The sequence below is a fragment of the Carassius auratus genome, chromosome 32 (assembly GCF_003368295.1).
Source record: "Carassius auratus strain Wakin chromosome 32, ASM336829v1, whole genome shotgun sequence".
NCBI classification, from domain to species: Eukaryota; Metazoa; Chordata; class Actinopteri; order Cypriniformes; family Cyprinidae; genus Carassius; species Carassius auratus.
The window spans coordinates 7,792,239-7,936,417 of record NC_039274.1 but is presented as its reverse complement, the minus strand read 5'-3'; the positions used below and the strand labels follow the sequence as shown (position 1 = coordinate 7,936,417).

Here is a 144,179-nt window from a genome sequence, read left to right as displayed (position 1 = left end):
AAAATAAAACCTTAAAACTGTCAAACCATTGAGGGACATTGTGTCTTTATTCAGTGTTATTCAGTGTTAGATTACTAAATCTTGAATTCTGTTGAATTTCCAACTGCTTAACTGATGTTTATGTGATGTGCAACAATGTGCATAAAATAACACACAGCATGAGGTAACTGTGATTTGTGCAGCCAGCTTACCATCTTGATCTCAATTATGTGCCTGCATCTCATATCTAATGCTTCCATAATTACATGCTATTCTCACAAAGCAGATCTGAAGCCAATTCTCAGAGGTACACTAGTAAATGGTCCATGCAAGTAATAAGGAAGCACTGACATCCATGCATATTTAAAAAAGTTATATATTGCGTCTGTCACCTTGGCTTGATGAGTCACATTATTCCAAAATGTGATGAAAATTCCTTTTATCCAGTTTCTCTTTATAGAGTCAAATGAGAAGAGAGCTTTCCTACCGCTGTCACAATTTCTTTTCATCCATGAGTGGGACATTTATTCAAAGCATGCCACACATTTCTCGCTCACTCTCAATTTCCATTATTTGCCCTATTTCAGATTGTGACTCAGAACATCATTCTGCATATTAAGAGGCTGCAAGCACTACCTGCATTGTATGTAACAGTAAATTCCAATCAGCCAAGAGCCATTATCTACAACCCCATAATCTAAAGGGGTCTCTTCCACATCGCACCCTCCTCTACTCACCATCTCTCATGTTCCCTTTATTTCACTCATTTTACCCTAGTATTCTTTTTTTAATTATTTGCATCTAAAATGTAAATACATTCTGAGTTTCAACAATGACTCCTAGAGGTTGCACTGTCTTTTCCACTTAAAAATCACAATAGGAACATCCTAAATGTTCAAGAAAATCGAATAAATTACTAACTGCATGGCTCAACAATAAGGATTGCCTACTTGGTCGGGCCAGTGAGAGAGAATTGTTGGCCAGATGACAGAACTGTCACTTAAAATGTTTCTTTTATTGATCTTGTACATCCATTTTTTTTGCCTTGCAAATTTAAACATTTGTTTTACTGTTATGTACACTACCATTCATAGCAAAGACATTACAAATGTTGTATTTATAATGCAATAAAGATTTATATTTCAAATAAATGCTTCCACTTAGTTTCCGCTATAATATTAAACACAACAGTTCAATATTGATATTAATAAAACATTTTCTTGAGCACCATATCAGCATATTAGAATGATTTCTGACAGGATCTGACACTGAAGGTTGGAGTAATGAATGCTGAAAATTCAGCTTTGCCATCATAGGAATAAATCACATTTTAAATTATATTAACTGTGGCGAGAGTAGCAAACGGCAGACACAGTCGGGTGGCGTCAGGCCTCGGAGAGGCTTTTATTAACAGAAAGAAAAAACAAAAAACAGGGAAATAAAAGTGTCCAAAGGGGAAGAGTGTCCAAAATAAACAGGAAATCTGGTGTCCTCGTCGTGCTGTGTGGTTTGTGTAGGTGGGGCAGTGTTCAGGAAGGAAGGGTTCAGGTTAGAGGGCAGAGTCCGGTGGCCGCACATTCTCCCCTCTTTAATCAGGGGCCCGAGGGGTCGCAGCTCACGTCTCTGGCAGCATGGAAGTCCCTCTACGCACCCTTCAAGGACCCATGAGGACATCAGCGTGCATACACGGGGAAGAGACTGGTCTCCCGAGTAGAGGTGCACTCGCAATTTAAACAGCGGCGTTGATGAGGCTCCAGTTACATCAGGTGTGCCCAATCACACACATCGCCAGCCCTGGCTCTTCCAGCGCCCCTCCTCTCTCACACACCCACTCCTGTCGGGAGCCTGGTCAAGGGCGGTGATTAAAGGACGGGGTGACGATGATAATTAGGGGGCGGCAGCCGACTTGTCACATAACATAGAAAATAACATAAAAGCAATAAATAACTAATCACAATAACACTGTTTTTAATGTTTTTTTTTGTTGATCAAATTAATAATAAATGCAGCCTAGACACCTTACTGACCCCACACATTTTGAATAGTAGTGTATATATTGCATTCCTGTTGCAAACTTGCTGATTTGCCACCAATCTAATGCTATCTAATGGATAAAAAACGTTTAAAATCGTTTAAAACTATTCAGTTCGATTTGGTGAACTGGTTCAAGAAGAACCGATTAAATCAAATGATTCGTTCTCGCAGTGTTGTGAGCATGTTCACAACACTGCGGACCCGGAAGAGAATACAATGCTGAATAAAGTCATAGTTTTTGTTATTTTTGGACCAAAATGTATTTTCGATGCTTCAACAAATTTTAACTGACCCTCTGATGTAACATGTAGAGCTGTAATCGGGCCTTAAAAGTTAGGCCCGACAGGACCCGAGCCCGACAAGTACATTTTGATTGACAGCTTTTTTAAAGCCCGAACCCGTTTACAGCCCGACATTATTCAAATGTGCGCACGCACACAGCTCTTTTGCCTTTTGCCAACAATGAGCAATTTATTCATGTTTTAACATAATTTACTCATAACTAACGTAGACTAGACCACTTGGAAGTTGGAATAAAGAAATAAAATAAGTCCTGTGTCACATCATAACATCTCAGCATTCTAGACATAGGCTCATTTAACCTATAAAGACCAACGCACCAATAAAAACGAGTCATTTAAAAAAAAAAAAAATTAAGATAAATTTTAAATTAAGATGGGTATTTGGCAATAACGAAATTAAGATAAAGGCTCCGCCGGATTTGCTTTATTTAATAAAAGAATAATGCCAACATTAGCGTAAATACTCTGTCAACATTATGCATTTAAGACTCAATGAATATTTAGTTATCATTTGAAAAACCTTTACTCACGGAGATTAGGCTAGATCTACTTGTTTTTGTGGAGGAAAATGATTGAATCCACTGTATGTCTTCAGCGCGCTCCTGCGCTCACTGATGGTGCGTCATTATTCACTCATTATTCTCATTATAAACATGGTCAAAACATTTCCACACCTCAGACTTTGCTTTAGTTGCTGGTGCAACCAAAACGTAATCACCAGAGGCAAGCCTCCGTTACACCTGCTCAGCATTCATTTTCGCATCTTTCTCGCGCTAATCAAAACACATCACATGACCGCTCGTTTACCTCGCAAACCGGAGTGCAAACCGGAGCGCAAGCCCGAGCCCGGCCCGAGCCCCCGTAAGATGATAGAAATTAAGCCCGAACTCGACCGAACCCGTCGGGTCCCGACGGGTCCCGTCGGGTTCGGGCAAAGATCTTCAGCTCTAGTCACATGGACTACTTTGATGATGTTTTTCTTACCTTTCTGGACATGGACAGTATACCTTACATACATTTTCAGTGGAGGGACAGAAAGCTCTCGTACTAAATCTAAAATATCTTAAACTGTGTTCCGAAGATGAACGGAGGTCTTACGGGTTTGGAACGACAGAAGGGTAAGTCATTAATGACATAGTTTTCATTTTTCTGTGACCCTCCCCTTTAAGTAATAGAGTGATCTGATGCAGTGTGAGCCAATGATTCCTCAACGACAAAAAAAGCAATCTCTTTTGGAGCATTTGGCCACATTGCGATAGAGTTAGTGATGCAGTACATTCATGCTGGAGCAGAGACAACAGAACGCATTGTGACAGGAGTGTGTCAGTTTCGCCTCTCAGTCTCACATCTCAATTTATCAAAGGAACTATCAGTAACCAGGGCACAGAGCAGGGGCAATGATAAACAATGTTGCTAATGGACTAACAAAAAAGCTGAGTCATAGAAATGAAAAGGGGGAAAAAGTGACGCAGGATGGGTCAGTGTGTGGCTCAGAGAGGTATATTAATGCATTCAAAAATAAAAATTCTGTAATTATTTACGTACCCTTGTTGTTGTTCCAAAACTTTAATGACTTTTTCTTCCTCTGTGAAAAAATATTTTTTTTCATGGGGTGCAGTGTTGTTTTTAACCCCACTGGTTGAATGGATAAAAAATATTTTATTAACTTTTGTGCTCCAAAGAATAAATAAAATGCCATACAGGTTTTAAACAACATTAATGTAAGTAAATAATGGCAAAATTCTGTTTTTTTTTTTAGGTGAACCATCCCTTTAATGACATTATAGACTGTAATTTTATATCACTGTCTAGAAGTTGTACTCTGAAATGTTAATGATAACAGTAATGATAGTCACAGAGCACAGCACATTTAACAAGCACCATTCATGTTTTTTTCCATAAAGCTCTGGGCTACAAAAAACTGTTGGTTTGAAGAGGAAGATGGGGGCCTCAACGGAGCTTAGAAACATTTACATGTCTCTTTGCTTTCAGACATTGTGACGCTCCTAGCCACTCTTCCATGGGCAGCACACTGGAGACTGAAAGAAATGACAAAACTCAGACATACTGAGTGCTCGACTCGGCTCTCTTGTGGCAGTGAGAAGAGCTGCTCCTCCACAGGGACAGCTTAAAGTAGAGGCCCCCCGATCTGCCACATCTAAAGTGACACAGGCTACAATTTCCTTTACCAACAGTGCTGGCACCATCAGCGCGCTCTCTCCAAAAGTGATGTTATGATTTGCAATCAGAAGTGTAATATAGCAGAAATTCTAGGGAATGTATTCATTACTTGTTTGTAAACAGGAACTGAATATATACTTCAGATAAGTGCACTCATTTCGACAGTTATGATACTATTTTGAAGAAATGTCTTATTAGGAACTGAATAGCAATCAGTGGCAAACTCAATTTCTTAATTTAGAAATAATTAATTTAGTGGTCTACAGCAAAGGTTGGCACTACAGAGATTTACATTTTGTAGTTTTACGATTTTAGGAGACTTACAGATCTGGGTGTGATTTTAATTCATGAGTTAGAATTTTAGTCAAATTGGTCATAGTCCACAATATATCCAATTAGAATTGGAGTGATGAGGAATTTATTGAATTTCAGTTCAAAGAAATTGGTCCAATCCTGGTCCACAAGAATATATTTATTAAATATGAAATATATAAACTAGGCCTATATAAACTATCATTTGTCACACTTCCCTGGAGATAAAGGAACAGGCAGACACTGGAGACCGCTCTGACATGGAATTCAATGTACAGCAGAAACAGACAAACATGGGAGCTCAGACATTCAACAGCTGATGCCAAACACTGGGACACACGTGGTTTAAATGCACGGGCAAATGAGATTAATGACAGACACCTGGAACTGATGATTACCAAAACAGATTACCAAAACAACAGAACTTGGACAGGAACAGAAAAAAAACTAACAAGGAAGGCACATTGGGAGCAAAAAACACTAACAGATTTTGACACCATTAAATTTTGGTCTGGTAAAAATTTGTTTTTTGAAAGTAGTCTCTTATCATGCTTTAATTTATTTCATCAGATATAGTAAAAACAGTAAGATTGTGAGATATTATTGCAATTTATGACACTGGTTCCGAAACCTGGCCCTAGGGACCACCGCTCTGCACATTTTGCACATCTCTCTTATCTGACACACTCAGTTCAGGTTATGGAGCTCTCTCCTAATGAGCTGACGATCTGAATCAAGTGTGTTAAATAAGGGAGATGAGCAAAATGTGCAGAGTGGGGGTCTGCAGTACCAGGAGTGGAGTGGGAACCGAGTGCGGAGTGGAGTGGTTTGATTTTGACTAGAGCAAGGAGCAGATTTTTTTTAAAAGTCGGAGCGTCGAGGTTTTCACTCACTACAAGAGCGCTCCACTACCACTCCATCACAAGTACAATACATGCCAATGGCCTGTATTATAACTGCATATTTAGTAAGAATTCACGTTAAACATATTTAGTTTTTGCTTGATACAGATGGATGACTCAAATCAGAAGGTTACAATGATGGATATGGCTGAGCGGGAAGATACAGGCCAGTTCTCAAGGAATTTGTGCTTTCCTTTTACTGAATATTTGCAGGTGAAAGCATGATTTAAACAGATACAGCACATTCACACGCAATTGCTTTGGCAATAATGCATTCAAACAAATGTAATCATACAGTGCTACTTCATCTGGAACTGAATTTGAATGAGCAGAAATCTGTAAGAAATGCATCGATCTGTAGATAAAATAACTGACAAAAATGTAATGTTATTTTCATCACAAACAAAATTTGCACAGCAGAAAGCAGCAAGTATACCTTTTAATGCTGACAACCATGTTATTAGTTTGGCATGTGGTGGGACTTTTTTTTGTTAGGTTTTATTTTTATTTTATTTGTTTGCACACAATAGCCTAAGCCACTTTGAAACTCTTTGGTTATATTACTTATTTAGTTTTTTATTTTAATATAGTCTACATTATGAACATAACATTTCAAACATAATGAAATAATAGCAATGGAGCGAAGGCGGAGTAGTGTTTCTTGCATCAGTGAGCGCGGAGTGGAGCGGGAAATGGTGAACCTGGAGCAGAGTGATTATTAAATGCTTGGAGCGTGGAGTGGAAATTGTTGCTGCTCCATTTTTCTCACATACTTTGATATATATGTAGATGCCTCATTAGCGACTGTTTCTATGGGCCACTATACGTAAGTCATCCGCCATACTGTAATGGTCAACTTGACGTCATTCACCATAGTAATCACTGGATATTCAAAAGATGCCACAATCCTGCACAGAACGGATAAATGGCTCCGTGAAAACCTACAGTATTGTAAATGATGTCAAGTTGACCGTTCCAAGATGGCATCCACATCTACGTGCCTGGAGCTGTCGAACGGGGCATCTATACGTATCTATGGAGTTCACTCATGTTAGCGTTAGCAACAATAGATCATTACACTGCATTTTGTAACTGCAGACACTCATTCCAGCAAGATGTTCATAGACAAGAGGTTGGACAGTAATGAGTGTATGACTCCGTAAAGAGATGAATATAACTGAATATAAAGATTTATAAATATTATAGTATTCATGGTTTTCACTTAATTTTCATGGGTGGAGCAGCCAACTTGAATTCTCAAATTGGGGTTGAGCAAGCCATGCTTAATTCCAGAGAAGGAACTCCAACTTGTGTGAACGTTCTATTTAAAAATGTGAAATGGAGCTCTGAATTTCCAACCTCAAATCACAAATCGAGCTCAGCACTGATAAAGAATAATTCGGTACTCAAGAATCTATCTATCTATCTATCTATCTATCTATCTATCTATCTATCTATCTGTAAACTAAACTAAAATTTCAAAGAAGGCTTTGTCAAGCTACCATTACTTTCTGCCCAAAAACCTAATATATTGCTCTCTGTAGAGCAATTTTACTTTAATGAGAAAAAAAAAAAAAAAGACTTTTTATTTGACTCTGTATTGTATTTGCACAGGAATCACAGTCACAGGAAACTTTGTATCACGTGCTTGCATGTTGATGATTCACATGCACATCAGGCTGGATACTTGCAGACTGACATTGAGTGGCAGTATAAAAGGAACATTTTTAGAAAGAAGCTAAATTCTAGAGTTTTCTATTCTTTTTTCAGGGTTGTGTGCATTTAAAAATTTAGAATGTCTTAATTCTATATATCTTTCAGATTATGTATTCAGTTCAAATTTAAGGAAGAATTAATGAACTGTAATTTCATAACACTGTTGGTTATAGCATTTCCAAATGTATGTACATCTCCAGCGGGGACAGTAATGGTGTCTTACTGCTCTATTACAACCTCCAGAACTATCTCCCAGCTTGACGGTCCAACATCGATCCCAAGCTACTTGGACGTACAAATTAAGCAGAAACATCCAACAGGCTCATTAAGTAGCCACAAGGTGCCTTTGAATGGTACACTGTGGAACTGTCCCTTTGAGGATAGGCCCCATTACAGCAGACAGCGACAGAACTGATAGCAGAGATAAATAACGTGAGACCTGTAGCACCAGGCACCCTGACTCTGATAAATAAACATGGCGAGATCTCTGCCATTGTTTAGTGTGGCAGGAGTGTGGATAGCTCTGAACCCACACAGCTAACCACCAGCACAACACCGGCTCATAAATAAGCCATGAGGGATGCAGCAGGGTAAGGCAAACATGTCCCTTTCTCGGAATAAAGAAGCACTCATATGGCAGAAATGAGGATATTGTTTCAAAATATTCAGTGCGTATTCATAGTTTGTCAGTGGACCCAAAATCCTCAGTGCTAATGGTGCGTGCAGTGCTGCTATGGTGTTTGTGTGTTGTGCATAATAGTTTGTGTTTGGGCAATACCTTTTCTCGGTTACTTTTCAAAATCTTTCTGTGATAAAACAAAAACTCCTCTCAACTGCCTCACCTGAAAGCTGTGGGAAAAGAGGTGTTTTACTGCCCCTTCTGGTTGTGAAGGGAAATGCACCTCCTCTCCTGTTGTTCTCACACATCAATGGTTGTCCTTGAGCTCCTGTACAAGCTTCTCACCTGCACGGATAATAATGTCAATGGCAATATATTGATAATCTGATTTGATTTGAAGCTTGACACTCAACACAAACTTAAGAGCTGCCCTGTAAAGCATCAAGGAACAAAGCGGAAAATAATATTTAGTGCATGACATTACTTAGAAAGTATCTGAAAGGGATAGTTAAATTATCATTATTTACTAACCCTCATGTCTTTTCAAACCTAAGTCTCTTTTTCTATCTTCTTCCGAACACAAAAGAACATAATAATAATAATAATAATAATAATAATAATAATAATAATAACTAGAATTAAAAGTTAGTGAACTAACTTTGATGTTGGCTTGGCCATCTTGGCCATGGAGCAAAAGAGCCACAGTACTTGTGTGCCCTACATTCTTGAGTTGCCCTGCTGCAAAAAATTAAAAAAATAATACCATAAAAAATACACCTGCAACAGTCTTTTTCCATGGTCCCTCGCTGTTTTCTTTTTTAATAAAAAGCCTGGGCTATGATAACAGCTACGACAGGGTTGTCTAGCTGGATGTGAAATAAGTCATGCCTATTTTTCTCGTGTATGTATTTCACAGTCCTGTCACCGTCGCGTTGTGGGCAACGACACACTCGATAACTGAAACAATGCATTTTAAATCAAGGAGATCAAAAGGGGTCCAAGCACAATGGTGTGTATAGATGATGCAGTTACACAATGGACATGTATCTTTTCAAGTAAATTATGAGTCCTTTTGTTCGTACTATTATATGCACAACATGAAAATAGATAACTATCAGTGTCCCTTCTTCACTTTTTCAGTAATGTGTGATAACTTGATAAAAATATTGGCAATACTATTAAAATATGTTAAAATTTAATGATATCTAGGAGATGATGTTCAAGTCTTTGAACAGATGAGGTGTGCTATATTTTTTCTAACTTATTGGACTTACGGTTTTAATAAAAATAAATATTAAAAATCATAAAAATCCCATAGACTTTAATTGTCAGGATGTTCAGATGAGCCAAGCTCCAAATCCCATTAGACTCAATCAAAGTTAGCTTCTATGAACTATTTCTAATCAATTTAAACTCATTCAAACTCGTGTAATATTTCAAATTTATTTATGTGCATAAATAAAACATTTATAAATATTCATTATAATTTTTTATAAACTTCAATAAGGCCCAATATAGTAATAATGCTAAAACTATAATCTCCTAAATACCATTCAATTTGACTCTATTTTCACGTTGTGCATATAATAGTACTCATAGAAGGAATCATAATTTACTTGAAAATAGGATATTTATGTATTTATTTGTAAGAACTGCTTTGTCTCTAAATATATCTTGAAGTATTTAGTATTTATCCTGTGGCGCCATCGTGTGGACAACATACTGAAAGCAGCTGGTGAATGCAATCTCTTTTAATATTCAATCCAGCATCAATACCTATTTTGCACACATACACAGCTCAAAAACACCTGAATTCTGCTCTTCTTGTGTTCTAATGGGTGGATTGTGTGAGACATAATTTATTAATGAGATCTGACCCGATAATAATAACATATGTTGGTTTAGCTTGTCAGTGTGAATGAAATGTGTATTTATTTGTCCGATCTCGCCCCAAAACACGGCTGTCATGTAACTTTTTTTCCCTTCACAATGTCAAATATTGCGTTTTGCACACATACACGGCTCAAAAACCCCTGGATTTTGCTCTCGTTGTGTTCTAAAGGGTGGATTGTGTGCATTCTGAATATATATTTTATTTTAAGATGCTCTTAAAAAATATATATAAATGACTTTACCACAGGGAACTACACTAACTTTTTCCACTGGTGGCTCTTATCAGTCACCACTTTTTCAGTTACTGGCACAAAACATGATTTGGTCGCCCAAATTATTTATAGTAATTACTGGATAAAAATGAACAATAATGAAACTGTATTGCATACAGATGTGCTTTTTGTTTTACTTGCCATCTTTTAAACCACATGCCTTGTTCTATTTCTTACAGTAGACACAGTGCATTGCTCTGTCTTGTAGCTGGGGTTAGAGTTGTACAGAAAGAAAGTATACTTGTAAAGAAAGAAACACTTAATCAAAACATGGTCAGGTCCCTAATTATTATTATTTTTTTAATAAATTTCACTGGTAGCCTACAGTATAAAGAATTTTTGGGTATAATATTTCACAGATTTCAAACACTATTTTGCCATACTCACTTACATAAATGAACTAGTGGCCTGCACCCACTAGTAAAACAATTCTATCTGATTTTTGGATTGACTTTGGATAAATTCTTGTACTACAAGGTAATTCAATCAAGAGCAGTGAGTGATTTACTTTCATTTTCGTACATTAAAGAAACTGCAGCAGAGCTAGTGAATTAGGCGCGGTCGCCTTAAGAGACAAACGCATCCATTATAATGATACACATATCCGGTTTTTTTGCAACTCTTTACTTTGACTTAAGACATAAACACATAATCTTTCGAACACATTTTCCAACACGGGTATTTCGACATATTTTGTATGTACTTGTTGTCGGTACAAAAGCAAGAAGACTTTGAGACGAGTCTCTGCTTGCTCCCTGAACACCAGAACACCGCGCTGCTGAATTGAGCTCTTTCGCTTTTCGCTCTTTTTTTCTGTTTATTTATACTGCGATTCGTATTTGTTCGTTCAGGTGCAGGAGGACGTGAACGTCCTGAACGAGAGCTCTGTTCAGTGTTAATGTCCGTGAGACGCGGCTCTCTCTCGCACCGAACACAGCGCGAGTCACCAGCTGCTCAGTTCAGCTTTCCCGCAGCGCGGGGCTGAAGCCAACTCGATGTGTTGAATGCTCGGAGCACGTTATAAAACGTATTCTTAAAATACACATTTCTGTTTTAATAAATGCTCATATTAAATCATAGCATAACACATAAGTAGGTAAAAAAATAATCAGTGATGCAAATGCTGATGCATTTTTGCAATGATGCAAAAAAAACATTTTTGTCGCAGTGTAGCTCTGCTTTACCATGTTATGCAACGCTGAGCATCGCAGACTTTCAGTCTGACAGAGAAATCTCACAAGCACATATAAACACTCATTTTCATGTGTATAATATATTCTTCTAATTGTTTTGTGCCGTTTCGCTGCAGTGTTTTCATGTGAAGGCTGTAAATGTGGACTTCAAGTGTTCATACATCGCGAGCTCCCGGACATTTGGCTGCCGCGAAAATATCATGTTATTACTTTAAACAGTTCAGAAACATCTGAATTTAGCTCTTGGTGTGTTCTAACGGGTAGATTGCGTGCAATCGCCGATATAATTTAATAATAAAAGGTCTTAAATAAATTCGCTCGTTGTGAGCTCCGTGGAGACAGCCTGAGCTGAGCAGCAGCTGATTCTTCTCTCGTCTTTCTGATTGATCTCTGCCCAGAAATAAATTATTAATGAGCCCTAACCCCTGTAATAATCAGATATGTTGGTTTAGCTTGTCAGTTTGAGGGAAATTGTATTATTTACTTGTATTTTTAACCGGTTTAAAAGTGAAACGAAACCCGACTCCGCCCCTAAATCTCATTGCAACTGTAGGGGCGCAATTTTTCTCAGACAATGTAAGTCTATGGGTAATGAATTTTGACATTTAAAAATTAATTAAAAAAAAAACTTTAAGTCTGATCAGTCTGAAAAGATATAGCACACACCACCGCTCTATCCCGCAGGTGTCTGCCGAGTTTGGGGCTTGTGGCTTTAAAGCCCTAGGAGGAGTAGCGTACAGAATTTCTGTCAGAAAAATAATAATAAGAAAAAGAAGAAGTTTAAATAGCATAACAGTATGTTGGCTTGTTGCCAAGCCAACATAATAATAATAATAATAATAATAATAATACAAAAATAGGCCCAATCGTGTTTGGACCCCAATGTTCTTTTAATATCCATAAGAAATTAAATAAAAAAAGAACTAGATAAGAGTGAATAAATAGTGAGAAATTTTACACTTTTGGGTAAAGTACTGCTTTAAGAAAGGAAAAAGTTATAACAAGACGCCTTCAGCACACTTTATCATAAGCTCAGTCAGGTGGAATGGAGACGGGTCAATATTATAGTGTTCAAAGAGCGGGAGGCTTTCGCTGAAATGTGGAAAGGGTTGCGCTCTGTTTATGACATGATGACTGACCAGGAAACTTGTGGGAGGAGTGATAACACAAATAAAAAAGGAAAGTGAGTGGTGAATGGGAACTGAGAAAAAGCAGAGGAGTGAATAGTGAAAGAACGCAAAAGCGAGCAAGATTGCGTCCTCATTGCATTAGCTTCAATTTGTTCTAGGCAAAAGCTGGCACTGTGGTGACTCAGACAGCCAAAGCTGCTCCTTTATTCTCTCTTCTGGGAGTATGCTGTGTCTGTCAGAAACATCCCTCCTTTTCAATAGACTAGCAACCCACAACAGTTATTTTACATCAAGTTATTTATCAGTAAGGGTGAACAAATCTGTGGTTTTGAACAAATCTTTTAAGTGGACAAATTGTTTTTCTGTTCCATGTACTTTCTGCATATTTTGTGTGTGTGTGTGTGTGTGTGCGTTCACTGAAGTCTCTCATTTTTAAAAAAAAAAACATGACTGCTTTCCTGCCTTCAAATAAAAAAATGTACCCTTGTACCCAGTTCAAATGTACCCTTTTCACATTTTAAGTACTGAAAAGTGAAAGAACTGAATTCCAACAGCAAAACAAACAATCCACTATTGAATAAATAAAAGGTAAATAAAATATAGAAAAATGCATATAGTGGAAAATATTGGCTCTCAGTAGCTATATTTTAAACCAATATTATAATTATATTTATTGTAATATTTACATAAAGTAATTGTCCATAATAAATAAATAGAGAGAGAGAGAGAGAGTTACTACTGATTCTATAGTGCACACTTCCCCTACGAGTCTTTGCTGATGAAAGCTGACTGCGCTTTCATACAAACACTCTCGCTCAACAGCTTTACGCCTCTACAAACACGCGCTGCAGAAGACAGTTACACACGCCCAGATACATAAATACACACCAAATTGCTCTCCGCTCGATCTCTCTGACAGATATGCATACACACATTAATCCACAGAAGGAGGGGTGAAAGAGACCGCTTTCTGAACATAAGCAGAGGAAGCTATTCAAAAAGGTTCAATTTCCTTACCATTTAATCTTTAACCCAAATATAGAAATGAGAGGCACTTTATTCACTTACCTCTTTACTGCAATCAGATCAGCCACACTTAATGCTTATCGCTGTCTGATAGAAACTTTTTTTTTTTTTTTTTGTATCGTCTTTCTGCTCCTTTCCTTGCTTTTTTCTCTCTCCCATCTGATGGCAGCAGGTTTCCTTAGTACAGTAACTGTTTTATTCTCTTAGGCTTAATCTTTAATCTTCTACCTACATTCATTTCAAATGCAAAATGGATGGCTTTGAAAGCAGTGGTCCAAATGACAATGTGCCTGCATTTCATCTGCAATGACAGTGAGGCAATCAAAGACAAATGCATAAGCACAGAGAACAATACTTATCTGAGATAATGTATATATATATATATATATATATATATATATGTGTGTGTGTGTGTGTGTGTGTGTGTGTGTGTGTGTGTGTGTGTGTGTGTGTGTGTGTGTGTGTGTGTGTGTATAATTCAAAATGTTTATCCAAAGGAACATTTATTTTAAAGTGTTAAAGACTGCAACAGAAAAAATATTTTTGAATATTTCAAATGTTCTTTTGTCATCCATGTTGAATTCATGACACAAAGGGTAAAATCTAAGTCTTTCTTATAATTTGTTGAGGTAAATATTTCTAATGCTTAAAAACTCCTAATAACTTTGTAGACAGGCAAATAATAAGACTTGTTTTGTGTATTTGAATGAATTTGTGGACTGAACATTTCAGTGACTGAGAAAGGATCAGTGAACAAAACAGCTACTGAAACCAAAATATTTAAATCATTATTCTTACTGTGCTTAACTGTTTATCATTGTGGGGGTGTTTAGATAAGGAAAATAATGTTAATAATCTTGTAAAAGAAAAAAAAATTAAGAAAAAAAAACAATAGCATATACAATCATATAGACAGTCATACAGAGAGAATGAGTTTCAAGTTATCATCTATGATGGTTTGGCTGTAACGTCACACCTAGGCAGATTAAAAATAGCTTTTGATGATCCACTGTAATGAACAGTATGCATCAGGCACACAACTCATGATACCAATCATGAAGAAAAATGAGTACTAATTTGCATGATTTTAATGAATGCATGCTTGTTCTGTTTTGTAACTGTTTAGCTCATGGACATATATCTACCAAGGTAACATGATTAATAAATCCATGTTTAATATATAAGGGCTAATAATATGTATATATCAATAGTTAAAATACAAAGCCACAGTGACCAGTCAGATGGAGTAACGTCTCATAGAACAACATTCCCTGCTATTAAGGGTTCAACAGGCACACAAGCAGCAGCAAATATTCACTTCACATCCCACATGCCCAGCCATCCTGGCATAATGGCTTTTACTAGAGCAATATTGCCAAACATGACCTGCACATCATTGCGTCTGACCCACCTAACAGTGCAATTAAAGCAATTTCAACACAAAGGCACCCATGAAAAATGGTAGAAAAAATGACAACGTCTAATATTGCTAATTCACTTTGCCTATCACATGACAGAGACATTATTGAAGCCCTGTTCTCACCTGTGTGTATTTTTTATTTTTTAAAGACTTTGTTATTACTATTCACATAGATCACATAGATCACATAGCGTATAGTGGGATGCAGGAAGAGCACTGATTTAAGTGCTGAGGTTTTTTTTTTAACACCTATACAGAGACAGATTAACAAGGCTGCTGGGACCCCTGCTGCAAGAATGGAGCCCCAAGGTTCCACTGCTGTTTAAATGAGTCTAATCTCATCTCCTTAACTGCTTACTTTACATGATACTTTTTTTTCTACCTGCTTTGATTAACAAACATGCCTCATGAAAATGTATTCCAGTGAAAACTCATTGAGGATGATGGGAGGCCTGCAATAGGTCCAATACACATCCCTGGGGCTTATTTTGAACCCTTTGTAAGGGAAACAGGTCAATTTAGCTCAAAGGGAATCATTTAAGATTTTAAAGGGAATTTGAACAGAATCACTGTTTCACGGCTGTTCACGGAGACGCGCCTGCGGTTCACTGAACAAGCCGTTTAACATCAAATCTGCGCTGGATACTAATATCCAAACTATAGTGAAAACACTATCAATTAGCACAGTAACAAGATCGGCAGCTTAAGACATTAACTTGTAAGCACAAAACACAAGATACTTCTCTTTTCAATATGAATAAGGCTTTATTAGATAAATCTAAGACATATAAACTAATCTAACACATAAACGCACGCACTCACACATTCACACAAGTTGCAGGAAGGTCGAAAGTTAGGGAAAGATGAGTTTAAGAGAATGGAAATATGGAATTTCAAGTTTACAGCAATACGTTAAATTGCATAAACATGAACAACCATCAATCACGTAATTAGCCCTTGCATTGAGTTCCTCAATGTGACTAAAATTATATTAGATACACCAGCACAACAAATATCTGGGGATACGTTGCCTTCGTTTCCTGTGAAAGGGACTGAAAGGGGTATCCCGGTGTCGCTGATTGGCTGGAAGTTCAGTAGTGAAGTGACGTCTTGGGAAGCCCGTGGTTGTTGGGCGTTGGCTGAAAGTGCAGAGTCGTGTGCGCTGGTCGAAGTTGAACGGGCATCCGAGGTCAGGCGTCGGAGACTCGACGTTACAAAACTTAACTCAGAACACGAAACTCTCAAACGGAAAAGAAAAGAAATAAAGTTTGACGAGACTAGGTTGTGTTCCTTCTCATCGTGGCATAGTAGCAGCAGGCAGGCCGAAGCACGCAGGAACCGCGCTCAAATGATGACTAAACCGCATGGCTAGAAGTTACAAGCTAGCAAAAGCATAGCTAGAGACTAGAAACAGACATGGCTAATAGCAGCAGCTAGGGACTAAAAGCAAAATTTAATGGTGTCCAATGTATTTAAACTTCCCGGTTGGCCATACCTCCAATGTTGTCTTGACCAATCAGATATGGTCTTGGCTCGGGGGTATCATAAATCATTTGTTTATCTTACCAAGCATGTGGTTCCTGCCTCGCAGTGTCTAATTTTGGACATGATTCCTATAACACGATTATGATATATTTTACAAATAAATGATTGTCAGGACAATATCAAGCAAGAAAATTCGATTATATCAATAGTAGACATGACTATGTATCCTATAGTTATCAAAAGACATACACAATAAGTGATTATACATGATAGTCAAATGTGTGGGTTACACATAAATGAATATGGGGTTAAGCAATGGAATGATTAATTTATAAGTCTTTTTGAGTTCATTCTGGTCCATATATATGTACAAAAAGCAGTTTCTTTGCCATTCCCTGGAAAAGGATGTTCTGTGGAGACAGAGGTTTAAAGCCCTTCCCCCTTAGGAATTTCAGTCTGGTTCTGCTAGGTGGGGGGGGGGGGGGGAGTCAATGGAAATTGTGCAGTACTCTCATGGGTTTTCATGTGATGTCCAGCGTTGCATTTCAATTACGAACAATACATTTGACAATCTCTTCTTCGAATTAAAATTGTCAATAATTGTTCTATTGGTGTTAATGTTGAAAGCTGTTGTGTGAACAAGTTGGTTGGTTGGTTATCTTGCTTGGTTCTTGTGGCACTAGAACTGATTTATGACTTCCTGAGGAGTTCGGCTCTCGTGTTTCAATGCATACAGCTTTGATAGACTCTTTAATTTGTCTGGTTCGACTCATTTCTGTTACACCTTTATGGAGCAGTTTCATTATTATTGTTTTTATATATATATATATATATATATATATATATATATATATATATATATATATAATACAATGTATCATATTCAACGTCTTAAAGCATCTACAGGCAAAATAAATGTCCGGTACACATGATGCAAAAATATATACAAATTAAAAGTGTTAAAAAACAAAGTCTGTAAAAAGTTTATTAAAACGTCAGGTGTCTTTTAATACAGTCGATTAAATAAAAGACATCTGACCGTTTCATTGTGGCAGTTGTATTTGTATGAAACAAAAGACAGCAGTTCCACAATGTGGAAGACCAGTGAATGACCGCACATTTTACCAATCAGAATCAAGTATTCCAGAAAGCTGTGCAATAAAATGTATTATTAAAGACACATTGATCTGCCAGTCATGGGACCCTCGTGCCAACTCTCCATTGGTCTCACATTTTCACCATGTTTGTAGTTTTTTTAATCACTTTTTATTAATTGAATCCTTTTCCAGGCCCAATGGGTTGTGGCAATTATCAGCTATTAGAATATGCACATATCTGCATTTGGAATATCCACCGTAAAAGTAAACCATAAACCTTTTGGTATACTCGTTTCAAAATACTATGATTTGGGTCATACTAGTTCTAATTTCTAATAACATTTTTGGGGGTGGTTGGCAGACTTCCCAACCTGCAAAATGTCATTTCAGGGAGGTATCCCGAAGACCCCCAACTTTAAACAGGTCTAAAGAGTTTGTTGTTTTCATGTAGCCTTGGCAACTAGCCTGAATAATATGCAGATTAAATGTTTTATGTTTTACATCTATAAGACAGGGGAACACTTTCGTGTAGTCTGCCGTAAAATGTGTCTTATACTTTTTTTGTGGCACTCACCTTCTGCCATGGTGCTCCTGTTTCTAGATAGACATAACTGATTCATTTTGTTCGGGAGAAGAGATAAAAGCCCGCCCACGCTGACAATTGATTGGTTGATTTGCAGAAACAGGCCAATCAGGATGCTCTCTGTCTGACATGCGCTTCGCACACACGCACATTAGCATACACACGGAAGGTCTCTCGCTCCCTCTCCCTCTCTGCCGTGCGAGCGCTACACGGTTTGAAACACATTATATGTTTCGCATGCACGCATTTGCTCGCTCGGTCTAGATTCCGGGAGATTTTAACTAATTTGCGGGTCTCAGGGAGCCGCTTTCAATATGCGGGAGACTCCCGGAACTTCCGGGAGACTTGGGATGTCTGGTTGGTATGCAATCTCTTAAATAAGGTGTGTGTGTGGGTGGGTGTGCGTGTGTGTGTGTGTGTGTGTGTGTTTTCCCTTATGGATGACTTGGTTGTCAAGAAAAGCATGATTTCACACTAATGGTTTTTGATGAGACATATTAGAAGAGAAAGAAAGAATTCATACATAATATTCCTCAGTTATTTTGTTTATTATAGATCCATACTGTAATGATACAATGACCAAACAAACTGGGCAGAACAAAAGCAAGCTGTAGGTTTACAGCACTATAAATCCATGACCTGAAATGTGTGTCAAGGGTCATAGATAAAATAACCACCCAAAGACAAATATGTTTCAAAACCCATTTCAAACTTTGCAAGTGAAACATGTAATGCATGTTCACAATGAAAAGGTTGAACGTGAAGTAACCAAACATGATACACTTCAGTTTAAATCTTACAGATAGATGTAATGGTTTGAGTGGAACTTCAAAAAAGAAAAAGTGCCTCTGAGCATTTAGTATAGTAGTAGGGCACTCTCCAATGCACTGCAATGAGGGACTATTTTATTTACTTTTCTGTTCTGTTTTGCTTTAGTTCTCTTTTCTTTTCAATGCACCACTGCAGAATCAAACAATATTGTGCAATGTATTGTGTTTTCAAGGACTGTGGCCAAAAGGTATCAGACAGTGATGAAACCCTGTGCTCCACTATTGAAACAGTAACAGCAAGAGGCTATTATATGAGAAAAATATTTGAGTTGATTTTCTTGTCTTCAGAAGTAAATAGTTCACAAATGTGGAGTAGAAAAAATACAAAAAGGTCAAATATGGGTCAGTGCAATGGGCTTTTTATCTGCTGTAATAGTTGTATCAATACCAATTTGACAAGTGTGTTGACAACAAGGGACTGAGCAGGAGATGACAAAAAGAAAAAAAAAAAGTTATATTTTTAAAACATGTTCAAATCCGATCCTCTTCTCAAAGCTTCACTAGGTTTTCTAAGAACAGATGAGAACAATCCAATCCTCCCAGACCGAATAATGTTTTGTATGTTCACAATGTTACAATGATATGAGAGACAAGCTGTCTATATATGTTTGTCCTATATGTCACGCCACCTTTGATAGAATTGAGTCATATTGTGTACAGAACATTCTACCCATAATGTTTACTAAATAAGCATAGAATAATGTTGGATAGGTGGCAGCTTTTTCACGTCCCACGTTCCCATTTAATGCTGAATATCAGAGCTTGTTCACAGATAAAAGAAAAAGCATCTTAAATTCTTTGTCAATCTGACACTCTAAAGCACACTGGAAGTTGGATCTCAGCTGGATCAACAAAGCACCGATATGACAACTCTCCATAACACAGTGTAAGATGCCCTCGTTTAGCACATTGTATGTTTACATCCATCCCTTCAGCTCGACTCCCACATGACAGCTGACAGCGGGACAATGAAAGCGTCACATTAGAAAGTGCACTCTGCTCTGCAGCTGTAGCATATTCCCTCTTCTCTTTCAGACTCTCTAAAATGTTATCTCTCCAGCAATGAGGCCAGGTGAACCGCTGACTTATCCATTTTAATGGAGGGGAGAGAGCTTCTTCCTGTGTCTGCATTGCAAGGATGGATTTTATGATAGCATCAGTGATGTGGGCAAGACTTTTGGCAATCATTTGATACCGTGATGATGAGGTTCAGCTGCAGTATCAAGGCACATGCCAGGAAGTCAGGAGCATAAAAGACTGCGGTCTACTCTACATTAACCATTTACATAAATATGTCTGCAAACTTTTTGTACTGAAATAGCTCAGCAATGTAAAACCTTAACAATTAAAGGTGGTATTATATAGAAGAACTATCTACTGTACCATACAGTCATAAAGAACAAAATAAACTAAACAGAGCAAGGATGACCTTTATGTATTATATGTCTGAAAATGAGGATTCGGCTGTGAATGCTTGAGCCTTGGTAATTTTCTACCAGGATCTATGTTTTCTAAAGGATACATTTTAACAGCCTCTGAATCAGTGACAACGAGGACAAAGGGACAAAAAGAGGACATACAGAGGACAAAAGGAATAGGAAGCTGCTTCAGACACTTTTGTCACATTAGTAAGGTTGTCCATGTCGCAAACATCCTGTTCCACACACATAATTTCTCTGAGAGAAACATAATAATAAAGAAATGTCATCTGTGGTGACTGAGAAGTATTCCTGGCTTGCCTACCTCACAAAACGTATTCTGTTGATGGCAGATCGTGTTACTGCAGAGCTGTATCCAAAATCGCATTCCCTCTGCATAGTTAAAAAAATATATATTATTTTTTTGTTTTCGCTGGTGACCATTAGCAGATTCTATATGTGGCATCGGGAGACAGTAAAGGGAAAAGTAAAGTGTCAAAAGTACGCACATTTCCAACCCATTCTCACTCCAAAGGCGTCAAAAACCGAAGCATGGTCAAGCGCCCCTAGCGTCACTTTTATGACGCCAAATGTGCCTCTCGGCGTCGAATATCGAAGCACTACGACCTTCATTGCTTTCAATGGGAAACTTTTGGCGTCAGAATTCGACACGAGGACATGAGATGTTTATCGCTATGAAATCACGTCCAAGAAGTCTCATTCAGCACACATCGCGATACTTGCTATCAGTTCCACAGTTTGGGTGAGTAGTCGTATATACGCTCTTTTAATGCCTTTTATAAAATGTATTCTGTCTTATTTATTAATCAAATTAGTGCCATATGTTTAATCGCTGTATTATATCGGTCATCCGCGGCTGTCTTTGAGTTTCATTGCGTTTAAATAAATGAACACAGCTGCTAATTAGTCTGATTAAACTCTATCTGTCACGTGACGTGCCATAGACCTTCGATCCGTTTTATATTATTATTAATTTCAGGATCAATGATGTAAGTTGTATTTGTAGTAAAGTCATGGTAATCACGACACTTACAATAGTAATAAATGAAATGTGAAGTTAAAACACAGTAAACAGGACATTAGTAACTGTAACTGTAGTTTTACTATGGTATATTAATAATCAATACAACAATACAATAATCACCAAACCAGCTATGTTTGTATCACTGTAATGTTAGTGTTATTATGTGCTTTTATATGACAGATATCACAGTAATCATATGTTCTGTACCATGCTTTTAATACCTTTTAATGTAAATCCAAAAAAAAAAAATCCAATTAAAAATAAATAATAAAACATGCATTTTTCCATCTTGCAGTTCTTTCATATCAGTTTATATATATATATATATATATATATATATATATATATATATATATATATATATATATATATATATATATATATATATATAAACTGATATGAAAGAACTGCAAGATGGAAAAATGCATGTTTTATTATTTATTTTTAATTGGATTTTTTTTTTTTTTGATATCTAAATATTTTGCTCACAGATCATTATTAACATTCTGTATATAATTCAATTTTATTTACTCTCCCCTTTTTTATTATTTTTATTTTTATTTTTAGCTGAAAAGACATAAAGGCAGTCAGCCCAGTGGTGTTTCTGGAGAGGGATTCCTTCAGAAATGGAGAAGACAGAAAGCTGCGGAGGCAGATATATGCAGCAGTAAGTCTGTGATAGTTTGTCTCTTTTATCAAACATTCCTGCTGTTATAATTTGTACAGCATTTGTTGTTTCTTAAACTGTTGCACTGTCCAAATACCCACACTTGCCATCTTTGCACTTGACCACTTGATTACATATTTGACGTCTTTCCTGTATTTTGCCTAGTGTTCGAGTGAGCATGATAACCACAAGTGTGTGTCGAACTTTTCATGACCTGATGACTGTGTTTCCCAATCCTGATCCTGGAAAACCCCAGCACTGCACGGTTTTGGTGTCTCTCTTATCTGCCTTGGAGTCTTCACTGATGAGCTGATGAGTTGAATCAGGTGTGTTTGATCAGGGAGACATCTCAAATGTGCAGTGTTGGGCTTCTCCAGGACCAGGATTGGGAGCCACTGCCTTATGGGACACTTATGTGTTTACAGAGATTTTTAATAACTAATTATCAATATTTCACATACTGTACATTGGACAGCTTCCCATGACCTCTTGTGAGATCTCGGCAAAAAGTCTGACGATTTATTCCAAAACATGATGCATGATGGGATACACTAAGCTTTGTATAGCGCTCCGGAGCAGTATTGGAGAGGTTTAGTGTGTGTTAAGGACGCTGAGCTTTGGCATTATTAAGACAGTCTCGTTCACACACTGTCACGTACACACACTCAAAAGTGGCCAAGACTGCAAGTGTGGGTATCTGGACAGGGTCAAAGTCTTAAAAATGATCCCTAAACACAACACAGTCTTAATAATCCAGTTTAACACTTGTATGATATTGTACAAGCCCCAGGACAGCCTCATCTGACACTATCAAAAGAATTCATATGACTATAGCTTGCTATTAATTACTTGCTTTCAATAATGGATGCATTTAACTTTTAATTATACAGCATCTTTACAGAGGTGTAATGTACAAGTTGCACGTAATTAATAATATTTCCTTCTTTCTGTCTTACAGGATTTTTTGCAGATAATCCTAATGCTGTTCTTCTTTTTCAGGTCTAAAATATCAAGCTCAACAACTCACTCAAGAGCCAACCCTCACAAACCTTCCTAAAAACTAAAAGAGCTATTACTGAGTCTCAGCGAATCTTGCCATGATCAGCTCTTCCCAGGTACATTTGTTTAGAATATTTTTTTTAATCAACATTTACTCCTCAAATGCTCTGGTCTGAATCTTACTTTAAATTAACTTAATTATGTTTAATGAGCAATATTATTTGCACTCAGAGTAAGTAGAGATTATCTTGTTTCACAGAAGAGAAGGAAGACCAAGGAAATGATTTGCTCAGGATGAGAAATGAAGACGGCCATCTTGTGCTCAAACAAACAGAAGTCCTCTGGTATGTGTGTGTTGAAGCAATGCTGTGTTATACAACATTTTATGATGATCTCTCACAGAACTGGTCATGTCAGCCTTGATTTATTTTTTTACTATTACAATTACAGCATGTTAGCAAAGTGTGACTGGACATTTTTAATATTATGTTTTTAAAAACACACCACCTGTTTTAAAAGTAGACAAGTATCACGAAATTGGTTTAGTTGATATAAACACCAATGTACATTATTTCATTGTTTTCTAAATGTTATGTTATAAATTGTGAATTGATAGTGGATTGGATTGAAGCCAGGCCTTACACTGCACAGACTAAAACACATTTGTGAGAGAAGTCAGGAACTTTGGAGAAAGATTCTAGAGGAAGAAAACACATTTACTGCAACAATAGATGAATTCTAGAGTCTCTGAGAACTACACATGCTAATGCAGTCTCATGAGCAAGACCTTTGCCTCTGTAACTTTTTCTTAATTCTTTAATTTTTATTGCAGTATTTTAATTTGTACAGATGATCTCATCAGCCAAATGAGGGGTTTTGACCAAGTGATGCTCTTGAAAGGAGTGAAAGAAGAGGATGTGCTAAATTCTCTTCAGAGAAAAAGCTTCTCAAAAGGTCTCAAAACAGCTTGAAGAATGGTAAGTGTACAGTACTACAAGGGTCATAGTTGCTCACACTGCTAAAATCACACAGAACATAAGCTGAGCTCTCTGTCCATTAAACAACTTCATCTGGATTGTTTGTTTCATTTTGACCAGGTCTGGGATCTTAGGACTGAGAGATCCTCTGGCTGAGGACAAGCTACACCACATCAGTGCTGGATATCAGCCACAAACTGTTTCCAGACACGAGAGAAGAAGAACACGATGGGGAGATGAAACCAGTTTAGATGTGATGATGGGAATCATTATTTTCTGGAACAGTATCTCATGTCTTATATGTATCACATGATCTGCATCACAGTTGACTGGATGGGACTGTGTGACTTTTAAGGACATTTCATCACTCATCTGTGTGAACTGATTTATATATGAGGTTAATGTATTTTTGATGATAATTATTTTCATTGAATCTTATTCGTCTTGATGCTACTTTATCAACTTTATAGTCTATGCTTCAATAAAATGAAAATGGTGAATATTGTGTTCTGAAGATTCTTGGTAAATACATAATTTTACTAGGTAGGCTGATATGTGTTTATTTTAGACTTGGAAAAACTACATATTAATTATTGGGATTATTTTTTTATTTAAGACATAAACATTTTTGATCGGATTAATAACATCTGGGACATCAGTACACCAGAAAGTAATTTTTTTTTATTTTAGTAACAAATATGCAAATTTTTTAGTGAAATAAAGGGAGTTACGAGATTAACTATTCTGCATTACAAGATGGTGCCATGGGCTTTATTGTTACAAACACTTGAGGGATAACTGAGAATGTAGCAGGAATGATCAATGGGATCTTGTACTGCATTAAAACCAAGAGCACACACATGATGTCCAGCACCTGAGGAGCAAGATACGGGGGTGAGGAGGACATTTTTACACTGATTTTTGCTAAATAGTTATATATATATATATATATATATATATATATATATATATATATATATATATATATAAATTAATATTCTTAGCACTGCATGAATTTGTCCTTGTGTAATAGTGAAGTATCACAATGTGTATACATTGTCCTTGATTACTGCTTTACAGGTGGGGAATAGATAAAGGCAAGTTGTTGCAGGTTCATCCATTATATTTCTTGCCATATACTTCAAAAATCAAATAAATAATCTATTAGTTTCATTATTAAATCATTTCTTTCTAATTTTTCAATGTTTCATCAGATGGCCTCACAATGTCCTGTCAAAAGGTATAATAGTCATGATGAATAGAATAGAAAACAGAGGACTGTGAAAACTGTCAGATATAAATGTGACTCAGCTCAGTTTGTTGTCCATCATGAGGAGAATACATATATGTAGGTTTTACTGCCCTTCTATCCCCAGGGGCCCAGTAGCACCCCCCGGAAGAGCCCAAAACTGTACATTTCAAATGGCTGTAAATCAGAGTCCAATTAACATATCAAAGAGAAAATGGGCAGGATTATTACTTATGCTATGCTGATAAAATAATGTTGAGCTCAGTTTTCAGAAATAAATGGAAAGCTGACATAAAGGCATTTTAAATATTGCTCACTGTAAAATACCACATTTCAGCCTGCCTCTCACATATATCATAGAGGTTTGCACAATAAACATATTTAGATATCCAGTTTTCCTTAAAATAAATAATTTATTTCGTTTCGTTAATAAAAAGTTTTAAACTACATTACCCACAAGCCTCCGTCGTTCTATCTATGCAAAGGCAACACTAGGGGGCTGTTTTTTGTAGTTCATTGAAGTTATGCTTAGGGTTAGGATTAGGATCTCGCTAAAGATGTCATTTTTGTCAAGATAGCAACACTTCATTGTTGACTTAATATATTACTAATGTGATGATAGCAGCAAAACATACTTTTTTACATGATGCTCTGTTTAATATGGGTTAAAAGATAGTCCAACCACAGACTGTCCTGAAAATTCATAGCCAATGACATCAAAGCTGAGCAGCAGCGTCACACTTCCTTATCCATGTGTGACCGACGTCTTTCGTTTTTCGGCTGAAAGGATAGATTCGGTTAACAATAGATTAAGCTTGCTACTTATTAGATTCGGTTTTATTAACGTCTTCACCTTCCTCCGTTGTTCAGCTTGACAAACATTGGGCAATATTGATGTGCACATGCCCAGCAGTCGCAGTTGTATCCAACAGACAGATTCCTCTATAATAAATATAAGACACATTAAGATTTGTATTTTTTTTTTTTTGACCAAAGACAAATATATTTACTAATCAAATGACGTGCTTCTAAAATTTACATTGTATATTACATTGTGTTTTAAAGTTAAAATTGTTCACATTTGTGTTTCTGTGATTTACCATTCTCTACCATTTGAACTCTAGGAATAAAAACTGAAATTATAAATGAATGAATGAACAAATAAATACATAAAGCATAATAAACATGCATATTTTTGTAAGGATCTTCCATTATTTATTTATATGTCAAACTCATTTAAAGACAACATGCCCAAATTACTACACTGCATCCTCTGTCACCAAGCTCGTTTTTGCCACCATAAAGAATAAAAAGGCAGTTATGTTGTAAACATTAACTATTTTCAGTATGCAAATGAAAATGCTTTTATTAAAAAACAAAACAGTAAATACAGTATGTCTTTCAGAGAACACTGGAAAAAGTGTTGTGACCAAAATGTTATACAACACAATGTAAATGTTTCAAACTCACAAAAAAACACCATGAAGACATGCATGTCAAGTGTGCAATATATTTTTAATATGGAGCGCTATTTTTAACTATTGTTTTCATCACTGGTTCTGTAATGTATTCATTATGAGCTTATAATTAAAACAAAGTTACATCTTCTGCAAAAATCAAACCACTGCAAAGTCTAATCACTGATCCAGGGACCATTTCTGTGTGTGCGGGGGATAAAGAGTTAACGAGGTGAGTCCTTGTGCATGATGGAGCTACAGCGTTATCCTCAAACAATCCTGTAAGACAGAAAGGAAGGAAATATTAAATTACATTCAACTTATACATTACACTGTGTTTTGTTTAGACCATAAAAGCAGCCTCTGTAAAAACTTGAGAGTGTGTGTACGTGACAGTGTGTGAACGAGACTGTCCCCGGTCCAGTGTTAATTTTGACACGAAATTTTAATTTAGTTTTAGTCTTAGTCTTTTGACTATAATTATTTTTAGTTTTAGTCAAGTTTTAGTCATCTGATTTGTTTTAATTTTAGTCTTATTTTAGTCGACTAAAATTGCTTGGTATTTTAGTCGACTAAAATTGCTTGGTATTTTAGTCGACTAAAATTGCTTGGTATTTTAGTCGACTAAAATTGCTTGGTATTTTAGTCGACTAAAATAAGACTAAAATCAATAACAGATTTACTAGACATTTTTTTACAGCTGGTATAGGAAACAAACTTAACCAAAATATATAAAACACAAATTCAACTTTATTTCAACACAACTGTGTCTTTATTTCGATTCAAAAGCTTTTATGCAGCAACAAACACTGTCATGATAATGTAAACAATAACTAGCTGCCAATTGACCATCAATAAAAGAAAAATAAGGTTAGGTCCAGGACCTTAAAGCTTACAGCTGAGCTGAACAATAAGTGCATACATTTAAAGTAAATATTTAATAAGTTGGCAGCTAGGTGGATAAAAAAAAGTAACAAGATTTTATAAGGTATTCATTTGTCTAGCAATATTGTATGTTTTAAATACTACAATATTGCTAGATTTGTATGTATAATGATAGGATGTGAACATTCATGTTTCACATGACTAATATAGAAATATTTGTGATATTGTCAACAAGTAGAACATTATAAAATATACTAAACATTAGTATTAATCAAATGTATTTATCATGATATTATGTATTAGTATTGTGCTCTCATCTAACTTGAAGAAGGGGCTATTTTACAGTACTTTTCAGTTCGTAATATTTAATTCTACAACATGCACTGCAGTATTCCACTTTTGCTTAGCTCGATAAACAAAAGAACATCGTTGTGAAATTACATTTGAGAAAATGTCCGGGTGGCTCGTCTGTAAATGTCTTTTCAAATTGGTTGTGTTCTTGCCACGAATGAGCGCTCCGCGTGCTTTACAGGTTGTTTTGTTTTGTTCGTCGTCAAACGTGAAGTGAGCTGTGGACATTTTGTCGCTCTTTTAGACATCACCTCTTCGAATGCCGTCTTCCCGGGAGCTCATTTAAAAACTGAAGACCTTCGCTTCACGTCTCAATAAGTCAGGCTCTGATTGGTTCTCTTCTCTAATGCAGTCTCGCCTGTTATGTTTTGCTGGGTCTTTGTTCATTCCTCGCATCTCTCCCGTCTGCTGATTTGATTTTCGTCACAGTCTATTTTCGTCTCGTCCTTTATTCGTTGACGATAATGTCAATCAATTTAGTCATAGTTTTAGTCTCCATCAGTGCCTTCTATTTTAGTTCTCGTTTCGTTTTCGTCCGCAAAAATATATTCGTGACGAAAATAATGACGAAAATATTTAGTCAACGAAATTAACACTGCCCCGGTCTTAATAATGCCAAAGCACAGCGTCCTTAACACACACTAAACCTCTCCAATACTGCTCCGGAGCGCTATACAAAGCTTAGTGTATCCCATCATGCATCATGTTTTGGAATAAATCGTCAGACTTTTTGCCGAGATCTCACAAGAGGTCATGGGAAGCTGTCCAATGTACAGTATGTGAAATATTGATAATTAGTTATTAAAAATCTCTGTAAACACATAAGTGTCCCATAAGGCATTGGCTCCCAATCCTGGTCCTGGAGAAGCCCAACACTGCACATTTGAGATGTCTCCCTGATCAAACACACCTGATTCAACTCATCAGCTCATCAGTGAAGACTCCAAGGCAGATAAGAGAGACACCAAAACCGTGCAGTGCTGGGGTTCTCCAGGATCAGGATTGGGAAACACAGTCATCAGGTCATGAAAAGTTCGACACACACTTGTGGTTATCATGCTCACTCGAACACTAGGCCAAATACAGGAAAGACTTCAAATAAGTAATCAAGTGGTCAAGTGCAAAGATGGCAAGTGTGGGTATTTGGACAGTGCAACAGTTTAAGAAACAACAAATGCTGTACAAATTATAACAGCAGGAATGTTTGATAAAAGAGACAAACTATCACAGACTTACTGCTGCATATATCTGCCTCCGCAGCTTTCTGTCTTCTCCATTTCTGAAGGAATCCCTCTCCAGAAACACCACTGGGCTGACTGCCTTTATGTATTTTCAGCTAAAAATAAAAATAAAAATAATAAAATGGGGAGAGTAAATAAAATTGAATTATATACAGAATGTTAATAATGATCTGTGAGCAAAATATTTAGATATCAAAAAAAAAAAAAATCCAATTAAAAATAAATAATAAAACATGCATTTTTCCATCTTGCAGTTCTTTCATATCAGTTTATATATATATATATATATATATATATATATATATATATATATATATATATATATATATATATATATATATATATAAACTGATATGAAAGAACTGCAAGATGGAAAAATGCATGTTTTATTATTTATTTTTAATTGGATTTTTTTTTTTTGGATTTACATTAAAAGGTATTAAAAGCATGGTACAGAACATATGATTACTGTGATATCTGTCATATAAAAGCACATAATAACACTAACATTACAGTGATACAAACATAGCTGGTTTGGTGATTATTGTATTGTTGTATTGATTATTAATATACCATAGTAAAACTACAGTTACAGTTACTAATGTCCTGTTTACTGTGTTTTAACTTCACATTTCATTTATTACTATTGTAAGTGTCGTGATTACCATGACTTTACTACAAATACAACTTACATCATTGATCCTGAAATTAATAATAATATAAAACGGATCGAAGGTCTATGGCACGTCACGTGACAGATAGAGTTTAATGAGACTAATTAGCAGCTGTGTTCATTTATTTAAACGCAATGAAACTCAAAGACAGCCGCGGATGACCGATATAATACAGCGATTAAACATATGGCACTAATTTGATTAATAAATAAGACAGAATACATTTTATAAAAGGCATTAAAAGAGCGTATATACGACTACTCACCCAAACTGTGGAACTGATAGCAAGTATCGCGATGTGTGCTGAATGAGACTTCTTGGACGTGATTTCATAGCGATAAACATCTCATGTCCTCGTGTCGAATTCTGACGCCAAAAGTTTCCCATTGAAAGCAATGAAGGTCGTAGTGCTTCGATATTCGACGCCGAGAGGCACATTTGGCGTCATAAAAGTGACGCTAGGGGCGCTTGACCATGCTTCGGTTTTTGACGCCTTTGGAGTGAGAATGGGTTGACATTTCAGAATCTCACCAGGATATAGTAGATCATCCACTTTTTTTATGAATACTGTGAATTCAGACATACTACTCTGTTCAATTGCCATTTTTGCCTACTGTAAGGTAAGTATGTCATTTCGGATGAAGCCTACTTGTTTGTTTGTTATTTGTTTTCTTTAGAACAGTGTATAATTTAGAATTAATTTGAAAACGGATTTACATTACAGTTTTAATTGAGGTAGCAAACAGAAATGAGAACTGCAATTGCATTCAGAACTGTGTTTAAATGTACATTTCTTCTTCGGTTCAGTGAGCACCAAATCAGCATATTAGAAAGATTTCCCAATGATCAAGTGCCATTGAAGACTGGAGTAATGGCCATCACAGGAATACTTAGCATTTTTAAATATATTCAAACAGAAAAACTTTATTTTATTAGTGTAACGATATTTCACAATAATACTGTTCTTACAGATCGAATAAAAAACATAATAGAAAGTCGTACCCCGTTCAAAATTTGGAACAGTAGTGGAATCAGAAATAAAATCATTTAAAATTCAAAGAAATGCATTTCATTTTGAACTAAAAAGTCAAAGTTTATCCTTTGAATGGTGGCTTGACAAAAGGTTTATAGGCCTTTGGCACGAGATTTCGGACAACCCCCGGTGTCTGAATGAATTATCTACTGCTCTGCTGAGAGTGACACATTAACTTCTCCATTGTATTTCCTGGATTATGCTGAATGTCCAGTGGTATAATGTTTTGGCATTGTTGTTCAGAAACCCTTCAGCTTTATTGAACTTCAACGCAGCAACCATCAATCTGTTATACCAGTGACACGCCAGGAATGTAATTGTTATGAATGGGCAGGGATGAAAGAGGAAGAAAAGAGCATTTGTGTAAAACAAACCCAATATGCCACGTGACAACAGGAATTAATAAAGTGAGCCATTTTGGCTGGAGAAGGGCTGAGGCTGCTGACACTAAGAGGTTTGATTGACTGGTTAACCAGCTGTACCTCACATTCATTAACATACAAGACCTCGGCGGTCAGCCAACAGGTTAAGAAGAGACACTGCTCTCTAATGGCAGAACCAACTGGTATTTTGTTACTCTGAGCTGAACTGTCACACAGACGGTAGAGCGTCTCATACTACAATGAATTTATAGAATGCTGAAACTGGTTTTCCCATGTAGAGAGATACAACCAGAGAGGGAGCGAACAGATGGAGGCTGTAAACAGCTGTCACTGTTTACTCTGTGGGTCTACTGAAGGCTGGTCACTGGAATATATGCAAGCAGAGCCAGAGACCCATCTATCCTCTGCCAAAATAAATTCATTCATCCCCAGCTGGAGAGTGAGATAATGAAAGGAGCCAGTTTCCTTGAACTTCATTCAAAAGTTCTTCACATGTGTGAGTTTCTCACATCCAGCCAATCAAAACCTACAACATGGTGTCTATTGATGAAAAAAAAAAAGTTATCTACAGGTCAGAGAATATTATTTACAGCGAAATAAAAATAAAATAAAAAAATAATTAAACAGTTTTGCAGTAACAGTAGTACTGCTGAGTACTCTTGATTGACAGGCAGCTGCTGTGAAAGGCATTTGTGTCTTGAGGTGATGCTGCTGTGCTCCATGGCAAGTGAACGGTAAAATACTGGGATATTAATGTAAACACTGTCTAAGATGACTAAACGTGTATCATCACACAGTGTAAATGCAGCCTTTTGACTTATCTGGGCCCGTATTCATAAAGAATCTTAATGCAAAAAAGTAGCTCCTAGTGACAAAAGTCTAAGAAAATTCTTAGAAATGTGGGTGTTTATTCTTAAAATTAAAGAAAAAATCCTAGTAAAGAAAAAGTAATTCAGAAAGCATCTTAACCCTTAAAAGAGGTCTTAAGGTCAAACTTGTTAGGAGCACAGACGAGGACTTTTAAGAGGCTTAAGAGTTTCTTTAGCAGAGGAGAAAATGGCAGAGAGACGAAGAGGCAGAATAAATGTGTTGCAAACAATGGATGACAGGGAGTTAATTAGATGCTATAGATTAGATAGTGTCTATCACATTTTCTAACTGTTTTTAAATTCATTTTAAGTAAATGTTTTAATCATTTTAAAAGTTTTAAAATTGCTTGTTTTATTTTTGTTACTTTTCTTCATGATTATTTTACTCTCTTTTATGTAAAGCACTTTGCATTACCATTGTGTATGAAATGTGCTATATAAATAAACTTGCCTTGCCTTGCCTTGCCTTGCCTTGCCTTGCCTAGATCGTGCAGCGAACATGTTTGTGACTGATCTTATTAGAGATGTGCAAACATCTCTGACACAGCGCAGAAATGCCATAGCGCCAGAAATTAAAGTAATCACTACATTACGATATTTGGCAACTGGGAAAATGCAACAATGCAATATGATGATTTGGGTCTGTCTCAACCTTTTGTAAGCAGAGTGATCACACAACCAATTACAGCACTTTCAGAACATCTTATTGTGTCGCAGTTCATTTCATTTCCACTGGACATTCCCTCAAAAAACTGCATTTATGAATATAGCAGGCTTATAGGTGCGCACAAGCAGGGGGAATGAACCGTTAATAGTTTGTGCTATACGCTCCAATGTCTGCTTCTTGTCCCTTGCTGTGACTCCCGGCCCAAATTATCCTTTAAGAATGGCCTTGTGTTCATCCACTAACTGGGCTAACAGTAAACACTGTTCTTCTGTTCAGTTTGACTTTCTCGCCCTTCTTGGTTTTGATTCCATGTTTGATACATTAAAACCAATATTCAAACCGCCACTTAAATAGGACAGCAATCACTGTAAATGGAAAGAGTGGAACAATTTTTATCATTCTAAGCCAATCAAATACCTTATAGGAAATTAAAAGCATGGCAAATAAAAAAAGGATTTATATAATGTGTGTGTGTGTGTGTGTGTGTGTGTCAAATAGGAAAAATTACGCATGTAAATTCAAAGTGAGAATTTTTCTTTTCCTTCTTGGACAACCAACCAATCACAGTCTTCTAAAGATCGTGTCATACATAGCAACAGGGTCAACCCCGCCTCCTCACTTAGATGATTTTTTTTGTCTTTTCCTTACTCAGAGTTGCTCTCAGATCGGTCCCGAATCACTCTTAAGCTAAGACTCCTACGTAAAAGTTTTTAAGCTAAATTAAGAGTTTTCTGAGAGGATTCTTCACTAGGTCTTTATGAATACGGGCCCTGGTGTCTATTATGTCATTAGCAATTGACAATAATAGGAAAATCCTTCACTTCTTATGACTTAAACAGCTTAAAAAACATTTCTAAGTAAATACTTGAAAACTTCAAGGACTCTGTTTTATTATATAGTCATTCATTTTAGGTACTGTTTAATGTCTTTTTAAGGCAGTGTTTAATTAAAAAGTAAAACAAAAACATCTAAATTAAATTACATTGTTTTAATGTATTTATCGTTTATCATTATTAGCATAACTTTTTGAATAATTAAATCATTTTAAAAACAATTTTTATAAAAAAAAAATATATGATTATTATTATTATTATTATTATTATTCAGTGATTTAATGTTGCCATGAAACCTCAAATCACTTTGTCTTTTTAAATGCATGTTATAGATTTTACTGTGAATGATTTATCTATGTTTATGTTTTTTATTTAAAAAAATGTTTTGATCTCATAATGGTTAATCGTTGATGTCATTGATCCAGTCACTGGATGTCAGCTGGTTCTTACTGTGAGAATGACTTCTCTCTGGTGATGTGTAAAGTAATTTTATGTCCACTCAAATGCCACCACATCAAGCTCATATTTGTTTGCCTTAACTTTTAATCAACAATAAATGCATAGATCTAAGTACACCCTCCATGTTTTTCTTTTTTTTTCGAGAATTTGTTTGACTCCTATTTGTCACAATATGGAAGAAAATATCTGCTGTTACTTTTGTTTCATCACAACTTTAAAAGTCAAAGCGGGTTTCAGAATTTCGCTGGTATTTGTACATGCTGGTGAAATTTTGGTACCGTGACAACATTACGTCCCACTAAATGATTAGCAAACCCCCTCTTTTTTCATGCCTAAATATTTCCCCAACATAAGCAGATGACATAAGTAATAGGAAGACCTTCAGCTGCACTTGACAGCACCCCGATTGTGAAGAGATTGCCAAGATTTATTCAAATGTCCTTGACAATGTAAAGAATGTCAGACTGATGGGAGCCAGAGGCCGAGAAAAACAAACAGAGGCTCGGACTGTGCCTTTCGGTCATCTCACAGTCTCTAGTGTCGATCAACCATGTTCAAACACGGCTGTGGGCCAATGGAGACACGCAGAGTGATAGGTAAAGAGATAAGGAGTGACACATAATGTGTATGGCATATTCATCATGCCAGAGTCCCATCCATCTCTGCCCATATCCACCCGTGGAGCGTGAATAAGTGACCTTGCTAAAAATAGACTGCTTGAGAAATAACAATCTGAAACTACAATGAAATAACAGGTGTCTATTTACTGGAACGATTTGTTTCACTTTTAGCTGCTAGGCCTCAGACGTGTAAGAATCGGTCAAAGTTCTGTTTCCTGCTGACTCAGAAATATGTTGCATTACTTACTTGTTTCAGGTTACAAGAAGACTAGAGACTGCAGTTTGATTTTTTTTTACTGCTATGCTTCTCGTTGCTGATGTCCATAATCTGACACAAGCATTCTTGACCCAGACAGCAAGCAGTTTCGGCCCAGGTCTGGCCCACATCTGGCCCACATGGATTTCATGCAGGCCAGATGTGGGCCGGATCTGGGCCAACACTATGTTGCTGTCTGGGGAACTTAATACATAACACTTACTTTTATGATTTTTTTAAAATATCAAAGTTAGCTGAAGCATTTCTGGGTTAACAACAGAGTGTATGCTAAAACATTAAGGCCCTGATGTACTTCAAGCTAAATCAAAGAACTAACTGGTGGTGTTACGTCATTTCAAACACAATTAGTGCAACAAAAAGTTCTTTGGAGTTTGTTTTTAGGAGTTACAGTAGGAGTGCCAAAAGAAGCTTTCTGGAAAAGATTACTCTGGCTGGTAAACATTTTCAAACTAAAATAGTTTTGTGGTTTGTGGTCTGGGACTCCGTCTTCTTTGACATGGAAACTTTTCCAGTTAATATCTTCTGTTCAGTCCACTGACTTCTGTCATCCATGAGTAAAAATACAAAACACACTTGAGAGCTGCTTTATAGTAGAAATTAAAGTTGTAATTCTAATTAAAAACAACACTGACACTGATTTTTCATGTTTAATACTGTAAAGCTGCTTACTTAAAAGCAATCTATCTATTTTCCGCATAAGAATGGCTGCAGCTATTTTTATGTTTATTGTGTCAATCACATCTATCTATTTTTAGCAGTACATAACAGCTCAAAATGCTGCTGACTGGCGTCTTACTGTGTTATTTTAACGTCTGAATTATAAACTTCTACTTAAAAAAATATGGTAGATAGAGTGCTATATAAATAAATGTAATGTGACTTGACTGGAGTGTTGAATTGCAGAGCTGGTGCAAACACATTTTCATCGCTAGATCAGATGCTTTCCTATCTGCTATTTTCTCACCATAATTTCTGGTGTGTTCAATTTGTTATTGAGAGGAAACACATAACATATTTTTATGCTTTCAGCAGATGTTTGCTAATAATATACCACTGTTTGCGTATTTCAAACTTATTTTCATCCTGAGCAAAGAATAAAACTGAACTTTGCCATGAGTATATAGAGTCCTTTATGCTTCAAACAGACCATGAAATGAGGTTCAGAATGACTGTGGATTTTATAATGCATCTTAGAAATTTAAGCTATGGTGAATCAAATGCAAAATCATGTGCATCTTCACCCGCCTCACGTACACACACACACACACTCGACATGCAGCGGCTGATCTTTGAAGTCCCCTGCCTCCATTCGCTTCTTCTCTGTAATTCCAATTAACATTGCAGTGAGTAATGAGTCTTAGAAGATTAAGCATCTTTATCCCCCTCACACTCACAGAAGAGTAATTATCTGAGAAGTACAGTGATACGTTATCTTCAGAAGTGACAAGAAAACAAATAAGCCCACGCACGGCTGTGCGGTTGCACACACAGACGAGAGATATTGGCGAATGGTCTCTCGCTTGTTTCTGAATGGACTTCCCCTGGTATCATCAGGGACCTGCTGACCACAGAGCCTCTTCCGAAGGATCGCCTCGGCCGGCGGTATCTAATGAATTCATTAAGGAGATAAGATTGTGCTTGTAAAATGCTAAGCATACAAGATCTGTGCACGTTGAATGATAATTTATTTTCAAAAGAAGATGGATGGAGGGGAATAACTATTATTAACAGATACAAGAACCTAACAATCGTTCTCACAGACAAATCTCTCACCATTTCAGATTTGTCAATAATATTACACTGTCATTTGACCATAATTTGAGGAGTTGATCTGAATTCAAGCCTTTTTGCCTCCTGCTGCTACCAAAAGAGGCTATAAAATCTATTTTAGTAGTGTCTGGGTAAACAGGAAAATGGAGGGAAAGAGACAGGACAGCATTCATTTTAAATCAGCTTGCTCTTAGCCTTGTGCTATTTTTCATTGGGCAAAAAGTGGTTTTGAGGCATATTAAAGTTGGACGTTTGGATAATGGATTTCACTTTTATGCTTCCTGCTGTTTTGGAGTACCATGGCCATTTCTAAAATTATGATGCACAATTTTCTTGGTTACTTTTCTTTAGCAGAGTTTGTCACATGCTGGTGTAATGATGAAGTGGGCTTCCAGAACTTTAATTCAAATAAACATAACATAATTTCAGTAATAACTTTAATTTGCTTTTTTAATTGCATTACATTAAATGGCTTCCATTTTGAAAGCTCTCCTACTTCCTTTAAAAGTTGTTTCAGAGTTTTCTTCCCTCTCTTCTGCCTTAGCACGATGTCTACATTTGCATCTCTGAAACAGAACTCTCTCTGGCTCCCCTCTTTCCTTCTGCATGTGTTCTTTCCCAGCTTCCTTTACAAAAAGCCGCCATCTCAGCTGGAGCTTTCCTCCATGCATACAGAGTCTGATGCTCCTGCAGGGAAGGAGAATTCTCCTCCCCACTGCCACAACAGAGAAGCCACATCAAATGGCAAACACCACCACAGGCTGCCTAAGCTTCAGACTGAGAGATATGAGCAGGAAAAAGAGGGAGCGAGATATAGGGAAGAAGAGAGCGGGAAGCATGTTGTTGTGATAAACTGCGCCCCAGTGCAAGCTTGTTTCTGCTAACTTATGTCTGTGCACTGCTGACAGATGTAAAAACCGATGCGCTTAGTTTAGCACTATAGGTGGATATGTGTGTGCCGCTCCATCATTTTTAGACTCAGAAAAACATTTGAGTTTAATGCACTAAATATTCTTTGCTTTGTAATTATCTAATTATTGTTTCTCTAAACTGCTGTCAAAATTCAATTTAAAGATTGCAAATAATTTTCATATATATATATATATATATATATATATATATATATATATATATATATATATATATATATATATATATACTTTTTTTTTCTTTTTTTTTTACAAAATTTGATTTATTCACTAAAACATTAAATAATCCAGACTGATATGATTTCCAATACCACAGGAAGAAATTGACACAACATTAACAGCCTAAAATTTTAAAAGGATATTAACAGATTAATAATAATAAAACCCTCAAACTTTTATTTTTGCAGAAAACTGCGGGGAAGTTTAGAAGTTTCTTAAATTTCCTTTTATTTATTTATTTAGCCAGGAGAATCACAATGAGATATTTATATCGCTTCTTCCAGTGAGACCCTGTCAAGATGTGTTGACCAGTTGACCAGTTGACCACGTGTTTTAAGTGTCTGTGCCAACAATACGAATGATTTTCATATCACAACTCTATTAAAATAATGGAATCATATGTCCCAAAAAATATGGTGGAACTGTATTAACGTGAAAGTGTAACTGGCACACTTTGCGTTCTAAATTTAAGTTAAACTTAAGTATTCATACATTTTTTTTATATTTCAATGTCAATATAAAGAAAATATGTATATATATATTTTTTGTAATGTAGTGCATTTTATAAATTAAAATAAAATGTAGTGCATAATTAACTGCATTAAAGAGTGTCAAATTAACATTTATTGTTAGGTTAAAGTGATCATTTGAAAGCTGACACTAATGTCATATACTGTATCCATCAGTTTTGGATTTGTGACTAAAATCTCATGTCAGCTGGAAAAACTACTTCTATACAAAGATGACACAACGCCTGACATCTTTGATTGTTATAAGACCTGTCAAAAGAGGTTTGTCATAAACAGACAATATAGTTTGAAGAGCAACCCTCCATGTGTGTTTTTACAATCCTGACCTGAAAAGGAATTAGCTAGCAGCATAAAAAACCCTGTCTTGAGCAGAACAGAATAGTGAAGCCTGTGGTGTGATGCCTGGCATGTCCAACAGCACGGCACGTGTCAAAAGAGCTCTCTTTATTGCCAGATACATGTGTCAGAAGTAACCACATGTTCATAATGAAAATCTCAACTTTCACAGTACCACACGTCTCATCAAATCTGTGTTCTTCCCACTCAGAGTACATTCAGAGTACACAGAGGTAAGAGAAGAGTAGACTGAGATAAGACCAGCATGAAGGTTAACAGTAAAGCTAATTAATGCAGGTAGCCTATATTCACTCGCTGGCTGCTCAACATGGTGTTTGACCACCCACTATTAATAAGCTGTGAAAGAAGGAAGACATCTGCCCTGGATTCACTGGGGCTAGGAAAGACAAGTGGAATATTTAAACAGACACCAAGCCACAGTCTGCTCAGTCTGGCAGATGAGAATATGTGAAACTTCATCCAAAGAAAGTTTCATCACTCCAAACTGTTCACAGACTCCCAACAGCATGGGAAATCACTTACATGAAAACATTTGCTATTAAAATCATGTAAATAATGCCACAGTCATCTGAACTTTATAATCTTTGCATAACAAAGCCAGTATTGCCGAAAGACAACGATTTGTACTGCATGTATTGATGCAATTATAACTTGTACATGCATGTTAACTGTAAAAAAGATACGAATATCTAACTGTGTTATCAGCAAGAAGTCACAAGGTAATGGAATTAGTGACAGATCTTTTATTCTTTGTTGTGATGTATATCCAAGTGTAACAGATTATTGGGAAAGAATGTAGTATGTTGAATTTGCTGTTCGTTGATTGGATGAAAGGAGATCTGAACGCAAGTGAATTTTAAGAAAGCGGTGGCTTTATGCGAATGAAATGATTGGAGAAGTCTGGTGTACGTCATCAGAAAGAAGAATTATTACAAGGTCTAAATAAATAAATGTGCATGGATGAATAATTCTATATATTCATTAGGAAATACACAACGTTTTATGTGCTCAAAAGCAGCACTAAAAGAGTTGAACTGGAACTGGAAAAGACCATGCATTTATGCATACAGTCATTTTAATGTGCACCGTTCTTGTTGATTTGGGTCTATATCATTTGGGCATGGTTTCTGGTGAGAAATTTGCTCACAGTTTAATTTTTCTGGCTATTTAAAGGCAGGGTAGGTAAAAAAAAATTATAAACAACTTTCTTTCAAATTCGTTTAAACTTTCTATATATATCAATGCATAATTAAAATGTAAGTAATCTGATAAAAAGAGTATACAAATCGAGTGACTCTAGACCGTTTAATCTGTATTAAACACAGCTCATTATTTCCATTCGGGACGAAACATAGGATTGGCTTAGGCGACTGTCACTCTCTCGCAACCATGGCAACCACACTTTTGCCACACATGACCTGCCCACTTGCGCGCGTACGTTTGATTTGAGGAATTCAAGAGGCACGGATCCTAGGAATACCAAAACAATTGTAGAGAAACAGCAAGCAAAATTCACAGTACCGGCCTATGCAGTTAGTGAAGGCAAACCAGGCAAAAAAAGGAAGGCAGTAACAGTACAAGAAAAGGCAATGAACAAAAAGTCTTTGGATAAACAAAGAAATAAAACATGAGTTAATATCGGGGTGGCTTTCCAGTGATGCGAGAACTGAGGGAACTCAAGGGGCTGAAAAGTGACTCCTTGATGGCTTTATTTCTGCTGGACAGGTAAATCTTTATTTTTGTATTTTGATCATACATATTTGTTTGTTTATTTTTTCATGAAGCATGTGTCATTAGCACACGTAGCTGCATAATATAGCTAACATAACATTACTTAGCGAGCCCTAGTAGAGACGATAAATAATCTATAGGCCTAGCTCAAGATGATAGCTATAGCGTGGCTTTGGAAGGAGCCCAGAAGGGAGGGGGTGGAGTGAATGGAAATAATGAGCTGTCTTTAAAACAGTCGTGAGAGGTCTGCAGACACTCGATTTTTATACTTTCTTTTTCAGAGTACTTACATTTTAATTATGATATATAAATAAAGTTTCAACAAATTTGGAAAAAAAAGTTTTTTATATATTTTTTACCTACCCTGCCTTTAAGGTGGACCTCTGGGAGTAAAAAGAAAATCCTTTTAGAATTTGCTTAACAATCTTTCTGGAAAAAATGCCAAACTGAATGTTATTTGTTACTCCTTGCATTACTTCTAGATGCAATTACTATTAGCCCTAGAAATTCTTACTAGTAAAATATATCTAAAATATATTCCCATTCATATTCAATTTTGATTATGAACATGAAATTATCCAGCTATATGGCTTCCTGTTTCACAGAAATATAAATACTAGGGAAAACAAATGCTAAATTCCAAATTAATCACACAACACAAAGATAAAAAACCAAAGAACATATTTCTGTTTTGTATTTTAAGAAAAGAGCTAGAGTAGTGAAAATTTCCTTTTCCAACATCAGGGCAATAATTAAGAGGTTCCAATCAACAGAACAGTTTATGAATATGCCTTGAAGAGGACATGTGTCTATATCATCCTAATGCACAGAGAGGAGGAAAGTTTGAGTGGCCAAAGACTCTTTGAGGATCACAGCTGGGAGAACTGCAGGAAAAGGCTGAGTTTCGGGGTCAGAAAACCTTAAAAAAAATATATATAAAACTGCACATACACCTGCCTGCCTATACATATATACCCCGGCCTGAACCATCACAATTCTATACGAATTAAATACAAAGAACCATTGGAACTGAAGTGCACAGTCTATAATTTACTTAATAAGTAATGTTAACAGTTTAGCATTCAGATAAGTTACATCGCAATTATGGAAATATTATGGAATATTTGGATTTGTGCCGAGGTAGGATACAGTTGAATGCACAAGCCTTTAAAGGATATGTCTTTGCCAGTCTGTGAGAGACGCGTTCAGAATCAGCACATGGTCACTGTCTAGAGGGCTTGGTTTGTTTTGCAGGCATCCAGACAGGAAATATGTTTTAGGCTTACAATCAGGGTTAGGTGCTTCTACACCCTGGTAAATCAGCTATCACTTCCCAATGATTTTAGGAATAAATTATGGTTAGGGTTAGGTTAAGGGGTGTGGATTGGGTTTAGTCTATATTTTTGGACAATACTGTTTATCCAGGATCATCAAAAGATGTTGATCCAGGTACATGTTTCAAAATCATGGTGACCCACCGAATCGAGATGCCCGTACAGTGATGGTTCGATATGAATACATGTATCATTCATATGTATGTGTGTGTGTATGTATATATATATATATGCATATACATGTACTAACACACACATATATATTGGCAAACGTTTTAGGACGTCTGTCTTTACATGCACATGATCTTTAATGACATCCCATTCTTAATCTGTAGGGTTTAATATGGAGTAGGTCCGCCCTTTGCAGTTATAACAGCTTAAACTCTTCTAGTAAGGCTTTCCATAAGGTTTAAGAATATGTCTATTTGAATACTTGAGCATTCTTCTAGAAACACATTTGTGAGGTCAGGCAATGATGTTGGACAGGAAGGCCTGGCTTGCACTCTCCACTTTAATTCATCCCAAAGGTGCTCTATCAGGTGGAGGTCAGGACTCTGTGCAGGCCAGTCAAGTTCCTCCACACCAAACTCGCTCATCCATGTCTTTATGCTTCATGTTGGAACAGTAAGGGACCATCCCCAACCTGTTTCCATAATGTTGGGAGCATGAAATTGTCCAAAATGACCACTCTGCTTGTTAATATGTGTACCAAAAGTTTTTACAAGAGGTGTGAAAGAGCCTTACTTTTAAAGAGCACAAAATGTATCGGAACGTGCTGTAACAAATTGGTGAGCACACTGAAGTTAAAAATCATTTCTATAAGGCTCATATTTCAGTGTTCTGTCTGAGAGCATGTCCAAACAGAAGGTGATGGTTTTCTGACCGCAGAAGGGACTGTGGCTGTCAGCCACCTTGGGCCTTTAAGTCTAGATCCAGCAGATGGTAAAGGGCTCGGGATGCTGAAACCTTAATGAGGGTAAATGGAAGAAAGAAACAGTGGCCAAGAGACAATCTGCAACAAACAGAACTGAGAGAACCGGGAATAGTAATTGTGCTGCAATGAACCCTGCTTGGGGACAACTTGTATATATATATTAAAAAAAAAATAATACAAAAATATTGGTAGAAAATGTGCAAGATTAGCATATTTCTTATTCCATAAATAACTAAGCTATTAACTTTACAGTTGAAGATATTCAAGAGTTTATAAGTTTACATGTTCTAAGAGATAACAGATGAAATAATAGTAATGCGGAAACTTTGTAAAAACAGCCGTAGTAGCACAATCCTGAAGCTGTTGTATAGTAATGCTGAATACGGTCTAAGAAAAAAAAGAGGCCAACAATAAGTCACGTATAATAAGAATTCCATGGCTCACTGCTTCCCCACACCACCTGTTGTGGCCAAACTCCAAAAATACAAACACTCAACCTGTTCCTTAACTCTGCATTGTATACATGACTATAAAAGTTTATTTCAACCTGTCCCTTAACTCCACGTTGTATACATAAAAGTTTATTTCAACAGATTTATTATAAACAAACATTAATTGAGGTACAATATATGCACAAAAAAGAACAAAGTCCTCAGTGAAAACTGATTTTGTTCAAGTAAACACATCAAATCAGGTAAAGAAAAGGAAAAAAATAACGTTAACTATTCACAAAGACCTCCTAAAGAGCAGATCTTTGCAAAAAGGTTAACTTGCAAATAAATTGCTTATGTTTTAAACTCTGTGTGACTTCTTTGTGTCTCTGTTACAGAAGTGTATAATCACCCTCCTCATCCTATATTTTTCATAACCAGAGAAAAGCTTTTACCTTTGACAGGCTACATATGTTTCTTCCATGCGAAAGTGCAATTAAAAATGAGAACAGCAAAACCTAAAATTACCACAAAGTGTTTCCTTTTCCAATCATTTCTATGGAATATGAGCACTGAGCATTTTGAGCAGGTTGTAGAATGAATAAATGATGCAGATTGCTGTTACTAGTATTGTTACAGTTTTATGTATGCTGTTGTTGTATTTGCTGTCACTTTTAGTTCTTTGCCATGTGGTGATATTCAGAGCTTGTGGTTATAATGTGCTCTCTGGATGTCACCACTCTTGTGGGTTATGTGTGAAATGTGTGCCATTCTGCTGGGTTTGTTATCGGATTAATTATTCATGTGAACCATGTGGCAGAGCAAAACCAGAGCAATCTCATTCAGTGCACAACAATTTATTCACTTCATGGAAGTCGATGTTGAATACATAACATCAGATGTGTAATTATAAAAGTAAATGAAAAAATTGTAATATAAATGTTAATATAATGCAAAAGGGAAACTAAAGGTCTGGGTCATGGAACACACACACACATATATACACATACTATATATATATATATATATACTATAACTACATAAATGTGCTTTGCAAATAGAATACATCTATGACAGGTCTGTTCTATGGAGGTAAACATTCAGTGATCCAGGAAGCATTATTTCTCAAGCAAATTATTAATGAGCTTATATCCTACAATCATGAAACGGTATGAATTAGTCTCAGCAAATCATGTCTTACTCACTGCCATAACTCTTAGATAGTGTGAAATAAAAATGAGCTTGTTGTACACCAGTCAATGTCCTAGACGTGCTAAATGTTATGCACAAAATCATTTTTGTGGCACCTTTACATAAAACAAAGCTAAATAAAATATATGACCATTATTACATGATGAAATTAATTTGAGCCTTGTGTTTTAGTTCTGATATTCTTTCTAAATTTAATGAACCTGGCAAAAATGGTGCAACGGAGAGGCCAGATTTTCAAAGAGTATGAAACACAAAATTGATTTGATATGTGTCAAAAATCATATTTGGGTTGTTGGGGCTGACAGCAAAGGAGGAATAAGAATGAAAGAATTTCATAAGGCTATGGGATGAATGAAGATAAAGGGCAAGTGTTTCAGTTTGGTTAGGTGTATAACATCCAAAATCGAATAAAAAGGTTTCGTCTTCACATCTCCCTCGACTGTTATTCAAGATTCTTATATTATTATATAAAATTCTGTTATTCCTATGCAGAATTTATTAATTATTTGACATTTCAATCAAAGATATTTTTGACAGACTGAAAACTGTAAGTACAACTTTGTTTAGCAAGTAAAAACGCTGTGGATCTTTGTATGTAGGAATGTGTTTACTTGATAAATCACAATTTTGTGGGTTCTTTAACCAGGTCTGGTGTTTCAACTTACATTTTTTAAAGGTGCAGTGTGTAGATCTTAGCAGCATCTAGCGATGATGTCACAAATTGCAATTAACGGACTACATGAATTACTCCGGGATATTGGTTTGTTTGAACTCAGAGGGAGTGTCAGCCACATTAAAAAAGTTAACAGCTTAAGTCATTTGTGGATTAATGTGTATTGGAGACGGGAACCGTTTAAAACGATTCAGTTCAATTTGGTGAACTGGTTCAAAAAGATCCGGTTACATTAAATGACTCGTTTGCGAACCGGATATAACAAGCTGCTTTGATTTGAACTCTCTCACAAGAGACACGGAAGAGAAGACAATGCTGAATAAAGTCGTAGTTTTTGCTATTTTTAGACCAAAATGTATTTTCGATGCTTCAAAATATTCTAACTGACCCTCTGATGACACATAGACTACTTTGTGTGTACGGTCTACTGTCCATGTCCAGAAAGGTAAGAAAAACATCATCAGTTTCAATGGAGGGACTGAGAGCTCTCGGACTAAATCTAAAATATCTTAAACTCTGTTCCGAAGATAAATGGAGGTCTTACTGGTTTGGAACAACATGAGAGTGATTTATTAATGACATAATTTTCATTTTTGGGTGAACTGACGCTTTAACCATGGAGGGGGACCAGCAGTATATGTAGATAGAATGAAAGATAGTATGTAGAATAGAAATGGCTTATTCTAAGGTAATTAAAACAAAACAGTGAATTTTGTAAGGTATTTATACACCACTGAAAACATAGATTTGTATGTTACATTGAATTTCTGTAAACAGATTTAAAAAAAGTTACGCATTGCACCTTTAAAATACTGAAATATTAGATCACAATATCAGTGCCTCTCACAAATGGTCAAGTCTATAATTATAAATGCGTGAGGCATTGAATCTCTCCGGATCCCCTCAATATTCTTGTCAAATTTTCACCAGACACTGACTATAAGACGATACTGACTTGACAGAAAATCTGTAAAAGATAAGTTTCACAAGAACTCTTCATTACAAAAATATTAGGACCCAGAATTTGACAGATTGACAAAGTAATCTACTTCAGAAAACCTTTAAAATGGGTCAGGCTGAAGAAATGTAGAAATTTATAGCACTCAAGACAGCATTTAAAGGGGAAAAAAAATGTAATTTGTGACAGGATGGGTACTGTAGATTCCAGAGCCAAACTCATTGAACTCACAGCGTGAGCGGTGATGGAAGTATACTCATTTTTCCGCCATCCCTGGCTGCTATACCTCCTCGGAGATGATGAAGAGGGGGCTGATAGAGAAAGGTGGTGTTGAGGGGGTGTGCATGTCGATAGCATCCAAAACACACTGGCAAGAAACGCAGAATATGAGCTGACAATTACAGCCTTTAATCCTGAACAACAGAATTGGACCCCCCACCTCGTCCCGCACAGAGTGACAGATGGTGTGAGATATTGCAGTCAGTGAAGCTTGGAGACTCTGTCAAAGTGATTCTCCAAGTGTGCGCAGACTTCATTCATCCGAGCGCGTGCAACACGTTCAGCCTTGTAACCTTACACCTGACCCCCCTGAACTAATAATAGAGAGCTGTGATGAAGGGCATGAGAGAGGAGCAATTTGAGCCTCTCATGAAGGAATCGATTTAGTATTATCTCTTGCTGTTCGCATTTCTAGCTGGAAATGTATTATATTCAGATTTGTGCCAGTGATGGCTGGTGGATTAGGGTGTCGATGAGAGGTTTTTATTTTTTATTTCCTTTTACTCTGACTCCTAATAATGGAGATAAGTCACTTATCTTGAGTGGCTCCTTTACAGATTTGGCAATAACAGTCTGCTGATTGGACGCTTGAGTCAATATGAAGATTTAAATGAAGAGGTCCATTGAGGACTCAAGCCACTCATCAACTTTGGCCTGGAGATAATGGGACGCCATCTGTGACAGGTTTTCTCAGAACAAGCTCAAGCACACATTGCATGAGGAACTGATTCTCCGTTCTATTTCAGATGTACTCTATGTGCTTGTACCACTTCTGTCAGCAGAGCAAATGGATTTGGAACTTTTGCTTTGACCAGTGTAGACAGCCTTAAGCGGCTGAGGCACAAAGCAGAGTGACATAACAATGGTCACATCCGGTATAGACATGCCCTTCTTCCAAATATATCCACTTATCTAATATAAAGTAGATGCATTCATGGATCGTGGTTGATCTTTATTCTCAATGAAGCCCGACTTGGAGCAGCATTCCATAAGTTATGCTGCATTCACGCCATGTTGTAATTACTGTGGTTTCAAGATGACAACACATGATGTTCTACTTGGAGCCATTCACACCTTTGGACTCTAAACTATCACATAATCAATGCCTAAATATGAATCTAAACACAAATACCACCTGAATCTGAGGTGGTCATGTGGTACAAGTTGTAGCACCCAGAAAACTCTCACTACACAAGTTGTAATTACAAGTTCTATGAGGAACACTTTTTAGTATGGTATCTCATAATGACCGTGAACGCACCTTTATTTTCAAGGATGTGCATGGAAAAAAACAGAGAACCAAATAGTCTGGAACCCAGCATAATTATGCATCTGATAGAAAATTCACTGTCCCAGAAGAGGACTTATGATGTGATGCGAATGACACCACAAGTCACATGATAACATAACAGATGTTGCTCTCCAACAAATGCAGTAAATCAGAAAGTATGCAATTTTGTGCTATGCATGCTTATTTTGTGCTGATTTTTCTATAGTGAATGCAATTGTTCTGCTATTAAAGTATGAATGAAATGGGGAGATTTGTATCAGTCTCACAGGAGTCACACTGGCAGAGTGCTGTTGTTTCAAATATTATTTGTCCATCTGCAAAAGTCCAAAAGTTATTAGAGCCATACAGATGAGTAGCAGGATCACAAGTGTGATAAATTACACAACAGTTCAATAAACAATAGATTCATACAGAGTAACTTTTTTTGACACGATATCCCGGATTACTTTGTCTACTTTTGATCTGCCAAACGAAATAAATCCAAAGATAGACACAGCAGGAGCAACATGTATTAGCGATTTATTACTGAATTAATTAGTATATTTGAATAAATCAAATGAGTAAACAATCCAGTGTCACATGATTCAATGACTGAATGCTCAAATATAGACAAAGCTGGGTGAATGAAAAGTTGAACAATGAAAAGTTCCTGCACAGCATTTCAAATTTCAGGACCCTAATACTTGTTTGAAATTATTACTACTCCATACTAAAAAATTTTCTGTTTCATATAACACTACTACTAAAAAGACTCAATTAAATTGTCTGAGAAATTATAATTTCCAGTCATTGTTAAAGGTCAGGCAACTACTCAAAACAATTTTATTCCTGACATTATAATTGCTGTCACTACATTTCCTTAGATCTCTCCTATTCAATACATTTGTCCAGTTTTAATCGAGTTCAGCATAGAGCTAGACCAACAACCCTTTATTTCTGTCAAACCTTTATAAAACACATTCTCTTTCTAATTCCACTAAGACGTTTTAAATAGCAGTTCATCCTAAAAAAGTCCAATCTCAAGAGAAGGACGATGCTCCCTGACATTTAATTAACAGACAGCATTGCTAATTAACAAGACCATATTCACTGCCATGCTGTATTTAAAGAGAATTTACTACTCCAGAATTCATATCCAGCATCACAAACTTTGGAAGGTGAAGCCCTCATTGTCACAAATTAATGAGCACTGGTAGATACTGTAGGTCACCTCAGTATCGAGACAGAAGACAAGGGAGAAAAACAAGCAGAGGGTGGTGATGTTTACAATTTTAGAGGACACGCTGAAACTAACTGCACCCTCACCTTCAGTCACCCTTACCTGGAACAATGGATGCCACTATTGCTCCCCAGACTGCTCGCTGATCTGAAGGACACCACTTTAAAATGGGACACTTTTTAAGAGTATTCCATGGCAGCATGCTCTTGCTTTAGTCTGTCCAGACTGTGACACCCTTTTGAAGATAAAACAACTGGCACAGAAGAGGCCTGTCACTTATTTCCCCCTCCATTTTTTTTTGTTGCAACTAAAATATGCCAGAAAAATCAGAAGAAGAAAAAAAGAAATCAATAATCCCTAGGTCCTGTATCCCCACTTCAAAAAGGAAGGTGTAATACAATATTTATATATATTTTTATCATTGATTCCACTCAAAGACTTTGACCTATACAACAAACAGACATCCTGTGAAACGGAGAAGAACTTATGAGAGGGTAATAAATGGGAAGAAAAATATTTCCCATTAGTCTCCTTTAAAAGACAATGGGGCTTCCCATCACACATTTCGAAGTGTTGCAATTTTTAGACAGTGGTTAAAAGTGACTGTAAACATGCTAGTACCAAGTCTAAAAAGGCACATTAATTAATTTCCATGAATGAATTTGGTATAAAACTGAATTTGACATGGTGCTAGAGGCAGAGATGTATAGTAACGAAGTAGAACTACTTCACTACTGTACTTAAGTACTAAAAGGCGGTATCTGTACTTTACTAGAGTATTATTTTTTTCCCCTACTTCCACTTTTACTTCAGTACATATTTTCGATGAGTTTAATACTTTTACTCCGTTATTTTTGTTATGTGCTGCATCGTTACTCGTTACCCACATTACCACTGCCAGAACTGTAGATGGCAGGTTTGATGAAGCTGGCGCATCATTGAGCGAATCAAGCGATTAAGAAGACTGCGCGTGCTGACTGAACTGCTGTGAAGAGAGAGATGAACACCGAGCCGAGCCAGATAATGACTCGTTCACGAGTGAAGAACCGGTTGCATCGGTGTTCGGATCACCAGTAGTTCTTTCTGACAGTTCGATTCAATAAACCGGTTGAAGAAAACAGTTCACCGGTTCTTTTGCGCTCGACGTAATGACGTCATTGGCGATGATTGCAAGCCTTCAGTTTACCTGGGCTCATAACATTAGCACAGAATCAGTTCAGAATCAATCACCAAAAGAATCAGTTCGTTCCAGCGCTCTGTGTGTCGGTTTGCTTCACGCTGAATCACACATGTGCAGTATCATCAGCTCCTCGGTTCTCGAATCGGACACGAATTCGTAAACGGTTCTTGACCAGGGGGCAAGGAACTCGACCGGAAGTTGAAGTCGGGTGGGGGCTGCCATCTTTTAGCAGAACTTCACTTGCGTTAGCATTCCCATTGACTCCCATTCATTTTGGCGTCACTTTGACAGCGAATAACTTTACATCTGAGGCGTTTAAAGACTCCGTTTGTCCATTATTTATTTCTAAAGATACACGACAATGTATAAAGGGCTCCATTACCTTCTATGTTACATTATGGCCCCGTATAAACAGTTTTTGTAAAAAATAGGCTAACGATTGCGTCATAACCACTCGTCTCTCTGTCGCATTACCTTACAGACAGGAGGAGAAGCTCGCAGGCAATTAACTTAATATGGCGTACTGGCGTTACATTTTAAAATACTATACAAAATAATTAATCAGAATACTTACTCCTGCTCACTCACGCCAAATAACTCCCTGCTCAAGCTCGCCATCTCTGCAAGATTAACGATGGCAGTTTGCACGCACAGCCACTTAGAAGATTTACATCCGTCAGACAGGTTGCTGACATCGTCAAGCTTCGTTTGAGTCTGCGCGTCAGAAAAGGAAGTGCTAAAAAACGCTAAAAATGGGCTTCACTTGTCTCAATTGAGTTCCAATGGGGTCGCTGTGTCCATTTCTTTTACTGTCTATGTTCTTGACTCGTGAACGAGTCAGTCTTTTGTTCATTATCTGGCTCGGCTCGGTGTTCATCTTCAGTTCTCTCTTCACATCAGTTCAGTAGCTACTGTTTTAGACTTTGAGTGCATGCATTACTCAGCGATATTGGCTTGTTTTAACTCAGAGGGAGTGTCAGCCACATTAAAAAAGTTAACAGCTTAAGTCATTTGTGGATTAATGCGTATTGGAGACGCGAACCGTTTAAAACGATTCAGTTCGATTTGGTGAACTGTTTAAAAAAGATCCGGTTACATCTAATGATTCGTTCACGAACCGGATATCACAAACTGCTTTATTTTGAACTGTCTAACAATAGACACTGAAGAGAAGACAATGCTGAATAAAGTCGTAGTTTTTGCTATTTTTTATATTTAACTGACCCTCTGATGTCACATGGACTACTTTGATGATGTTTTTCTTACCTTTCTGGACATGGACAGTATACCATACACACAGCTTCAATGGAGGGACTGAGAGCTCTCAGACTAAATCTAAAAGATCTTAAACTGTGTTCCAAGGATAAACGGAGGTCTTACATGCTTGAAACAACATGAGGGTAAGTTATTAATGACATAATTTTGCAAATTGGGCGAAATAACCCTTTAATCTGTTTTTTTGTTTACAAAAAGTCAGTCAAAGGAATTGTGATTGTCCTTTAGGTTAATCATTTGATATAGTAAAAACAATATGTTCAAACTTTTGACTACTTTCTTTAAAAACTACATATCACAATACTTGTACTTTTACTTTCAGTACTTGAGTAGTAAATTTTAAAATAGACTACTTGCAATACTTAAGTACAAAAAATGTTGAATACTTTAGTACTTCTACTTAAGTTTGGTGCTTAAAGAGCACTTCTACTTCTACTCAAGTCACTTTTTTGATAGAAAACTTGTACTTTTACTCAAGTATGGGTCTCTAGTACTTTATGAATCTCTGGCTAGAGGAAGTGTAATGAACTCAGAACAGACAAACCAATAACAGTCTTAATTGTTCTTCATTTCATTTCTGTCAATGAATTTGAATCGTAAAATTCCACATTAAGGTACTTCAGAGATCTTGTACTTCCTATTTGATGTTCATTTATTCCCACCTAAAATGAAAGCCTCACAGCTGGCTCTTGCAAGTATGGCTAATGCAATTCAAACGACATCTTAAAGCAGACAAAACTTTTTTTTTTTTTTTTTTTTTAGATAGCATGCTGGATTATGAAATTAATCAAACAGTCTTCATTATAAAGAAGTGTAACTTCAATTTTCTGGGAATTAATCAAAGATAAATTAATAAATGTGATTCACATAATGGACGCACAACCTATAACTCTTACTCTTCCGTGCTTTTTTGTTTATAGAGTAAACTACATAAAGCAGATTTTATTTCCATTTATTCAGTAAACGACAAAGCAGATTTTTTTTTCATTTGGAAGAATAAAACATTTTTATTTTTACAAAATATCGTGAGACAATTATGAAAAAAAAGCCTGCTTCTGCTTTTTAGTGACTATATTAACCATCAAGCTAGAGTGTGGACAAATTATGAACTGTGTGAACTCAAGAAAAAAAAAAAAAAAAAAAAAAAAAAAGTGTGAACAACATTTCCAAGATGCTAGTCTTTTGTGTTAATACATGTACAAGTGATTCTGTGTTTAAAAACTTTGATAAACAAAAACTAAATTCAAAAAGTCATAGGATAAAAATAGACAGTTTAAAAGGCACACATTTTAGCCCATTTAATTCATTTGTCATTTCACTCACATAGTAATTAATGAAAGCTCACAAAATGAATGAAGCAAAATTGAAGAAACACACAATAAATAATTAAACACTAAAGTGTGTCTGTGCATGCTTAAGGTTAAAAAGCCTTCAGTACAGAAAGGTGCCAAAGCTTCCCTTTCCATTGTGCTTGAACTGATTTCCATGAATGGAAATGAACATTTCCTGTGAGAGCAGATTCTCATCAGCCTGCATGGCCCCTAGTGCTTTCATCCGGCTCTTCTGGAGCCTGTGTTTCTTGGCCGATGTGGCAACCAACTCTTGTTTGATGGCATCATTTCCCTCAGCGAAGTCTGGAGAGACTGAGTGGCCATGTTTGATGGCTGGGCACTCTTCCTCCACAACAATGACAGGCACATCATCATCACCACCATCACCATTTATGTCTGTCTCTGATTTTACTCCTGTGTCCTCAGATTCTTCCTCTTTCTCATCTGACAAAACAGAAGAGGCACACAACAGGCTTCAGATTAGATTAGATATTGGCATTTTTAATCTAAAACCCCAAACCTTAAACAAAACAGTTAATCATAACTAGAGAGGTCTACTGTAAATATAATTTGAACAAATAAATTAATCTCAGTTGTGACGCAGGAACAGTTCAGAAACAGTCGTACTGGTTTGAAACAACACGAGGATGAGTAAATGACACAATTTTCATTTTTGAGTGAATATTTCCAGACTAGAAAGCAGGAAGCACAGACTCCTGCATCTACACAAACGTCTCAGGCTATGCATATAACCATGGTTCGCCAAGAGGGAACGAGATGTTGCATCCTCTGGCGGACACTATGGGGAATGAAATGCCAACTATGCCATGCCATGACACATGGTAAGAGAGCACCAAGGATCGACATACACCTAACCTTTCCTCAGAAAGGGGGTAAGCTACTGATGCCCCGGGCCACTCATACAGCTTGGCAGAAATGGGAAAACCAGATTCAGATGAAATGGGAACATCCACATCAAGTTAAAAAAAACAGCTACCCTCAGATAGCTATGTCATATGAGAAACACCGTAGCATGATAATAAAAGGAACACAGATAGAGTCTACCTACTTAGAAAACTTAGCTCGGGGATAGCATAGTCTAAATAGGGGCTACAGGGGACCACTAATTAAGGATAAGAAATTTAGAGATTTTGAGATTTAACCTCGTCAAAGCAAGATGAGAGAGCTATCATGCCCAATGGATCATTCTTCTTAAAAGGTCAATAGATTTGCTTGTTGTCGGCATGAAGATTAATTGACACCCAAGGTTTTCTAAAAATGGAACCCAGAGGTAGCATATACAGGTGCAATAATAAATTAGAATTTCAGTAATTCAACAAAAATTGTGAAACTTGTGTATTAAATCAATTCAATGCACACAGACTGAAGTAGTATAAGTCTTGGGTTCTTGTAATTGTGATTATTTGGCTCAAACTTAACAAAAACCCACCAATTCACTATCTCAACAAAATAGAATATGGCGGTATGCCAATCAGCGTAAAACAGGTTTTCTGAGCCTTCAAAATGGTCTCTCAGTTCGGTTCACTAGGCTACACAATCATGGGGAAGACTGCTAATCTGACAGGTACAAATAAAGTGGAGGCCAAAATAGAGCCTTGCAGAAGGCCACAGAGAAGAGAAGCAGTAAATGAGGAAAATGCTCCTAGTCAAACCACATATTTTCTGTTGGATAAAAATGACTGGAACCACTTTAAAACTGTGCCAGAGAGACCCACCCAAGATTTAGTATATTGACTCATATAGAATGGTTAATAAGTGTCAAAGGCTGCTGATAAATCTAAAAGAAAGATGATAACAGAGTTACCCATATCAGTACCTAAAAAATATGTGGTTTAGTACTCGGGCAGATTCAGTGCTGTGGCCAGCCTTAAAACCAGATTTACAGTGCTCAAACAGACTATTGAAAGCAAGAAAAGACTGAACTTGGGGAGAACAGAATCTTTTCCAAAACCTTAGAAATATATGGTAAAATAGAGAAAGGGCAATGACTTTTTAAAACAACAGGTAGAGTGAAGGCTTCTTAAGGAGAGGTGTGATACTTTCAGATAAGCAGGAACTACACCAGTTGAAAAGACACTTAGTAAAGGGGTCATCGGATGCTACATGCACTTTTACAAGTTGTTTGAACTGAAATGTGTGTTGGCAGTGTGTGTACAAAACCACCCACAACTCAATGTCTATTGCCGTCATCAAATAGTTTCACATGCTTTCTGATTTGAGTGATCCATCTGTATCAAGCTATAGCTAAATATGTTTAATATGTTAATTCTTGCTAAATATGCAGTTATCTACCAACAGACTGATTCCTAAGGTTTTGGCCTGTAATCGCCATAAAAATTCCTTAGGGCCACTAGATGCAGCAGCAGTGGGTGAAACAAAGAGATCACAATGTTCCATCCAAATCCATTCATAACTATGTTCTTAAACCTTAAACTGATTCAAGACTCACATCTTATACTTATTCAGAGAAATAAGTACTCTCAGTGAAAGCGATGTCTAGTGCATCATCTTACACAAACACAGCTGTTAATGGATAAATTAATACTTGCATAAAAGTTAAATATTTTTCCATCATGTTTGTACTTAATCTATTCTTCATATTGCCAAAGGTATTATGGTTTTGGTTTGTTAAGTGAGAAATAAACCGGTAAAACTTTAGTGACAATTTTCTATATGTGTGTTTGGAATATGCAAATACGTTCCACAGGAGGAAAGAAGGGTGGGTCACACCGTGTGCCCCCACTCTGATGGAAACAGCCAGTCACAGCCTGGAAATGGAGAAGCGCCAGATTGCAATGTCCTCCTCATCGAAAAGAGATATAATGTACCTTCCCCAAAGAGTCCTGTCAGGGAGAAACATTAACAGAGCAAGAGTTGTCTCTGGCCTGCAAGGGTGAGACACTAACAGATATCCATTCGGAGTCTGAGTACTGCAATGGAAAAGACATTAACAGATTCTGATTCTGAGTCCTGTCAAAGAAAGGACTGTAACAGATCACCAACATTCTGAACCTCTGGCCCATGAGGGAAGAGGCAATAACAGATACCACGTCCTGAGTATCCAGCTTCGAGGCAGCAACAGATACGACCAAGTTCTGAGCCTCCAGCCTGCGAGGAAAGAGATTGAATGAAGTCTGAACGTAGACAGAGGCTTCATCCAGCGAACAGATGCAGCACATCCTGAATCTCCATCCTAGAGAGACAAAGCAGATCAGCGGAAGCTGTGGCCTAATGGTTAGAGACTTGGATTAGTTACCCAAAGGTCACCGGTTCGAATCTCGGTGCTGGTGGGAGTGAGTGAATGAACAGCGCACACTTCCACCCTCAATACCCATGGCTGAAGTGCCCTTGAGCAAGGCACTGAACCCCCAGAGCATCCCCGGGCGCTGGGTCTATAGCTGCCCACTGCTCCGGGTGCATGTTCATGGTGTCACTTCTCTCTACTGTGTGTGTGTGCACTTGGATGGGTTAAATGCAGAGCACCAATTCCAAATATGGGTTACCATACTTGGCAAATGTCACTACTTTCACAAGTTCTGAGTCTCTAGCCCAGAGAGGAAGAAGCAGCTCCGGTGAGCAAACCTTCACTCCAAGGTCTCTTTGATTGTGTGTTCCAGGCTAAGGACCATCTGCACCTACTCCAGAGCCACATCTGCGTGTTCCAGATTATAGGACCCTTTGGTGCTCGAGGAGATCAGAATCCTCCAGGACTTCGTGTTCCCCACAACTGGACTGCTCACTCAACCACAGAGAACATAATCACTTCCAAACCTCTTCCAGAGACCATGGCATTGTTAGATATTATCAGTATATGATTTTTCTAATTTACATTAGATATTATATAGCTGATTGCAGTTTATTTCAAATCTTTCATGTATTTGTTGGATGCATAATAGGGTTCTTCACCTTATTTCTTTCAGAGTAGCAACAGTTTAACTTTCCAGATAACATAGCTCTGACATTGCAACACCCAACATAATCTCTTGCATTTTAAACATTATTTCCATTTCATTTATGGCATTTATTTAGTAGTTGTTGATCACTTGTCTTCCTTTTGTTAATAAAATCTATTTAATTACACTTGCGTACCTGTGTTGATACAGAAAGAGGTTCTACAAGTTAGAGATCCCTCCAATCTGTACTTATAACCACACCTTAAGTGACACGTGATCCAAATATCAGGATGTCATTGGTGACGTGAGTACCCATCACTACACTATTTCGCCTCCATGGTTGGCGAAAGCAAAAATCACTACACAGTGAAATTTTAGCCCGCTGGTATATAATTTTATTTTTTGGCCTGATGCCAAACTTACTAACCAACCCCTATTGTACAGGGATAGCCTTTTTTAATTATTATTATTTGTATCGATTGTCAGTGCCGAAATCCACTTATCTTTTATTGAAACTTCCGTGTTGTCATGGAGACTGCAGCTCATGGTTGCTTAGCAATGGAAGACCCAAGGAGAGCGCAAGCTCTCAAGAGTTTGGAAAGAAGAAGAACGCGGTACAGCTAGTGTTTTCCATGCATTTTTAAGTGCGATATGCGAACATCCCCATATACATCAGGGTGCCCACTTGTGACGTCACAGGCTACGTGGGGCAATACGATTCGATTTGTTTCACACATGCTTTAAACACCGGTCCTGTTGGCGCCAGTCCCCATAGGGTCCTTTAGAGGACGCAGCATGACTTTACTAGAAGGGGAAACGCTCTCATTCACCCTTCCAGCAGGGAGCAATATGAAGGGTTATAGCCAGATTGAAAATGAAAGGGTGCAATAAAAGGATGGATTTAAAACATCTAAGACTCTGCCCTAAATGCATGGCCTCTGCACTAAAACTAAACCCTGCTGTTCCTGGCAAACAAAGCCATTAATGGCAAAAAACAATAATACTAGACCTAAAATTTCCTATATTCTACGAAAAGGCATCTTTAGGAAAGTCAGTAGTTATAGGCCTACACACCATACTATAAAATTGTTCCTCAATCCTATGAGATGTGCAAGGAAGAACTATAACATAACCTACATTTTCTTTACAATACACTCACCTAAAGTATTATTAGGAACACCTGTTAAATTTCGCAATGCAATTATCTAATCAACCAATCACATGGAAGTTGCTTCAATGCATTTATGGGTGTGGTCCTGGTCAAGACAATCTCCTGAACTCCAAACTGAATCTCAGAATGGGAAAGAAAGGTGATTTAAGCAATTTTGAGCGTGGCATGGTTGTTGGTGCCAGACGGGCCGGTCTAAGTATTTCACAATCTGCTCAGTTACTGGGATTTTCACACACAGCCATTTCTAGGGTTTACAAAGAATGGTGTGAAAAGGGAAAAACATCCTGTATGCGACAGTCCTGTGGGTGAAAATGTCTTGTTGATGCTAGAGGTCAGAGGAGAATTGATTTAAGCTGATAGAAGAGCAACTTTGACAGAAATAACCACTCGTTACAACAGAGGTATGCAGCAAAGCATTTGTGAAACCACAACACGCACAACCTTGAGGCGGATGGGCTACAACAGCAGAAGAGGCTACAATTTGCACGAGCTCACCAAAATCGGACAGTTGAAGATTGGAAAAATGTTGCCTGGTCTGATGATTCTCGATTTCTGTTGAGACACTCAGATGATAGAGTCAAAATTTGGCGTAAACAGAATTAGAACATGGATCCATCATGCCTTGTTACCACTGTGCAGGCTGGTGGTGGTGGTGTAATGGTGTGAGGGATGTTTTCTTGGCACACTTTAGGTCCCTTAGTGCCAATTGGGCATCGTTTAAATGCCACGGCCTACCTGAGCACTGTTTCTGACCATGTCCATCCCTTAATGACCACCATGTACCCATCCTCGGATGGCTACTTCCAGCAGGATAATGCACCATGTCACAAAGCACAAATCATTTCAAATTGGTTTCTTGAACATGACAATGAGTTCACTGTACTAAAATGGCCCCCACAGTCACCAGATCTCAACCCAATAGAGCATCTTTGGGATGTGGTGGAACGGGAGCTTCGTGCCCTGGATGTGCATCTCACAAATCTCCATCAACTGCAAGATGCTATCCTATCAACATGGGCCAACATTTCTAAAGAATGCTTTCAGCACCTTGCTGAATCAATGCCACGTAGAATTAAGGCAGTTCTGAAGGCGAAAGGGGGTCAAACACCATATTAGTATGGTGTTCCTAATAATCCTTTAGGTGATTGTATGCATTATATTTAATTCAAATGGATTCATCTGAATACAATGAGATTTGTGATCTAAATAACTAAATCTTCTATACTTTCTGCACATAAAAAGGAGCAACCTATGCTGATCTTGCCAGCTTAATAATAAAAAAAAAAAAAAAAAAACAACAACATAGCATCCTTTATTTGACAGAAAATAACATTCTGAATTCTCCTAACCAACACCCAAACAAATCATGCAAATATCCCAACTGAAACTATTTAAATTGCCCTTTCTTTTCATGTAAGAGAGGTATTTCAATGTGGAACAGAAAGTCACTATCCCAATACAGTGCAATACAATGCCCAGACAAAGGCAGACGGTGAGATGCAGAAACATAAAAGGAACCCGAGGGAAAAGTAGGGTCTACTCTTATTTTGAAGACAAGATGCCTTCTGCTGAGCATAATTCAGAAATGAAGCACACTGAATTCACAGTTGCCTTTCATTGAATGTAAAGCGCATTTCCGTTCTTTCCTTTTCTCAAAATGGAGCTGGCTTAGAAAAGGGAAAAAAGCTGATCCTGCTGAAGAAAAGTACCGTGGGGATGACAGTCACTACAGACAAGCCTTCCAACAGACCCAGAAGGGCATTTTGAGCAAAAAAGAATTATGCAAGGGAATATATTTTTATAGATATTACAGCAGGAGAAAGAGAACTTTTCACATTGTCAGACTGAGACCTGCGGGTTCCTTCAAAGGCTATATAGATGTTTGGCATGTGTACAGAACCATTTACAGTAATGAGGAGGCTGGTCGTGGCCGGTTTAATTTGCGGCAAAGAAGATAAGATGTATGAAAGCAAAATCAGCAAGGTTACACAAGAAACCAAGGACAAAAAAAGAAAGAAAGAATTATCAGCTATAACATGGAGGCCCTTGATACACATAAATGTATTATTTATGTACTGTATTATTTGTGAGCTCCAGCACAATGTTAAATGATCTACTTTTACAATCAAGTATAGTATTCTATATAATAGAATATTCTATATATTAACACCTGTAAACCACTTAAATTTACTTAATTTATTAAAATATCAGGGGGTACTTCAAGAAAACATGGTTCAAAGGTCCGATCAAAAGTATGGTCCGATATTAAAAATACTTATTTTAAAGGGGTGCTATAATGCTTTTTCAACTTTAGTTAATCTGTAAAGTTGCTGTTTGAGCATAAGTTACAAAGCTCAAAAGGAGATATTTTATTTAACAGAAATCACTTTTCAAAAACTACAATGAAAGACTTGTTTGGACTATAATGCATATTTTCCAGGATTTTAGGGAGAGAGGTGTTGTAATAATGTAAAATATGTGAAGTATAATATGTTTTTTGAACAACCTATTATGAGAGCCTGTTCTAGTATACCCCCAAAACAAAATCAAGACTTTGTAAAAGAGCATAATAGGATCCCTTTAACATATTATTAATTAGCATTTTTAAATATTACACATTATTACACAGATATAACAAGTAACTTTTTTTGTTTTTGGGTGAATAATCCCTATAATGCATGCGGCATATTTGTCTGCACAAAACGTAGAGATGTTAGGATTTCTACTTTTTTTTTAATTTATTTTTTATATAAGATAAGCGCCCTTAATGAACTAGCTGGTGTTAATTTGAGAATAGCACCTCAGTTCTCCATCAGCTGGGCAGAGAAGCAGAAAGAAGAAGAAAAGGGCACCTGCGGCATTAAGCTCTGCGGGAAGATCCTCCACGGCAGCATCACCTGGCTTGACCAAGATAACACCATAGCCCTGATTGTTGTGGATCACATTATTCACCATGGTGATTTTAGGCATGGCGTCCAACTCGTCTGCAAAATCCTGCCAAAGGGGAAGCAGGGGGTGGTAAACATGCAGCATGCCTACACAAATGAACATGTGCACGCACACTCTCACATCTCTTTCAGGCCTAAACAAAGTGAGGAAGAATAAAAGACTGAGCCTAGGAAGGCGCAGCTTGTACACAAATGCACAAAGCTTTAGGAAGGAAGGTAGATCAAATTCAATTATTCCGCTAGAGTTAATTACGGAAAAATCCTTTTGGGATGCTGCTACCTGTGTGAGAATCTAATTTGCTCTCAGGTGAAAGACTAACACTGACTTGAGCCTAAGTATTATGTGATGACTTTCTCAAGACACACTTTCTCAAATGAAGCCAACTGGTAAAATTTCCCATAAAGATTTGTGTCTACAACTCCAGGCTGCTCACTGGCTCTTCTAAGTCTTCCTCTGAAGTGAGTGAGTGTACTGACCTCTGGTGACACAATTTAAAGCGATTACCATCAAAGACGCCCTACGGTGGCCAGTGAAGTCCCACTCCACTAACACACTAAAGGGGTCTTCTAAATGCATTAATTCACTAGATCATTAATAGGATACTAAGACAGCTCTTAAGTGTGGCTCTGTCGGGTCAGATAAGATACTTGCTGTTGCTTGGGCAACGATTAGCAGTAACCAGAAGCCAGACGAGTTAGGGGTTTAGAAGAGCCGAAGCCCATCCATCTTCCTCACCTTAATCAGGATCCCCTCCTTGCAGTGATGGATGCCGTTGCCCACCAGACTGCACACACTCCCAGGGTAGATCTCCACACCGGCACCCTGAAGAACAGAGCACACAGCGACCATCAGAATGATAATGGTATTGGTCAATGAAGAACGGCTGTTAAGTGAAACGGCTGGTGGTAAATCAGTCTAAGAATGCCTCTGGCAAGACCTTACTCATCTGTGTTTCATACTGTAAGAACAACTGCAAAGAACAGATGACAGAGCAATACATTCAAATGATAATACTCATTTCAAGAGTAAAGAAGTCATCATATAATTTAAGTGAGGTACTGTGTGCTAGTGCAGCTTACCTTGGAGCCGTACAGGTCGCACATGTTCATGCCGAGCTGGGCCGCCGATCGCACAATCACACCTGTGGTCTCACACTGCATCACACAATTTTCCATTTCCAGCTTCCCCTGGCGAACACCTGATGAAAGATAAAGGGTGGCAAATCGAAAAAACATTGGAGGACAGTGAGAGGACATTCAAGGAGGAAAGGTCACATATAAAGATATAGACTAGAGCTACACTATATTGAATATTCGCAATACAAATTAAATAACATTAGCAGTATTACAATGATTTTTATTTGAATACTGTTTCCAAAATTAGATCAGTCATCCAGATTTCTGGATATGTAGGCATTAAACAGATAATATATTTAATTTAAAGTTGTATTCACATTTGTGAAGCGCTTCAAACCGTTTTAATAGTCCCTTTCACACAGAGATTCAGGAAATGTTTGTTTTGATTTTTGTTCATTAACATGTAACTTTTTTTTTATTTTTTAAATGAGATAAATAACAGCAAATATAATTATTTTGTAACAATGTGAAATAATTACTGTCCCTTTTAAATATTTAATTCAACCTTGCTGAATTAAAATATAATTTTCTTTTAAATAAATAAATAATTTGGCTACAATGACTAGTCGAAATGGTGATTAAAAGTCAATTTCACAAAAACAAATTCACATAATGACGTGCATATATATAAAGTCTATTGTCTTGACATAATACAGTAAGGAACATATTGGGAACAATGAAATGACAAGGAAAACATCAGATGAGTCTAGTTACGGTTTTGTTGTGAGGACAAATGAATGTCTGAGCAAAAGCAGCATGTCAGCTCTCTGTTGAATATACTGCTGTCCATTCAACAGCAGCAGACCCTCAAGACTCTTTGATAAAGAGCTGGAAAGGGGAGGAAAGAGGTGGGACAATTTTCTTTGAAACTCACACAAGATGCCTTCAATGGCGTCGTGCTGTATGAACTTTAGATTCGAGAGTTTGACATTTGCCCCTGTTGACTCCACAAAAGCGTCACCCTTGTTACGCTTCTCGATCACCACCTCGTCCGGCAGACCGTATCCTGAGGGAAGACAGGAGAGAAATGCCTCTAGTAAAAAGTGCTTTCATGACCAACCCTCACATATCTGGCAAACATTTTTTTTTTCAAAGCAACTAAAAAAATAAAAAATAAAAAATAAAAGAAGCATTGCATGGATGATTAATCCTGTTTATTAACACGAAAACTCTAAAAATAACCTTGTTATAAAACTGTATAGTTTCACCAGTAACAAGAACCCGTTAAAATTGGACTCTTTGAATAAAACATTTCCTGAACCTGCACGACAAAAAAGGCTGAAGGGAAACTGACAGGCCCTTAATCCTGATGGATCGCTGTCATTTACCACTAGGCCTACCATCCAGCAAAAACATCTCATTACAGAAAAAGCCTCTCCATAAAGGACCTAATTCTCTATGGAAATTAGACCGTCTCTCAGTCTAGACGCATTGGTTTCCAAGAAACAATGAGGCAAAATGACCATCAAAAAGTGTGTTGAGTTTATAGCAGCTGGCAGACAGATGACTAAGAGGTCAGCTTAGCAGCATCTCGGTTTGAGATAGCGGTGGCAGGTCAGAAAGTGCAGCGGTTCAAAGCCGCGGAGTTTGACAGCACGGCTTCATTACACACTGCTCTTTGACAGATGGTCCTGAGGCAGGTTTCTCCCAGAGTTTTCGAACAATGGTCAGCTCTCACACACATCGTTCAAATGCCAAAAGGCTGAATATAGACCAATAAGGTCAAAGCACCATCCTCACTTCTACGTCTGCAGGTAACAAGATTGGATTTGCTGGAAGATCTCATCGTAATTGACAGCAGTGGGATGCTTTGAACTGGAAAAACAATCACAAACTGTACTTCCTGCACTCCAAAATGGAAAAACAAAACATGCGAAATGATTTAGAGCTGGCGATAGAGCTGTAGCCTGAGACAGAGGCATGTCTGACGTTCTGGCTAAATGATATCAAAGGCCTTTAGCGGGGGGAGCAGAGTTCCTTTATGGTAATCTGGCAGTGGTCTAATTGAGTTGCTCTTCTCCTGTAGTAGAGCCAGCAGCCGCATGTGCGTTATCTCCTCTTTCAGGGCTTCCCTGATGCTGCAGGAGGGACTGCCAAGCACGCAAAACCTCCATATTTAAACAACATCCTCCAGGCCTTCTTTCCTCTTCCTCATTTGACTTCATCGCTATCTGACTTTGCAGGTCGTCCATTTGCATAAAGAGGATCGACCCTGACCCCGTGCTCTCTCTGCTTTCCTGCCTCCACATTCCTCATGCATTAATTTCCGCCCACCCCCATTATTGTAAGGTGGTTATTGCGCTATCGAGCTCAATTACCGCGGCAGGCTTTCTAATATCAGACACTGATTGCGGTGTTCGTTTTATACATGTCCAGGGAACCGTTTTGACAAAAAGACCCAGTGCCAGATTACTGGATTAGTGTAATTGGCATGCTGTATCGCAAAGTGTTATTAAATGGATAAAGAATAGAACAAAATACAGTTGATTTCCTCTGAGATTTAGATAGAGGTGGATGAAATAAATAAGCACCTTCCAAATCAATCGAATGATAAAGGTCAATGTCTCTAAATCACCGCAGCTAAAACTGGCCAAACCATTTAGAAACCTCTAATGTCACCAGTGTTTTAAAAGTTACACATTACAATATTGCATTGCTCCATAAACAAAAGAAACTAGTTGAGTTACTAGATACTCTTCATGGAAACTATGCATTGTTACATTTGCATTACTTTTTATCATCTGGCCTGGGGTTGTTTATTTGTTTCTAAATAACAAAACCCCAATAGTTATACTTTTTTAATTAATAATTAAAAAGCCTCCGGCTAAAGGAAGTATCTCTGCCTCTGCACCTCACTCCTCATTTCTCTAAACATGAGGACATGAGAGGTGTCAGTGGACAAATGGGAAAACAAAGAAACTTGTGTTATTTATTTGAAGTAGCTCAATGTATTTTGTTGTAAATTTCAAAGTAATGCGTTGCGTTACTTGAAAAAAAAAAAATTAGTCCGATTACGTTACCTCCCAATACTGAAGGTCACTAACTTTACAAGGTATAGTTCATTCATAAATTACATTTTTCATTGTCACGGTTCTCACACACGGCAAGTCATATGGATTTGTAATATTCATAATCATAAGAATCACTCTAATAATTAGAATTTTTTTTAGAGAAGAAAGAAAGTCATACAGGTTTTGTAATGATTTTAATTTTAACCTTCCTGCTGTTTAAAAAAAAAAAAAAATGCTTCGTTTGTGTTAGGATTCAAACTGACCCCACAAAATTAAATACACAGACAAAAAAAATTGAAATAAAATTAATAATAATAATAATAATTTAACCTTCCTCTTTTCTGTTTTTCAAAATGATTTCTATTATGGAAACCAATGAGGATCAATTTGAGCCCTAACATCACTGTAGGCACAGTGTTATGAATCCTATGACACTAACTCTGCATGTCAACAATTGTCAGTTCAAAAGAAGGCCAGTTCAGATATAAGTGCACACAATGAGTCATGTTATACATTACCTTCAACCTCGATGGAGTCAACAATACTGATGGAGCTGGTGATGCTGTAAAGGCCAGGGCATACGATGACCACGTCCCCTTCATAACACGCACTGACCGCAAGCACTGGGTCACTGTGAAACTGGGATCAAAACACACACCACATTAGTACAACTCAAATCAGCTTTTTCATGAAGTAAAAGCAACAAAAACTGAATGTCAAATCACAGTGAGTGAAAAAACAAAAAAGTGAATGCGTCTCAGTGGGGTTGATTAGAGGCATCTGATCACACACATCAAGTACTTGAGGTATAGACTGGCTTACAGAACAAGAGAGATCAAACATGAACTAGTGCATGAACACAGTGCTTTAACAAACCTTTACAAATCCTGCATTACAGCACCTTGACACACTAGTGTTCAGACCGTCCCAACAACTTTCCGCAACTTTCACCTTTCTCTTTAAACTTACCAAACCAACAGAAGATGAAGCAAAAACCAAGCACATGTGAGATTTTACTGGCAAAAATTTACAAAGCCAGAACAGTAGAAAACAAGACCATTATCCTCAAAAGACAATTACATGCAGCTGAGACATAAAAAAAAGAGAAGGGTTAAACACACACCTGCACTTCGAACTCTTCACTTGAATAGTGGGGCATCAGTTTATCAGTTATCAAGCTTTGAAGCTGGTGAACTGTGACCGAGGCAGATACCAAGTGAACTACTCGGCCGCCAGCGGGACGTGGCCCCTTTGCCCTGCATGACTGCTGACCGGAGTTCACCTTGTAGCCCAGAACGTACCTGCAAAGAACACGCAGGTGGAATGGGTGAACAAACCACAGAACTCAAACACAACTGTTCACACTGACACAGTAACTAGGAAAGACTGATGATTAATTATGGAGCAGTGCATATTGATCCAGAGGTTTGGAAAATGTAAATATTTGTGTGAATGCCTGAATGCCTGGTTGTGAATGCCTGGTTGCAATATTAAATCACATGTATACTCATTATGTTGCTTTTCTGTTTAACTTAGGGTTGAAGACTAAAGTCACACATACAAACACCACTCAATCTCAAACGCACGCAGCAGTAATAATCACCTGAGCAGAGGGTTTTCAAAAATACGCAGCTTGCGCTTAAGTGCTTCCAGCTGCTCATACAGGCGCAGTCCTTCCACCATGGATACGTTGTCTTGCTCAGACTCGGAGTCGCTGTCCAGGCCACTTCTCAGGCTTGAAAACTCCTGAAACTTCTCAGAGCAGAGTGCCAGTGTCGAGTGATACTCGGCTACAAGACCAGCTGGAACGCGATCCTCCAAGATATCATAGTACCTGTGGAAAATACATGAAGGGGGAGATGAATACAGCTCTGAGCAGGCAGAAAATCCTGCACTTATTAAAAGTGACAGTGTAATTTCTGCTTCATTACTGGCAACAACAAAAAAACAGCAATTAAACTTAAAAAAAAAAAAGTTTAAGTTTCAGATAAATTAATTCATTTGTCTGACGTTTCCATTGTTGTTCATGCTAATTGGAGTTTAAAACTATATCCTATGCTTAAATCAAGTAGCTCATTACATATTGACTGTAAATTATTTGCAAAGTAAATTTATTTGTATTACTCAGTCACATAATGAACTGCTCATTACTGAGTACACACTGCCACCTGGTGGTCGGAGCTTCTTTTTCAAGCTACCACAGGGCTGCTGGGAGAGATAGCACTTGGATTTATTCAGTGTTATGTGGCCGAGCTTCAGGGGAAGAGACAGGACACACGGAGGACACTTACAGCCTAAGACGAGGCTCCACACACCGAACAAAGTAATCAAAGTCATCGTCCTCATCTTCCTCATCCCACTTCCTCCAGATATGCTTATAGAAAAATCTGTGGGGAATAGACAAATGTAAAAGAGTGAATGATGGAAGGGGGAGCGGGAGAAAGACGGTGTGGGGGGGAGACAGAGTGAGAGTGACAGGAAAACCTGCTTAACCAGTCAGATCAGTATAATAGGGGAACCTCCATTAGAATCACAAACAGTTTACAACTGTCCATTCACATCATTCTTTTGACACTCAAAGTATTACACACCGAATTTAATTTCACTAGATAATCAAACCAAGATACTCAAGAAATGTATTGCACAGTTTTTAACATTTCAAAATATATTAATTAACATTTGTTCATGTATTATGGAAAAATACATCATGAACAATGAAAAAATAAACAATAGTATATTTTGAAATTATATATACACATTTACATACTAAGGAGCCCCGCACATGACATGCAAGAAAAAATAAATTGTGTGCAAAATTTACTAATTTATTCCCTCAATGTACTAAAACTTGCACACGATTACTATTGCGTTCACACGTTTTAGTACATCGAGGGAACAAATGAGTAAATCATGCACACAATTTAGCCAATTATTTTTTCCTGCATGCTATGTGCGGGGTTCCGTAACATACATATATAAAGAATTTGATATTTTATTCAGCCATGGATGATAAATAAAATGTAGTGAAGATATTTAGAAAGTTATAAACTAGTTATATTTTGAACACGAAGTTCAAATGATCTGCATTCAAAGAACATTGGGGGGAATGAAATGATCACAGCTTCCACAAAAAAATTTGACCTCTTTTAACATGCACAAAAAAGACATGAAGAAATGTTTTCTGAGCATCAAATCAGTAGCATATTAAAATGATTTTTAAAGATCATGTGACACTGTAGACTGAAGTAATGGCTGCTGAAAATTATGAAGAAAAGCTTCACAAGAATAAATTACATTATAATAAAATAGATAACCCTTAAATTAAACTGCACATATATCACTGTTTTACTGTAGTGCATTTTAAGTCAAACAGAACTTTCAAATGTAGTACGTGTAAACATCATAGACTGTACATACATTTCAATCTAATTTGCAGATTTACTCATTTATAAATACAGCCGTTGTTCATTGTTATTTCATGTCCGTTGGACTACCGACAAAAAATGAACAGCATGGTTGCTTTAAAATAGAAAAAAAGGTATGTTCCTTTAAATGGTCGACTAACCGAAGGTGTTCCAGGGCCAAAGCGGTCTGATCAAAGTCCCCGGATTCATCATAGACAACCGAGAGCTCCAGAAGAGGTACTTTATGAAGAGTAGCCTCGAGCAGGACCTTCATGGCCTCTTCAGTCAGATCACAGCCTCTGGTCTCACACTCCATTGGCAGCAGAAGCTCCACCTTTGCCTTCAGCGCCTTACAATCGACTTCAACAACCTGCAACAGCAACCCTCAGCTTTCTAAAGACTCCCTTGTGCAGATGCTTCAATCGTAAGCATTAACAGTTCATGCTTTAACTGTAAAAACCCAAAAGCATGCTATGATGAACTCACTTCCACCAGCACATCAAACACATCCGTGTGCCATATGGCTTGCCAATCACACGGCTCCACGATCTTCTCCAGGTACTCCGCCGTGAAGGCTTCTACTTCAGACGTTTTACAGTCACCTGTCGAACAATGCAGGTTTATAAACTCACGTATTTACTCGTCTGCTGTGGTGGGTGTCTGTCAGAAGTGTTTGGGGGGTTACCAAGCATGTAATCTTGATATGCTTTGAATCTCTCGTAGTAGAGAAGATGGTCTGTCTGGAAGGTGTCCGGCAGTTTTCCGTTTCCTTGCCTCTCTGCTCGCTGTAGATTAGTACATGGTCTCACGTCACTATTCAGATAATGGGTGCCACTGTCATCGTCGTCATCATCATCATCATCATCTTCTTCCTCATCATCTTCTTCTTCAGTACGAAATAAATCTGAAAACAATACACATCAGCAATGCCAGCTCAATAAAGTAGCCTTCACACTTACATCCAGTGTTCAACCTAATGTGTTTTGGACATTTTGGTATTAAATTAATACATTTGATACAAAAAAAAGCAGTGTCAAAGTCAAAAGTGTGACATTGGATTGATATTTTTGTTTAAATGGGAGTTAACTTGATATGAAGAAAAGGGCCACACGTCAAATCATAAAGGCCTAAACATCACAAACCTTTAGAGACCAGACTGTGGTTTGGTCTGATCTCGTTGTTGGAGCTCTCTGTCTGTGCTTCTGTCTGCTGGTTGACATTATGGTCGTGGTCGCTCGGTGGATCTTCACTGGTCAGTTTGATGATGATTTCAACGCTGTTTTCCGTCTCGGCGTTTCTCGCCTCCTCTGGCACTGAACACACAAGCTCCCCAGACATCACTGAAGCTTAAAACGTAACTTTAGCTGAAGTAAACGAAGGACAGGTAAGTTATCAATAAAAAGTGCTTAGTTAACCGAGTTCTCCACTAACTGTCGGTCTCCTCCCTTCACTTGTATTTTCAAATGCTGCCCGGGCGGAGCAGATGAGCCCAATAAAGTGAGGGGGCGGAGCAAACCGACACACTCTTAAAGGGACACTGCACACTTCTTGACAACCTCAAGATTTAATCAAAAATATGCTATAACTGGATCTTATCTCTTGTGGCAGATCTGTCGTTTCTGTCTTTGTTTTCTTCGTGACTTTATAGTGAATAGAGAGGGAGAAGTACAACATACTGCAACAAATATATTTTTGAATAAATGAACTATTTTAGCTAGTGAATCTGTGTGCACATTTAACCTTAGCATGATGCAACATAAATGCATGTATCTGCATGCTTTATTATTATGCTCGCATGGCAAGTCATTTACATAATCAATAGTGATTTAGAGAATCATACTTGTGCATTTGAACGCTTTTCAAAACGTTGCTTAAATTTAGCTTTGTGAGTCTGTCTTAGGTTGTGGTTAGATTAATTTTGTATTTTCTTTAATTTTTCTTATAAGAAATAAACCATCTCAATGCTTAATTGTAATTTTAGCCTGTAAATCTGTGGTGAATGAAGCCGTGCTCGATTACTCCTGACTGACTGACTGAGTCTGTGATCAACTCGTCTGTCCTGTCGGCACGTGTGATTTCAGAGCAGCGGTGTTTTGTTGGATCGTCTGTGTTCTGAACTATGGAAAGTAAGTTTGATGAGGCTTTTGTATTGTTCGCAATCCGACTGATCTTATGTTGTTTAATAAGTTGTGTAGCGATCATCTTTGATCCTGTTTCCATGCTAAACTCAACATTAAGGTCATTTACTCACTGTTTGCCAAAAGAGAAGAAAATGAACAACATATGTATTCTTCCTAACACTATTTGAACTGTTTTTACTTTTCCCAGGTGTGGTGCAATCCCGAATCCCACCAGAGCAAAGCAAAATTTTGGGAGTTGAGGTGACTCACGTTGATTATCATTAACATACGTTTCCGTTGTGTAGAAATATTAGCAATTCCCTTAAATCTGCACGTATCTATAGTTTTTCTGGGTCTATTTCTCCTTCTATTTGCGATCTTTGAATTTTGAAGCTGAAGGTCTGCTTAGGGGCTCCCTGGATCTGTTAAGATTACTGAATGATGTACAGAAACTTCACAAACCTCTCAATATGTTGCTTTTCACAGTCTCAACATGGAGCAGCAGCGGATGCTTTTACCAAAGCATTCCTCAAGAACAGCCTTCCCCAAGTGAAGGATGAAGAAATCGAGGAAATTATGATGCGCAAGGCAGTGGTCCTGGAATATAAAAGACCGATGAAGAAGAAGGGAAAGACGAGAAAGGCCAAGGGACTGAATGCCAAAGAAAGAAGACAGCTTAAAATATTCCAGCTCAAACCTGAACATCAGAAGTATTTATTAGACGTTTCATTTCAAATCAACGTGTATACTCTCTTTCACACTGTAGTATTGTATCATGCATTATATAATGTCAGTAAAACTAGTGCTGATCAGTAAAATCCCTCATGCATCTTTGTCTGTGGTTATGATTGTAGATATGAACTCTTCTTGCCTCTGCATGAGCTCTGGAAACAGTACATCGTGGATCTATGTAACGGATTGAAACCAGGAAGGTAAGATGTGCGTCGTCATAATTTCAGGAAGATGCTCTTCAGGGTTTCTGGCTAATACTCCATGAATATTCCGCCTGTTTTCTTTTGAACACAGCAACCCACAGATGATCCAGCAGAAGCTCTTGAAAGCTGATTTCCATGGTGCTGTCTTAACAGGTACAGCGTCGTGCACATTTGGAAATGTTTGTGCACAAAGGAACACATTTTTGCTTTCTCAGCAGTATATCCAGATTTTCCAAATTATGCTTGTAGTGGAACCTCATGTTCTCTCATCTCTTTTCCTTGTAGTTGTCCGATCAAAATGCCCCTCGTATGTGGGTCTAACTGGCATCTTGGTACAGGAACTGAAGCATGTCTTCAAAATCATTACAAAGGAGGACAAACTAAAAGGTACATGTGTAAATATTCATTATTTTTATGGGTTTCAGGTCATTTCACTGATGTAAGTGAGTGTCTCAGTACTCCAAAATGCCAATCAAAGCTTTTGTCCATTAGACTAGAGGAAAGTGGAGCCAGTGAGTGCAAAAATAAATGAAATATGAGACATTGGCAGTTAACTATAAAGTTTTTAATGTGGCTTCATGCATTGTGGTAATCATGTCTAAATAGCATTGTGTAAAATGTTATTCTTTTGTCCTTGTCCAGACTAGGGGTGTCGCAAAATATTAGTAGTGAGGGACAACCCTGATTCCCTAAACAGAGAGTTCATCCGAAAATGACAATTTACACATTCATTAAATTAACTCTTTGGTTGACATGTCAAATATGAATTTGATTGATAGCATTCTATAGATATCACAATAATATCATTATTGTGAATTTGTTGTTTGGCATGATAATAGTGCAGTGAAAACCTGATGTTGTGTCTAGTCCGCTCTAGTCCAAACTGAAAGTGAGTCCTCATCCTGTCACTAAAACACGTTTTCATCACAGTCATTAGCCACCTTTCAGAACCCCTTGTGCCAAATAGACCTGAGAACAAAGCCATGTCAGAATATATTGTGTTGATTCACTTTAACCCCTCAGACAGTGTTGCTCAGTCGTTGTAGAGCATAGGTTCTTCATGAATTCCCTTTGAATCTTGACATTTGCCCTACTCTCTTTTTCTTCAGTTATACCGAAGAGGAATAGTGTGTTCGGTGTGGAGATCGGGGATTTCGTAACGCACATCTATGGCAGCAAGTTTGAACTGCGCTCCAGTGAGCGCTCGGCGAAGAAATTTAAAGTGAAAGGAACTATTGACTTGTAATGGGAAGTCTTAAACCTCATGTCAGCTTTAACTGAGGGCTCATACTGGAGAATTAAGAGACAACATTTAATCATTATGGGTTTCTTAGCTTCTTCTTCTTATTGTTATTACTCCCTTTTTTATGCTTTGACTCTGCTCAGGCATGAAACTACAGTATATAGTGCATTTAGGAAAAGTAGTAGTTTTTGATTGTCCACCAGAGGGAGCCCTTATGAAAGAGAAGGGAGGAAGAATGAATTTTAACCTCCTCAGTTCTCTCTCTCTCGCTCTCTTTAATCCCTGGTTCCTGTCACTTAATTTTTATACAAGGTTCCCACAAACTCTTTATTTATATATTCAAGGGTATTCAGCACTGCTAATGCTAAAAATAAAAATATTACAAATGAACATCATACTTCCCTAAGAACATCATAAAAAATATTTAGTTAATGTTATGTTACATGGTAAGATAGTAGATCCACAATAATAATTCAATAGTACAATGATTTCCTAAAGTCGGAGGTATTCAAGTCGGTTATATAATGTTTATTTTCATACAACTTTAAGCGAAGTGTTGTTAGAAGCAGTGTTTTCAGACTTGTTCTTGAACAAGCACCACTTCAGCTCTCTAGTTGAAATGGCACGAAGTAAAAATTGGAATAAGTTGTGTGGTTTTGTTTCACTGTATGTTGTAATATTTGCCTGCTTACAAAAAAGGGCCTCTATTTTCCCACAGTGAAACTGGGCCTGATACTTAGTCAAGGTTTTTTCCTTGTTAGGTGACTCAAACACCTCTTCCAGTAATTCCAGGGAATTCCATCCTTCCTATACGAGACACAGAACAGCTTTTCTAATTAAATGTGTAAGAGTTTCTTTAATAATTAATTATAGATTTATTGCTTAGTGCTAAATATCAAATAATGACCTTTTTTTCTGAGGGTATATTACAGATTTAGAACAGTGTTTGATTGAAAGGAAGCTGAAACCCATTGACTGCTGAGATACGACAACCGTGGAGGTCCCCATTCTTGCAGTTACACAAAGTCTGTTCATCATTATGTCGTGCAATGTCTTTTATGAAGAAAGAGGTGCCGTTACGTTATATGTTGTCTCCTCTGAAATCACTGTGTTGCATCATATGGGCACTTCCTCTAAATCACTTTTTTATTTTTACAAAAACACATTATAGCCTATTAATTGTCACACATAAAGTTTCAGATTGTGCTGTGCATTAAACTGATAGACCTTGCTCATAAAACAAGTCTGTTGTTTACAGTCACTTTGCAGAAATTTCTACCCAAAAACTTGTTTGGCTGGCTATGGCATCCAACTGGTTTAAAGGTCAAAGTTATTTAGTTGTTTTTGACACTATTGCTTAATAAGTCAGATAATGGAGTTATGTGCTAGCCAATACTGTTTAGCAGAGAAACAACACATATATTTGAATATAAACTTAATTGTTCACATCACAGCATTTGAAGTGTGTATGAATAAACTATTTATTTGTCCATATAATTATTTGAAAAAGGCTCTCAAAGTGAACCGCACTGACATTTTAGAATCAAAGAATGCAATGGGGAAAAATCTGAACGGGGATTTTAGAAGGAAAGAATCATGCTTCTAGGTGGCCACTACATTACATTTTTGCTTTATTCGTTTAAATGACATAGTTGGGCAACAGCATATATATATATATATATATATATATATATATATATATATATATATATATATATATATATATATATATGGTATATATGTGGTTTTTGTTGTTTGCTTTCATCATTTATGTGCTTTTTGTTTTCATTTTGATTTAATTGTAAAGTTTATTGCCAAGGCAACCTAATTTGTGAAATAAATTAGGTAGGTGTGCAAAAAAAAAAAAAATGCAGCACTAATAATACCGGTATTATCATAATTATTACATTCAATTTGACGAACAAGTCGAGACAAAAAAAAAAAATTTCTTGACAGCATGCATCATCTCTTCACTCAGGAGAATTAATCTGACATGACATCTGGTCAAAACATTTTATTTGGTACCTATATGTGTTCAATGTGTTTCTTAGTCAAGCACACGGAAGGTTACACCTCTAAAATAGTAAAGCCACTGCTGAGCACATCTGGAATTTCCCCTTTCAAACAGGAAAGACAAGCTCACGACTCTATAAAAGCACCGTCTCAAACAGCTCGTCCAGTGTGAGAAGAGATTTCTACTGCCGGACACTCAGAGAAACGATTTTTACTGGAGCCTGAAGGTCGAAGGGACTGTGAACAGATACAGAGTCTGTTCACCCAATGATATTTCACTGCTTTCCACAGCAATCAGGTATTGTTGAATCAATATTTAAGATGTTTAAACATTTATTTTGTGTCTGTATATTTGTGTAATTGTGTTAATCAGGATTGAAAGTCCTTTTAAAGTGCTGCAAAAAATTTGTTTAAGTCCGTCAATATCCACTCAACCTTATCATTGTTTTTACATTTTATAGGCAGCACCAAAATGGCAGAGCAAAAGACCTTTATTATTCAGAACCGTGAGCGGATCCAGGCAGTGGAGAACACCTTTGGCCACACCGGAAAGATGCTTCAAAAACCGGGGCGTATTCTGGTGGGAGAGGGCTGCTTGCTAAAGCTGTGCAGACGTGGACCCAAACCCAAAGCGTTCTTCCTCTTCAATGACATGTTGGTCTACGGTAGCATCATGGTGCCCGGTCGCTGGAACAGTAATCAGAAGATCATTCCTTTGGAGGATGTGCAGCTGGAAAATCTGGAAGACGGAATGGCCATGCCCAACCAATGGCTCATCCGCACACCACGCAAGTCTTTCTACGTGTCTGCAGCCTCGCCTGAGGAAAAGAACGAGTGGATAGTGCATATCGAGCAGTACAAGTCCCTCTTAGTGCAAGCTAAGGGCCTCCCCACTGACAATGCTGAAGGGAACTTCGCTGCCGCCTGGATCCCTGACATGGCATCAGCCATCTGCATGCGCTGCTCCCAGCGATTCAACGTTGCCAACCGGAGGCACCACTGCCGGAGGTGCGGTTATATAGTATGTAGAGCTTGCTCAAAGAGCCGGGCCTTGCTGCCGAACATCTCCTCCAGGCCGGTGAGAATTTGCCGGGCCTGTGTGAGCAGCGTTCATGAGGGAAAAGAGCAAGGCCATAAGAGAGCTAAGGGAAAGCACTGGAAGAAGAACTCCATGGACGACACAGAAACAGTACCTGAGTTTGAGACGTCCAGTGATGAGGAGATCTGTGAGCAGGGGTACCAGGTGGCCACCAAGTGGTTCAAGAGCCCGGAGGATGAGGATTACTCCCCATACTGCTACTTAAAGCCCGAACACATGAATCCTCCCGACAGTGGACTCTCAACTTGACAGATGTGAAAAAAGTATTATTATGAACTATGCTCAAACTCATCACGTGTTGCACCTGTTTAAAGAACAGAGACTGAGATGAATAGCAGTAATTATTAAGTGTTTTGCACGAACGTGTTCGAGTCAATTTTGCGACTTATGTTTTGCACTTGTATTTTTGTATTGGTATGTATGAATATTTGAATGTATGTATATCGAAATGTTTATATTATAGCTTATATATATATTAAGGGAGCAATGTGACTTGCAATCAGTACAATAAGCATTATTATAAAATACTTTGGTTAGTGTATTAAACACACATACACACACACCATTCTCTGTGATTGTAAATGTTTATTTATAAACTGAAGAAATAATTAAAATGATTCTCAATTTCAACAGTGTGGTTCCTAAATTCTAATAATCTTCAACAGAAGTATTCTTTTACTTCTACCTATGGTAAGTCCAAGTTGCAGGACTGATCATGTTTCTTCCAATGGACCCTTTTTGAAGACTGTGCAGCCGCATTTCCACAATAATTATCTGCAAATTTTATTTAATCATTAAGTTTACTAAAGTAAAGTAAAACTTTTACTGTCTTTTTACGCGTTGCATCGCTCCACGTAAACATAAAGCGTGTCTGCATTTGTGATCTAAGAAACAACAAACAGACTCAACACTGCTCAAAAGTCGCATTTGAATCATAGGTGGAAAATTCCTTTATATGCGTAAATGTACTTAGAGACTGTGAATCAGAACAGCCAGTATTGTAATCTACCCCCAGGATCAGGAAACAGTCCTCCATAAAATGCGGTGCACACATCTGAATATTTGGGATTAACTGTTCCAGAACAGTGTTGTAAATACAGCTTGACCACTCTTTGGGTTTGAAACTTGAGTCATTGCAACTTAATATATCTTATCTATTCACGAACCGCTTGTAACACTCAAAAGAGAAAGGAGAACTTGAAATTGCGTCATATGACCCCGTAAATAGCTTATAATGCAATATATACTGTATATAGAGAGAGATGTGGACTCTATAAATGAGGAAACCCCAGGTTCATCATTTAGGTTCCTGGGCACCACTATCTCTCAGGACCTGATGTGGGTGGGACAATCACAGTGAGTCACAAAGGCCCGACAGAGATTGTACATTCTTTATCAAATGAGGAAGTTGAACCTGCCACAGGAGCTGTTTTTTTTTTTTTTTTTTTTTTTTTTCAGCCATCATCGAGCTGTCAGCCATCATCGAGTTTGCCTTTGCACTTCAGTAATGATCTGGTCTGGCTCAGCTTTAAAATCAGACATCAGAAGACTACAGAGGACGGGTTGGACTGCAGAAAGGATTAATTAACTGTGCTCCAATGCCCAGCCTTCAAGAACTATAGATCCAGAGCGAGGAAATGGGTTTAGAAAATCACTCTGGATCCCCTACTGTTTATTTAAAAATATGTGCCATACTTAATACTATCCTTTTCCATTCCTTGTAAATTCTATTCTATTCAATCTATATACCATGTGTGTTTTTTATTCACCTGTCTTTATTTCTTATTATCTATTTGTTGTTGTTGTCTCTGTGTACTGGAAGCTTCTGTCACCAGAACAAAGTCCTTGTACGTGCAAACATACTTGGCAATAAAGCTTTTCTGATTCTGATTCTGAGATCAGTGAGAGGAGAAGGGTGCCGTTTGTGTTTAATGTCCACAATATAATTATTTTTGTTTAGGATACTTCCATATATGTTTCCAACAGTCTGTGACTTCAGTGCCATTTCTCAGGTGCACATTAGGAACCACAGCAGAACCATCTTGTTTTATAGTGTACTAACAACAGACTGGTTGAACAAGGCGAATTAACTGTGTGGCTTACATAAACAAAAAGAACATCTATCTCTGTTAAACAATCACTAGGCATTAACATGCGATCAGCGTGATCAGATCAAGCAGATCAGATCATCAGTCAAACAGAACATGACGCGTTTAGCCTACACTTGGCAACATCAAGTGTATAGCGGTATAAGAGAGTGGAGAACTCTAAAACCTGTTCTGTTTTGCAAAAGCCCAGCGTAATTTCCTTGACAGAATTTTGGCACATTGTGTGGAACTAATAAAACCAGTTTTGCAGCTGAGATCAAGTTTCACATACTTCACTTGTTACTATTATTAGACAGATTAAATAGAGCAGGAAACCCACAAATTTTGTTAAAACACAACCCACTTGATCAGAGACCCATTACCAAGGACAACTGTCAGCAAACTGAGACGTCACATTGTGAGTTTCAGTCAACTGCAGTGTTTTATGGAACATAAACTCCATCAGCTTGATTCTGGGAATTGGAGTGAAGTAAAGTTAATTCTAAAGTTGAAAGATTACTTGTCTCATGCTTAATGGAGTGGTGGTGAAAATCTGCATCTTACAAGCTTAATTTATTCGCATTACAGGCCGTAGGACAGGCATAACATTAAATGCACAAATAATGTGACTAGAAATGCACAAGATATGAAAAAATGATATTATGAGTTATTGTATTTAACACTGAAAAATAATTATGTTTTTATTGCCCGTAACGGCATAGTTATCAAATATATATAAATATATTTATATATAACATTGTTATTGTTTGCTCACCCTCATGTTGTCGCAAACCTGTTTGACTTTATTTCATCTGCAGAACAAAACAGAAGATATTTTGAGGAATGTTGGTAACCAAACTGTTTTGGTGAACACTGACTTAAATTGTATGGAAAACACACACACACACACACACACACACACACACACACACACACAGAGAGAGAGAGAGAGAGAGAGAGAGAGAATAAACGACATTTCTAGAAATATATTTTATGTTCGGCAGAAGAAAGTAATTTGGGTTTGAAATGACATGAAAGTGGGTAAATCGTTGACAGATTTTTATTTTTTGGTGAAATGTTTTTAGAGTCACCATTGAGTGCACATGTATCTGAAAAGTTTTTAAAGTCTTTTCATGTTTGCCGTCAGGAAACATGCAATGTTGTCCTATTCAGGGGAAAATAATAGCAAATGCATACACATCTTGAAATAAGGAAGCAGTTGTGTATTTCTTGACAAACAACTGACGTTATAAAACCTTGACAATCATCTGATAATTCTTCTTTTCACCGTGTGTTTGCACTTATATTTGTAGCGCACAGTGAATGTCTTCTGGTTTTTGTTCTCATGGTGTGCGTGAGTGTAGCTTATGACCTCAGACCGGCTGTTCTGAGAACAGTTTCCTGCTTTCTAAAAACCACAGAGTACACTGTATACAGAAAGAGTAAGACACTGTGGTTTAATGCCCAGCCGCTTCTCATTTTCAAAGAAATGTGACGAGAAAAATCTAGACAAAATGAAATCATCATCAGATTGATATTATCAATTTAGCTTTATATTCAAATTTTCTAAACAAGAAAACATCCTCCATATCCTCCACACTCAACAAGCAATATTGCCAATATTGTTTTCTACAACATTATTAAGCTCAAATGATGATGTGATTCAATTTTGTGTGGCCCATCCAGTCCACACACCTCTTTATGTGAAAAGCATTTAGATTTGAAATAGTCCACATTAACCACTTGTAATCTCAATCTACATGACAAAACCTAACATGTCATCAATGAGATTGAAGCTTTTATTCAGTAATGATGCATTCATATCGTTACATAAGACATTCATAATGTTACAAAAGATTTCTGTTTCAAATAATCCCTCTTCTTTTGAGTTTTCTAATCATCATAGAATCCTGAAAAATTTATCATGTTTTCCATGTTTTCTTTCCATTTTCCAAAGAAATATTAAGCAGAACATCTGTTTTCAACATTAATAAAAATAAATGTTTCTTGAGCACCAAATCAGCACATTAGAATGATTTCTGAAGGATCATGTGTCAATAAAGACTGGAGTGATGACTGTGTGAATAAATTACATTTGAAAATATGTTAAAACTAATTTTATATTTGTAATAACAGTTCACAATATTACTATGTTTTAATCAAATAAATGCAACACCGATGAGCATAAGATAATTAAAACAAAAATTAAAAACCATATCAACTCCAAAGTTTTGAACAGTAGTGCATATAGGGCACCAGATAAACACAATTACAATAACGTGGTACATGTGTTAAGGGGTTATTCCTGCAATTATGAAATAACGCTGTGTCAATCATGTTACAATTACAGATTCCACAGAAATTTGTGTAGTGCATGATGGCCATAGACTTTTTAGCTACGGATTATAAATCCATCTAGTCAGATGATATCAAACATGTTTGATATTTTGAGCCGGCTTTGTGATGATTTACAAAGTGGGTATAGGTGTATAATGAAATTAAAAGTTGTGTAGTTAGTTGCAGCCTTAAAGAACAACAAAAATTCAAAGATGATTCTGATTCAGGTCAGCTAAATCCTATCCTATCCTAGGTTTTAAGAAAAAAAAAAAAATCAAATGAATATGAAAACAACAACATTTTTTTTTTTTTTTACGGCTTAATATGCTTAACTAATTAATATGCTTTTTTAAATATGATTAATATGCTTAACTAATTAGATGTATTATTAACCAAAATTGATAAAATCATAATTTACTCACCCTCATGTTGTTCCAAACTTGTGTGTCAGTCTTACTTTTGTAGAAAAAACTTTTATATTATTGTAACTGTATATTATTTGGGCCATATAATGGAAAGTCAAATGACTGAATTTTCTTTTCTTTGTTTTTGTTTTAGGTAATATCCCTTTAACTGTACTGAAGTGGCTCATGAGGTGGTCTTGATTTTACGTGTTTTAAAAAAAGATTATTGCTTATTTACTCGGATTTACTCACTTATTGATTACTTGAAAAGTATTTTAAGCATCTAAATATTAAAAAAATGTTGAGGTTTACAGTGAAACTCTGTGGCTCTGGTAAACTGGATTAAAATAGAAATATAGGAAAAGGAGTCGACCATAACACAAGGTATCTTTATGTTAAAAAAAAAAAAAAAAACGGAATTAAACAAGCTCTTCAGATAGTCAAACTTTGCTTAAACGTGGCTTTAGTGACTTTAACACTATTTTTGTTCATACTCCACTTTGGCTCCGAGCTCTTTTGTGGCAAAAGAGATTAAAGTAGTGAGTACTCGCATCTGTAGAGAGGAGTTACCCATCACCAGAAAAATGAGCTGAGCCAGATCAACCCAATCCAGTTTGCCCAGTACTGCCATGACCTCAGAGTACAGTTTCATCTTCTGTTGAGGAGGCATCTCCATTATGATCTGGTGAAGGGGACGGAATGTGCCACTGGTCATCCACCATCCCACGGCACCTCCCAAAGAACTACCTGCGGACCATAGCAGGAACTGGAGATCAAGCAGGAAAGAGAAACAAACTGCTAAAGATGCACTAGGGTCACTAAATAGGCTGTCTATTATTGTTAATCGATAAAATCATATGATAAAAAAAGTAAATACTAGCTTCAGAGAACACACCACCATACCATTGTTTATAGATGATATTATAGCGCCACTCTGTGGTTAAGAAGTGAAGTTGGTCAAAGTTTGTGGGTGACAACAAGAAATCAAAACACGCACGCATACGTACCAATAAATAAACCGGGTGGACCTCCGAGCAGCCCCCCAACAAAAGCCCCTCCAGCAGCAGCAGCAGCTCCTTTGGCTGAGTTCCGCACAGCCGCTTTAATCTGCCTGCTCTCGGAGAGTTTACAGCAGAGCGCCATCACGTCGTCTACTTGACGAATCATTGTATCGTGTTCAAACACTGCCTGAGGAGGGGAAACATGAAACAAACGAGCTGCTGACTGCTCCCAGATGTAAGATTTAACACCGCACACAATCGGAAACTCTTTGAACAAACTTAAAAACAAACTAAGCTAAACAAGTTATGAGACTAAGTTAGGTTACATCAAATATGTAAATATGCACAGCCTACGTCTGCCTTTGACAATATTTTGTTTTATATAGGCTACATTAGCGCTTTGATATAGCATAATTGGCAGACTTTAGCCTATCTCTGCTTTTGACAATATTTTGTTTTATATACTACATTAGCGCTTTGATATAGCATAATTGTCAGACTTTAGCCTACCTCTTTATTTTGTTGACTTTCAGTTTCTGCGAGTGACTCCCACTTCCGCTCCCTGTGCAGCTGGCCCTTTAACTGCTGCTATGCTTATGATATTTTGCATAATGTTTTTCATTTATTTCGGAGCATCACCTAAATGTAATGTAACTGTGCTGAGAAACTGTCAAACAACCTGTACGTAAAGTGTACATTTTCCCAGTAGGCCCACCTGTTTGGACAAAACAGAAAATGCGTCCTGACAGAAATCACTGGCTTGCCCTTTCTAGTACTGGGTTGGACCCTCTTTAATTCTGCTTTAACTCTTTGTGGTATTAGTTCGACAAGGTGCTGGAGGCATATGCATCAGAGATTTCTGTCCATAATGAGAAGATAGCATGTTCCTGCACATCCATGACGCAAATCTCCCATTCCTCCATCACCTCGGCTTGGGATCTAGTGACCATGGCATGGAGGCCATGATAGTGAACTCAGAATCATGTTGGACATGAACAGCTTTGTGACATGGCACGTTATTTTTCAAATTGTAGCCTGGGTTTCCTGTTCAGCTGACAGGAGTGCCAATCGGTGTGGTATTCTGCAGCTTTACCCCATCTACTTCAAGTTTCCACGTGTTGAGCATTCAGAGATATTCTTCTGCATACCTGATCATACACAATATGTACTAATTAACAACTTCAATTCTGAAGCGATTAGGCTAACCACCGGGGTTCCTCAGGGCTCCGTATTTGGGCCCCTCTTATTTAGCCTTTATATCAATGACTTGCCTAATGCCTGGTCAGTGAGGGGTGCTACTGAATGGAATTTTATACCTGAGGAAGTAAGACAGCTCAACACTTACAGGGCCTTTACAAAAAATAACAAAAAATAATAAAAAAAATAAAACAAAAATTGGCTCATTAACAATTATGTCTGCCAACATTAAAAGCCGAGCCTATTGAGCTGTATTATATATTTGATATATGAAAATGTGTTTTTTGTGTGTATTATTATTGTAACGGGTACAGTGTACCTTAAGTTATTTTACAGTGTCATTTATATTGTAGTTATACTGTAGTCCATTTGCCATAGACTAGTAAATGTATTTTGTTGTTCGTATTTTAATACATTTTTTACATCTTGGCCAGGGGACTACAGATGAAAAATAGCCTTTTGGCTAATTCTGGCTTTTTTTAACCATGTTTGTTCATGTGTTTTATGAAATTGCACTGTCCCCTTTTAAATAAACCATTAAATCAAATCAAATCAAACCTTAATCATAAGTGGTTATTAGAGCTATTGTACCTTCATATCAGCTCGAACCAGTCTGGCCATTCTCCTGTGACAACAAGGCATTTTCACCCACAGAACACTCACATTTGATATTTTTCAGACCAAGAAAAAACATAACAGCATACACACACACACACACACACTAACAAACACATACATACAAAGAAACAAACAAAAAATACATAACAGCGGCCTTGTATATGTATGAATGTGTATATATAGTTTGTTTTTCTTTATAGTGGAACAATAATTTTTCTACTTTGGACTTTTGGCTTGGAATAAAAACACCTTTATACATCACCATTATGTATTTCTTTATTCATTCATGTCAACACGCAGTGATGCCTACATTATACATTTTGCATTGACCAATTAAAAGGATGATGAAAACATCTGCTTTGAATCATTTATGATCATGTCTATTTTTTCTGATATGTAAAATGTCTGGTCTAAACATGTAGGTCCAATATTTTTTACAAGTTCCACTTTATTACTTCTTAAGTCATAGTGTTTTATTGAAAAGTCAGATATATGACAGAAAGGCTGATTGTACAGGGGGCAACTTTCTGAGCAATGTTGCTATCAGCCGCCAACCAGGTGAGACACAGGTCCCACGACCAATCTAGAGTATCCAGAAACCATCTTCTTGTATAACCGATCTTCAATTGGAAAGTGCACAAAGAACAGTACTACCGGCAAATAGATCAAAAAGTTGCAGTGTATCGTTAGCCTTCTCATCAGCAAAATGCAAAATATAGTAGCAACTCGTCCATCTAGTTCTGTAAAAAATAAATTACCAAAACTAAACCAGTAATATTCACCCTCTCCAGCTGTCAGTCTTCATACTTCACTTCAGCTTTGAGTTGGTTTTTAGTAAAATTAAGTACAGCACCCAGCACCTGCTCATGTAGTGAGGCGTTCCCATTAACTTGAGCAATCAGCTGCACAACCTCAGTCCATTTCAGTGTACCCACTATGGCCATGACATCGGAGTACAGTTGCTCCTGCTGTTTAGGACTCATTTCCATGAGGATCTCAGGAAGAGGTTTGAACTGCCCGCTGGTCATCCATCCGCCCAGAGCACCCCCTACAGCAGCACCTGGAGTAATACAGATGAATACAACAATACTATAGCAACATCTTAAGAAGTCAACTAAACCGAAAGAAAACAAAATCACGGATTGAAGGAACACGTACCAACAGCTATCCCGGCAGGACCACCGAGCAGCCCTCCAAAAAAAGCAGTTCCTCCTGCAACGACGGCTCCTTTCGCGGAGTTTTTAAATGCTGCTTTAATCTTCTTGTTTGCCGAGATTTCACAGCAGAGTTTCATTATATCATCTGTACGATTTGCCATTTTGATTTTTTACAATGCCTGGAGATAAAAAACGATAAACGATTTGTACACATAGAAAATAAAACGGGGGTTGGGGATCAGCCAACATTTCACCATTCATTTGGGGTTTCTGAGGTAGACTGCTACGTTTCATTAATGACGCGCTGTAGGCTAAATACCAAAAATAGACCTTAAACCAATTTCCCAGTTCTTACCTGATTGTTTTCGAACTTGAGCAGAGTTTTAGCAAGTTCAAGTTACTTTCGGTATCATTTTCATGAGCTTGATGTAGCATATTTGACGTGCACTTCCGTACTCAGATGCGTTCATAGGCGGCTTTAAAATAGTTGGACTGCATTTAGTCAGCGAAGATTTACGAGACATGTTTGATAAACTAGGAGAGGCCTATTTCGCCATTATAAAATAAAATTCACTTGACATGAATAGTAGCTACAAAAATGTAGCTGTGGATTTAAAAAAAAAAAAAACGGAACAAAATCATGCGACGTCATTTAACTTTTTTTTTATACAAATGACATTCACTTCATTGATCAATAATATTAAAACATATTAAAATATTAAATAAGCAATCTTTAAGTAAAAAAAAAAAAAATATATATATATATATATATATATATATATATATATAGGCTATATATTGGTTTAAATACCAATATATAACCTGTTTTATTAGAATAACCTGTATTAAGCACAGAAATAGCAGAATGTCTTAATAAGGTTACAATGTTTTTGCTTAATAATAATAAGAAGATGATTGATGAGTCTACATAGGAGCTGCAGAGAAACAGAAACACAAGTACAAAAACATTGCATTAGCAGTGAAAAAGGTTGTGGGTTCAATTCCCAGAACACACATACTAGTAAAAAAAAAAAAAAAACTGTATATACCTGAATGCACTGTAAGTCGCTTTTGATAAAAATGTCTCATAAATGTAAAAGCAACGGGATGCAGGATTGAGAACCACTGGTCGGTGACATCAACCCATAGGGGTCAGTTTCCAAACTGCACTTCAGCCTTGATATCTTTTGTGGCGTAAGTGAGTATAGCAGCAAGCACTTGCTCTTGCAGAGTAGCACTGCCCATGACCAGAGCAATGAGGCCAGCCACTTCTGTCCAGTCTAGTGTGCCCAGTGCACCCATGACATCTGAGTACAGTTTCTCCTTATAGTTTGAAGGCAGCTCCTTGATGATCTCTGGAAGAGGCTTGAATTGGCCACTGGTCATCCAAGTTCCCAGAAGACCTCCCAAAGTACCACCTAGAGTAATATTAATACATTAATAGATGTGATTGAAGATGTGAAGAGTGATTAATTAGCTTTGTTTGTAAAGGTGAATAATTTTGTTTTGCTTATTTCGTTAAAAGAATAGGCGCACATTACAGTGTTGTGCTTTTTCAAACTTAAAAATAAAATATTAGGACTAAAGGTTTAAATAATAAAAAAACAAGACTAAAATAATAAAAAAATAAAAAAGAACAATCTTGTGAATGTTTGTTTATAATAATCTATTTGTAATAGCCCTACAAATTTTAATTTAAGTTATAATTTTTAATAATATATATTTGTAATTTCTAGTAATATATCTTATTTGGTGTTGATGAATTAGTCTTACTGAAGACAAAAAAGGTTGAGAAAGACTGCAGGCCATTTAGCATGATATCATAACACCACCCTGTGATGAAAGTAGATGCAAGTTCAAGTATTGCATGGAAAATAGAGGCAAGTTCTTACCAACAGCTATGCCGGCTGCGCCTCCAACCATTCCCCCAACAAAAGCACCTCCGCCAGCCGCTGCAGCTCCCTTTCCAGAGCTCTTCACAGCTGCTTTCATCTTCCTGCTGGCTGAGACCTCACAGCAAAGCTGCATAACATCATCCACTCGACTGCTCATTGTGATGTCAAGAGAAACCTGGAAATAAATGCTAATAGATTATTTGCCCTTTTACACGCAAATGAGTAGATCAGAAACGCACACTGATAAGCAAACACCGATGAAGTACTTTAATCAACCAGTTGCCTATTCACATGCAGCATCATTACACCAACTATTTTAAAATAATTTCATGATGTGCTAATTTTATTGCTCACAGTAATTCAGCCTTTATTTAGTTTTCCCTACATTATGCAAAATAAATAAGTAAAAAAAAAATTGTATAAAACAAATTAACATTATTTATAAAAAAATATGCTTTAAAAAACAATTAAAATACAAGCCATAGTTTTAAAACAAATAAAAAAACAGTATACTATCAGATAATTTTGTCATATTGGTATGATAAATATTAAAACTCATTTGTAAAAAGCTTACCTTTTCTTCTTTCAAGAGGAGCTAACAGTCGCCTGTTCCAGTCACTCTGGGTGAAATCACTGTGGGATTGCTCAAGTACTCTACATTTTGCACACTTCACAGTCTGTCCCCTAGCTTTAATTGACAATATTAATATGAAATACGAAAACGACAGAAAGCATCACATACTCAGATCATTCATATTAGGTAGCCAGATTATATGCATCTCATCAAGATTCTGTCATTCCAGCCTATTAAATGTAATTAGGAGATGTTTCTCTTTAATTGCTCATCTGTTATTTTGATAGATATAATCTGTTATTATCATAGATAATATGATAGAAATAAAGAACTGGCATTGTCTCAGGTTATTCAGAATACTACCCCACATTAAGTTTGTGTGGTGCACGTCACAACACCATCCTTCAAGATGATAGAAAGAAAGAAAGAAAGAAAGAAAGAAAGAAAGAAAGAAAGAAAGAAAGAAAGAAAGAAAGAAAAAGATAAATTAAGAAAGAAAGAAAGAAAGAAAGAAAGAAAGAAAGAAAGAAAGAAAGAAAGAAAGGGAAATATTTAGGCTATACAGAGGCAACAAAAAACTGGTTTTAGTCTATACTTTAACTGATTTTTGTAATTTGAACAGTATTTTACTGTAATATGTACAGTAAGATACTGTAAAGTATTCTTAAATGTTCTCAATAGCCTTTTAAAAGTGCAATTCTGATGTAATTTGATAGAACCCTTTGAAAGGGGTTTGTCTTGAACGTTTCTTTATCTAGTTGTACTAACTGTCTTCGTTATCTATATAAGAAGTTGCTTTTTTAGGAGTGTCCAACAGATAGGGTTGGAGTGTCAGGTTCATCAAAATGCAAGTATACTTATCCGTCGTGTCTTATTTGTCAGTTTGTCAACAAATGAACCATATGGAGCGCCTTAAACAACAGCATCTGTGCGAATACAACCGAATACCACTGACGCACCGCCTCCTGGGCGGAGCCTGTCGACGTCAGGTTGAGTACAGTCAAGAACAAGGAGGAGGAGCCTCGCGTACATAAACAAGTCCAGACTGTACATCGACGGGAGCGACGGCGACACAATAAAGACAGAATAGAGGCATTTTAGGCTGGGGGAAAAAAAGCAAAGCTGACAGCTTACAAGGTGGGCAAAACTTAAACGTAGTTTCACCGCATCTTTCTGAAATGACAAATTTCTTTACAATTTAAAGTAGGCGTAACCTATATGTGTTGTTTTCTCGAAAACACTGCGCCGATCTTAGTTCAATCAAGCTGATTGTTTTGTAATTAAACACTCAAATGTGTTTAGACACCTTTTATTAATTTATGAATATGCTCCATTCAAACTTTTTGAAGGACAAGATCGACAAAAGCAGCTACTCTTATTTTGTTGTACATTAATGTCATTAGTTTCTTCGATAATCCGCCTATTTCATTATTGTCGAGATTATATGCTAGAAAGGCTATTTCAGTAGCAATGTTACATTCAGCCCTTGACTGTAAACATGATTAACAGCTGATCACTCCTTCCTGTCCCACTTACTGACGTATAGTGGAGATCATTTTAGACTAGGCTATTAATTATAAACACAACAGTGTTTAGTTTCTTATTGATTACAAAAACGACCGTAAAGAAAAGTAAATGAACCAGTTGATAAAGTCAAGCGGATGTCTTCATCACCAATATTTCAAATAAACTTAAATGGTAAAAGGGTCTTATAAAGTGCATATTTGTTCAACGTTACCCTGGTTTAAGTCACCCGATGTGATGTGTACGAATAAGTTAGCTTTGTAAGGAAAATGCTATTCTTTAAAAAAGTAGCAAAGTTTAGCAGAGTAGGATGAGATGCCTGCACATATATGATCCTGTACAGGAGTATGGATGATCTCATTCTGATTCACATATGATTTTAGTCTAAAATCAAGCTAAATTTAGAAAGAGATTCCAGACAATGTTAAAAATAAGCCGTCTGTGGAAGGGAACAGCATGTCTAGGTCAACCAGCTGATGTGTTGCCAAGTGCATCAGTTGTACCAGGCCAGCAGAAAATGACCTTACATTTAATATTTCGTTAAGCTGTCTACAGTGTCTGATGTGACACCTGAAACATTTTGCACGTTGCTTTCCATCAACAACTTTAGCAACAGAAAGAAACACTTGCATGCTTAATTTGCTCATTTCAAAAGGGAAAATATTGCCTTGGTGGTCGAGTCCACTAGAGGGCAACATAACTCTTTACTGAATTTTTTTCCTTTTTTTTTTTTTTTCCTTTTATACAGATAACAGTCTGACAAAGCCATAACAGAAAATGATAAGTAGAATACTTGCACAGCTGCTGGGAAGCGAAGAGAAAGACAGTGATAATGCAGAAGAAACTGATAACTGTGCGAACCTCCTCGAGTTTGATGAAGGAGAATGGGTTGTTATAAAGATACATGGTAAGTTTTGGTTATATTGCTCAAATATGACCGATTTTTACACTAAAATAATCCTTAGGTTTATTGATGTAAATAATAATCAACTCTTATCAGGCTTAAAGTGTGAGTGTCGTTACCTTCATTTCTAGCTTCTGTGTATGTTATAGTTGAAATATAAAGGAAACCAGGGCAGTTCACTAGACATATGAAGGCCAATTTATACAATGAAAAAAACATCTAAGTAACTGTGATGTACACTAGTGACATATTGTAATACAGTACATAAATGGGTAACATTTCAAAATGTGACAAAAGCATGCTGGTGAAAAAAATAAATAAATAACTTGTGCTGAGTAGGTAAAAACAACCCTCACTATCTTGTCTGAATGTATCTGGTGTGGTTTCATTGCATTCACTTATCTAACACTTGTTTATCTCTATAGTCTAAAACTTAAAACAGTTATCATCCTTGGCAAACACCTGTTTGACAACTACCCCTGGTATCCATTATATTGTAGCTTAATCATTGGGCCTGTATAAAAAAAAAGGGAAATAAATTGTCCCATGAATTCAAGCGTCAACGCTGCTCTGACATCCCTTATTGGAACTGGACCTGAATTTGTGTTCCCCTACGGATTTCTCTCATTACCATCGACCTAAGTAATGTTTTTAAACTGAAGTAATATATGCTTCCTGTGCAGAAAATCTGTCACTTGGTTCCGCTGACACAAACAGTCTTGAGAACCTGTTGATCGAGCACCCCAGCATGTCTGTATACCAGATGAATCCTGATCAGGAAGAGCTCGGCTCAGATGAAGAAACAGAGGACAAGCCTAGGTACATTTAAGGACAACAAGACCACTATCATTTGCAATGCTCATCTCTAATGAGCTAATATTTATTAATTAAACGACTTAAAATGACGTTATATGTTTCATATACACTATATACTATTCAAATATTTGGGGTCAGTAAGATTTGTTTTATATACCGTATTTTTGAAAGAAGTTTCATGCTCACCAAGGTTGTACTTGGTTAAAAATATAGTAAAACAGTCATTTTATTAGATATTACAATAAAATAAAAATTAAAAAAACTTCTCTATTTTAAAAATATATTTTAAAATGTAATTCATTCCTGTGTTGGCAAAGCTGAATTTTCAGCAGCCATTGCTCCAGTCTTCAGTGTCCTTCAAAAATCATGCTAATATGCTGATTTGGAAAAGATTATTATTAATGTTGAAAACAGGTTTGCTTAATATAGGCAGTTGTGCTTAATATTTTTGTGGAAATTGTGACTTTCATTATTATTATTATTATTAATAGAAGGGCTAAAAGATCTGCACTTATTTGAAATATTTGTCTTCACATTCACTTTTGATTTAATTCATCCTTACCCCAACTTTTGAATGGCAGTTAAAATAATATGAAATAATTAAGTCTATTGATGTCACACTTATATGTATCCTATATTTCCATGTTTTAACTGTTGACTTGTGATTCGTCAACTATCCCTTTAGGCCTGTGCCAATCAGACGTCACGTTTCTTGGCGGTTAGCTGCATGGGGCAGCCCTTTACCCTGCAGCACCACACTGTAAACCCAAATGCTCAAAATAATTAAACTGATTGAGTAGTATAAACTTAATTTTCCAAAAAAGTTCTACTAACTCAAGTAGTTTGGGTTTGTGTGACTTTTTAATAGTTTTTGAGTGATTTAAAATTATTATTTTTGATTAACTGAAACAACTTGCTCATTAAGTAAGTGTCACTTAGGAATATAATTTAACTTTACTTATTCTTTATTTTTATTTTTTTAGTTGTTTCAACATGATGTCTGCATATGACATTAGTAAACTTTGTGTGTGTGTGCGTGTGTGTGTGGTGAAGCAATTTGTCACCTTTAATTAAATTATATACATATAAATAAGTTAAAATAAAATAAAAACTTCATTTGACTAATGAAGCTTGTGTCTTCATGAATTCAGCTTTAAAAATTATTTTGCAAGAAAAATATTACATAAATATTACAAATTTTACATAAACGTTAACACTAACCAGAACAGCTGTTTTAATGTGTGCACAAAATACAATATTATATTATATATTATATATCTATTATATATACAGTATTATATATAGAATGGGCCTTTATCACATGCAGTAAAAAAAATGTTTGTTTAAAAAACTTTTCCGTTGACGTAAGGGTCGTTATTTTATTGGCTTACGCGGCTAACGTGCTCCAAGGTCAGTGTGAGACTTTTACGACGTTGTGGGAGCGCGCAACGCTTGGATAACGTTTGCTTTGGCGCCACAAAATACTGCAGTGAGTGAGGAGGATCTCAGCTTCAAGTTGTCGGCAGTTATCACGGTAAGTGTTAAATGCATTTTAAATAGGCGCTTATCTAGTGAACAGTTGCAACAGTTTAGTCTAGAAAAAACTTTAAATAGCGTTCACCAGTTACGTATATTTACATCCAAAAGTAATGGATGTCCTGCAAGGAATAACTGATGAAATGGGCCTGAAAAAAAAATGAACGGCGAACGGGCGAAGCATATGTTACACATTAGTTAACTTCTATATCATTTTCGAACGGATCATAGTCTATATTTCCGCTTGCACAACGTACGAGACAATGTAACTTTGCCTAACGTTCCATTTGTTTTATTTAAAGACATTAGACACGCGATTTAAAAATAAACATTAGTTACTAATTTTGTCTGGTGTGCAAAAACACTATATAACTTGGAAAAAATACTTTTCCCAATTAGGTGATGTGCCACTGATACGCAATTTGACAAAACATCTGTTTTGACATATAAAACACTGTGGCCCACAACTATCACATTCCGGCTTAATATTTAACAGCTGCAACTGTCTATTATATAGTAGTCCCCTTTATGTTTGGTGTTACATCAACATAACTTTTTACATGTTTCATTACTGGATAAATAATTCAAATTTCTCACAAATTATTCAGTGAAAATTCATATTTAATGGTTAACGTTACTTGTCGGCACCTATTGGCGTAACAACGTAATTGTGCCATGTAAATTATGATCTTTCAGAATATATATTGCAGTTTCAATCGAGATCTTTTAACAATTAATCGTGCAGCTCAAGTGGTAGCTGTATTCTCTGGTCATGGTCATGTAACCTGTTTGTTGAATTGTACTCGGATAATTAAACTGTTTTTTTTCTTTTTTCTTTTTTGGAGCTATACACTTTCTAACATTAATTTTGTTTTTCTTTCAGGTTGTTGGCTTCAATATGATTTGGCAGTGTAAGTTGTGTTCAGCTTCTTTTACTGAACGACTGCAAATATTTAAGCACTACAGACTGCAGCATAGCCACTTTTCCAGTGTATGCCCCCTTCCATGCATCTACAATTATTGCATGTGTACATTTAAGACTTTTAATAGTCTTAGAACTCATTTGGCAAGATGTCACACTCACCAATTTGGCAGTAGTGCAGAACACTGTCAGCAGTCTCTGTTGTTTAAATGCCCTTTATGCCCATTTCAGCAGCATTTTTCTGAATCTGTTGTCTTCTGCCATCTTAGAAGGCATTTAAGAAATCATGAAACAGTGGCTTGCCCATATAAGGATTGCAGCTTTACCACTAATGTGTACTCTACATTCAATTCTCATAAAAGTAGATCACACCAAGCAAGTGTTTCGTCAGACTTTAAAAATGACATTGTCAGTGAAGTTGCTCAACCCAGTATTCCTGCAGTTGATGGTGATTTGAATGAAGAACCTTCAGGTATAGATGAGGATCCATTGGGGGATGATGGTGTGTGTGACACTGACAAACTAAAACAAGATCTCAGAATGAATTTATCTTCCTTATTTCTAAAGATGCAGGTAGGGGTGTCCATGGTTAACCGGTTAACCGATTAACCGTTAAAAATTGCGTAACCGAGTGAAACATTTTGCTCGGTTAAGTGACGTCAATGGCGTGCATTGAATTTAGTTGTAATACATTTTTGCACCACCAGAGACCGCCAGAGCGCTCCCAGACATTTGTAATGTCCACAAGAAGAAGTCATTTTTCTAATATGAAGCGGGCAAAAAAAAGTAAAGCGTTGGAGCACTTTAAAATTGAGAGTGACGGGGCAAAATGCAAGTATTGCAATACAGTGCTTAGACATACTTCAAGTACAACCTCGTTGTTGTAATCTCAACAGCCAACACCCGGGCATCATTAGGCCGGTCAGGTCTCACTGAATGCGTGGCGATGAGCGAAAGCATCTCAGCTGCGTGGCGTGTCTGTTTTTAATTCGGCTCCCATGTTAACAGGTTAGAGCTTGCCGACTGCCTGCGTGAGACGCGCGGCTCAGGCGCGGCTCGACGCTTGCATGCTAGAAATAGAACTGACGCCTTGTTGGAAGCGTTTCCAGGCAAAATATAATAGGAAAATATGTTTATATGTCATTTTGTACACAAATACATATTAATTCATGACATTTTGATATTTGAAAGTCTATAGGTTGACATAAATTCAGATATAAATGTAATTAAAAAAAATAATTATCGATTTTCAAATATTGTACCTGTCAAACATATCATAGTCATAGCCTTAGCGAGGCGGCCGCGGAGCCTGCTTGTTACCTTCGCCTAAACACGGAAAGTTACATAACCATTACTAGAGCCTGTTCCTTTATTTATAACATAGCCAAAGGTCGGTGTATATTTGCTTTATACATTTTAGGCTTATTCTCAAATACAGATTGTGTTAGTGGGCGGGATTATTAGGTAGTTTTAATAGGACAAATTGACCGGAGAGATTAAATTTTGTCGGACATTTTTTTTTCTTTTTTTGGCCAATGTCTGGAAATTACCGGACAACGGAAACCCTGGCGCACACTATGGTTAACCGATTATTAACCGCTAAGGGCCTCGGTTAACGGTTAATGAAAAACTTGAAAACGTGCAGCCCTAGATGCAGGCAATCCTCCATGTCTCAAACACAGCTACCCAGGAAATAGTGGAGCATTTAAATCAGGTCTGCTTCTTATCGCAGCCTTTGATCAAGAAGGAAATGCAAGATATATTGCAGAGAAATGGTTGCAATTTGGCAGAATCTGCACTGGATGAGGTTGTAAGTGGAGTTATGGACTCTAATGTTATATTTACTAGTACTTCTAATTGTGCAGAGTTATCCACATCGAAGTGCAGAAAAATCTTTTTTGAGCACAACTATCCATGTGTAATGCCAACTGAGTATCAGCTGGAGCAACTTGGACATTCCATAATGTATGTTCCTATCCTTCGAATGATTCAGGAGTTGTTTAAGAACACAGACATTCTAAAAATAATTACTGATCCAAATACCAATTCTGGTCAATATGCATCATGTTGCAATGGCTCTTATTTCCTTGAAAATGAATTATTTTCAACCGGTGATCTCCTTTTACCCCTCCAGCTATATATTGATGATCTTGAAATTGCCAACCCACTTGGCACATCACGTAAAATTCACAAACTTTGTGCTGTTTACTGGGCATTTGCCAATATGCCACCAAAACACAGATCAACTTTACACAATATACAGCTAGCATTGCTTGCAAAAGTGACAGACATCCATAAGCATGGGTATGCAGCTGTACTTGCTCCATTATTACGTGATGTTCATATTCTTGAACAGGATGGTGTCTTTATTGAAAGAGCTGGTCGCAATGTCAAAGGTACCATCTTTTGTGTTTCTGCTGACAATCTAGCCGCCCATGGATTAAGTGGCTTTGTGGAGTCATTTAAAGAAGGCTATGTTTGCAGATTCTGCTTGGCCACAAGAGAACAGTTTAAAGCAACTGAAGCCAGGCAGTTTTCTCAAAGAACCAAAGACAGCCATGACCTTCATGTACAAAACCTTCTGGAAAGTGACACTTGCTCCAACCACTTTGGTGTTAAAGCTAGTTGTGTCTTGCGTGACTCCCTGGATTACTTTCATCCAATCACAGGCTTTCCTCCAGATGTACTTCATGATCTTCTGGAAGGAATAGTTCCTGTGGAGCTTTCTCTCTGCATTAAGACTATGATCCGGATGAAGTACTTCACTTTAGAGTATTTGAACCAAAAGATTGCATCATTCCCATATCAGCACACTGATAAAGTGGATAGACCTCATCCAATTCCCAAAACATTTTTGTCTCGAGGAACGATAGGAGGGAATGGACATGAAAATGCTACTCTGCTCCGACTGCTTCCATTACTTGTAGGCAGTGTAGTACCAGAAGGTGATGGTGCATGGACAGTTTTGATGGAACTGAAAGAGGTAGTGCAGTTAGCATTATGCCCATCATTTACTGATGAAACCTTAGACTATTTTCAGTCCAGAGTTTAACCTTCGTCCTAAACATCACTACGTGGAGCATTACCCCACCATGATCAAGTGCTTTGGGCCCCTGGTGCATGTTTGGACAATGCGATTTGAGGCCAAACACCGTTTTTTTAAACGAGTGGTGCATGACGCTCAAAACTTCAAAAATATTTTGAAGACAATGGCAGTCAGACACCAACACATGATGGCATACCATCTTGCTGCCCCTTCATTTTTCAACCCTGAAACACAAGCGTCCAGTGTTGACTCTGTTCTGGTTTCAGCTCTACCAGAAGTAGCTCAGCTACACATCAGAAGACTAACAACTAGTGACACAATATACCAGACATCAAAGGTTACCATCAATGGCACAGACTATGTCTGTGGAATGTTTTTGTCTGTCGGAGAGAGTGGTGGACTACCTAGGTTTTGCAGAGTAGAACACATTTACCTTGTCAATAGCACCATTTCATTCCTTTGTTCTGATTGTGAGTCCTGGTTTTCAGAACATCTTGGATCCTATGAGCTCTCACCTTCACAGACAAGTCTGTCAATCCACCTAAGGTCTGACTTAAACGATTCAGTCCCTCTCTCTGCATACGAGGTAGAAGGCTCGCTTCTGTTGACACCCAAGAGATTCATACAAATAAAACAAGCCAGTGGTGAGTATTTTTCATGAATCAATTACTATTTTTATTACGGTGCAGTATATAATCTGTGTATTTTAATAAGTATTTATACATGCCAATCTTTTGATTTCCATCAGCATAATGGCAGCTTTATCTCCACAAGCCATGATCCTTCGTGTTGTTGAGCCAGACCGGGCTAGAAAATTAAAACTTAGTTCACGACCAGCCTCTGTTGATGCACTGATTGCTGTTATAAAAGAACAGCTGGAAATAGACCTTGACTTCAGTTTAAAATATGAAGACCCTGACTTTGATGGAAAACTTACTTCCCTCTCTGACATTGATGAGTTGCCACAGAAAGCTGTTGTGCATGTGTCATTTGAGCAAGATTCCAGCTCTGTTGCATCAACAGAAACAATGTCAAGTGTATCATCCTCAGAACGTGGGAGAAGATGGCCTTCACATATTTTTCCAATTCCCACATTTTCTTTTGACGTTGAACTGAGACTTCGGGAAGGTAATGCCGAATTTGAGAAGAACAACAAGCAACTTCAGTTAACTAGAGACATAAAACATGACATTTTAGAAAAGCTAGCATCTGTGATGTATGACTACAAGGCTTATCCCAGTGATAAGGAGATAGCAATGGTAGCTGAGGCTCTTGTGGTAAAACATCCTTGCTTGAAAGAAGCAGGATCTCAGACTGGCTGGAATGGGTGGAAAAATAGCCTCAAATTTAAGATGGGGAACTATAGGAGCAAGATGAGAAGGGCTGGATGTCCAGAGATCACTGTAAATGCTGGAAAAAGGAGTGCAATGAATCCTGACAATGAATCTTCACATTCAAATATTAAAAGACCCAAACGAGCAGAAGTAAACTTTTTGCCCAACTTTCCCCAAGGAGAAAATCCCTCAACTCTTGAACAGTTGAGACAGAAAATTGTTGATGAAATGAAGAAAGCTGAGAAGAACTTATAAAAAACCACTTATAAAAAAGATGATGCAAACCACCTTTGCTCTGCGGCGACAGACCATAGTGAAGACATGCCCACCAGTAAAAGAGCTCATGGAACTCTGGCCTGCACTCAAAATGGAATCTGAGGTAATGTGGGGTAACACTGTTTGTCCTGTTATTGCTTTCTTGATAACATGTACCACATTCAGGGGCTGTTTTCTGTGAGGGGGTAGTAGATTAACCAGGTTCACATAATGAACATGGCTGTGTTCTCTGTCTTTCATTGTTTTAAAATGTAGGTGTATGCAGAGTTCCAACGGATTACAAACGAGAACCTGCCCAACACATTCTACTCTGAGCTTGACCGACATCTTCCTAGACTGATGACCCTGTTCAGACAGAAAGCATCCAGAACCGGGAAGACATCAGATACTTTAACTGAAATCCTAAGAATCCATGATGACCAGGTAAAAATATTGTTGTACATTTTGTAGGCTAAAACTTAATTAAAATATTAAAGTTTGAAAACATTAGAAAATGTTGATGATTCAAATCAGCTTTGAACACTACAACTTGTCCTTTTTTTTTTTTTTTTTGTATTTGCATATCTGATTGTATTGTTTAGAATTTACAGTTTAGTTATGTACAGTTCTGTTTTTATCATTATAGGAGTTTCATGACATACACACCAAACGTGTCACTGTTCTTCATGCGCTTCCTGTGTATCTACGTGAGGACGTCTCTGGGTTTTTAAGGACCTGCATGGTGAGTATTTAAAAAAAGAAATATCACATTACCACACTAAACAGTTCTTATAAATACATACATGCTTACTCTTGTTCAGTCTTTCCAACCAAATAGTTTGTGCGATTTGTTTTCTTTGACCCCACTGTAAAATAGTTTTAGTTCTAGATTATTTTTTACGCTTTTTTTTTTGTTGCATAGTATCAATCTCTTGCAACGTTTGTTTACTGTTAGCTTGGCTGGCTTGACAGATATTCTGTTTTTGCTTTAATATCCATTTTATTTTACAGGACACATCTGATGAGCCAGAGCTTTTAGATGTTGCAGTGGCTCTCCTCACAGTCATCAAAGATAATGACACAAGTCCAGTTCACTTCCAGCCTGTGAAAATCTCTGTTGTCATCGAAAGTGAGATTGTGGGCAGCCTCTCCAGATTTGCTGATGCCTTCCTGGTAATGTTTGGACTAATCTATGCACTACACCTCAACTATCCCAGGGGACTGACCAACACTTTTGAATTCATTCAAAAGATTTTGCTTGGTCTTGATGAGGGTAAACTGTCACCCAAGTTACAGAGTCTCAAAAATGACTTGATGTGTATGTAGAAATGTATTGGAAAAATTACTAAGGCCTGGCAGTTCCTCAGTAGTTCAATGTAAAAACAATTTGTGAAAATAATGGTTGAAAGGTTTTTGCACTTTTTTCCCCCAAAATGTGCACAGTGTGCATTTATTAATGTGCAGTTTTCATTTCTAAATGTTATTTGTGATTTTAAAACAGCTCTTGTTCTTTACAATTGTTAAGTACAGCTGGGTAGTACTTGGTAACAATGCATGTAATTTAGTTTTAAATGGTTCATGTTTTTGTAAAAGTTCATGCAGGTTTGTGAATTTGTAATGTCAGAGATGTGGTCTTAATCAGTTTTTCAGGTTTTATCATAGTGCACCTTTTTTCTGTCTTTTAAATGAAGTGTTAAATAGGAAAGGACAAGAACTCAGCACACTGTAATTTTAAACTGTTTAAGTTTGTTGAACTTAAAATATTTGAGGCAACGAGTTACATCAAAAAAATTAGTTTTGATTCATATGATTTTGAGTCTTGTGTTTTAAAAGGTTTGAGTAACTTGTACTTAAAACACAAAGACAAAGATACTAATAAATAATGAGTTCATTCAACTTAAAAGTGGCTCTTTGTGAAATTTTTTTTTAAAGTGTTTTTAACTAAATGTCTTGAGTATGTGAAAGCTAAATTTTAAGTCACTGTAACTAAAACTATTTCAGTTAATTTCATAACATGTTTTAATTTAACTGAAATTAAAAGGTTTATGTAGTATGTAATATAGATATTTAATTTTTTTTAAAATTAAATTTTTAAGTTCATTAACTTAAAAAATTTGAGGCAACGAGTTACATCAAATTTTTTGAGTTCTGCTTACTAATTTGGGTTTACAGTGCATTCTGCTCTCAGTGCAGCGTGCCAGAGTCTATAATGAGCACAGAAAGCTGACCCGTGGTGCCCTCAACAGACAAAACCTCACTAGAACACGCTACTCACCTTCAGAGCGCAGCTATGGCTACTACAAACAGCCCACTCAGCGCCTGCACAACTATTGAGAAAAATCAGTTGCATCTGAAACCACTGAACAACCAGCCTTGTGATGAATTAATAGTCGCTTTTAGGGGGTTTGTTTGCAAATCATGCCATGAAACCATTCCCCTGTGAGACCAGTATGGATTACGAAAAACCGTTTTATTAAATGCAGTGTGGTATTTTATTAAGGAGAAAGTTTTACTGATAGTCTGACACTGAAATAAGTACGAAAAGCATGTGTTTAAAAACCATTATTAGTTTAGGATTTTAACGTTTTTAAACCGTGTAATGATGTTTGTATGCATCTATTTTAGCTTAGCTGTGACTGGTGCATGAATATTAACTGAAAGAAAAAAAAAAACATTCAGTTTTGAAGCCTACAATAACTTGAAGACTGTACTGTACAAGGCAATGCATTTTTTTTTACACCAAATATTAAGGTGACTTAATGTTACTCACATGACAAAGCGTTGTGCTGTGATTTACTGCCTACAAATGTTTTGACTTTGTATCTTTAAATGCCTTTTTGGTTTTGCTTTATTTTTTATCTTCAAGAATATCTTTGATAAAACCTTTTAAAAGTGAAAAAAATAAATATTTTATGTTCACATTGCTCATATTTCTTTCTTTAAAAAAAAAAAAAAAAATTGAATAACAACAGTTACTCCTGAAGTTCATGCATCTTCCCCTGAAAAAGGGTCAGAAAAATATGAGTATGAGAACCTCTCTCTGCTACATGCATGCATAAAAATACAAAAACATGTTGTTCCTTCATTGTAATGAGGATTCTGGCAGACTGTGGCTCATCCTCCATCTGACAGCTTCCCCAGTCCAATGGATCAGAACTAAGGGAGGCAATAGGCACAAGTCCAAAGGCGGCAGCAGGGCAGTGGCAGACTAGGCTGGGCCTGGTTTTCATGCCTATGTTTACAGCCTTCCATGATCACCAGCCATCTGGAAGTGGGATTTAAAATAGCTGGCAGGGCTGATGTTAGCCCATATCATAGAGACATCATTTCTGCCCAAAGGACACCACTGTTTTTAAGGACTTAAAGACATAGCTGTTGGGCTCCATTATAAATGGATTAACCCCTAAATTAACAGATTAATCTCTGAATGGGACTGAACACTGAGAGTGTGTCACAAAAGTGCTTTAGTGTTAAAGCTGTAGAGCTTTGCTCACCAGTGATGCATTTATATATTAATACAGCAAAAGCAGTAATATTGTACAATTATGAACAATTCAAAATAATTGTTTCATATTTTTATGTACAGTTGTGGCCAAACGTCTTGGCAGTGACATACATTTTGTGTTAAGCTGTTGTGTTGTTTATTCTAATTATTTCTAGATTATTATGTAGCGTGATCAGATTGATTTTAAATAATTGCTAAAAGCTTTATTGCCCCCCCCCCCTCCCCCCATTTCCTTTAAAAAAAAAAAAGGAAGTAGATTTACAGTCTTTTGATCCTGACACAAAATGACCAGCTAACATTAATTGGCTAATAATATCAGCAGTACGTGTGGAAGTGTGAATGAGTACTAGTCAGGTAGAATCACTATCATATGAAACATATTGTGAGAGCAGACTGATTGCTATAAAGGGATGGAACAATCTCTTTTTGTTGTTCTTGTTAGCAATGTTATCTCCAAAGAAACACATGCACCGTAGCTTTGCATCAAAACGGCCTCACATGCAAGGAAATTGCTAAGAATAATATTGCACCTGAAAAAAACATTTACTGGATCATCAAGAACTTCAAGGGGAGAGGTTCGACTTCAAGAAAAAGTCTTCAGGACGTCCCAGAGTGTCCAGCAAGCTCCAGAACCGTCTCCTCCTGAGGAATCAGCAGAATCGTGTCAACACCAGTCCAGCGCTTGCTCAGGAAAGGCAGCAGGTTGGTGTGAGTGCATCTGCAAACACAAAGAGGCCAAGACTTTTGGACAATGGCCTGGTGTCAAGAAGGGCAGCAAAGAATCTTCTTCTCTCCAAGAAAAACCTCAAGGACAGACTGAAATTCTGCAGGAAGTACAAGGATTGGAAAGCAGAAGACTGGTGCAAAGTTATTTTCTTTATTTTTTATTTATCTGGAAAATCTATTTTTCAGAGAAGAAAAGGTGAACACTACATGAGTCCTGTGTTGTGCCAACAGTGGAGCATCCTGAGACATCCATGTGTGGGGTTGTTTTTTATCCAAGGGACTGGGCTCTTATAATTCTGCCCAAAAACACTGCCAGGAATTTGGTAATGATCCGTGCATTTTCCAGCATGATTGAGCACCATGTCATAAAGCAAGAGTGATAAGACCCGTCTCGAAGATCATTAAATTGAAATTTTGAATCCATGGCCAGGCAACTCCCCAGATCTCAATCCCATAGAGAACCTGTGGTCAGCCCTCAAAAGGTGAGTGGACAAGCAGAAGCCCACAAAGTGTGATCAACTCCGAGAAATAATTAAGGAGAGAATGGATCGCCATCAGTCAGGATTTGGTCAGCTAATATCAAGTGTCCCAGAGCGAATTGCAGAGATTATGAAGAACAAGGATGAACACTGTAAATATTGACTCATTATAATTTTGCCAATAAAAGCCTTTAAAACTTGAAGAAAAAACAGAAGTCATGATATTTAGACCTGGCAACACCTATTGACGTAGATTTCAGTTTTATAAAATCATTGGATAAACAGATTTATTCAGTAAATAAAAAAATCAGTTGAGGCAATTATCAAGAGTCAAGATTTTTAATGACTTTGAAAGGGTCATTCATGCTTTTATCTTGACCAGTCTTGTCTTGACTATTGTAATAGCCTCTATGTAAGTATCAATCAGGCCTCCCTCAAACAATTTACTTCTCTTCATTGGAATCCTGTTCGTTTTAGAATTGATTTTTAGGTTTTAGTTTTAGTTTATAAGTCATTAAATGGGCTGACACCAAGTTACCTTTCTGATTTAATGCAGCCACATGATCCATCAAGAGCACTTAGTTCAGCTGACCATTTACTCTTGGTTGTACCTCGAACAACACTGAAAAGCAGGGGTGACCGGGCTTTTGCTGTTGCATGTCCAAAACTTCGGAATAACTTGCCCCTGTATGTTAGGCCATCCCAAACACTTGCTGTTTCTAAATCCAGTCTTAAAACTTATTTTATACTCTGGAATTTAACTGCTGTTGTATGCATTTTGTTAGTGTTAATATCAGTTTTTTTTGTTGTTGTTGTTGTTGTTTGCTGTGTGTAAAAAAAAAAAAAGTAGTTTTTTGTTTTAAGCTCTCTATACATAAACTTTGATTTGATTTTAAAGCTTATGATATGCGTATCATTGTTTTTCAGTATAGCCTACCATAGAAACATGGAAAAATAAATACAGAAGCAGCAAACTTTGCAAAACACAAAATTTATGTCACTTACACGCTTGTGAAAACTTTTGACCATGACTGTAGTATATAATGCATTTATAAGGGGGCGCCAGTCAATAAAGTGACACTGGTTTGCCTGCGTAACCCAATAGCAGCAACTGGACCAAAAAAAACGCACTACAAGACCATGACATCTCAAACGGCCAACCCAGCACAGCCACAACATCGCATTTTATACATCACTAACATAATAGCGTGATAAAAACCAACTTTTTAACCCAAACACTCGGATTGTTTACTTCTTGAGCCTGCTAGCCATGTGCTCGACGTACTTCCGCTACCGCAATACCGCCTCCCGCGTGACGTCACCAAACACACGCCTCATTTTGCCGGCAAAATGTTCATGTTTTCTAAACTTTGTTTTATTGACATTCAATATTTGAAGTATAACGTCGGGATTTCACTCGCTCGCTTTGTGCTGGTGACAGTCCCCCAGCGGTACCGACCACAGTACTTATCTACCGTTACAGCAGAGCGGGGATTTTAAATGACCCGCGTTCACGGCCCCTTTTAACGACTGCTGGCGGGTTATAAGACAAGGCGCAAAGATACTGGCGCCAGCTCAGAGCGAGCGGACTGCGGAACACAGCACAGCTTAGCCATATGTCGCCTGCTTACAGAGTCTTGGAGCAGTTTTACTAAATTATGCCTTGTGTAACACCATCCTAACTCTTGCTTTCGAGGACATCCGTGGACAGAGTTCGGTAAAACTGGCAAGATATTCACAGATTCGACTTTTCCGGATCAATAACTCGCGGACAAAACGTTTTTGGTACACGAATTATGCCTCTTTTTACTCGTAGTGTTGTAGTAAACGAGCTACAAGCGAGTTTGCCTGAAAACAAGCTTTCCTCCGCTATGTACAAAATACGTTGATCTCAATGCGCTGGCGTCTGAGAGACAAGTCCTAAGGGACCGTCTGCAAAGTGCGAAACGCGAAAAAGGTTACTAATAAAATACTCAATAACTTCACAGTAACACACTGTAGTGTCACCAAATTCAGTTCACACATCACTGCTCTCGTGCTGCTTATACTACAATGTTGGTTTTAAAAATAGTTGCTTTTGCACAATTTTTTTTTATTTTTTTTTATTATGAAAACATTAATAACGTTACTGTAACACACTGTACTTTCACCAAATTCAGTTCACACATCACTGCTCTCCTACTGGTTATACTACAACACTTATATTGAAAATAGTCGCTTTTGCACAATTTTTATGATTTTTTTGTTATGAAAAACAGTTAATAACTTTACTGTAACACACTGTACTTTCACCAAATTCAGTTCACACATCACTGCTCTCCTGCTGGTTATTCTACAACAGTCATTTTGAAATTAAATGATGTTGCACATTTTGTATTATGAAAAATAGTTAATGAATTCACCATTATTGGACATAATAGTTAATAACTTTAATGTAACACACTGTACATTCATCAAAATCAGATCACACATCACTGCTCTCCTGCTGGTTTTACTACAACACTCATATTGAAAATAATTGCTTTGGCACATTTTTTATTATTTTTTATTATGAAAAATAGTTAATAACTGTACTGTTACAAACTGTACTTTCACCAAATTCAGTTCACACATCACTGCTCTCCTGCTGGTTTTACTACAACTTTCATTTTGAAAGTAATTGCTTTGGCAAATGTTTAGAATTTTTATTATGAAAAATAGTTAATGAATTCACCATTATTGGACATAATAGTTAATAACTTTAATGTAACACACTGTACATTCATCAAATTCAGTTCACACATCACTGCTCTCCTGCTGGTTTTACTACAACTTTGATTTTCAAAGTAATTGCGTTGGCTCATTTGTTATGATTTTTTATTAAGAAAAATAGGTAATAAATCACAATTATTGAACATAATAGTTAATATCTTTAATATAACACACGGTACTTCCACCAAATGCAGTTCACAAATCACTGCTTTCCTGCTGGTTATACTACAACTTTCATTTTGAATGTAATTGCTTTTGCAAATTTTTTTATGATTTTTTTATTATTCAAAATAGTTAAAAACTTCACCATTATTGAACATAATAGTTAATAACTTTACTGTAAAAGAGTGTACTTCCACCAAATTCAGTTCACACATCACTGCTCTACTGCTGGTTATACTACAACTTTGATTTTAAAAGTAATTGCTTTGGCTCATTTGTTATGATTTGTTTATTAAGAAAAATTGCTAATAACTTTACTGTAACACACTGTACTTTCACCAAATTCAGTTCACACATCACTGCTCTCCTGCTGGTTATACTACAACTTTCCTTTTGAAAGTAATTGCTTTGGCACAGTTTTTAGATTTTTTTGTTTTGAAAAATAGTTAATAACTTCACCATTATTGAACATAACAGTTAATAACTTTACTGTAACACACTGTACTTTCACCAAATTCAGTTCATACATCACTGCTCTTCTGCTGGTTATACTACAACTTTGATTTTGAAAGTAATTGCTTTGGCACATTTTTTAGAATTTTTATTATGAAAAATAGTTAATGAATTCACCATTATTTGACATAATAGCTAATAACTTTAATGTAACACACTGTACATTCATCAAATTCAGTTCACACATCACTGCTCTCCTGCTTGTTATTCTACAACACTCATTTTGAAATTAATTGATGTTGCACATTTTTTATTATGAAAAAGTTAATAACTTCGTTATAGAACATAATAGTTAATAAGTTTACTGTAACACACTGTACATTCATCAAATTCAGTTCACACATCTCTGCTCTTCTGCTGGTTATAGTACAACTTTCATTTTGTAAGTAATTGCTTTGTTACATTTTTTTTTTTTATTAATAAAAATAGTTAATGAATTCACCATTATTGGACATAATAGTTAATAACTATAATGTAACACACTGTACATTCATCAAAATCAGATCACACATCACTGCTCTCCTGCTGGTTTTACTACAACACTCATATTGAAAATAATTGCTTTGGCACATTTTTTATTATTTTTTATTATGAAAAATAGTTAATAACTGTACTGTTACAAACTGTACTTTCACCAAATTCAGTTCACACATCACTGCTCTCCTGCTGGTTTTACTACAACTTTCATTTTGAAAGTAATTGCTTTGGCAAATGTTTAGAATTTTTATTATGAAAAATAGTTAATGAATTCACCATTATTGGACATAATAGTTAATAACTTTAATGTAACACACTGTACATTCATCAAATTCAGTTCACACATCACTGCTCTCCTGCTGGTTTTACTACAACTTTGATTTTCAAAGTAATTGCGTTGGCTCATTTGTTATGATTTTTTATTAAGAAAAATAGGTAATAAATCACAATTATTGAACATAATAGTTAATATCTTTAATATAACACACGGTACTTCCACCAAATGCAGTTCACAAATCACTGCTTTCCTGCTGGTTATACTACAACTTTCATTTTGAATGTAATTGCTTTTGCAAATTTTTTTATGATTTTTTTATTATTCAAAATAGTTAAAAACTTCACCATTATTGAACATAATAGTTAATAACTTTACTGTAAAAGAGTGTACTTCCACCAAATTCAGTTCACACATCACTGCTCTACTGCTGGTTATACTACAACTTTGATTTTAAAAGTAATTGCTTTGGCTCATTTGTTATGATTTGTTTATTAAGAAAAATTGCTAATAACTTTACTGTAACACACTGTACTTTCACCAAATTCAGTTCACACATCACTGCTCTCCTGCTGGTTATACTACAACTTTCCTTTTGAAAGTAATTGCTTTGGCACAGTTTTTAGATTTTTTTGTTTTGAAAAATAGTTAATAACTTCACCATTATTGAACATAACAGTTAATAACTTTACTGTAACACACTGTACTTTCACCAAATTCAGTTCATACATCACTGCTCTTCTGCTGGTTATACTACAACTTTGATTTTGAAAGTAATTGCTTTGGCACATTTTTTAGAATTTTTATTATGAAAAATAGTTAATGAATTCACCATTATTTGACATAATAGCTAATAACTTTAATGTAACACACTGTACATTCATCAAATTCAGTTCACACATCACTGCTCTCCTGCTTGTTATTCTACAACACTCATTTTGAAATTAATTGATGTTGCACATTTTTTATTATGAAAAAGTTAATAACTTCAGCGTTATAGAACATAATAGTTAATAAGTTTACTGTAACACACTGTACATTCATCAAATTCAGTTCATACATCTCTGCTCTTCTGCTGGTTATAGTACAACTTTCATTTTGTAAGTAATTGCTTTGGCACATTTTATTTTTTTATTTTTATTAATAAAAATAGTTAATAAATTAATCATTATTGGACATAATATTTAATAACTTTAATGTAACACACTGTACATTCATCAAAATCAGATCACACATCACTGCTCTCCTGCTGGTTTTACTACAACACTCATATTGAAAATAATTGCTTTGGCACATTTTTTATTATTTTTTATTATGAAAAATAGTTAATAACTGTACTGTTACAAACTGTACTTTCACCAAATTCAGTTCACACATCACTGCTCTCCTGCTGGTTTTACTACAACTTTCATTTTGAAAGTAATTGCTTTGGCAAATGTTTAGAATTTTTATTATGAAAAATAGTTAATGAATTCACCATTATTGGACATAATAGTTAATAACTTTAATGTAACACACTGTACATTCATCAAATTCAGTTCACACATCACTGCTCTCCTGCTGGTTTTACTACAACTTTGATTTTCAAAGTAATTGCGTTGGCTCATTTGTTATGATTTTTTATTAAGAAAAATAGGTAATAAATCACAATTATTGAACATAATAGTTAATATCTTTAATATAACACACGGTACTTCCACCAAATGCAGTTCACAAATCACTGCTTTCCTGCTGGTTATACTACAACTTTCATTTTGAATGTAATTGCTTTTGCAAATTTTTTTATGATTTTTTTATTATTCAAAATAGTTAAAAACTTCACCATTATTGAACATAATAGTTAATAACTTTACTGTAAAAGAGTGTACTTCCACCAAATTCAGTTCACACATCACTGCTCTACTGCTGGTTATACTACAACTTTGATTTTAAAAGTAATTGCTTTGGCTCATTTGTTATGATTTGTTTATTAAGAAAAATTGCTAATAACTTTACTGTAACACACTGTACTTTCACCAAATTCAGTTCACACATCACTGCTCTCCTGCTGGTTATACTACAACTTTCCTTTTGAAAGTAATTGCTTTGGCACAGTTTTTAGATTTTTTTGTTTTGAAAAATAGTTAATAACTTCACCATTATTGAACATAACAGTTAATAACTTTACTGTAACACACTGTACTTTCACCAAATTCAGTTCATACATCACTGCTCTTCTGCTGGTTATACTACAACTTTGATTTTGAAAGTAATTGCTTTGGCACATTTTTTAGAATTTTTATTATGAAAAATAGTTAATGAATTCACCATTATTTGACATAATAGCTAATAACTTTAATGTAACACACTGTACATTCATCAAATTCAGTTCACACATCACTGCTCTCCTGCTTGTTATTCTACAACACTCATTTTGAAATTAATTGATGTTGCACATTTTTTATTATGAAAAAGTTAATAACTTCGTTATAGAACATAATAGTTAATAAGTTTACTGTAACACACTGTACATTCATCAAATTCAGTTCACACATCTCTGCTCTTCTGCTGGTTATAGTACAACTTTCATTTTGTAAGTAATTGCTTTGTTACATTTTTTTTTTATTAATAAAAATAGTTAATGAATTCACCATTATTGGACATAATAGTTAATAACTATAATGTAACACACTGTACATTCATCAAAATCAGATCACACATCACTGCTCTCCTGCTGGTTTTACTACAACACTCATATTGAAAATAATTGCTTTGGCACATTTTTTATTATTTTTTATTATGAAAAATAGTTAATAACTGTACTGTTACAAACTGTACTTTCACCAAATTCAGTTCACACATCACTGCTCTCCTGCTGGTTTTACTACAACTTTCATTTTGAAAGTAATTGCTTTGGCAAATGTTTAGAATTTTTATTATGAAAAATAGTTAATGAATTCACCATTATTGGACATAATAGTTAATAACTTTAATGTAACACACTGTACATTCATCAAATTCAGTTCACACATCACTGCTCTCCTGCTGGTTTTACTACAACTTTGATTTTCAAAGTAATTGCGTTGGCTCATTTGTTATGATTTTTTATTAAGAAAAATAGGTAATAAATCACAATTATTGAACATAATAGTTAATATCTTTAATATAACACACGGTACTTCCACCAAATGCAGTTCACAAATCACTGCTTTCCTGCTGGTTATACTACAACTTTCATTTTGAATGTAATTGCTTTTGCAAATTTTTTTATGATTTTTTTATTATTCAAAATAGTTAAAAACTTCACCATTATTGAACATAATAGTTAATAACTTTACTGTAAAAGAGTGTACTTCCACCAAATTCAGTTCACACATCACTGCTCTACTGCTGGTTATACTACAACTTTGATTTTAAAAGTAATTGCTTTGGCTCATTTGTTATGATTTGTTTATTAAGAAAAATTGCTAATAACTTTACTGTAACACACTGTACTTTCACCAAATTCAGTTCACACATCACTGCTCTCCTGCTGGTTATACTACAACTTTCCTTTTGAAAGTAATTGCTTTGGCACAGTTTTTAGATTTTTTTGTTTTGAAAAATAGTTAATAACTTCACCATTATTGAACATAACAGTTAATAACTTTACTGTAACACACTGTACTTTCACCAAATTCAGTTCATACATCACTGCTCTTCTGCTGGTTATACTACAACTTTGATTTTGAAAGTAATTGCTTTGGCACATTTTTTAGAATTTTTATTATGAAAAATAGTTAATGAATTCACCATTATTTGACATAATAGCTAATAACTTTAATGTAACACACTGTACATTCATCAAATTCAGTTCACACATCACTGCTCTCCTGCTTGTTATTCTACAACACTCATTTTGAAATTAATTGATGTTGCACATTTTTTATTATGAAAAAGTTAATAACTTCAGCGTTATAGAACATAATAGTTAATAAGTTTACTGTAACACACTGTACATTCATCAAATTCAGTTCATACATCTCTGCTCTTCTGCTGGTTATAGTACAACTTTCATTTTGTAAGTAATTGCTTTGGCACATTTTATTTTTTTATTTTTATTAATAAAAATAGTTAATAAATTAATCATTATTGGACATAATATTTAATAACTTTACTGTAACACACTGTACTTTCACCAAATTCAGTTCACACATCACTGCTCTCCTGCTGGTTATACTACAACTTTCATTTTTTAAAGAAATTGCTTTGGCACATTTTTTTAGAATTTTTATTATGAAAAATAGTTAATGAATTCACTATTATTGGACATAATAGCTAATAACTTTACTGTAACACACTGTACATTCATCAAATTCAGTTCACACACCACTGCTCTCCTGCTGCTTATACTACAATGTTGGTTTTAAAAATAATTGCTTTTGCACAATTTTTATGATTTTTTTTATTATGAAAACGTTAATAACGTTACTGTAACATACTTTACTTTCACCAAATTCAGTTCACACATCACTGCTCTCCTACTGGTTATACTACAACACTTATATTGAAAATAGTTGCTTTTGCACAATTTTTATGATTTTTTGTTATGAAAAACAGTTCATAACTTTAATGTAACACACTGTACTTTCACCAAATTCAGTTCACACATCACTGCTCTTCTGTTGGTTATTCTACAACAATCATTTTGAAATTAAATGATGTTGCACATTTTATATTTTGAAAAATAGTTAATAACTTCACCATTATTGAACATAACAGTTAATAACTTTACTGTAACACACTGTACTTTCACCAAATTCAGTCCACACATCACTGCCCTCCTGCTGGTTTTACTACAACTTTCATTTTGAAATTAATTGCTTTGGCACATTTTTTTAGAATTTTTATTATGAAAAATAGTTAATGAATTCACCATTATTGAACATAATAGTTAATAACTTTAATGTAACACAATGTACATTCATCAAAATCAGATCACATATAACTGCTCTCCTGCTGGTTTTACTACAACACTCATATTGAAAATAATTGCTTTGGCACATTTTTTATTATTTTTTATTATGAAAAATAGTTAATAACTTTACTGTTACAAACTGTACTTTCATCAAATTCAGTTCACACATCACTGCTCTCCTGCTGGTTATACTACAACTTTGATTTTGAAAGTAATTGCGTTGGCTCATTTGTTATGATTTTTTATTAAGAAAAATTGCTAATAACTTTACTGTAACACACGTTTTTTCAACCAAATTCAGTTCACACATCACTGCTCTCCTGCTGGTTTTACTACAACACTCATATTGAAAATAATAGCTTCGGCACATTTTTTATTATTTTTTATTATGAAAAATAGTTAATAACTGTACTGTTACAAACTGTACTTTCACCAAATTCAGTTCACACATCACTCCTCTCCTTCTGGTTATACAACAACTTTCATTTTGAAAGTAATTGCTTTGGCAAATGTTGAGAATTTTTATTATGGAAAATAGTTAATGAATTCACCATTATTGGACATAATAGTTAATAACTTTAATGTAACACACTGTACATTCATCAAATTCAGTTCACACATCACTGCTCTCCTGCTGGATATACTACAACTTTCATTTTGTAAGTAATTGCTTTGGCACATTTTATTTTTTATTTTTATTAATAAAAATAGTTAATAAATTAATCATTATTGGACATAATATTTAATAACTTTACTTTAACACACTGTACTTTCACCAAATTCAGTTCACACATCACTGCTCTCCTGCTGGTTATACTACAACTTTCATTTTGAAAGAAATTGCTTTGGCACATTTTTTAGAATTTTTATTATGAAAAATAGTTAATGAATTCACTATTATTGGACATAATAGCTAATAACTTTACTGTAACACACTGTACATTCATCAAATTCAGTTCACACATCACTGCTCTCCTGCTGCTTATACTACAATGTTGGTTTTAAAAATAATTGCTTTTGCACAATTTTTATGATTTTTTTTATTATGAAAACGTTAATAACGTTACTATAACATACTTTACTTTCACCAAATTCAGTTCACACATCACTGCTCTCCTACTGGTTATACTACAACACTTATATTGAAAATAGTTGCTTTTGCACAATTTTTATGATTTTTTTGTTATGAAAAACAGTTAATAACTTTACTGTAACACACTGTACTTTCACCAAATTCAGTTCACACATCACTGCTCTTCTGCTGGTTATTCCACAACAATCATTTTGAAATTAAATGATGTTGCACATTTTATATTTTGAAAAATAGTTAATAACTTCACCATTATTGAACATAACAGTTAATAACTTTACTGTAACACACTGTACTTTCACCAAATTCAGTTCACACATCACTGCTCTCCTGCTGGTTTTACTACAACTTTCATTTTGAAAGTAATTGCTTTGGCACATTTTTTTTGAATTTTTATTATGAAAAATAGTTCATGAATTCACCATTATTGAACATAATAGTTAATAACTTTAATGTAACACAATGTACATTCATCAAAATCAGATCACATATAACTGCTCTCCTGCTGGTTTTACTACAACACTCATATTGAAAATAATTGCTTTGGCACATTTTTTATTATTTTTTATTATGAAAAATAGTTAATAACTTTACTGTTACAAACTGTACTTTCATCAAATTCAGTTCACACATCACTGCTCTCCTGCTGGCTATACTACAACTTTCATTTTGAAAGTAATTGCTTTGGCACATTTTTTTGAATTTTTATTATGAAAAATAGTTAATGAATCCACCATTATTGGACATAATAGTTAATAACTTTACTGTAACACACTGTACTTCCATCAAATTCAGTTCACACATCACTGCTCTCCTGCTGGTTATACTACAACACTCATATTGAAAATAATTGCTTTGGCACATTTTTTATTATTTTTATTATGAACAATAGTTAATAACAATACTGTAACACACTGTACTTCCATCAAATTCAGTTCAAACATCATTGCTCTCCTGCTGGTTATACTACAACTTTCATTTTGAAAGTAATTGCTTTGGCACATTTATTTGAATTTTTATTATGAAAAAATAGTTAACAACATCACCATTATTGAACATAATAGTTAATAACTGTAATGTAACACACTGTACTTCCACAAAATTCAGTTCACAAATCACTGCTTTCCTGCTGGTTATACTACAACTTTCATTTTAAAAGTAATTGTTTTGGCACATTTTTTATGATTTGTTTATTACGAAAAATAGTTAATAACATCTCCTTTATTGAACATAATAGTTAATAACTTTAATGTAACGCACTGTACATTCAGCAAATTCAGTTCAAACATCACTGGTCTCCTGCTGGTTATTCTACAACCCTAATTTTTAAGGTAATTGCTTTGGCATATTTTTTTTTGAATTTTTATTATGAAAAATAGTTAATAACATCACCTTTATTGAACATAATAGTTCATAACTTTACTTTCACACACTTTACTTTCACCAAATTCAGTTCACACATCACTGCTCTCCTGCTGGTTATACTACAACTTTAATTTTGAAAGTAATTGCTTTGGCACATTTTTTATGATTTTTTATTTTGAAAGATAGTTAATAAATTTACTGTAACACACTACACTTTCACCAAATTCAGTTCACACATCACTGCTCTCCTGCTGGTTATACTACAACTTTCATTTTGAAAGTAATTGCTTTGGCACATTTTTTTGAATTTTTATTATGAAAAATAGTTAATGAATCCACCATTATTGGACATAATAGTTAATAACTTTACTGTAACACACTGTACTTCCATCAAATTCAGTTCACACATCACTGCTCTCCTGCTGGTTATACTACAACACTCATATTGAAAATAATTGCTTTGGCACATTTTTTATTATTTTTTATTATGAACAATAGTTAATAACTTTACTGTAACACACTGTACTTCCATCAAATTCAGTTCAAACATCATTGCTCTCCTGCTGGTTATACTACAACTTTCATTTTGAAAGTAATTGCTTTGACACATTTATTTGAATTTTTATTATGAAAAAATAGTTAACAACATCACCATTATTGAACATAATAGTTAATAACTGTAATGTAACACACTGTACTTCCACAAAATTCAGTTCACAAATCACTGCTTTCCTGCTGGTTATACTACAACTTTCATTTTGAATGTAATTGCTTTGGCTAATTTGTTATGATTTTTTATTAAGAAAAATTTCTAATAACTTTAGTGTAACATACTGTACTTTAACCAAATTCAGTTCACACATCACTGCTCTCTTGCTGGTTATACTACAACACTCATTTTGAAATTAATTGCTTTTGCACATTCTTTATGATTTTTATTATGAAAAATAGTTAATAACGTCACCGTTATTGAACATATTAGTTAATAACTTTACTGTAACACACTGTACTTTCAACCAAATTCAGTTCACACATCACTGCTCTCCTGCTGGTTATACTACAACTTTCATTTTGTAAGAAATTGCTTTTGCAAATATTTTATGATTTTTTATTATTAAAAATAGTTAATAACATCACCATTATTGAACATAATAGTTAATAACTTTACTGTAAAAGACTGTACTTCCACGAAATTCAGTTCACACATCACTGCTCTACTGCTGGTTATACTACAACTTTCATTTTAAAAGTAATTGCTTTGGCACAATTTTTATGATGTTTTATTTTGAACAATAGTTAATAACTTTACTGTAACACACTGTACTTCCATCAAATTCAGTTCACACATCACTGCTCTACTGCTGGTTATACTACAACTTTCATTTTAAAAGTAATTGCTTTGGCACAATTTTTATGATGTTTTATTTTAAACAATAGTTAATAACTTTACTGTAACACACTGTACTTCCACCAAATTCAGTTCACACATCACTGCTCTCTTGCTGGTTATACTACAATTTTCATTTTGAATGTAATTGCTTTGGCACATTTGTTATGATTTTTTATTATAAAAAATAGTTAAATTCACCATTATTGGACATAATAGTTAATAACTTTACTGTAATGCACTGTACTTTCACCAAATTCAGTTCACACATCACTGCTCTCCAGCTGGTTATACTACAACTTTCATTTTGAATGTAATTGCTTTGGCACATTTGTTATGATTTTTTATTAAGAAAAATTGCTATTAACTTTACTGTAACACACTGTTTTTCAACCAAACTCAGTTCACACATCACTGCTCTCCTGCTGGTTATACTACGACTTTCATTTTAAAAGTAATTGTTTTGGCACATTTATTATGATATTTTATTATGAAAAATAGTTACTAACATCACCTTTATTCAACAAAATAGTTAATAACTTTACTGTAACACACTGTACATTCAACAAACTCAGTTCACACATCACTGGTCTCCTGCTGGTTATTCTACAACCCTCATTTTTAAGGTAATTGCTTTGGCATATTTTTTAGAATTTTTATTATGAAAAATAGTTAATAACATCACCTTTATTGAACATAATAGTTCATAACTTTACTGTCACACACTTTACTTTCACCAAATTCAGTTCACACATCACTGCTCTCCTGCTGGTTATACTACAACTTTAATTTTGAATGTAATTGCTTTGGCACATTTTTTATGATTTTTTATTAAGAAAAATAGTTAATAACTTTACTGTAACACACTGTACTGTCACCAAATTCAGTTAACACATAACTGCTCTCCTGCTGGGTATACTACTGCATTCATTTGATTCATTCATTGTATGAAAATAATACCTTTTACACATTTTTTATACATTTTAAATAAGTAAAACATTTAATAACTTTATAATAACAGTTAATAACGTTCTTTCACCAAATTCTGTTCACACATCAGTGCTCACCTGCTGGTTATACTACAACCCTCATATTGAAATAATAATTGCAAGTAATTCCTTTGGCACATTATTTACCATTTTTTTATCATGAAAAATTGTTAATTACTTCACAGTTATTGGAAATTATAGTAATAACTTTACTGTAACACACTGTACTTCCACCAAATTCAGTTCACACATCACTGCTCTCCTGCTGGTTATACTTCAACATTTATTTTGAAAATAATTGCTTTTGCATATTTCTTTTTTATGATTGTTTATTATGGAAAATAGGTAATAACTTTGTAACTACATAACTTCACAATGTAATAAAATTACTTAATTTATGGACTTTGTTTCTGCACAATACAAACATGTATCTCAACTCAGATACCTAATGCAGTTTACTTTTTAGTTAACTGTAGAATTTAATAGCACATAATGAAAATAAGAATACTTCACACAAATGATGTTGTTACCCACCTAACATACTAGATACTCTCACAATGTCATTAAGTTTACAGTAACTTATTTTAATAAGAAAAAATATAATAAGAAATATCATAAAAAATGTGCTGGCACAAATATTTTCAAAATAAGTGTTGTAGTAAAACCAGCAGGAGAGCAGTGATGTGTGAAATGATTTTAATGAAAGTACAGTCTCTTACAGTAAAGTTATTAACTATTATGTTCAATAACGGTGACGTTATTAACTATTTTTCATAATAAAAAAATCCAAAAAAATATGCAAAAGCAATTAATTTCAAAATGAGTGTTGTAGGATAACCAGCAAGACAGCAGTGATGTGTGAACTGATTTTGGTGAAAGTACAGTGCATTACAGTAAAGTTATTAAATATTGTTCATAATAAAAAATCATAAAAAATGTGCCAAAGCAATAATTTTGTGTTACAGTAAATTTATTAACTGTTTTTTTCTTATTTAAAATTCATAAAACGTGTAAAAGCAATTATTTTCAAAATGAGTGCTGTAGTATAACCAGCAGGAGAGCCGTTATGTGTGAACTGAATTTGGTGAAAATACAGTGTGTTACAGTAAAGTTATTACCTATTTTGCATAATAAAAATATATAAAGACTGTGCCAAAGCAATTATTTTCAACATGAGTGTTGTATTAAACCAGCAGGAGAGCAGTGATGTGTGAACTGAATTTGATGAATGTACAGTGTGTTACATTAAAGTTATTAGCTATTATGTCAAATAATGGTGAATTCATTAACTATTTTTATAATAAAAATTCTAAAAAATGTGCCAAAGCAATTACTTACAAAATGAAAGTTGTAGTATAACCAGCAGGAGAGCAGTGACGTGTGAACTGAATTTTATGAATGTACAGTGTGTTACCGTAAACTTATTAACTATTATGTTCTATAACTGTGAAGTTATTAACTTTCTCATAATAAAAAATGTGCAACATCATTTAATTTCAATATGAGTGTTGTAGTATATCCAGCAAAAGAGCAGTGATGTATGAACTGAATTTGGTGAAAGTACAGTGTGTTACAGTAAAGTTGTTAACTGTTGTGTTCAATAATGGTGAAGTTATGAACTATTTTTCATAATAAAAATTCTAAAAAATGTGCCAAAGCAATTTCTTTCAAAATGAAAGTTGTAGTATAACCAGCAGGAGAGCAGTGATGTGTGAACTGAATTTGGTGAAAGTACAGTGTGTTACAGTAAAGTTATTAAATATTATGTCCAATAATGATTAATTTATTAACTATTTTTATTAATAAAAATAAACAAAAATGTGCCAAAGCAATTACTTACAAAATGAAAGTTGTAGTATAACCAGCAGGAGAGCAGAGATGTGTGAACTGAATTTGATGCATTTACAGTGTGTTACAGTAAACTTATTAACGATTATGTTCTATAACGGTGAAGTTATTAACTATTTTTCAAAATAAAAAAATATAAAAACTGTGCCAAAGCAATTACTTTCAAAAGGAAAGTTGTAGTATAACCAGCAGGAAAGCAGTGATGTGTGAACTGAATTTGGTGAAAGTACAGTGTGTTACAGTAAAGTTATTAACTATTATGTCCAATAATGGTGAATTCATTAACTATTTTCCATAATTAAAATTCTAAACATTTGCCAAAGCAATTACTTTCAAAATTAAAGTTGTAGTATAACCAGCAGTAGAGCAGTGATGTGTGAACTGAATTTGGTGAAAGTACAGTTTGTAACAGTACAGTTATTAACTATTTTTCATAATAAAAAATAATAAAAAATAATAAAAAATGTGCCGAAGCAATTATTTTCAATATGAGTGTTGTAGTAAAACCAGCAGGAGAGCAGTGATGTGTGAACTGAATTTGGTTGAAAAACAGTGTGTTACAGTAAAGTTATTAGCAATTTTTCTTAATAAACAAATCATAACAAATGAGACAAAGCAATTACTTTTAAAATCAAAGTTGTAGTATAACCAGCAGTAGAGCAGTGATGTGCGAACTGAATTTGGTGGAAGTACACTCTTTTACAGTAAAGTTATTAACTATTATGTTCAATAATGGTGAAGTTTTTAACTATTTTTAATAATAAGAAAATCATAAAAAATTTGCAAAAGCAATTACATTTAAAATGAAAGTTGTAGTATAAACAGCAGGAAAGCAGTGATTTGTGAACTGCATTTGGTGGAAGTACCGTGTGTTATATTAAAGTTATTAACTATTATGTTCAATAATTGTGATTTATTACCTATTTTTCTTAATAAAAAAAATCATAACAAATGAGCCAACGCAATTACTTTCAAAATCAAAGTTGTAGTATATCCAGCAGGAGAGCAGTGATGTGTGAACTGAATTTGATGAATGTACAGTGTGTTACATTAAGATTTTAACTATTATGTCCAATAATGGTGAATTCATTAACTATTTTCCATAATAAAAATTCTAAACATTTGCCAAAGCAATTACTTTCAAAATGAAAGTTGTTGTATAACCAGAAGGAGAGCAGTGATGTGTGAACTGAATTTGGTGAAAGTACAGTTTGTAACAGTACAGTTATTAACTATTTTTCATAATAAAAAATAATAAAAAATGTGCCGAAGCTATTATTTACAATATGAGTGTTGTAGTAAAACCAGCAGGAGAGCAGTGATGTGTGAACTGAATTTGGTTGAAAAAACGTGTGTTACAGTAAAGTTATTAGCAATTTTTCTTAATAAAAAATCATAACAAATGAGCCAACGCAATTACTTTCAAAATCAAAGTTGTAGTATAACCAGCAGGAGAGCAGTGATGTGTGAACTGAATTTGATGAAAGTACAGTTTGTAACAGTAAAGTTATTAACTATTTTTCATAATAAAAAATAATAAAAAATGTGCCAAAGCAATTATTTTCAATATGAGTGTTGTAGTAAAACCAGCAGGAGAGCAGTGATATGTGATCTGATTTTGATGAATGTACATTGTGTCACATTAAAGTTATTAACTATTATGTTCAATAATGGTGAATTCATTAACTATTTTTCATAATAAAAATTCTAAAAAAATGTGCCAAAGCAATTACTTTCAAAATGAAAGTTGTAGTAAAACCAGCAGGAGAGCAGTGATGTGTGAACTGAATTTGGTGAAAGTACAGTGTGTTACAGTAAAGTTATTAACTGTTATGTTCAATAATGGTGAAGTTATTAAATATTTTTCAAAATATAAAATGTGCAACATCATTTAATTTCAAAATGATTGTTGTAGAATAACCAGCAGGAGAGCAGTGATGTGTGAACTGAATTTGGTGAAAGTACAGTGTGTTACAGTAAAGTTATTAACTGTTTTTCATAACAAAAAAATCATAAAAATTGTGCAAAAGCAACTATTTTCAATATAAGTGTTGTAGTATAACCAGTAGGAGAGCAGTGATGTGTGAACTGAATTTGGTGAAAGTACAGTGTGTTACAGTAAAGTTATTAAATATTATGTCCAATAATGATTAATTTATTAACTATTTTTATTAATAAAAATAAAAAATAAAATGTGCCAAAGCAATTACTTACAAAATGAAAGTTGTACTATAACCAGCAGAAGAGCAGAGATGTGTGAACTGAATTTGATGAATGTACAGTGTGTTACAGTAAACTTATTAACTATTATGTTCTATAACGGTGAAGTTATTAACTTTTTCATAATAAAAAATGTGCAACATCAATTAATTTCAAAATGAGTGTTGTAGAATAACAAGCAGGAGAGCAGTGATGTGTGAACTGAATTTGATGAATGTACAGTGTGTTACATTAAAGTTATTAGCTATTATGTCAAATAATGGTGAATTCATTAACTATTTTTCATAATAAAAATTCAAAAAAATGTGCCAAAGCAATTACTTTCTAAATCAAAGTTGTAGTATAACCAGCAGAAGAGCAGTGATGTATGAACTGAATTTGGTGAAAGTACAGTGTGTTACAGTAAAGTTATTAACTGTTATGTTCAATAATGGTGAAGTTATTAACTATTTTTCAAAACAAAAAAATATAAAAACTGTGCCAAAGCAATTACTTTCAAAAGGAAAGTTGTAGTATAACCAGCAGGAGAGCAGTGATGTGTGAACTGAATTTGGTGAAAGTACAGTGTGTTACAGTAAAGTTATTAGCAATTTTTCTTAATAAACAAATCATAACAAATGAGCCAAAGCAATTACTTTTAAAATCAAAGTTGTAGTATAACCAGCAGTAGAGCAGTGATGTGTGAACTGAATTTGGTGGAAGTACACTCTTTTACAGTAAAGTTATTAACTATTATGTTCAATAATGGTGAAGTTTTTAACTATTTTTAATAATAAAAAAATCATAAAAAAATTTGCAAAAGCAATTACATTCAAAATGAAAGTTGTAGTATAACCAGCAGGAAAGCAGTGATTTGTGAACTGCATTTGGTGGAAGTACCATGTGTTATATTAAAGTTATTAACTACTATGTTCAATAATTGTGATTTATTACCTATTTTTCTTAATAAAAAATCATAACAAATGAGCCTACGCAATTACTTTGAAAATCAAAGTTGTAGTAAAACCAGCAGGAGAGCAGTGATGTGTGAACTGAATTTGATGAATGTACAGTGTGTTACATTAAAGTTATTAACTATTATGTCCAATAATGGTGAATTCATTAACTATTTTTCATAATAAAAATTCTAAACATTTGCCAAAGCAATTACTTTCAAAATGAAAGTTGTAGTAAAACCAGCAGGAGAGCAGTGATGTGTGAACTGAATTTGCTGAAAGTACAGTTTGTAACAGTACAGTTATTAACTATTTTCCATAATAAAAAATAATAAAAAATGTGCCAAAGCAATTATTTTAAATATGAGTTTTGTAGTAAAACCAGCAGGAGAGCAGTGATGTGTGATCTGATTTTGATGAATGTACAGTGTGTTACATTAAAGTTATTAACTATTATGTCCAATAATGGTGAATTCATTAACTATTTTTCATAATAAAAATTCAAAACAAATGTGCCAAAGCAATTACTTTCAAAATGAAAGTTGTAGTATAACCAGCAGGAGAGCAGTGATGTGTGAACTGAATTTGGTGAAAGTACAGTGTGTTACAGTAAAGTTATTAAATATTATGTCCAATAATGATTAATTTATTAACTATTTTTATTAATAAAAATAAACAAAAATGTGCCAAAGCAATTACTTACAAAATGAAAGTTGTAGTATAACCAGCAGGAGAGCAGAGATGTGTGAACTGAATTTGATGCATTTACAGTGTGTTACAGTAAACTTATTAACGATTATGTTCTATAACGGTGAAGTTATTAACTATTTTTCAAAATAAAAAAATATAAAAACTGTGCCAAAGCAATTACTTTCAAAAGGAAAGTTGTAGTATAACCAGCAGGAAAGCAGTGATGTGTGAACTGAATTTGGTGAAAGTACAGTGTGTTACAGTAAAGTTATTAACTATTATGTCCAATAATGGTGAATTCATTAACTATTTTCCATAATTAAAATTCTAAACATTTGCCAAAGCAATTACTTTCAAAATTAAAGTTGTAGTATAACCAGCAGTAGAGCAGTGATGTGTGAACTGAATTTGGTGAAAGTACAGTTTGTAACAGTACAGTTATTAACTATTTTTCATAATAAAAAATAATAAAAAATAATAAAAAATGTGCCGAAGCAATTATTTTCAATATGAGTGTTGTAGTAAAACCAGCAGGAGAGCAGTGATGTGTGAACTGAATTTGGTTGAAAAACAGTGTGTTACAGTAAAGTTATTAGCAATTTTTCTTAATAAACAAATCATAACAAATGAGACAAAGCAATTACTTTTAAAATCAAAGTTGTAGTATAACCAGCAGTAGAGCAGTGATGTGCGAACTGAATTTGGTGGAAGTACACTCTTTTACAGTAAAGTTATTAACTATTATGTTCAATAATGGTGAAGTTTTTAACTATTTTTAATAATAAGAAAATCATAAAAAATTTGCAAAAGCAATTACATTTAAAATGAAAGTTGTAGTATAAACAGCAGGAAAGCAGTGATTTGTGAACTGCATTTGGTGGAAGTACCGTGTGTTATATTAAAGTTATTAACTATTATGTTCAATAATTGTGATTTATTACCTATTTTTCTTAATAAAAAAAATCATAACAAATGAGCCAACGCAATTACTTTCAAAATCAAAGTTGTAGTATATCCAGCAGGAGAGCAGTGATGTGTGAACTGAATTTGATGAATGTACAGTGTGTTACATTAAGATTTTAACTATTATGTCCAATAATGGTGAATTCATTAACTATTTTCCATAATAAAAATTCTAAACATTTGCCAAAGCAATTACTTTCAAAATGAAAGTTGTTGTATAACCAGAAGGAGAGCAGTGATGTGTGAACTGAATTTGGTGAAAGTACAGTTTGTAACAGTACAGTTATTAACTATTTTTCATAATAAAAAATAATAAAAAATGTGCCGAAGCTATTATTTACAATATGAGTGTTGTAGTAAAACCAGCAGGAGAGCAGTGATGTGTGAACTGAATTTGGTTGAAAAAACGTGTGTTACAGTAAAGTTATTAGCAATTTTTCTTAATAAAAAATCATAACAAATGAGCCAACGCAATTACTTTCAAAATCAAAGTTGTAGTATAACCAGCAGGAGAGCAGTGATGTGTGAACTGAATTTGATGAAAGTACAGTTTGTAACAGTAAAGTTATTAACTATTTTTCATAATAAAAAATAATAAAAAATGTGCCAAAGCAATTATTTTCAATATGAGTGTTGTAGTAAAACCAGCAGGAGAGCAGTGATATGTGATCTGATTTTGATGAATGTACATTGTGTCACATTAAAGTTATTAACTATTATGTTCAATAATGGTGAATTCATTAACTATTTTTCATAATAAAAATTCTAAAAAAATGTGCCAAAGCAATTACTTTCAAAATGAAAGTTGTAGTAAAACCAGCAGGAGAGCAGTGATGTGTGAACTGAATTTGGTGAAAGTACAGTGTGTTACAGTAAAGTTATTAACTGTTATGTTCAATAATGGTGAAGTTATTAAATATTTTTCAAAATATAAAATGTGCAACATCATTTAATTTCAAAATGATTGTTGTAGAATAACCAGCAGGAGAGCAGTGATGTGTGAACTGAATTTGGTGAAAGTACAGTGTGTTACAGTAAAGTTATTAACTGTTTTTCATAACAAAAAAATCATAAAAATTGTGCAAAAGCAACTATTTTCAATATAAGTGTTGTAGTATAACCAGTAGGAGAGCAGTGATGTGTGAACTGAATTTGGTGAAAGTACAGTGTGTTACAGTAAAGTTATTAAATATTATGTCCAATAATGATTAATTTATTAACTATTTTTATTAATAAAAATAAAAAATAAAATGTGCCAAAGCAATTACTTACAAAATGAAAGTTGTACTATAACCAGCAGAAGAGCAGAGATGTGTGAACTGAATTTGATGAATGTACAGTGTGTTACAGTAAACTTATTAACTATTATGTTCTATAACGGTGAAGTTATTAACTTTTTCATAATAAAAAATGTGCAACATCAATTAATTTCAAAATGAGTGTTGTAGAATAACAAGCAGGAGAGCAGTGATGTGTGAACTGAATTTGATGAATGTACAGTGTGTTACATTAAAGTTATTAGCTATTATGTCAAATAATGGTGAATTCATTAACTATTTTTCATAATAAAAATTCAAAAAAATGTGCCAAAGCAATTACTTTCTAAATCAAAGTTGTAGTATAACCAGCAGAAGAGCAGTGATGTATGAACTGAATTTGGTGAAAGTACAGTGTGTTACAGTAAAGTTATTAACTGTTATGTTCAATAATGGTGAAGTTATTAACTATTTTTCAAAACAAAAAAATATAAAAACTGTGCCAAAGCAATTACTTTCAAAAGGAAAGTTGTAGTATAACCAGCAGGAGAGCAGTGATGTGTGAACTGAATTTGGTGAAAGTACAGTGTGTTACAGTAAAGTTATTAGCAATTTTTCTTAATAAACAAATCATAACAAATGAGCCAAAGCAATTACTTTTAAAATCAAAGTTGTAGTATAACCAGCAGTAGAGCAGTGATGTGTGAACTGAATTTGGTGGAAGTACACTCTTTTACAGTAAAGTTATTAACTATTATGTTCAATAATGGTGAAGTTTTTAACTATTTTTAATAATAAAAAAATCATAAAAAAATTTGCAAAAGCAATTACATTCAAAATGAAAGTTGTAGTATAACCAGCAGGAAAGCAGTGATTTGTGAACTGCATTTGGTGGAAGTACCATGTGTTATATTAAAGTTATTAACTACTATGTTCAATAATTGTGATTTATTACCTATTTTTCTTAATAAAAAATCATAACAAATGAGCCTACGCAATTACTTTGAAAATCAAAGTTGTAGTAAAACCAGCAGGAGAGCAGTGATGTGTGAACTGAATTTGATGAATGTACAGTGTGTTACATTAAAGTTATTAACTATTATGTCCAATAATGGTGAATTCATTAACTATTTTTCATAATAAAAATTCTAAACATTTGCCAAAGCAATTACTTTCAAAATGAAAGTTGTAGTAAAACCAGCAGGAGAGCAGTGATGTGTGAACTGAATTTGCTGAAAGTACAGTTTGTAACAGTACAGTTATTAACTATTTTCCATAATAAAAAATAATAAAAAATGTGCCAAAGCAATTATTTTAAATATGAGTTTTGTAGTAAAACCAGCAGGAGAGCAGTGATGTGTGATCTGATTTTGATGAATGTACAGTGTGTTACATTAAAGTTATTAACTATTATGTCCAATAATGGTGAATTCATTAACTATTTTTCATAATAAAAATTCAAAACAAATGTGCCAAAGCAATTACTTTCAAAATGAAAGTTGTAGTAAAACCAGCAGGAGAGCAGTGATGTTTGAACTGAATTTGGTGAAAGTACAGTGTGTTAAATTAAAGTTATTAACTATTATGTTCTATAACGGTGAAGTTATTAACTATTTTTCATAATACAAAATGTGCAACATCATTTAATTTCAAAATGATTGTTGTAGAATAACCAGCAGGAGAGCAGTGATGTGTGAACTGAATTTGGTGAAAGTACAGTGTGTTACAGTAAAGTTATTTACTGTTTTTCATAACAAAAAAATCATAAAAATTGTGCAAAAGCAACTATTTTCAATATAAGTGTTGTAGTATAAGCAGTAAGAGAGTAGTGATGTGTGAACTGAATTTAGTGAAAGTACAGTGTGTTACAGTAACGTTATTAATGTTTTCATAATAAAAAAAATAAAAAAAATTGTGCAAAAGCAACTATTTTTAAAACCAACATTGTAGTATAAGCAGCACGAGAGCAGTGATGTGTGAACTGAATTTGGTGACACTACAGTGTGTTACTGTGAAGTTATTGAGTATTTTATTAGTAACCTTTTTCGCGTTTCGCACTTTGCAGACGGTCCCTTAGGACTTGTCTCTCAGACGCCAGCGCATTGAGATCAACGTATTTTGTACAGAGCGGAGGAAAGCTTGTTTTCAGGCAAACTCGCTTGTAGCTCGTTTACTACATCACTACGAGTAAAAAGAGGCATAATTCGTGTACCAAAAACTTTTTGCTCGCGAATTATTGATCCGGAAAAGTCGAATCTGTGAATATCTTGCCAGTTTTACCGAACTCGTGGACAGAAGGCATTTTCGGAGAGCATCACAATAAGGTACGTGCATTGCACAATCGCGGGGATAATATTTAATCAGTAAAAGTAGGATTAAACTTGTAAGATGCATTAAAAGGGTTCGGGGAAGCAAATTTGGGAATATCGGTTTGCAGAGACTTTGATTTCTTACTCTAAGCTGTTGAGAGAGCGTGTTCAGTGAAATGAGGAATAATGATTGGCTCGGCCATTTTCTGACTCCCCTGGGTAGGGCAAAGCAAACGTGTAGTTTTGATAAAAACGTAAGAAATATGGGCATGCATTGGGGTTGCTTTGAAAATATAGACTGTGAAGTGCATATACCTGTGGTTTGGACGCGATCGGTGGCGTTTTTCGTGTAGTTTTGACCTCTTGAACATTGTGCCCAGCTCTACTTCCCCGCGCCCAAAGCGCTTTGTGAAGACTTACATGAGGAAGGGGGGTTGGGATTAAACGCCACAAATCGGACATTTTTATAAAGTAACACTTTTATATTTTAGGCTCTCGACACACAAGAAGGTCACACGCGAGGATATCATGCCAAGCAAGAAAGTGTAAGTTCGGTTTCTTGTCTTTTAAAGGCGGTTTTGACCATCGGTGTGCATGGAAAAGTTGCAGCTGCGAGTTAGCCCAGTTAGTCATTTGTACAGCGTTTCGGGCCAATGTGGAAATGTAACCATATCACTTTTCGATGCAGGCTACGAACAGAGCAGTTTAACACTACAGATGAAGCTCCTAAAACTATGTCAGTGCGTCCCAGGAAGAGAAAAGCAGACGTGGCTATTGTAAGGAAACGTGTTTTTCTTTCTTTTCTTCTTATACTACACTCCGATGAGAGAGAGAGAGCAAGTCTCTGACTGTTTTGGTTTTGAATCCACAGCATTTACAAGATCCAGATGAAGAGATCAGTGAGATGACAAGAAAGAAACCATGTGCATCCCAGGTATGGATGAGTCATGACTGGGTGTCCTTGGGCCTAACAAGGCATGGCATATCAGTGGCCTTAAACTCATTCCCACTTTTATTTTAGTCTCAAATGTAGATCTCAAAGAGATAGGTAATGACACTTATGGTCTAAAATGTACTTAAATCATTCAACTTTATTTGTGGTAAATGTATACATGCATGTTGTACATAATATTAAGGCCATGACAATGTTTCAAATGTTTTTTTTTTTTTTTTTTTTTTTTTTTTTTTTTTTGAGGAGCACTGAAGAGTTGAAGTTTTGCTTAAAGGAATTAAATGGATTAAAGAGCATTAAAGAAGAAATGAACAGTAAAATAATGTTTTTTTTTTATTGTATTTTTTTTTTAAAGTAAGCTAGATAAATATTAAAATTTTAAAAAATGTGCACTCGTTTACTGTTATGTTTACTGTTATTGATGAGTTACATGAATCTCATAATGATTCGACGTATATTTAAAAAAAAAAAGACATTTGAACTTGACTAGTTTGCGTCAATGGGTTTAAAAAAAAAACGTTTCTATTGTTAAACTGATAAATGTTTTAGCTACTTGCATCTTAAGTCTTTCACTGTTAAACTGAAGTGTCACACTGAAATTCATGTTTGGTTTCTGTAAACTATGTCTACTTGAAACCAGTTTAAAATTTAACTTTTTAAAACATTTTGTCAACAGAGCCGCGTCAAGTTTATCAAATGTCTATGTTGGTTACAGCCCTGTATAATAGTTGTCTTTGCTGCCTATGCCACCTTTGTATTGTGAGTGATTAGGGATGATGTCGTGGCTTGAGGTTGCATAGTAAGGCGTTTTATGTCATGGAAGGTCCTTTTTAAAAAGCCTTTGAAGCCTGTCCTGGTTGCAGAGGGTAAGCTGTTGTATTTGTTTATATCCGTTAGAGCACTAACCTTTTTTTCGTTTTGTTCTTCTATCATCTTGTCCTCCTGCTCAGGCCTGCTGGAATCCCGACACAGGTTACACAAGCCCATGCAGGCGGATCCCCACACCTGATGAAGTTGAGGAACCGGTTGCTGTTGGAAGTGTGGGATTCGCACAGTATGCATCAGAAAACATTTTCGTCACTCCCACACGCTCTACCCCTCTGCCGGCCCTCTGGTGAGCGATTTCTGGATTATCAGACTTCTAGCTACCTTAGATTGCCACGTCTAAAGATTTGCCAGTGGAATATCTTTTCTGTCAAGACAAGGATCTGTGATGCAGTTTTGATGACTCTCGTCTGATATGCATGGGCTTACGTTCAAAAGTTAACTTTCTAGAGAATTGCCAACATATCAGAGCTCTGATCTTCAGCCCAACACATTTGGAATTGGAGTTGATTTAGACACAGATTTAGACACCTATTAGATTTTGTTGGTTTTTGATCCATCATGTCAATGTGTGACTCAGTTGTGCTTTCCACTTTGTAATTTCTCACAGCTGGGCAAGCAGAGATGACGTGTGGAACAACCTGCTTCGAAAAGACAAACTCTACCTGCGAGATACACATGTTATGGAGAGACATCCACATCTTCAACCCAAAATGAGAGCGATTCTGCTGGATTGGCTAATAGAGGTTTGTAATCGTCGTTGAACCGTTCACACGTCTTTATCTGATCTCATTGAGAGGGGTTGGGAGTAACCTCAGATTGTTTACAAAACCTGAGAACTTGGGTAACAGCCTTTTTTATATTTAAAACTAACTACAAGTACAACCCAAAGGAAACTTCAGCATGCATGATCAACACATGTGGACACGAACAATTCGTTATTGTCCAGTGGGTGCGGTCCAGAAAATGACTAAACATCTTTTGTGTGTAAAGTTGTGTATATCTTGGCATGGCTGTCTCCGTTTGTAGTAGTTTGTTGGTTTTCAGTGTCATCCCTTCATCTTCACAAATTCAAGTTTGTGCTATTTGAAACGTGTGCTATGCCGATAGTGAAATCTGTCACAATGGGGGTTTAATGGTAGATGTATTCATACTGAAATCCTGTCGGATGCCTTTCACATGGCTTGCCCTCCTATCAGAAGCGTCTTGCATTTGAGGCCCGTTTTCCTCAACGCATGATTTGCTTCATACCATGATGTCCTTATTGGTAAATGTTAGAAATTCACATAAATATTTCCTTCATGCATCAAGGCTGGTCCCGACAACAAGCAAGGCCCTGCTAAGATTCCCAAACTTCATTGAACAAAAGCGTCATAATGCACAATGATTCTGACTAAAATGTGTTTTGGTAAAACGTTGCATTCAAACGTTGAAGCACTTCAAATATCTTCTGTCATTTGCATTATCAAAAATGGCAGTACAAGGAATGTGCCAGGGTTTTTTTCTTTGGTAACGTTACGTCATTGTACGCATATCCTAGCATAGACAAAAATGTTGACATTTTCTGGAAAGGGATGGTTTTCTTTTTATGAGGACGGACATGTTGTATGGTGATTTGACACTCATTGACATCTGCTCTCTTTTCAGGTTTGTGAGGTGTACAAGTTACACAGAGAGACGTTTTACTTGGGTCAAGATTACTTTGATCGTTTCATGGCCACCCAAGAGAATGTCCTCAAAACAACACTACAGCTTATAGGCATTTCCTGTCTCTTCATCGCTGCCAAAATGGAGGTAAGTTCACGATGCCCTTTTATTTCAACCTGAACTTTTGAGAGAGCTTGTAATATTTATTTAGTGTTATTTTGCATTTTAAGAAAAGTGCAGCTTTTGTCCGAATGTTGTGAACTTAACATGCAAGTGTTTTATTTTTATTTTATTTTTCAAAGGAAATCTATCCTCCTAAAGTGCATCAGTTTGCTTATGTTACTGATGGGGCCTGCACAGAGGATGACATTCTAAGCATGGAAATTATCATCATGAAGGTATGTCATCTTCATATCATCATTTGATAAGGGGAAGTCGTGGCCTAATGTTTAGAGAGTCAGACTCGCAATCGAAGGGTTGTGAGTTCGAGTCTCGGGCTGGAGTACTCCTTTACACCTTTTGTTGTGCTTTAGGAGTTGAATTGGAGTTTGAGTCCTTTAACCCCAGTGGCTTGGCTCAACATCTACATGCAGATGGCCTACCTGAAGGAGACCGCTCAAGTTCTTGTGGCCCAGTACCCACAGGCTACATTTGTGCAGATTGCAGAAGTAAGACGGCACAATTAATCACGTTATATTCTCAATATGGCGTGTGACTATATTTACTGCAAAAGGCTGTGATTCATTTAAAGTTATATTCTGCACATGGTGCGTTCCTCATTCAATTTGAAGGCCTGAAACCGTTCTGGTTTCCAATACACGCATATTCCTGTTTTACACGAGGATACTGGTTTTTGCTTTTTCAAATACTCCCAGTATATGAAAGCACCATACAAAGCCAGTCTCTGGAGCGGTGCTAAAAATGTGCTTTTAAGGCTTAATTAGAAACAAAAGTAATTTACTCATTCCAAATCTGTATGTATTACTGACTGACTTATATGGAACATGAAAGATGTTTTGAGAAATGTATGGGTGTCCATACAATGGATATCAGAGACTTGGGTTACTTGAGTCTTACAGTGTTGAAATCACATGAGGGTGAGGAAACGTTGATACAATTCTCATTTTTTTTGGGGGGGGGGCTAACTGTCGTTTTAACTACAAATCTTAAAAAAAAACAATTTTTAAATCCGGACATGTTTCAGTACAATTTACTGTTAACTTTATCAGAGTTGGAATGAGGAACCTATTAAAAACTTGTGAAGTACACACTGAAATTCCAAGGTCTATTGTTAGTGTTTCTTCAAAAGTTAAACAAATTGGGAATATACAGCAAAAATGTTACCATGTTTGTAATAAAAAAAAAAAACTAAGTATTTAGACTTATTTAACTACCCAATAAAACAATAAGATCCTTCTCTTATGGTTTCCTCACTGTGGCTTTGACTTTTGTTTAGCTCTTGGATCTGTGCATACTGGATGCAAGAAGTCTGGAGTTCTCTTACAGCCTTCTTGCAGCTTCCGCACTCTTCCACTTCTCTTCTCTAGAGCTAGTGATGAAAGTTTCAGGTAGGATTTGAACAACTCTTCAGTGAATTTCTTCTCCACAGCTCTATATATTTGAGCATGTATATCACACATTGGCCTTTAGTGATTGGAAGCGACCTTTGGTTTCAGGGCTGAAGTGGTGTGACTTGGAGGAGTGTGTGAGATGGATGGTCCCTTTCGCCATGTCAATCCGTGAAGCCGGCAGCTCGTCTCTCAAGACATTCAAAGGAATCGCAGCAGATGATCTGCACAACATCCAGACCCACGTGCCTTACATGGAATGGCTGGTGGGTTTACTTGGCTTTGAACCTGGCCACGACTACTTTGTCTAGTTTGTCTTAAATTGGGTTTTAATCTCAGGCCAGTCCACTTCAATCTAAATATTATGCCTATATAATTTGTGTGTATACACGTACAAACGAAAATTGGGCTTAAACGGTAGCGTCTGTCTTGTTCTCAGTACAGGATTTTGCATAAATTTGCCCCGGCCACAACATTTGTTTCTTTCACTTCCTCTAGCCTAAAGTTTTCTTGTTTCTTTTCTTATTTTTCAGGGAAGGGTGAACTCCTACCAGCCAGTGGACATTGAGAGCAGTCAGACGTCTCCAGTTCCCTCTGGAGTGCTCACACCACCGCCAAGCAGCGAGAAGCCCGAGAGCGAAGTCTCCTGACTTCATGAAGCGTGGAATAGGACACAGCCCTGACAGATGAGTTTAAATGGAAAATCAACAAATCAATGGCATTACAGGACCAATCCAACCATCAGCATATGACTCGAACGACCAAAAAATGTCTCGTGCTTCTCATTTAATTTTTTTGTTTTGTTTTCTCATGAGAAGAAAGACATGAAATACTTTTTTAATGGTCCAAAGGTTTGGTGTTTTTATTTTTTAGTTAATATAGACTACCTGCCAAAATCTCAGAGCTGTTACTGGCTCTGGTTGCTGCTAAAAGAGGGTGGGACTGGAGCAGATGGAAAGATGACCACAGAGATCCCCACACAAATATGGGCATGGGTTTCTGGGGCTCAGGTTGCCATTTGGACCAGTAATATCCTGACAGGTTGTCCTGGGGATTCGAGTCTCCGCTGCCAGAAAGGACCAGAGAAATCACCAGCTTCAGAAGCTAGGACTCAGATTTTATATTTAAGATTTTCCACTGGTCGCTTCCTGTGTGTTTGTAACCAAATTTGACCATTCGCTTTTTAAAGGTTTGTTTTTAAACAAGATGCTGCTACGTTTCTCTATATCATATGTCTAAATAAAGCCACTGTCTCAGACAGTTTTTAAGTATACTATGCTGAGTGGTTTCCTGATGTGTATGAATTACAAATAAGTGTCAAGTTTTACTTCTGTGTTATAATATAAATAAGGGGGCTGTCGTGGCCTTGTAACCCAAAGGTTGCAGGCTCGAGTCTCAGGTCCGGCAGGAATTGTTGTGGGGTGAGTGAATAACCAGTGCTCTCTTCTACCTCAATACCATGACTGAGGTGAGACCCTTGAGCAAGGCAATGAACCCCCAACTGATCCAGGTGTGTGTGTGTGTGTGTGTGTGTGTGTACTATGTATTTGTGCTCTGCATTTAACCCATCCAAGAATGCACACAGTTTAGGTTTAACCATTTGCATTAAAAAATATATTTCCTTCGCCCAATTTGGCCGTTAATGGAACTGGAATAATTTAACTTATTAGTAGCCTTATATGTAAATTGGTCTGATTGTCAAAAAGCAATCCATGCAGATAGAAGAAAAAAAAAGTGCACTTGCAGGCTGTTTTACAACACGAGTCAAAAACAGCAGATGCAGTCAAAAGATCATCTTCTAGATATATGAAACGTCACAAAATGGTGAACATGGCCTGTAATGGCTGTCTCGTTCAAGCATCTACATACACAGTGCCCTCTGCTTGCAGTCCGAGAAGAGTGTTGCAGACAGACCCAGAACATGATCCACTAGATGTCAGTGTGATGCTTCGTCTGTCACGATCAGAAGGCTGGACTTGAGGTCTGTGAGCTCCTCAACAGCTGCTGCTGAGACAAGGGTAATTCATTACATTGCACTGACAGTCGCTCTGCTGCCTCGCTCTGCCAGTGTTTGGCTGGTGACTGGAATCTGCTTAAGGCAATTTCGGTTTTGGCTTTATTTCGGTTATTGAAAATGGCAAACTGCTGAATATGCTTTGTATTATTTCAATGCAACATTAAATGCATGCATTTTGTCAGTACGTATTCTAAAACAAATGACATTGTGTATTATACAATGTAGACCAAGGTGATTACAAAAACCTCATGTTTTATAGCAGATTAAGCAGTTGATAACAAAGGGGTTTTGGAGATGAGGTAAATGAGAGCTTCTCAACCTGCACAAGTGATCACCAGATCAACTCCTAGCAGCTTCCTGTCCCTCTTGCTAAGCTCCTAACCTTACTGTGGCTGACAGTGAATGGAGTCCCACGTCACTGGTCTGTATTTAACAATGTGGCAGCAGGATGGCTACCATGCAGTCTCTTAAAAGAGCTGTATGGAGGAGGAGGAGGAGGGGGCTTCCCCCAGCAGACAGACCTGGGGTCCAGGGGGCCCTCAGGCAGGCAACAGCACAACAGCTGTTATGTGCTCAATGGTCCCTTTTGTTCTGTCCTCACAGACGCTGGTGGCAGCAGCAGGTGCCCACTGGATGATCTCCCAGCCACCACCGCCAAAAGTCACACCTAGTCTGAGTTCTGTGTCCCCTGTCTGCCAATAATATTCATAATGCCATGAACTACTGCGACGTGATCTAATAAAGAGCTCTGAGAACTGGTCTCAATGTTTTTTTAATACGTTTTGATTTGTTTAGGATGAAGAATGTCTTAAAGCAAATTTGTTCTCAAGAAAAAGCCGGTGTGATTTTCATTTTGGATTAAGGAGAAAAATTTATTTTCAATGGCAGATTTATAATCTCAGTTGGCTTTCATGATTTATTAAAACAGATCAGAATTAAATAATAATAATAATAGTGTATGTAAATTTAAAACCACAAAGACTAAACATTAACATATTAATATCATTCATATCATATATTGAAAAAAAAAACTATAATAACCTGTCATTTTTAAATTAGTCAATGACTTTTGTAATCCCAGTTGCCAGTCGTTGCTGATTTTTAAAATAAATCACAGAATAAAAATGTTTTCTTTTTTTTTATATGAATCACTTAGAACTCACAGATCAATGCGTAATACTGTATATATTGTATTCACTTAATACTAGTAATAGACCTATATATTATATATCACTTAAATCTAAAATGTCAGTTTGTCAAATGTCTGTAAGCTACTCCATGCAGTAGACACAAGAACAAGTTTCTTTTCAGCTTCCCAGTCCTTGAGTCAATTGCTTGTTTGTAATGGTTAATCTGAATAGTTCAGGTGCTGTCAGGGTTGAAATGTATAATCAGCCTACAAGCATTAATGAGTTTGTGTTGTTCTGTCTCCTGTATGTCACGGGGTGTTGAGTAAATTGTTTTAGATAATTAATTTAGATGACTCAGTTTTAGGCAAAATAAACGTGCTTTTCTCTGGCTGTTAGCCATCTTCATCAGAAGCCCCCCTCGTTTCATATGTAGAGGGGGCTAAAAAAGATGTATTCACACACAACTTTTTTTTCAGAAAATTAAATCTTCATTGTCTCGTTTTCACAGAAAACAGTTCAACTAATGGGGTAGAAGTGATTGTGTTTTCGATTTAATACGATATTGTGTATAATAAAAGGAAAAACCATGATTAAGTAGGTCTCTTTTCTTATATCAAGTCTTCATTCAGCTATTTTTTTACACTTCAAAATCAGAGTTTAATTGCATAACCTGCAACCATTTGAGCATGTTATGGTACTTAGATAAAAATACATATTTAAAATAATAATAATTGTTATTATATTTAGTACAAGATAATACAACAAACATAATACTCGCTTATTCAAATTAACCAGTGTAATCCCACTTGTCAGTCACAGTTTTTTAAATAGATTGTAAAATAAAATAAGTTTACTTTATTGTGTATTTTATCGTTTAACTGTTATTATAAATCATTTATTTTAAATACATATTAATGTGTACAGATCATGTAATATAAATAAGCTGTAGTATTTTTTTATTTATTTTTTTAATAAAAAATCTGACCTTACATGTTTAAGTCTCTGTCACTTTATATTTTCAAATGTATAAACTAAGTTAACAAGTTTCACTTGTGACTGCACTGATAGAGCAAGAGTATTTATTTTATTTGTCCTCCTTCATTTTTCATATGACGGTTAAATTTGACATATTCGTCAATTTTTAACCTTTAGCAAAACCTTTAACCTTTAGTTTTGAATCTCGCTGGGTCTCTCGCGAGAAACAAAACTTGCTTAGTGTTTCAAGGCTCATGATTGGCTGTTCGCCAGTGATGTCACACATTCATGTGCACGCGCACCACAAACTCTGGATCAAAGACTCCATCATGGTACCAACAAAGCCGGATTGGAGCGGTTTAACTCTGAATTTGTTCAGCTACCATCAAACTACAGGCCCCCCATGTTGCTACACAGACACTGAACACTATGATATTTACAGCCATTCATACAATAAATATTTTGAAGAGAAAACAAAACACTTCTAAGTTTACTTTTATATACATTAGGTACTACTGTTATTTTTATATCAAAATATTTTTGGAATTATTGTTATAATTCTGTCTAGAACCAGGATCCTTTTCTGTGTAAAACAACAAAAGGTCTACATGCTGTAACATGGAAGAGGCAGAGGCTAATGCTAAGGATAGTCGATCTTTTTTTTAAATACTGTTATTGATGTTCTTTGCATTTTTGGCTACAAAATAACTTGCTCAACGCGTCCTCACCTATTAATAATACGTTATTGTTTAAAATGAAAATATAAATGTACGTTTCACCGCTCACATGACAAGGTCTGCGTCCTGTGAGCTGTCAAACTCAACTGTCACGGAAGCTCGAGTTCCCGCCTAACCACGTGGCAGCAACTGTTTACACACGTGACTCGCTGAGTGGCGCCCACCTCGACGTCATCATCCAAAAAAAAAAAAAAAAAAAAAAAAAAAGTCCGGATGGGCGTGGTTTGAATGCAAATCAGCGTGTCCTGCAAGTGTGCCGCTGGACGAGGTTTTAAATTGATCAGGTCAGTTTCCCCCATCCATTGTCATCAAATTATTTTTATTGAGTTTTGGGACGCATCCATGGGTCAGTCTGCTTAATTTTCCCCTTTATGTAACCATATAAACAAATATTGAGGCACATTTAGACGGAAGAAAATCTGCAATCCGGCAATTTACCCGCATATGTTGTGCTATGTTTTGCATTTGTTATGAATTTTAGAAATTTTCAAATCTATACAACTTCCAGTTCGCCTGACTTGATGATGTTGCACATCTTGTAATATCTTCATACAATCCTGAAACACACCATACTATAAAATACATTGGATAAATAACTTTGTCAGTTAGCCCTCATCTATATGGAATCTGATCTCTAATGTTATATTTTCCAAGCAAGGTGGTTTAAATGTCTTATTAATGTGTAATTATAGCATTATGTGCCAGTGGCGCATACTTCTGCTTTTTTAGAGGATGATATTACAACTGGTGTGACATCATTGGGTCACATGACCAGGAAGTTATAATATTTTGAAAATGAACCAAAATATGCAAAATCATATTTCCAAAATCCAAGTCGTGTACGATGTGTGATGGGACTGTGTGAAGATATTATGGTGTGACATCCTCAGGTCACATGAGCAGGAAGTTATATTGATTATAATTTTTAAATAAAATCATTAAAAATAGGCAAAATAACATCTCTTAAAATCCAAGTTACTGAATATATTCTGTTTCTACATAAAATAAAATGTTGGAGTACATTGTAATAACAATGTAACAATACATAGTGAATATCCCATTCAAAGCTTAAAAATATGTATTAATGTTCTTCCACTTAATTCACATATTAACATTGCATTTGCATGATGCTTTGCATATGCTTTTGAATCTTGGAATGCAGATATTTTTAATAATTTTTTGAGATATTAATTTAGCTCACCAAATGTCCAAATAAAACCAACTTTACTGCACTGAATATGAGAATTCCTTGCCACTGGAATTGTACTAAATTCATTTTCGAATTTAAATTCTGCATCCAGTGTCCTACTTCAATTCAATGCTGAACAACTCAGATTTTGAGAAAATGTCTGAATGTATAATAATTTATTGTACTGTGAAAGGACGCTGTTAACCAGCAGGCTTAGAAGTCATACTCACTTCTGTCTTGGCATATGCAAAGCTCCTGTGCAGATGGTTCAGACCAGTTTGACATATTTTAGTAGACCAGTCAGGTCACAATGACACAGTTTGATGGTGGTGCCTTTACAAAGCACACATTTCTGCTTTTTTTTTTTTTTTTTGCTTTTGTGTGCTTACCTCTTGTCACTTATACGTGCTCTCAAGTGCCCAAGACCACAAGTGTGTGTTTTGGGGCAAGCCCAAAGTCTTCCTCTTTGATCTTGCCTGCCCCTCGCTCTCATACTCCCCCTATTGATTAGGACAGAGAATACACCCACAGACTGCAGTGGAAACGAATGTACTTATATGTTTGTGATAAAATGGTAAAATATAATCTGGAAAAGGATTTCTTGTTAGTCACCAAAACCTATTATGTTTTTAAGCATCAAACTATATTCTTAAATCTGTCGAGATCAACTTTCTGATGTGTTTCCACAAGAGGTTATACAGAAACTTTTTTTCTCTAAACAACGACACATTCCCATGAAGCTAAGAGCCAGAGAACAACTGTTAAGCCTGTTTTTAAACATGTGCAGGACTTATATTAAAAACAGAAGAGGGTTTTATGTGGGTCACAGTTCTTCATTTGCATGCTACATGCTTGTGAATGTGTTCGGGTGAGTTTGTGTTTGCCGCCCCCTTATGGTTGAATAGACAAACTGCTCCTCTGATCCGGCATCAGCTGTGCTGAACTCACCCCAGCTGTCTCTGGGCACTGCTCCCAGTCTATTTAAAACAAGAAGAGGAGGGTGAATATAATCAGGGCTCATCTTTGTTTTTATATCAGATTAAGAGGAACACTTGGTCTGTTCTATGGGGGTGGACAGTAATTTTGCTGCTTTGTTTGCTCGCGAGACAACATGATATTTCAAAAGTATACAGACATTTGGAAATCTTTTTGCCATAGAATGAACAATTTGCGGTTCGGTGTTCAGCATTATTTCTTTTTATGCTTAAGCATTTAGTGTAAAAAGGTTTGCGTGGTTTGTTGAAGTCTGAAAATAAATGATCTGCTGTCTGAACGGCAATTACATTTCACAAGAACACGAAGGCTCCCACCCTTAACGCCCAGATTACCTGATAATAAAGAACAGTGGGAAAGATCTGTGCAATGTAATTATGTGTGTTTTACTGTAAGTGTTGTGCTCGATAGCTTCAGAAAGAAGCAGCGGGCTTTTCCATTTATTTGTGTTAAGATCATCGGGGACCTTGTGTGTGTGTGTGTCAAGTATGAGGGCCGTTTCCTGTCGACTCTGCCGTGTGTATTCTCTGTTCATTGTAATGCCTTTAATTAAAGTGATTTTATTCACAGGCACACAGCTGGCTTCGGTCACTTTCCATTAGGCATCTGAGTGGCCGCCTCGCTGCTGCGAGGACCCGCACTGGGGCCACTTCCTGGGGAGCACAATACTAGTTTCATGTCCCCTCTGAGTTTGTTGTGTGTTTTGAATTTATTAATCATCGATTCTAATGCGTGCCTCTTGACAGTGGCAGCTACCCATGCATTAATTAATTCCTGAGATCCTCTTTTACTAAATGGCTTTTAGAAACAATGCAGGGTCGACCAGGGTTGCCTCTGACCTATAAAGAAATGTGCTTAATGCCAAATGCCAAAATTTGCTATTATATGTTAGTTCGTTGTGGCGTTTCTTCACAGATTTTATTTGCTGTTTTCATGTTGATGGCACGGCGATATAAAAGCCAGTTTTTGCAGCCATTGAAATAGCTGTAGATAAAGTTCCTTACGTTTCTGCTGCTCTTTAGGCTCAGGCTTTGCTGAAAACACTTCTTAAACTCACCTGGTTTGCATGTGCTGGCAAGCAGCCAATCGTTGAGTGAATTGTTGGTCTTAAGTTGTGAAGAAAGGTGCTTTGGGCTGACAATAGCTAGACTGTGTTTATCCGTTCAGGTCTGAAGGAAGTATGTTAAAAAAATTGCCCTCAAGTGAATTGTGTGGATTAAAAAGACAGATTAGATCTCAAAGGATGCATAAGGGAGACACATTTGAATTTGGAGCAGGATTTGAATGCATTCAAAGTCGCTTTATTTTTTTTATTTATTGAAGAAAGGGGAGGGGGGGCACTTATTCATCCATTTAAATGAGTAAATAGTCTGTGCGTTTGAAAAGATAAAAGCTATGCTCATAATCTGTATTGACACTCAGAGATGCGGAAAGACCTAATGCTAAAGATTTCCTGACAGATTTCTTTCTCTGGATTGATCAGGACATGCTGCTAGTAAGCGAGTGAGTCCAGAGAGACGTTTAGGAGGGCGTTCGGTTAGCAGGTGCTTATCACTTCAGCTTCTAGCTGCCGCAGAGAGCCTGACGGTGTCTGATGCCGTCGGTTGTGCTTATGTGGTAGATGTCTTCTTTATTCTGGAAAACTTCAAGGCACAGTTCATCATTTACTTATCCTCATTCCTTTCCAAAACTGGCTTTTTTTCTTCTTCTGTGGAACAGAAAAGGAGATATTTTAAAGAAACAACCCCAATGGACCCCGTGATAGACAGGCCATATTTAGTTCTGAAAGTGTAAAAAAAAAACAAAAAAAGTCTTAGTTTCAGAGTTATAATCAATGAACCAACTCTACCTAGAACTCTTGAGTTCTTTCGGCACAAAAGCAGGTGCCATAGATTAACACCCTTGTAGCTTACAGCAGGTCTGTTTTTAAATGTTTATGTGTTATTGTTCAAAATCCGTTTCTTTATGAAGAATGGATTTTTAGTTCGGGAAACAGACAGGTTCACTCTATTGACTTTCACTGTATAGACAAAAAAAAAAAAACATTGAGGCATTCTTCAAAATATCTTCTTTTGTGTTTGCAAGGACTCACTGTGTATGGTGAAAGAATTCAAATTTTTGGATGAACTAATACCACAAATCAAACCACAAACTCCCTGATTGATAACATCACAGACAGCCATTTTCACAGTGTGCCTCTCCTCAACCCCCTCTGGTGTGTTTAAAGACCCCCTATAAGCTTCGCTAGCCACAAAGCCTAAACGATGCTGCCCTTTCTTTTTCCCTTCCATCTGTAAAGAGGCAAATTGCACGAGAGAGAGAGAGAGTGAGCCATCGATCAGTGCCGATCGTTACACGTCCCGCACCCTGCCTTTCATTGTTTCTCATCTTGTCTCTCAAGCAGTGTGAACCCTTGTTGCCATGGCATCCCCCACACACTGGCGATGGCACTTCAACCCTTTAGCTTAATGATCTCTTGGCTGATAGCCTACTTGTCTGGCTGACTCGCTCTGTCAAGAACCAATGAGGATATTTGAATCCCTAGATTAACCATAACATCTCCACACAAGCTATTTCCACTTTACTTTCACAAATCCAGGGCGTCTAACCAACCCTTTCCCCCCGTATATAGGCCCACATTGATTTTTTTATTTCAGACCCCTTGTATTCAGCATTGTACAAGTCTCTCGATGCCGAGCGAAATCTTATTTTACATGGAAGGAAGCCAATTTCCATTCACTCTGTGTCTTTTTTTTTGTTTTTTAGTCATTACTTTAAACCATCACAGTGCTGGTAGATCAGAGCGGGGCGAAGGATTACCATTCATATAAATAGCTGGCATTGATTCGGCAAAAAGAGAGACTTCTCTGTCATTATGGAGACAGAAAATCCTAATTTAGAAATGTGAACAAAAACGCTGAGCATTCAATTCAATTCAGTAATCCTCCATATTGCGTGAAATCAGAGGTGTCGTGTTACAAAGCGCAGTTTAAGTCAGTGTGGAGATTTAGACAAAAGGTAGCGCCTGGAGCTGTATCATGATGTACTGAACTAGAAAATGTGTTCTTAGTCAGTGTTTCATTTCATCTCATTCAGTTTTTCTTCTTCATATTTGGAAGTACCCTCTCTGTTCCCTTTATGGCAGTATATGTACAGAACTCATTTGAATCTATGCGGTTAAGGCCTTTAATATTGAATCAGAGACACTGAACCGTGAAAAGGCCCTCGTTAATTAACGTATTTTGCTTTTCTGTCTCGCTCACTGTTTCTTTCTCATCGTGTCTTGCAGGCGTGCCTAATCGTACATGACTTTGAGGAGACACCACGCGCTACAATCCCAGCACGCCGCATTTGAATATGAACAGAAACAGATCAGACATTAGCAACTGCTATTGATCCTCAAACAGGGGCCGGGCTGTCTGTTTTGAACGCGGCTGCCGCCCGGTCGATCCCTTCTGACCTTCTGTTTACAAGGTAAAAAAAGAAAGAAAACAAAACGGGGAAGATTCTGCCCATAATTGGGATGCTATTTCCATCGACATGAGAGGCTCAGCATCTCCAGTAACCAGTATCTCAAGAGTTCAGCCTCTTGTTGTTCAGCTGTGTTGTGCTAAACTGATGTTATACAAAGCCTGATATTCTATTCTTAGAGGTGGCATGTTAAGGGTATATATTCAATGAATGCAATTCAAGTCAGCATATGCTACGGTTCAGAATTTTGGGATTGGTGCGATTAATTTAAGATGCGCTTACCAAGGCTACATTTATTTTATTTTTTTAAATACAGTAAAAACAGTAATACTGTGACATATTATTACAGTTTAAAGTTATTGTGTTCTATTTAAATATATTTTAAAATGTAATTTATTCCTGTGATGGTAACGCTGAATTTTCAGCAGCCATTACTTTATAATCTTCCATATTTTGTAACCATTCTTTTGTAACATAATAATAAATGGCTTTACTGCCACTTTGTTTAATTTAAAGGATTCTTGCTGAATAACGGTATTCATTTCTTTCTTAAAAAAAGAAAAAAACAAATTAACAAATAATTAACAAGATAATTAGCATAACCAAAATGCACATAACTCTGGGAACATACTACAAGAGTATACAGACGTGCTGCATTTTTAACAAGATGCATAAAACAAACTGCCCTTGGCAAAATCTTGTAAAATGAAAATAAGTTTCCATCGTTGGAGAAATGTTATTGGTTATCATGTTAAAAAGCATATAGCTCATTTAAGATATTTTCTGTTTCTTCATTCTTGAAAAGTCTTCATGCATGTCAAGTGTAGGCCACCTGATTTCCTACCAGCTGTTGTTATTTATGTATGCAATTTAAATTTGTCTGAACGTACATCTGATGCGATATAAATATTAATGCTATGAAATATGTCTGCCAACAGCTTAGGTATAGTATAATTTAAAGTGGGCTCCAAATTTCCATTGGTATGAATGCTTGTGCTAGTCGCAGGTCTGTTAGATTCCTCTGTCTTTTTGGACCACAGCAATACATAAAAGGTTTCATTTGAGTAGATCACGGAATAAACCCAGTACATCGTTATAATGGCCTGATTGAATTCTGCCGTTATTCAGGATGCTCAAGACAGGGACTACACATTTTCTCTATTGCTTTATTGCATTTGGCCTTGTGCAATCTTGCATGAGCTGCAGCTCAAATTCTCTTTGAGCACCAAACCTTTATATGCACTCCACTGGTCAGTTGTGATTTTGTGAAACAGAACCACTCATCCGATTTAACTCACTCCTCCAAATGAACTTTTTCTTCTTACACCTGTGGACTAGTGGAAACAAGAAATGATCATTCGACTTTAAATACTTTAATATAGTTTTTGTATTTCAAATTACATTCAATATTTTTATTTTTTGTTAGTTTATATCTAACAGTTCTGACACAAAATTGCGAAATGTATAAGTCAGAATACTATTCTATTTTATGACACAAAATTATAATAATTAATACAAAATATGACTTATTTTCCCACAGTTGCAAGTTAACAATATACAGGTCCTTCTAAAAACATTAGCATATTGTGATAAAAGTTCATTATTTTCCTTAATGTAATGATAAAAATTAAACTTTCATATATTTTAGATTCATTGCACTTCAACTGAAATATTTCAGGTCTTTTATTGTTTTAATACTGATGATTTTGGCATACAGCTCATGAAAACCCAAAATTCCAATCTCAAAAAATTAGCATATTTCATCCTACCAATAAAAAAAAGTGTTTTTAATACAAAAAAAAAAGTAAACCTTCAAATAATTTTGTTCAGTCATGCACTCAATACTTGGTCGAGAATCCTTTTGCAGAAATGACTGCTTCAATGCGGCGTGGCATGGAGGCAATCAGCCTGTGGCACTGCTGAGGTGTTATGGAGGCCCAGGATGCTTCGATAGCGGCCTTAAGCTCATCCAGAGTGTTGAGTCTTGCATCTCTCAAGGTGCCAGGTCGTGCTGAAAAACGAAATCTTCTTCTCCATAAAGCTTTTCAGCAGATGGAAGCATGAAGTGCTCCAAAATCTCCTGATAGCTAGCTGCATTGACCCTGCCCTTGATAAAACACAGTGGACCAACACCAGCAGCTGACGTGGCACCCCAGACCATCACTGATTGTGGGTACTTGACACTGGACTTCAGGCATTTTGGCACTTCCTTCTCCCCAGTCTTCCTCCAGATTCTGGCACCTTGATTTCCGAATGACATGCAAAATTTGCTTTCATCCGAAAAAAGTACTTTGGAGCACTGAGCAACAGTCCAGTGCTGCTTCTCTGTAGCCCATTTCCTGCACACGCCTGTGCACGGTGGCTCTGGATGTGTCTACTCCAGACTCAGTCCACTGCTTCCGCAGGTCCCCCAAGGTCTGGAATCGGTCCTTCTCCACAATCTTCCTCAGGGTCCAGTCACCTCTTC

General features: G+C 36.0%; 9 protein-coding genes and 1 long non-coding RNA gene across 14 annotated transcripts; 6 read left to right on the top strand and 4 right to left on the bottom strand.

Moving 5' to 3' along the window:
• Positions 1-52,683: 52,683 nt before the first annotated feature.
• Positions 52,684-69,798, bottom strand: shcbp1 (SHC SH2-domain binding protein 1). The gene is made up of 13 exons (XM_026215341.1): positions 69,459-69,798; positions 69,002-69,220; positions 68,803-68,918; positions 68,478-68,686; positions 67,204-67,299; positions 66,516-66,746; positions 66,036-66,213; positions 65,431-65,551; positions 62,776-62,907; positions 61,845-61,963; positions 61,501-61,587; positions 60,669-60,810; positions 52,684-53,175 (listed from the first exon to the last, which is right to left on the bottom strand). Exons 1-13 carry the CDS (start codon positions 69,652-69,654, stop codon positions 52,832-52,834), a joined length of 2,190 nt encoding a protein of 729 aa, XP_026071126.1. The 5' UTR covers positions 69,655-69,798; the 3' UTR covers positions 52,684-52,831.
• A 531-nt stretch (positions 69,799-70,329) lies between these two features.
• Positions 70,330-73,854, top strand: pop4 (POP4 homolog, ribonuclease P/MRP subunit). Its single transcript, XM_026215343.1, has 7 exons — positions 70,330-70,442; positions 70,645-70,697; positions 70,923-71,146; positions 71,291-71,368; positions 71,463-71,524; positions 71,657-71,758; positions 72,481-73,854. The coding sequence occupies exons 1-7, from the start codon at positions 70,436-70,438 to the stop codon at positions 72,615-72,617; spliced, it is 663 nt and encodes a 220-aa protein (XP_026071128.1). The 5' UTR covers positions 70,330-70,435; the 3' UTR covers positions 72,618-73,854.
• Positions 73,855-74,407: 553 nt separating this feature from the next.
• Positions 74,408-76,356, top strand: LOC113051512 (pleckstrin homology domain-containing family F member 2-like). The gene is made up of 2 exons (XM_026215340.1): positions 74,408-74,925; positions 75,089-76,356. Exons 1-2 carry the CDS (start codon positions 74,895-74,897, stop codon positions 75,973-75,975), a joined length of 918 nt encoding a protein of 305 aa, XP_026071125.1. The 5' UTR covers positions 74,408-74,894; the 3' UTR covers positions 75,976-76,356.
• Positions 76,357-79,960: 3,604 nt separating this feature from the next.
• On the bottom strand, positions 79,961-82,206 carry si:ch211-260e23.7 (protein C19orf12 homolog). The gene is made up of 3 exons (XM_026215338.1): positions 82,066-82,206; positions 81,562-81,742; positions 79,961-81,301 (listed from the first exon to the last, which is right to left on the bottom strand). Exons 2-3 carry the CDS (start codon positions 81,719-81,721, stop codon positions 81,033-81,035), a joined length of 429 nt encoding a protein of 142 aa, XP_026071123.1. The 5' UTR covers positions 81,722-81,742; positions 82,066-82,206; the 3' UTR covers positions 79,961-81,032.
• Positions 81,655-84,069, top strand: LOC113051511 (uncharacterized). 2 transcript variants are annotated; one of them, XR_003276907.1, is made up of 2 exons: positions 81,655-81,790; positions 82,378-84,069. It is a non-coding gene; the product is annotated as an uncharacterized LOC113051511 (long non-coding RNA). The 2 variants fall into 2 exon arrangements; XR_003276908.1 differs by having other exon boundaries at positions 81,674-81,790; positions 82,089-84,069.
• Positions 83,168-85,123, bottom strand: LOC113051510 (protein C19orf12 homolog). The gene is made up of 3 exons (XM_026215339.1): positions 84,883-85,123; positions 84,529-84,706; positions 83,168-84,430 (listed from the first exon to the last, which is right to left on the bottom strand). The coding sequence occupies exons 2-3, from the start codon at positions 84,686-84,688 to the stop codon at positions 84,165-84,167; spliced, it is 426 nt and encodes a 141-aa protein (XP_026071124.1). The 5' UTR covers positions 84,689-84,706; positions 84,883-85,123; the 3' UTR covers positions 83,168-84,164.
• Positions 85,124-85,611: 488 nt separating this feature from the next.
• LOC113052485 (protein C19orf12 homolog) lies at positions 85,612-87,405 on the bottom strand. Its single transcript, XM_026216909.1, has 3 exons — positions 86,997-87,405; positions 86,420-86,597; positions 85,612-85,945 (listed from the first exon to the last, which is right to left on the bottom strand). The coding sequence occupies exons 2-3, from the start codon at positions 86,577-86,579 to the stop codon at positions 85,680-85,682; spliced, it is 426 nt and encodes a 141-aa protein (XP_026072694.1). The 5' UTR covers positions 86,580-86,597; positions 86,997-87,405; the 3' UTR covers positions 85,612-85,679.
• A 571-nt stretch (positions 87,406-87,976) lies between these two features.
• On the top strand, positions 87,977-100,022 carry si:ch211-260e23.9 (tumor protein p53-inducible nuclear protein 1). The gene is made up of 5 exons (XM_026215337.1): positions 87,977-88,133; positions 89,269-89,427; positions 90,108-90,243; positions 90,926-90,994; positions 99,508-100,022. Exons 2-5 carry the CDS (start codon positions 89,298-89,300, stop codon positions 99,665-99,667), a joined length of 495 nt encoding a protein of 164 aa, XP_026071122.1. The 5' UTR covers positions 87,977-88,133; positions 89,269-89,297; the 3' UTR covers positions 99,668-100,022.
• On the top strand, positions 91,011-99,241 carry LOC113051507 (uncharacterized). Of its 4 annotated transcripts, none has more exons than XR_003276906.1 (7): positions 91,011-91,774; positions 92,660-92,687; positions 96,233-96,388; positions 96,493-97,457; positions 97,610-97,777; positions 97,980-98,075; positions 98,345-99,241. XR_003276906.1 is itself a non-coding variant. In XM_026215335.1 (6 exons), the coding sequence occupies exons 3-6, from the start codon at positions 97,353-97,355 to the stop codon at positions 98,657-98,659; spliced, it is 684 nt and encodes a 227-aa protein (XP_026071120.1). In that variant the 5' UTR covers positions 91,011-93,271; positions 94,356-96,388; positions 96,493-97,352; the 3' UTR covers positions 98,660-99,241. The 4 variants fall into 4 exon arrangements, 1 of the variants encoding a protein (XP_026071120.1); XR_003276904.1 differs by having other exon boundaries at positions 92,660-93,271; positions 94,356-96,388; XM_026215335.1 differs by having other exon boundaries at positions 91,011-93,271; positions 94,356-96,388.
• A 3,370-nt stretch (positions 100,023-103,392) lies between the features above and the next one.
• On the top strand, positions 103,393-132,473 carry LOC113051506 (G1/S-specific cyclin-E1). Its single transcript, XM_026215334.1, has 13 exons — positions 103,393-103,745; positions 126,186-126,223; positions 126,700-126,753; positions 126,897-126,984; positions 127,080-127,142; positions 128,111-128,274; positions 128,596-128,731; positions 129,633-129,779; positions 129,935-130,030; positions 130,166-130,300; positions 131,089-131,200; positions 131,309-131,466; positions 131,734-132,473. The coding sequence occupies exons 3-13, from the start codon at positions 126,737-126,739 to the stop codon at positions 131,848-131,850; spliced, it is 1,233 nt and encodes a 410-aa protein (XP_026071119.1). The 5' UTR covers positions 103,393-103,745; positions 126,186-126,223; positions 126,700-126,736; the 3' UTR covers positions 131,851-132,473.
• The last annotated feature ends 11,706 nt before the right edge of the window (positions 132,474-144,179 follow it).

What these genes read in the sequence shown, in the direction of transcription:
- shcbp1 (XM_026215341.1), bottom strand. Translation starts at nt 69,654, where the DNA reads ATGTCTGGGGAGCTTGTGTGTTCAGTGCCAGAGGAGGCGAGAAACGCC. An exon ending in CCACAGTCTGGTCTCTAAAG is followed by an intron (nt 69,221 to 69,458) that starts GTTTGTGATGTT and finishes TATTGTTTTCAG; the next exon opens with ATTTATTTCGTACTGAAGAA. An exon ending in GCGACCTGTACGGCTCCAAG is followed by an intron (nt 61,588 to 61,844) that starts GTAAGCTGCACT and finishes TCTGTTCTTCAG; the next exon opens with GGTGCCGGTGTGGAGATCTA.
- pop4 (XM_026215343.1), top strand. An exon ending in GCAAAATTTTGGGAGTTGAG is followed by an intron (nt 70,698 to 70,922) that starts GTGACTCACGTT and finishes TGCTTTTCACAG; the next exon opens with TCTCAACATGGAGCAGCAGC. An exon ending in CCATGGTGCTGTCTTAACAG is followed by an intron (nt 71,525 to 71,656) that starts GTACAGCGTCGT and finishes TTTTCCTTGTAG; the next exon opens with TTGTCCGATCAAAATGCCCC.
- LOC113051512 (XM_026215340.1), top strand. Translation starts at nt 74,895, where the DNA reads ATGATATTTCACTGCTTTCCACAGCAATCAG. An exon ending in CTGCTTTCCACAGCAATCAG is followed by an intron (nt 74,926 to 75,088) that starts GTATTGTTGAAT and finishes TACATTTTATAG; the next exon opens with GCAGCACCAAAATGGCAGAG.
- si:ch211-260e23.7 (XM_026215338.1), bottom strand. Translation starts at nt 81,721, where the DNA reads ATGATTCGTCAAGTAGACGACGTGATGGCGCTCTGCTGTAAACTCTCC. An exon ending in TCCACCCGGTTTATTTATTG is followed by an intron (nt 81,302 to 81,561) that starts GTACGTATGCGT and finishes TATGGTCCGCAG; the next exon opens with GTAGTTCTTTGGGAGGTGCC.
- LOC113051510 (XM_026215339.1), bottom strand. Translation starts at nt 84,688, where the DNA reads ATGGCAAATCGTACAGATGATATAATGAAACTCTGCTGTGAAATCTCG. An exon ending in TCCTGCCGGGATAGCTGTTG is followed by an intron (nt 84,431 to 84,528) that starts GTACGTGTTCCT and finishes GTATTACTCCAG; the next exon opens with GTGCTGCTGTAGGGGGTGCT.
- LOC113052485 (XM_026216909.1), bottom strand. Translation starts at nt 86,579, where the DNA reads ATGAGCAGTCGAGTGGATGATGTTATGCAGCTTTGCTGTGAGGTCTCA. An exon ending in CGCAGCCGGCATAGCTGTTG is followed by an intron (nt 85,946 to 86,419) that starts GTAAGAACTTGC and finishes ATATTACTCTAG; the next exon opens with GTGGTACTTTGGGAGGTCTT.
- si:ch211-260e23.9 (XM_026215337.1), top strand. Translation starts at nt 89,298, where the DNA reads ATGATAAGTAGAATACTTGCACAGCTGCTGGGAAGCGAAGAGAAAGAC. An exon ending in GAAACAGAGGACAAGCCTAG is followed by an intron (nt 90,244 to 90,925) that starts GTACATTTAAGG and finishes CTATCCCTTTAG; the next exon opens with GCCTGTGCCAATCAGACGTC. An exon ending in AGCCCTTTACCCTGCAGCAC is followed by an intron (nt 90,995 to 99,507) that starts CACACTGTAAAC and finishes GGGTTTACAGTG; the next exon opens with CATTCTGCTCTCAGTGCAGC.
- LOC113051507 (XM_026215335.1), top strand. Translation starts at nt 97,353, where the DNA reads ATGATGCAAACCACCTTTGCTCTGCGGCGACAGACCATAGTGAAGACA. An exon ending in CACTCAAAATGGAATCTGAG is followed by an intron (nt 97,458 to 97,609) that starts GTAATGTGGGGT and finishes TTTAAAATGTAG; the next exon opens with GTGTATGCAGAGTTCCAACG. An exon ending in GGTTTTTAAGGACCTGCATG is followed by an intron (nt 98,076 to 98,344) that starts GTGAGTATTTAA and finishes TTTATTTTACAG; the next exon opens with GACACATCTGATGAGCCAGA.
- LOC113051506 (XM_026215334.1), top strand. An exon ending in TGGAAATTATCATCATGAAG is followed by an intron (nt 130,031 to 130,165) that starts GTATGTCATCTT and finishes GTTGTGCTTTAG; the next exon opens with GAGTTGAATTGGAGTTTGAG. An exon ending in GCTAGTGATGAAAGTTTCAG is followed by an intron (nt 131,201 to 131,308) that starts GTAGGATTTGAA and finishes CTTTGGTTTCAG; the next exon opens with GGCTGAAGTGGTGTGACTTG.